Raw genomic sequence first — 144,179 nt, 5'->3', positions numbered from 1 at the left:
TAGAAGACTCCCTTTTGCATATTAGGTGATGACTGGAAGAGCTCTGGTCTAGGCTACAAGGTATAACATATACAGGGAAGGAGAAGTCATTTTGTTCCTCACCGCAGTGGCAAGAGTAAAAATATCAAGAAATTGACCCTGTTGTGTCACAAAGCTTCAGATGGTAGTTGTTGAGCAGCCTAATTATGATGCATTGTTTGCAGATTGTCAGTGTTTTTCAGGAAAGTAAAGAGAATGTCTTATTCTGTCAGATAGCCACCGTCAACCCCAAATCCCTGTTTTATCCCATATCACACTATTTCTTTCCAGAAAAAGGGGACAAGACAAGTTCCTTTCAGAGCCTCTCAACAAGTTTCCCCAGACCACCATAATGCATGCATTTGGTCTTTTGCTATTATACAGAACGGAGGATTGATACAGGATTGATAAATCTTGTTTTTCTGTATCAGGAGTACCTTCCGCCAGCCTCCTCCTAAGATGTCCTGCCAAGTATGGAATCCATCAGTTTGCAATGTTCTCCCTGTCTATAGCAGAGAGCTCCAAGTCTCACCGCATGCTAACTTCCCTGTCTTCTCCAGCGACACTGCCACACTGGTGTCTCTTCGTTCCTAGCTACATTTCCTGATGTTTCCTGATGCTCCCCTTCTTGTCCTCCCCACAGCAGAGATCATGAAATAGTATGAGGGACAAAAAAGCAGATCCTTGGGAATCCCAATCTATTCAGTCTTTAAGAGATTAAATTCACTCTCTTCTTCTAGACTATACGTTTAGATGAAACTGTTACACCCCCAAGTTGATAATAACCTTTAATTTAAAAATTAATCAAGCTGCATATTAATCCATGACCAAATCAGTGCTAGAGCCATTTGCTGGAAGGATAATAGATAATGTCTCAACAAAATACGATGTCAGCCCAAGGTCTGATATGTATACAGTACTAGCACAAAAATGGCTTTCCCAAAACAAAACAATTCACTATGAAAACTGGTATCTAAATTACAATTGCTTTTTGGTAATGGTGAGCAATTCCAGGAACACTTGTCCAGTTTAGGCCTTGTCAAAGCCTCCTACAGGAAAATATATTATTCCACTCTTTTTATAATATAAGCAGAAAATATCAACACCTTTAGGTGACGCTGTGCTTTGCTCGCAGGAACTCAGTGGGAGCTGGTGCCGCACGCAGAAGAACCTTCCCACTGAGCTCCTGCAGCCCAGTTCAGAAACCTGCAAAGGAAAGATACTCAGTGCGGGGCAGGAAGCCTGCAAGAGCTCGGAGACAGTCGCTCGCGGCCAGCTGCATCCCGATTCCCTCTTCTCACCGAGTTAAAAAGTGATTGGTCACATCCTGCTTCTGGGGAAGACAAAGGCATCTCAGCAGTTGGTACCTCTAACTCTGAACTGGAAGAAAACCAGCGTTCAGAAGTAAGAGTCCAGTTTGGTCTTGCAAGTGGAAATGTCTGTGGTATGTGCAGGAGCTCATCAGGGGTCATTGCGTCTCAAGGGAAGTGGCTTGTAGAGCTTTGTATTATTAAAATCTTTCCGTATCTTAACTAACAGATTAAACAATAAAACACTTAATTTTATTCTAGCAAGTTGTCTCAATCCAAAAAAAAAAAAAAAAAGTCTCACACTGTTTTAAATGGCTTGGAAATAAAAAACCCTGTAAAGTGCCTCTCCCAGTGTACACACTATTGTTAAGACAAGTTCCGGTTCATCTCTTTTTTTTTTTTTTTCCCAACTGTCCAAGAGCTCACTAAGTGTTGCTGATATTGAAAACACGGTCAAACGAGTGAAAAAATAAAATGGGAAGTTTAAAAAATTAGCAAAATTTTTAAAATCTCAAAACATAGACTGTTTGCTGCAAATACCTTCTGCCTTGCTTAAACATCAAATTATTTCTTTAAATACATGTTCAGAGAACACATATAACACAGTGAATAAGCCACGCATAGACCAGGTAAATGGCGTTTTAAAGGTCCACTATTTTAACAATTTCCTTAAACCCAACAGTACTTCAGCAAGGAAAGAACATAACAAAAGAAATAATCATTTTTATCTTCAAGTGTCATATAAACATATTTAGTGGAAGAACTCTATGTAAACAAAGTTTTCTAAGAGAAAACACTCTACTAGGCATTTGTGGTGTCATGAGCTGTTTCCAAGTAGTTCTAGGATGCATGAACCTAACAAAGATCCATATTCTAGCAGTTTTTATTTAAAAGCAACAGTAAATTAAATTTCTTTGTAAATTGAGTTTCTTTGGTCTTTAATTAATGTAATTATTTTTTAAATTATTGTTTTGAAGACATTTAATCTGCAAAGCAGTTATTTTGATTAGAGAAACCACTGTTCCTCATCCAATGTTCTCATCCGAAACAACTCATTTTTGTAGGGAGATACATCCAGGAAAAAAATATTCAGTGTTGACACAAAGATAAGACAGCAGTTAAGAACTCAGAATCATGGCTTGGAAGATCAGATCAAGCAGACATTTTCAATCCTTCTTGTGAGTTACAGTCCCAAGTTTTTGCATACAATCGAAACAGAACTAAAGTAAACTTTCCAATCTTTTAACTAATAGAAGATAGATGGGACCAACCTCCCACCACAGTAAGTGTATTAAACAAATGTCATGTGTACTAATTAAATTATGGAATTTAAATAAATAAATAAGTAAAGTCTATGTGCATATTCTTAATTTGTGTTTTCAGTGGCCCATGTCCTTCTTTGCACGCTAAGTGAGACACAGCTTCAAGAAGAATTGTAATCCCACTTTCAAAGGGGACAGCATACCAGGGCTGGATACCAGGTAACTCTGGTATAGACAGCAAAGCATCGCCCTACAATGAAAAAAGGTGTTTAAGTGTGAAAAAGTACTGTGGTGTTCTTCTCATGAAGTTGCTATTGCAAACAGAAGCTGCCATTAGGTAGAGATGAATTTCAACTTTGTCTTGAAGGCTCTCTTAACACAAAAACCGACATTAAATACTGCAAAGAAATTCCTCTCCCCATGAAGAGATCCTCTGAACAGATCACCACACATTTGGGATCTTTCTTAGTTAAGAATCCGATTGCAAACATGTTTAAGCTGAACTTTGAAGAAACTACTTTGAAATAAGAATACGCACACAGGAGTTGTATTTAAAAATGTTTCATAGTAAGTCAACTTAACCTTCTTGTACAGGCAAAGACTGAGTCTTTCACAGACGTGTTGGCAGATACCGCTGTACAGAGGTAAAACCACTTCTTACATTACTGTCCAGTCACAACAAAACTAATTTCAATGATTTGTAGTTATAAAAGCCACTGGAACATTAGAGGTATCATACAATCCTCACGTAATTACTCACCTAACCATTAAGAGGCAGGAAGCAACCATGCATGCACAGTAAAGAGGAAGACCTTTTACTAGGGACATGCAGTTACACTTTACCAGATTAAAATTCTGTGGTGTCTTCTATTATTATCCACAATTCAGAGATATTGTTCTACTTACGCTTTATTATGTTCTGTAAGAGGACAACACTTCATCTTCCACCCCGAACAGTTAAAAACCTTCCTGCAGGTCATTTCTGCACTTCTTGAGTATCCTTCTTCTCCTGCCATACTAATACCATTACTTCTATCACATATGATAGCTCTCCAGCTGTAGAGAACCAAAGCAAAGATCCTGGCATTAGACGAGTCTTTCCTATAATGTAAATCTGGTTCTGCCAAAGTCAGGACGATTTTTATAGTTGAATTCAGCCAGGGGACATCTTAGACTTAATAGCCCATTCCTGCTCATGGCACAAGTTAGGGAAGAGGAACTGTAATTTTGGGAGTGACTTGTTTAGCCTGATGGCCACATCCTCAGGGCTGAAGTTAATTCATTTTTTATTAAAAATTCCCATAAGTATGACTCCATAGAGGAAGCAATCCTTTCCAGCACAGACACCGTACAGGTGAAGGAATTATTTTTTTATTCTGAGATTTATTGGCTATCGCTCCTTAGTTCTACTCATAAAGTGTACTATTTCTGCACTGACTGATAGGTGTAGTTCTTGCTGACTGTTGTTCCCCATATTAAGCTTTAGTAGTTTATTAACAGTAAGAAGCAGAAAAGAAAGAACACCATTAGTTGAGAAAGTTAATTTTAAAAAGCTATGGGAAGTACCTCACCAAAAATGTGCATCTAAGCCATGAACTTTAACGAGGTAAGAAAGAAAACAAATGTGTGTGAACAGCTATTTTACATGAAATTGCATAAAGAAATAATCATACCAGACTACCATTGCAGCAGTATAAAATTTGTATATAGTAGGCTAACAGTTGAAATCCATATAAGATAATTACTTGTACGTACACCTGAATACATGTTTTACTATAACAGACAGTATTTAATAAATCTTCCCAAAATTCTTGCAGCTATAGACTTCTGCTTCATTTTGAATGGAAATATTTTTATATTATCAGGCAACATATTCAGGTTTTGATTCTTAGTACAGTACTGAGTCATTTAGTAATATCTCTGACTCTCAATAGCAGTATATAAATTTATACTAGCTGGTGATCCAGTCATGAGCTTCTAGACAAACACAATACCTTTAATTTATTATTCTTCTAAATATTATATCACACACATATATACACAAATTTCAAATTATTTTGCTGCAGGAGAGCAGCTCTTATCCATCATAATCAGAGAAGCTATAACATGAAGAATGACTACTTCACAGCACAGATATTATTTCTGCTTTCTAATACTCGTGTAGATTTCTAGTTTCATGATTTATTTGCACCGCAGTGAAGTATCTAACCTAGTTCAGCATTAATGATATGTAAAGTATTAACATTGACAGCTGAGTAAGATCTTTACATTCAAAAAAAGTGAGGAATGAGTAAAGGAAGAGAGGACAGAGGCACTGACAAGACACATTCATGATTCCTAGGAAAACACGCTTAAAAGAGGCACATCACAGCATTTCTATGCCACCAAGCTCTTACAGTCTAAGCTACAGCTACATTAGCTGGTCTACACTAATTTTCAACATGGGCACTCTTGTACTAGAAGAGGGGTGATTTTTACATCTTAAGCTTAACTCACTTTCAAAGAAGACTCAAAACAACTGTCTTGGTTCAAGATCAGATTTAAAGGTAATACCTTTTTCATATTATTTTCTTGCACCAGAAAACTCTTAGTTAGCCATCTCCATCCATTCCCAAAACACACTACTGGTGACGGTCTTCTCTGTCACTTGAAAGTGGTTCAGAAGCCTAACTCACAAGTACTAATGTAGCCATGTCATATGAATTGATATTTGACCAAGTCTTACGTTCATCTTAGTATTTTCTGAACAACTAGCAAACAAGGAAAACAAACAGGAAGATCCTGTTGGGAAACCCCTCACTTTGAAGGACTGACAAAAGCTCCCTCACTACAGCCATTGCAGCCAAATGACACTTTCTATGACTGGCAGAACAGAGCAGCACACAGTATTCATAGGGGATGCCTTTGATCCCAAGAGTATCATTTACCTGTGTTACGGGTCATTTAATTATTTGTCTTCTCAGTCAATATCCTTTGATGTAACAAATTCAGGATTCCAGTGCTCTGGTATATGGAGAAGTAATTAATTCCAGCAATAGCCTCTTTGCAAAGATGATGTTGCAAAACAACACAGAAGAAAAAGCCACAAAAAAACCAAAGAGGTTAGGCATAAATAGTATATCTCTCTAATTCAGCTAAGAACCAAACTGTATATGTTATTCTGAGTTATCTGGAGGAGTTAGCTACACAGTGTAGCCTTTTTCTTTGCTTTTTGTGATACATGTAAATAATTTATTTATTAAAACGTAATTGACAGATGTAAATTCATAGGACTGTGTTTACATATTCTAAAGAAAGGTCATATTAAAGTGCTAAAAATAACATTCACCTATTTTTTTAAATGAAAGAATTCAGGATGTATTCTCATTCCTTTCCTAATATCCCTCAAAGTACAGCGATATTGAACCCATGCAACACACGTATGTGCCATTATCTCTAACTTTACAAACCGTACAATTTTTTGAGGTTGATCAAGGCAGACCAATCACAAAATGAGTATTCTGTATAAATAATAAAAAAAAATCCACACTGGCTGGGCTTTTCTTATCCCTTTCTATAATGTACCTAAGCTCCTTGTTATTTTCTAAATTCCTCTGAGGCTCACTCTAGAGGTGCCTTGGACTATAAGGGAAAATGCCCACTTTTATCCTGAAATCCTGAGAACCAGAGTGACTGCAAAAAGACAAGTTCTAACCCAGAAGACTGAGGTTACACCCGCGTGAGTAGTGCTGCCCCACAGGAGAAGGCTTGTGGAGCAAAACAGTTGGTGCCAAGAACGCGACATCCACACTACATGCGTTTCAGCTGCATTTACGCAGACTAGTTGGTATCAGCTTCTGTAGACCAAATGCCTATTAACACTCGGGCTTCACCTGTTGTACTCATCTGCAATTCATAATTAGTTCAAAAAAATCCAGTTTGCAATTTCTGATGCTGCTTCATGACATGAAGTAAAGCACAGTAAATGGGAATGACTGGGATATTCACTTTAAAAGTGTGCTCCTAAGTTCAGCAAGCAGCTGGACAGTGTAAGATTTCATGAATGTATATAGTGTAGCTGCACAAAAACTTCAAGTTTAATATGCTTACCTGCTTTGTTAGAATTCAGGCAAAGTACTCAGCCCTAAAATTTGACATTTTGCTCTGTTTCGCATAATCTGACTCTAAAGAGTTGAATTAAAATTAGGCCTGGAAGCACTCAAGCTGAAAGATTAAAAGTCTGTTTGCATATTGCTTTTGGGCTACTACTGTGGATTTAGACTTTAAGATTACTCTTTGATGTATATTTTCTAATTTTTCTTTTAATCTATTATCTTCTTCATAAAAGTTCTCTACAAAGAAGTAATTTATCAGATTCAAAGCTATGATCTCTTCAAGTGGGTGAAACAGATGAACTTGAAAAGAAAATCATGTGAAACCTGACATTTTTTTCTGGGTGGCAGAGTTTGTTGGCAAGAAATTGTCTTAATTTCTACCCATATTTGCTCATTTCTATAGTGGGATGATGACTGTAGTAAAGGTCATACTGTTTTAATATAGCACACACAAAAAAAAAAAAAAGCATAGAAAGTTTTGAACAGTACATCAAAGAAATGTCCTTACCACTTTAATAATTTTATCTTTGTTTTATTAGGAGTACCATTTAACTATCCATTAATGTGGAAACTGCACAAAATGTTAGCAATTCACACTTGAATGCAAGCCCAAAGTAATAACTGAAATTATAATTCATGAAAACATTGCACTTTAACTGTTGGCTCTATGCCTCAGTGTATTTTTTCTCGAGCAAAAGATTATTTGGAGTGTAATATTATGGCTTGAGAACACTATAATGCTCCAGAAGAGCTGCACATCCATTAGTGAGAGGGAGTGAAGAACTGCTTATAGAGATGGAAGATTTTCATCTTTTCCACTTTCTTCAGATGTCCTGGGGAAGCAGGAAAATAATGGATGTGTAGCACACAGTTCCCAGGTGGCCTCTGCCAACCCTTCGTATCAGCACCTGTCAAAGCTCGATCTACAAGTTGATTTAACGTGTAGTCACTCAGAATGGTTGCTTTCATATGAAATCTCCTTATCTACCTGCTCTGGTCATGATAGATGGAGGAGGTCGCGGCCTTAGGAGGAGTTATTCGCAGATTTTCCCTCTCTCTTTTTCATGTAGTTTTTTTTATTTTAAAGGGAATCTGAGTGGTCTTATTTACAACCCTGTTAAGAAAGATTAGCAGACCTGAAGGACAATAATACAAGTATAAATTTTATGGTGTTATTCCTCCAGGCCAAAAAAGATGAAAGTACAGTGCTAATGACACAGTGGTTTGGGTCTGCTTTCAAGTTATGGCAAGGAACATGAAGGTAAGAAAAAGAGATTCACAAGGTATTAAATGGCTATGATGTGGATAGGTGTTCTGGGGTACCCAGTAATTTTTCTCCTCTTCCTTCTTCCTCCTCTTCCTCTTCCACCTCTTCTGCTTCTTAACACCCTATTAATCAACAAGAATGGAACTAAAAGTGCACATACAACATATAATAAGCACAATAGCAGAAAAAACAGAAAGCATTGTAAAGCTGAGATTGCAGCAGAACTGCATGCTTCATTTAGAAACACTACAGGTATATTCAGCATCAATGACAGATTAATTGAGCTTTTAGAAAGCAGCCTACAATATAGCACAAAAACATAGTTACACAGGGGACAGGATGGTGATTTTAGCTCTCCATTTGTTTTGCAGTAGCTGTAAAGAGAAGAAAAGAGGAGACCAGCTATTATGAAGCAGAGCAAACCAACCAATTTGCATATTTATACTTCTGACTTTGCGTAGTAAATTTGGTTTGCAGTTTCAGTAGATTTTTTTCTGTGTTGCTTGCAGTTTATCATTAGGAATATGGTGTCACATGAAGCAGCTCTGTAGGCAATTTTCAGATCAAACATTCCTTGGTTGATATTAAGACTATTAGTGAAGAAAGGTCTCAAATGAATGCACATTTTAATGTCAATAATTAACACAAAAATCTGCTGAAACACCTTCTCAAACAAGCTTGATTAGTGTTTGAAATCTGAGCTAATAAGTGTTCTGAACAGAACATGCATTTCATTCAATGTGCAATCACTGCCCCTTCCTGGGGAATGCCCCTACAAATTTATTGCCATTATAAGGCTTCAGCAAACATTTTGTATTATTAATCATTATTCGTAGTCATCAGTTTTACAACTGTATAAACCTAGATAGTAAAAATACTATTGTTTTGGAGGAAAAAAAATGTGACTTAGTTCTGCACAGAGGAAGCAATCAACAGGGATGCATTTTATTTAACATTTACTAACATTTTCACTATTTCCAGAGCTGATATGAAAGACTTCAGTGTTTTCTGCTGTTCTATATTTAATAAAAATATTTATTTTACTTTACCAAAACATTTATGAAATTTCACATAATTTTCTCATCCTTTAATTAGTACTCCATTCTTGCAAATGTATTTTTTTAGAACCCTTTAGTAAAAAGTATGGATTTTCTTGCCATTTTTTTAATTGCTGTACACAAGTTTTATCGTTTTGAGACTGTTAGGTTTTCTGCTTAAAATGGCATTTGAAACCAAGCTTTCTCTACAGCAAATACTGAAATGTTTTTTCCATGCTACATGTTTTTACCATGCTAGAACATCGAGCACCTTTTAAAATTACCTACTACCTCTTGTTTCAGAATACCACTATTAACATTGTAATGTGCTGAACCAATTATGCATGCATGTGCAGCAATTCCTTTTCAGACCTGAAGTCTTCAGTCAGATACCTTTGTAGCCATAGTTTTCGTAACTAACCATCTCAAAACCAGCCATAGCATCTATAAGCCTCTATGAATCACTAACTTTCTGCAGGAATGAATTTCATAGGATGCCTACACACTCAGGAAAATGTTTCCCTATTTTAACAGCATCTTCTTCTCTGTTTTCTACCCCTGCCTCAGAAAAGCATTCAGATCCTTTTGCATCCTTGAGTTTACATTAATTGTATAGTTTGAATGATAGTATAGGGTAACACTGTCACTCCCTTTTAAAATCCAAACTGATAGTGAAAGAGTGTAAATTAATGTATTTTTGTATAAGAAAAAAATAATGAATTGTAGCATTGTTATAACTACTGTCTTTATTAAGATGTTTCAAGTTGTTATATCTGTTTCATTTATGGTTTTGAAGAAAATTTATTGAAATTTAAGTAACTAGCTTTCAGCCAGTATTTATTTGATTTAAATTAATTTTTGCATTTGAACACTTTTTGGTTGTAGATTTAAAAGCAAAAAGTCAAGGACTGACTTAACTTCAAAACAAAAACTCCAAAAGTTGGCTCTTCCCGAACATCCTTTAAACTCCCCTCCTACCTGATAGTTACAACACTGCTCATCTTTGAATGATAACACATGAGCTTAAAGAATGAACACCAGATGAAGTACAAATATCTGCATAGCCACATGCCAAAATTGGCACAAACTTGGAGATTTGTTTTTAATTCTCCTTTCAAGACCCTGAAGCTGACTTAATGGAGATGGCATGAGCTTCTATCACTATAGTTGCTGTGGCCTCGGCACATTCAAACTGAGTTATGGAAAATGGTAAGAAAACAAGGGCATGACTAGAAGAACAGAGCCTGGAAGGAGGATGAGAGTTGGAGACACAAAATGAGGGAAAGAGAGGAAGGCTAAAACTAAAAGAGAAATATAGAAAGAATTATGGAGAGAGGAATTAGGGAAGGAAGAAAAAGCAGGATGAAGAGAAAGCAGGAAACCAAGCAAGAAAGAAATAGATTTTAGACACAGTGTCTTTTACTCAGCTGTCTATCCCTTTTATCAGTAGTTACTCATGATCTTGTACTAAAGAAAGAGCCATTATATAGGAGTTCTTTTAATTTAGTACAAGAACTACCTCTCTTCATTGCATGACTTAAATGATTCTTAGATGTTTCTAAGGCTTCTTTTTCTTTCCAACTTGGCTCTTAGTCTGTCTCTCTAGGTTCTTAGACATTTTTTTAAAGTCTTCAGTGAAAGCTTTTGTACTACCACCCTTGGCTAAACAGTTGCTCATAAACACATGCAACGGGAAAATGTTATGCTTCTTCGGTTTGCTTTTCATAAGTTTCAGCCAGGCATAACACTTCCTCGAGAGTGGTGCCACTATTATTGCCACCATCAGCACTGAAGAAACCACAGCTAGCAAGTAAAATAGCTTCCCTTTTTGTCATATGAACAAAACCAAGCTCAGCAAGTCCAAGAACACAAACTCAGCAACACTAAAAAAAACGTGGAAGAAGAAATTCTAGCAGAGGAAAAAAAAAAAAACCACTATTAAAAGAAAAAGAAACTGAGAAAGAAAAAGATATATGCCTCTTGATTAAAAAAGCAATTGATGTATACATTCTGCTTGCTCAGGAAAACCCAGACATCAGCATCCACTGCTGCTCATTAATAGCACAGGAAGTTCAGTGCTTGAAGAAAGTACAACATCCCCTCGTTCTTTAGTGGTCATCAAATTCTCCCTGGTTCTGGCAAAAACCTGTCTATGGGTGTTATCTCCTTTCATCAAAGTGTCAATTTCTTTATCTTTTGCATTCGTAACATCTCTTATTACACTTCTCTTCTTCCTCCCAAATATCTTTCACAGACCTTGTGAGTGGGAGAGGACATAAAAAGTGCAGTGGGAATACAAATGGCATTTCTCAACTAGTTTTCTTACATTATGTGTCTTTATCAATGTCCTGTTGTGGGGAAAGAAGTTGTCCATGCCTGCTGTTGTGAGCAATTCATATTCATGTGTTGTTTGCTTTTAAAGTATTTCTTTTGTTCGGGTGGATATCTGAAAAGCAGTATTATTTCAGGGAGGTGGCTTTCGGTGTCTTGGTGACAGGTGGCCCCGCTACCTAAAGTGTCGGTATGTATTTGCTTAGCTGAACTGGCTGCAGATAAGTTACACTGAATAGCCCCGTCTTTCCTCAGAAAGTGGTTAAGGCTCATGCAATCTGTGACACAACTTCTCCAATCTAGGCTCCTCTCTCACTGTTTCTCTTCACAGAACCCTATTCCCTTTCTTCATAGCATTACTAACTAGGAGGGTGACCACCAGAAAGGTGCACAGACTTTAACAGGTCTTCCCCAAGAGCCTGCGTCACACAGCTGTTGAGTTCATAAAACGCCTCCTTAATTTTGCCACTGAGGGGAATTAGGACTGGTCAAAATTTTGCCGATGAAACCAGATCAGTACTTGCAGACTCAGACTGAAAGCTCTCACAGAGCAAAGCTGTTAAGCAAGTGCTTTAATTGATCTCTCTTCAACAACCAGCCCTTGGATACATGCCTTAACAGCTTTATGGAGCAATGATGGCCCACTGAAATGAGGCCCGAGTGCAACCATAGCTCCACTCAAGCTGGACAGTTCCCTAGTGGCAATGACAGTACTGCACCCCTATAATTGAAATTGTAGTGATTTCCAGCAGTCTTAATTTTGAGTGGTTAACTTTTTTGGTTGAAACTGTTTTCCCACATTTAGACTCTTTTTGAAGTGTCCTTGTCTTTCATCTGCTACTGTCCTTTTGTCTGAGTTGGTTGCCTATGTTGAACACCCAAAACCAGACCCCCAATAAGTTCAGTGGGTTGCAAAACAGTGACAGAAAGAAGTTCAGTGTTTCAGTAATTTAACACTTGTTGAGATATCTTTGAAAAGGCATAAATTTCCTTTTAGCCAAGTTCTGACTTCCCTTTGCTAAGGACAGAAGGTTATTTTAAACTACCTCCAGTTCCAACCATTTAGTTCAAATAGGCGTTGATTTGTGAACCTAATGAGATTTTAAGGGTTGCTTTTAAGACATAAAACCAAATTTTTGAGTATGCTGAACTGCAAGTTCTAATTCTAGCAGATCAAGAATTTCAAGGTAAAGACATTGTCTTCATACATATTCACAAAGTACTAAATATATGCCTTGCTTATATAAATTATTAACAACATAATAAAGAGGAATCTAAGACAGAATCACAGTGCTCCATTAAAAAAAGAAAACAACAACAAAAAAATAGCATGCAATGTTTTGCCTCAAGTGTTTTCAGTGACCTCAGTGATGAGAATGTAATAACTTATGACCAAGCCATAGCAAAAAAATGGGACAAACTAGAATTCTGCCCTTGATTCTCTAGCTTATTCTGGTGTGCATAGCCTTGAAATTCTAGAGTTTCACATATTAAGGTGACTATATTTTCTCCTCCACAGCTGTCCTGGTTTCAGCTGGGATAGAGTTAACTGTCTTGCTAGTAGCTGGTACAGTGCTATGTTTTGAGTTCAGCATGCGAAGAATGTTGATAACACTGATGTTTTCAGTTGGTGCTCAGTAGTGTTTAGACTCTAGTCAAGGATTTTTCAGCTTCTCATGCCCAGCCAGGGCACAAGAAGTTGGCACAGGACACAGCCAGGGCACCTGACCCAAACTGGCCAACGGTGTATTCCATACCATGGGACGTCCCATCTAGTTTAGGAACTGGGAAGTGGGGGGGGGGGGGGGGCAGGGAATCGCTGCTCAGGGACTGGCGGGGTGTCGGTCGGCGGGTGGTGAGCTATTGCCCTGCGCATCATTTGTACATTCCAATCCTTTTATTACTACTGTTGTCATTTTATTAGTGTTATCATTACCATTATAGTTTCTTCTTTTCTGCTCTATTAAACCGTTCTTATCTCAACCCAGAAGTTTTACCTTTTTTTTCCCGATTTCCTCCCCCATCCCACTGGATGGGGGAAGTGAGTGAGCGGCTGCGTGGTGCTTAGTTGCTGGCTGGAGTTAAACCACGACAACAGCTCACATTTGTTTTTACATGTCTGGGGACCTCTAAGTGACTATCTGTGATAAGTCAGCCTTTACAACACCTTCTGTGGCCCACTGTGGTTCTGCTCACCTTGCCTCCACTGAGACGGTCAGTGATTATCAGTTGTCTCCAACCCGTAACTGGGTGCTATGACAAGATGGCCTTACAGCTAAGTCCTACAAAAGTCCTTCCTCATCCCAAAGGATCCTAATACAGTTCATCTACCTTTCCTGTCCTTTGTTTTTCAGCATTCCCAACATCTTTTCATTTGTTTGCATACGACAAGCTGAAGAAATGAGCTTTCTGTGTTACAGACCACCACTGCTGGACTGTAACTCTTTGTTATGTCCAGATATTCCTGAACACATGAGCACAGCTTATTCTGAAATGCCAGTTCTACTCCTGTTCTGCTCTTCAGGGAGGTTCCAAAGCCTAGGTTTAACCTAAGATGTTAAGAAGCCTCTGAGCCACTATTTCCAGACGCTAATACACTCAAGAAGACATTGTAGCATCATTCAACTTGCAGCACACTGAAGTTCTGAGGTGGCCTAAAGCTGTGTGTTTGAACATTTTTCATCTCCTTAAAGCATTCCAATCATTATGCTCATGTATAATGTATTTCAGACTGACATGAGAACTGCTTTTCTTTCATGGGTCACTGGTAAGTATTCTTCAACTCCTCCAGCATATATGGAAAAGTTCAAAACTACTTGTTTGAGAAATTCAGATTTTATATCCATTCCTACAATGGCAAGCTTCTACCCCACTTTTGTATTGACCAACAGACTCATAGGTCTCTATACTAATCTCTGTCCTCCTATATGTATCAGTTGTGCGGAGTACAAATAAAACCATCCGGAACATTTCAGGCACTCCTCCAGTGACATAAAATATAACAGAGACAGAATGCAGAATTACATGTATTCTAGTTTGGGTAACTTGAAGTCCAGACAACTGTAAAGACTGTTCATTCTCACAATTATTATTTTTTTCTTATCTGCCAGCCACCATCAAACAAGATGCTTAGACTGAAAAAGAAAATCTAAAACTTAAAATATCCAACCAATCACACATAGAACAGTTCATGACACAGCCACAAATTCCTACCCTACTCGAAAAATAGTTTTGGAGAAAGCATTTCACATATTGGCATGGACAATGATTACAGGGCTGCTTTACGTAGTAGTTTTTCCTGTTATTTTGAATATCTCAAGTACTTCAGAACCACCTTGCAAGAGCTGTTTAGAAAGCTGTTTGGCAGATACTGCTAAAATTTACCAAGGCCTGTATTTTATGGCTATATTTGATTTTGATTGACAATGTAACTTTTTATCAAAATAGCTCCACTACAAAATAAAGAAACAGCAATGTCAATAGAAAATACTTCTCTACTCATAAAACTACAGCCACATTAGAAGGCTAGCAATGCTCTTTAGTATGATGTTCTGGAGTAGACAGGTCTAAGTGACAGCAGCTGAGAAAAGGTTAAAGGACAGAATACGATCCCTCAGCTAAAAGCATGTTTGCTCTGCACTGTGGAGCACCATGCAGAAGCATCCAACCCAGGTCTGATCAAGCAAGCTCTTGAACTACAAGTAGCGAGGTCACATTAGCAACGGTTGAGCGGCAAGGTTCATTAGCTTGAAAGCAGAGCAGAGCCTCTATAACCCTAGCTATACTGCTTTCAGGGTACAAGCCACAGAGGGCTGCCCTATATTAAGCAGAGGAAAAAGCAGAGTTGTAGAGCACTAGTTGTAACAGTACTATTAGGGAGTTGTTTAGAAAAAGCAAGCAAAAAAGACAACTCCTGAGGAAAATGAAGGAGGCAGCAGAGAAAGCCTTGTGAAAAAACAGTAAAATGAGAGACATGAATTGGAGATAGTGAGGCCAGATTAGGATGAGACCTTACCTATTCGAGAAAGGATTCATTTGCTGTGGAAGCCAGGGAAGCTTGAACTCCCTTACCTCTTTTCCTGAGGGCACTTCCAGCCCAGTAGCTCCAGGCACAAGTAGCCCCTGATGACCTGCATAAAGGACCAACGCCGGCAGCCAGCGATGCATGCCTTGGCTGCATCCAGCCACACTAGTCCTTACAGCTGCCTCTGGGTAACCTCATTTACTTACAGATGAGCAGTGCATCTAGTAAGAAAAGTTAGAAGCCACATTTCAAGACATACTAATAAAATATTAAGCTGAAGAGGTACTAGGCTGCTAACATCAGGAATTTTGACCTTGCCATGAGTTTTTGTTCAGAACGAGGTTTTATCAACAGTATAAAAAAATCTCCTCACTTGTCTTTGCCAGGGCTTGCATTATTGCCACACCAGAGCAAATATGGCCCTGATGGTCATTGAATGTATTCAGGCACTGTATTTTTTAAATGTACACAAAACTAATGATAACCACTTTCCATCTTTTTGCTTCTGTTTGTTTTAGAAAATACTAAACAAACTGTTTAAGCTTTGGGAGTTATAAGTCATGCTGTTTAAAACAAACTGTCATTTGCAAAACACAGAAGTCTAGTTTTGCTGCATTTTTTCATTCAAAACTGATTGAGGTGGTAGAAAATCAACCAAATAAAAAGACTGCTGGTCACTGCCTTTTAAACTTACTGATATTATTTCATTGTCTGTCTCTTCCCTCTAATGTTTCTTACATTATAAAAAAGATCAGGATTTCAGAAAGGATAATACCTTTTATTAGGCTGATAGATCTAGGTGGGAGAAACACACAAGCTTTAGGACAGGCTTGAAACAGAAGCCACAGGTTGAGAACAATTTCCTTTAAGCTTATATTAATTATGTTAATAAATTAGATGATCCAAGGGAACAAAAATGTTGGAACAGGTATAACAAAAGGGGGTATTACTAAGTGGAGAGAGTTTAGGATCATTCCTGCGGGGCAGTGACTAAAATGCAAAACTGTTAGGTGATGGTAAAATATATAGGGAAACTACAATGTGCTATAAAAACAGTACCTCTACTGCATTCCTAATATACAGGATTTTGGTTTCTATCTCAGACCTGAAGTAGAGGTCCTGTGCCTGAAAAGTCACCAGTTTTTCTCAGAGAATGGGCAGATCTAATGAGAGATCCTTATCCCTATAAATCTTGCCTTACATCACCCACAGCCACAATAATGCTATGATTATAGGGTGGGGTTTTGGTGGGCTCCAGCTTTGTTTTTGTAGGGTGCCTACAGAGCAACAGGCAGTGTTCAGGCTGCCCAGGTGCTGTGGTGCCAACACAACTAATACTGATCGATCATTTCCCTCCTACTTCTTACCGGTTTTCCAGATGTAGGATAAACTTCTGATGAATGTGGGACTAGATGGACCAATGTTGTTAGGAGGTACGTTTGTCACAAAATTTGTTACATCTTCTAAAAAACAAAATTTCTGGGTTTGTATAGCCAAGGACCAGCAACTATGACAAAATCAAAGCCTAATCAAATGCAAAATACATGGAATTACATAAATTAGTAGCCAATTGACATTACGAGGTTATGAGAAAACATTCAATCATCCGTTATTGTTATAAAAAGGAGCAATGCCAATTTACAGCAGAATCTAAATAAAGTCAGTCAGCACAACTCCTGTGTATAAACAAGGATCACAGCAAATTAACACATTCTCCAGTTGTGTGTGAGCAATTAAAACAAACGAAGCAGTACTGTAGCAAACTTACTTTTAAAAAGTGATTAAGAAAAAGAAATCAAAAGTCTCTTTTTTTCAATAAATCTTAATGAAAATTAGAATTTAAGTACTTAATTAAGTTTGAGGGGTTTTTCCTTCATAAAAAACTTGCTGCTTTTACATGTTATTTTAGAAGATCTGGTTTAATGTTTTTATTTCTTCCTAACTTTCCATTTACACAGGAATATCAAATATTCACTTATGTTTACTTTTTGGGGGGTAGCTTACCTCTGGCAGTTTTCTGATGATTCAGTAAAGACTATTGGAAAGGTCTTTTACTATGTTTGTTAATGGGTAGATGTTCAAAGGGCAATTTAACATACTATTGTTAAATCTCTTTAACAAAAAACAAATGTACATGTTTTTGAATTGAAAATAGTTGTGTTTGATTAACTGGGGTACTCTCCTCAGTATGCAATGCTGGCATCCCCCACTTTTGTCAGTCAAAGATAATTCCTGACAAAGAAGTGACTGTGTAATGCTAAAACAAGTGGACAACCCAGTTCTTCTAAAAAGAGGAAAAAATGCATTGTTATTTGGATAGCCTCTGTCTCCATACAGGATGATTGTTAAAATGATCTAAGTAAAATAAAAATACAAAGACTACAGCCAGTTTTGGGAAGAATAGTTCCAAAGTATTAGGGATTGAAGTTACCCTTTAAACAAACATAAAAATATACAAAGAAATGGAAATGTTTCTAAAAAAAGGTCTTCATTTTTTTTTAGAAGGGATATAATTGTCTAATATCTATTATATCAAAAATCATCTATAACTATTATGACAGATATAAACACAGCCAAGGCCTTTCAAAGTTTAGTCCGTTAAACACAATAGGCTTTTCTTTATAAGGTACACTACCAAGCTTTTCCTCCCTATTTCTTTTCTCTGAAACACCATCTTATTTTTAATATGGGACAATACAGGTGTCAGCTTGCACTGACTTTGAAAATGAAGATGTTTGCTATACATGCAATTAATCCATCAACTCTAAACCATGCTATTTTACCAAAGGGTGGTCAAGAGGTTAGAGGGAGAGAGTATCACTCTCTCAGCATTAACAAACCCATTCCAAAAGGGACACTCTTCATCTCGTTTATAAGACACATAGTCCCATAAAGCCAAGATTTATAAGGCTGTATAAATTATGCATAGGTGTCAATGAGACAAAAGCAGTCTCTGTCACAATTGGGGTGTGCTTTCCACCGCTAAACAAAAAAGAAAGGAGCGTGCAATTTTCAGAAGGTCTCCTTTCATCTCCTGGAAACACCTACAGGATAAACTGAAAGCAGAAGCGAACTTATTACGCTATCTGAATATATCTGTTGGGCTTATGGTTAGACAAGGAGAACACTGGGGGGCGGGGGTGGGTCAAGAAAAGAGTTAGAGCTTTGCTGTGACAATTTGAAATCTCTAAGAAGCTGGATCTTAGATGCCAAGTTAATGGGTGAACAACTATGTCATCTTACAGAACTAAGATTATTTTTAATTTACAAGTGTAAAATAAAATATGCATTTATTGTTAAAAATCACAATTCTCCAAATGTTTCTACACATTCCTTCAAGTAAAGGGACAGTCTTATCGCAGTCAATGAGTATATGATCTATCTCACATTTGATTAATTTTCTGGTTCTGCTGGCCTTTCTATCTGAATGAGGGAACTACAAACAACTAAAAAATATGAAAAGTAACTATTAAAAACCCTGACTAAATTATTACGAGGATTTAGCTTCATTTCATCCTTGAAGTCTGCACTGCATCATGGTTCGTATTCAGTATAGGATTTTATCTACATCTTGAACCTAGGAGAAATTAGTTGTAAATAGAGGTCACTGGGATTTTTCTTTTAAATTATTTTGCTGGAAAAAAAGCACTTTGAAGTCAACAGAAATTTTCTTAAGTTCGCTTTAAAAAACAACAATAACAACAAAAACCCCAACCCCCAAAACATTCTGGATCTTCATCAAAAGATAAAATCTCAGTTTTAACAAAATCTATTTAAAAAGAACCCTACACAGAAGACAGTTATTATTTTCTTCACAAAAAAAAAAAAACGCCACAAAACCCCCAAACTTAAAACCCAACACAAAACCAAAAAACATTCCCAATATCACTCCAGTTCAAGATGTTTAACTTTAGGTAACTAGGTTTTGTATACCTAGTAATACCATTGGTGTATCATTACGATAAAGCTGATAGTATTGCTAAATGTCACTGACATCACTAAAAGGAAGGTCCCTCCCGAGCAGCAATTATATTTTCTGTAAAAGTGGAATCCCGAACAAACCAAAAACCAGGCCACTTTTCTTATCAGCCTCTGAGTCAAGATTAATCTTTTCTGTCTTCACACAAAATATCCAATGGTGCGTACAAGTGCTGAACGCAGGCTGGCTCCACCTGCTTCTTTCAGAGCTAATCACTCTGGGAGATACTAGAAGTGGAAGAAACTTTGGGGAGCCAAATGCGAAGAATGGTTGGTTGATAAGACTACCTTTCAGGGCCAGTAAAGCAAAGACAGGATTTCCTGCCTGATAACAGAAAAGATAATGAAACTCTGAATAAACTGATAGTATTTCAACAAAAAATTCAAGAAAATACTTTTCCTTCTCTGTGTTTGAAACTAGTATTTCTTAGTGGTCTCTACCACTCACTAGGAGAGGTACCTCATACAAATGTCCAAATAACTCGCTTTTTCATTTCTGTTAGGTTTGCTCAATATTAAGAATTGGACCTCTGTTTTCCAGTGCAAACCGCAAAGACTTTGAGATCTTCTTCCCTACTTACAATGAAATACTTCAGAAGATATTCTTCCTATAAATTACCTCATTAAAGAAGGTACTTGTCTTTTATGCATTTCTGCTTACCCTGCCATTCCAGTTAGTGGCCACTGCAATGCCATCAATCCATCAATCCAAATTATATCAAAACTCCGAGAGACAATGTGAGGGGAATAAAAACTATTCCCTCTGAAACACTGGGCTGAATAGCTGGCTTTCAACTAAGCCTGACATAAGAAACATGCCTATTAGCCTAAAATCACTACTTTCACAGTTCTGCATGCATCATGTCAGCTATAATGATAATTTCTAGGCAAGGATAAAACAAGACTACATTAAATGCATTTATGATTTCATGAGCTGCAGTCAGATAGAAAACAACACTTTTCATAGAGGAAATCAGTTGCTGCTCACATACATCAATGAACAGCAACGTAGCATGCTGGACAAAGATGTTTTTCAAATCTTTCACCTTGTTGTACTAAAACTTTCCCAACAAATACTTATTTATTCCATGACACCTTGGCCCAGCAAAGTATTCATTCCTGTACATAATTTTAAGCAGACGAGCAGCCTTAGTGAAGCTGACGGATCTACTTACTGGCTTAAATATACACATACACTCTAGCACACCGTTGGATCAGAGCCTACAAGCTGTGAAGGATGCTTAGCAGCTACAATATTCATTGAGACACACAGGAATTGTAAGTGCTCGGGACCTCTCTGTATGTTCTAACCTCATTTAGAGCTTCTGATCAGTCGCCAAACATTTACTTAGCTGTCAGCATACTGTTAGTTAATGTGTAACAACTGCAACAAACCCTGAAAATAATGTATTTCAACCAGCTAGCTATAACTGACTAAGTTCTATTTAAAATCTCTACAAAAATTCTATATAAAACATGTAGTCACAATTCTATAAATATGACACTATAAGTCATTTAAGCTTAATTTAGAGTGTAATAAACCTCAACCTTCTATTTGGGTTCTTCTCGGTCTTCTTGGACAAACCAAAGAGAAAAAAATATCTTTGCAGTATAAACATTACTTTAACAGTTCAACTATTACTGGTACGCACTGAGAAAATTACACAGTATTCTCTTTATCAATAAAACAGTAAGCCGAGTTTGTTGCTGTTGAGATTCAAATAAAAGGTCCTAGTAAATACACATTAATCCTTTGAAAAACAGGACAAGGAAGAGCAAGTTTGTTGGTGCCTTCCAAAGATGACTGCAGTCACTTTCTGTTTGAATTTGGAAACAGTTTTCATATGCCCAGTACCGTAAGTATTTAAAGCCATGAAACCCTGCTGTTGGCATAGAGAAACATATGAATTACCATACAAGAATAGATCGTGGTCTATTTATTCTGATACATGCCAGTGACAGACAGTAGATGAAAAGAATTCAAGCTGTTAATTGCTGACGTTCAAGTAGAATGTACTTTTATTAATACATTATTATAGATATCCCTCATATATTTATTTAGCTCTCTAAGTACACAGCATTCAATGTTGGTTAATCAGGTTGAAATGCGTACCAATTCAATGATGTTCTTAAATCAGCTAGCTCAGGAAGGCTGCCGCTGTCACCATGGCAGCATGGCCCTACGAACAGGTTGTAAACACATCAGAGGATGTGAACAAATACTCAGGAGCATGGCTATTTCACCATTACACCACTACGGTTACCTGAACTAGCACATCTAAACCTGGTATGGGTAAATCATTGCAGTGATAACACAGTCTTGTGACGAACACCTCTGAAGCTCATTCTATAAATTCATTATTCATTGGGATTTCCAGTTGAAATATCATCCACAAGTTGTCCAAGCTGCAGGACATTTTCTGTCTGCCAGAACAAGCTGTGGAGCTTGTAACCTGTTCTGAGTTGCTCCCAGTCTTCAGGCCACAGCACCCTTTCCACATCTTGTGAAAACTACACGACCACAATACAACAGATGGGAAACCAAAGGGCTTTTCAGGAAAGACAGCAGAAGCAAGACACTGCTGGCACAAAACCAATTCATCCAGCTGGTTTTCTCCATTCTGACCCTTCCCGAGAGTGAAGACACGTAGGAACAGGCTGCAAGAAATGCCTGGACAGTGGTGGCCCACATCTCTGGCCACCTTCTCTCCAAGCAGCCTAGAAGCCAAGAGGCACTTGCCGGTGTCATGGGGAGTGCAGCGCAGGCAGAGAAAGCCCAGTGCCTCCAAGACTCCATCCATCCGTGAAGACATGGACTGACAGATCTGAACGTCTGCTACCGCATGGGCCCAAACCCGCGATAGGAGTGCTGAGTCCTCCCCAGGCTTTCAATGTTGGATGTCACCAAAATCTACTGTAGATAAGGAATAAGTCTGTGAGTGCCATCTGTACCCAGAACATGAGATAGATGCGTAAACGCTTGGGGTTTCTTTCTTTCGTTGTAAAAGCTATAAAAGGGAAACAAAAACACTGCAAATAATTGCAGTCACATTGAAGCCAAGCTCAAAGTTCTTGAAAAGACGGCTTTGCAAAAATGATGTTGTGTGATTTCATGTTCAGTGGACCTTTGCTACGGTGCCCTTGTAGCACTGGGACAGCAGAGTTGGGGAAGGGGGAGAAGGAAAGGGTTGCTGAGCCCCTCTGAGATAGCTGGAGACTCACACATCGCAGAATTGTCAGAACTACTGATAGCTGCCTCTGCCACTTCACTGCCCGCTCAACCTCCTTGACAGAAACAAGCCTGGACTCCTGCATCCCATTAATCCCCTGTTGTCACGACAGCTCCCCAGAGGCTTTTAAAGACAGTTGAACCTAAAACTAACACAGGGGCTAAAGCAGCCCCAGGCAGCTCTGCAGCCAGGACACTGCACAGCTACCTCACACCTACGGCACTTGGAAGGGCTATGGACTGGCCAGAGGAAGTTTTCTGATTTCCGCATTTAATTTGCTCACTGTGGAAATAAAAATATCTGTGCTTTATTACCTATCAGCACCACAATATATACTTCAGCTGGGACATTCTTGCTGGGATTTTTCCATCCTGTATGTATCGTGCTGGAAAACCATTAAGCCAATTTATTCAACTACAAAGCTACAAAATCACACTGTCTTCAAGTATATCCTGTAAGCCCACTGCTAGCTACCCACTACTCACCTTAGCAGCTCATTAAAGAGAGAAGAAAAAGAAAAAAAAAAAAAGGCAAAAAGTAGCTTTAGTATGCATACATATGCACAATAGCATCCAAATGTGAAGGCCAGTTTTCAAAAGCACACCAAAAGTCAACCCTCAATGGGATGTACTTCTACAATTACTTTCCATTTCAACCTCTTTTCAACATAGAGCAATTCTTGAAAACATTTAAACAATACATAGCTGGTTTCATAAGCATTAGAAACAGCATTTCAATCAAGTTCATTTCTTGTGAGAAAACACTACAGGTATAACTACGGAAGACAAATGAGATGATTGTCTTACACAATCTATCACAACTGAGCAATACAACTTGAATTTAAGCCGTACAGCATCAGTCCACAAAGCTAATATAAACTAAAGATTCTTTAAACTTACATAGTTAAGAAATTCAAGGAAATAGTTAATTACTCCTTGACCCTGTACACATATTTGTATCAGCTTGAAGGACAAAAGCCTAAAGCGGTCAACTAACATCTTTTCTAGGATATATTCATCCCACTACATCTCATTACATCCAATCTGAAATCTAATGCAAGTGGTACTAGCTATACCATCACTCAAGTCCGGAGTATGCATATTAGCAACACTAGCCCAAAAATTGTGAGGACTCTCTTGTCTCCATTTTGAAAAGTTTTGTTCTTAACTTAATTTGATGTATGAAAGTTCACTAAGCGTGTAAATTTTTGCAAGATCGGGTTATAATTTCGGAACAAATTCTATTACCCTGTATTATTGCGAATGAGTAACCACACACCGATTTCTCACGTTAATAAAAAGCAAGTTGTTACTGAACAGAAAATAGGATTCCCCACCCTGTGGTATGCTTCTGTATAAAGAGATACGCCAGTCTATGACTGGGGGACACAACCACACACAAGCAATTATTACCTAAACTAAGAACTCTTCAGAAAGAATCAGATTTTGGAGTTCTGTTACATTAGCATCTTCACCTCCATACCAGTACCAACATTATCTTTGTGTTTTCAAAGGATTCAAACACTGCAATCAGGAATAAGTTGAAAGCAGCAAGGACTGCATCTCCTTTTGCAAAATAGGCTTTATAAAATAGCGCGCACCAAAAGGAAATTTCCTCAGGGACCCTGGTAACAGAGATTTTTATTACTATTTTGTAGAAATATGCAAGCCGAAAATATTTACTAGCCTCAAAAGCAAATAAAAAGACTGCCAAATTCAACTGAGAGTTTCTAAAGCTGTGATGCAACACACCTCATGAACTGCACTTCCTGACATTAGGTTATTATGCACGTAACCTAATGTGACCTCTCTTCCACGAAGCATGTATTTTGTCCGAGGGTTGGTGGTTTTGGCTGCTGTTTTGTTTCCTGGATTCGTCTATTTTCAAGTGAGTACAGTATCCATTATGAAACACTGATGAGCCTGGAGTCTCAAGATCTTTGAGGGCTTAATGCAAGGATCCTTGTGGTGAACACTGAGATTAATTCAATTTACTTTGAGCTTTGCTTTGTCCCTTTTTTTCATATTAAGACATGCTTATTATTTAATACATATATATATTGCAGAAGCAAAACCAGTGCAAATCATCGTCACCTTTCAAAACTAGCAAAATAAACCCCCAAAACATTGCTGAACTGCTGCACAGCTGCTTCAGCTTCTACAGGATATTCTTTCACTGCACCCTATACCTAATGTCAGGCATTGCAAAAATTTCCACTACACAATCCCTGCTAATTTAGACTGCGGTCTTTCCATTGATAGAGATAACCCTTTTGCATTAAAAAAAAAAAAAAAAAATTACTGGACCTTATTTGGTATAGTTATAGGTGTTGTACAGCCAGTAATCACCTTCTGGGATTAGAAGGGGGTGACAGCTTACAGTGCTCTGTCTTGTAGTAGGCTTTTTTCCTCAAACTTTCCCACCTTTCCTATCAATGCAGCTTCAACAGTGGGAGAAATAGTAAGATCATTACCATACAAGATCCGTGGCAAGCATTGAACGGAGCAGTCATCTAGCAAGTGCAGTAGTGAAAGCACTGACCGCTTCTTCAGAGCAATCTTTTCAATGGGGCAGACTTTGTTACCACTGCACGGTAACTGAATTATCCAGTGTATGTAATTAAAAAAAGATGCTGGCATAGGCAGGTCTCACAACTCGATGACGTAAATCTTGTCCCTTGGAAAATCTGTTATTAGTTAGAAGCGTACGATATCTAGAACAGCTAATAAAATACCAAAGGCTGCTGTTACCCTAACTAAGAGTAAGCCCTGCAAAATTTTCAATAAACAAAACTATATAATATGCAACCAGAAAACATTGGCATTCCCCACACAGCAGTCAAGGGACAAACAATGCAGGAATTCAGTGAGAAATTCACCATTTTCCTAAATAAAAGCTTGGCTTTCTTGCCTTCATTCTTTACCATGTGTCGATACCTTTTATTTGAATGCAAACTTGCAATTCCTGCTTTTCAGCTTGCCAGAAGTTTGGAAAAATGAAAAGATCATACATATCTTCTCTGCTTTGCACCTCTCGCCAGTCGTGTCGGCAACAGAAAGGCTGACCTTCCTGACCACAGCAGATAAAGAAATAATTCAGATAGGAAGCATACAAAAGGCAGTACCACAACCCAGCCACTGATGAAGAGCAAGGCAGAGCTGCAATCTTTTTCCCAGTAGGCAAAGTTCCAAGGACTGTACTAGAAAGGTCCAAACCCTTACAGGTAAACCCATACATAAAGTGCACATTCCACCTTGTTGCAAGTTGGTGACTGGGCCTGCAGAGGGTGGTGACATTAATGGTGACAACTATATGGAATATTAAAACATCACACTAGGACTCCTTATAGGAACTTGAGCTCACTCTTCCTACAGAGCTGCTTCATGTGACACCATATTCCTAATGATAAACTGCAAGCAACACAGAAAAAAATCTACTGAAACTGCAAACCAAATTTACTATGTAAAGTCAGAAGTATAAATATGCAAAGAGCTGGGAGGTCATTTGAAATTCTCTCTCAAGTAATCACTCATCCAATCTCTACAGAAATTCGCCAAGCACGTCCTAGCACTTCCTGCATTAAAATTTTGCTGTGGCTGGTGGCTGCCCAGATCCAAAACAGAAGATCAGTTATGTAGAAAATGATCTGCAGGAAATTAAATCTCTCTATCTGAAAAACTTACTGAAATTTGTACAACTAAATGGATAGATTTAGATAAAAACAATAATTTTCCAACCACGTGTGAAGCTCTAAAACTTAAGAGTTTAGAACAAAAATATATCTGTTTCTTTACTGAACTTTCCACAGCAAATACAAACAGTAACGTGCACGTTAAATACTGCAGTAAGCACCTCTCTTTCCTAAGTGTGTATGTTAGAAGCTGTAGCAGAAAGGTAACCCTGTTTGCCTTATTTACATAATCACTTATGAGAGTTTTCATTATAACATGAAAAACACACTTTTTAAAGACTTTCCCTGCTGAAACCTAGGGCACGAAGGGTCTAGATATGTAAGGCGGTTACATATTTGAAAGTTAACCGGCAAATAAAAATTAATTCTAAAACCTTGTGTTTTGCAAGCATCGTGCGTTTTTTCCTTGAACATCATTAATTCAAGAAAACATAAATGTCTCTTCAAATTAAAAAAGCTCTGAAATTACGACCGGTGCCAGAGAAGAATCTGACCCCAAATGGGCTGCCTGAAATGGAACATGTGGTCGCACTGGGGGCGGGGGGGATGACAGGCACTGCTGCTCCAGAGTTTGCCTCTTTGTTTTCCTATTTAAAAAAAATATTTATATATATTTCCTAGATGAATCTTAGAATCAAATTTACTTGTTAGGGATGGAAAGCAACTGAAAAATAAGTGCACCTTCAAGGCCATGTAAATGCTTTTTCCTTAGGTAAAAAGGAAAATCCATCAATACAATTCCATAGGTAACTGATGAAATCATCATTGCTCTAGGAGGGACTTTATGATTACTCAGGTGCGTGGCTGGTATTACTTTCATCGTATTAAACGAAATCAACCCTACAGATTGTAGGGTTACAGAAGTAAGACCGACTGAAGTCTACCATGGAATGCTTTTCCTTTTTATTATTAGAATCATAATTATAACTGTGACTTGTACTGCAGTAAGAGTACTTGTACTGGAGATGCTGTCATGGATGCAGCAAACTTTCTTCCCAGTTTAAAATTAAAGAAAATGTACTTTCTAGCTTGTGCATCTCTGCAACACACATGGAAAACCTCTCAAACAGAGAAAAAAAAAAAAAAAAAAAAAAAAGCCAAAATTATACAAGGTTTAGCCTAGCCTGAGCCGTCCCCCATTTCCTTCCCTCGAGCACATCTGTCTCCAGTGTCAGGTTACTGGTGTGCATTCCTCTGCCTGATGATCACCATCTTCTTCCGGAGCATTGTCACCCCCAAGGCAGGAAAGGCAGCTGAGCACAAACAGGCAGGGAAGCAGATTTTTTTTTTTTTTTTTTTTTTTTCAGAAAAAAGCATAAAATGCAAAAAAAGGAAGAATGGGTATTAGTTTCTGAGTAGGTTTTCATTTCCAAGCACAGATTAAAATAATGACAGAAAGTCCGTAATTTTCTCCTGAAATCATAATTTTCAAGCTAATGAGTTTTGTCTAGGAAAAGTAGTCTTCATGATTATGTACTCAATGAAGAAGGCAAACATTGTATTTGGCTTCTGATGCTGTACTCCAGGCTGAAGAAAAAACATCCTTTATATTTGTGGCTGGCGCATAGACCCAATAAAACCATGAGATAATAATCCCAGTGAAATTTGTGGTGAAAAAAAAAATGCATCACAGACGCCTAAACAACATTTCAGAATTTATCCTTTTGAGCATTTCTTTGCCAACTTTTTCCCCTCAAGCAGCAACTCACATAGTTTTTTTGCATTTTTTCTTTAATTTGTTGTACAGCTCATATACCGTCTTGCAATGTAATAGAAAGGAACTAGGAAAAGCCTAAAGCTTTTCCTGATGACATTTGCCATTGGACTTGATTATCTGCTTCACCAAATTTTTTTGAAGTAAACGTTTTTATCCCTGATCTTGTCTGGTTAGTGAAATAATTCCTCCAGATCAGCAGGATGGATGAATTTGGGGAACACAAAGTTAGAAAATCTCATTAGAAACTCTGACATTATATCTTATCTGACACTTCGAAGTCAAAATAAACAAGAATTTTCACTGTTACTATCGCTCTGCTGAGCACTGAGCGTGTCTGCTCATAGCACAGTAGAGATCCACAACGATCAATGTATTTTTATGGATCTCTAGGAGAGGAAGAGATATTATCCAAGGGGGTATCAGATACAGAGACTGAAACCAGCATTGCCATATATAACAATTAATTCCTGTACTCGAGAAGCTTCATTTAACATTTTATAGTGATAGCACTTGAAAGCTGTTCTCAAAGATTAATGATAAACACTAGATTTTATAGTTACGTCCTGGCCTTCAAAGGAAAGGTAGGATTCGATTTCTGACTAGCAGCTCCCTTAATTAATTAATTAGCAGCTAATGCTAATTAATCCCATACTCCTTACTAGGAAGTGCCCAATTATCTTTCTCTCCTGTTGTTATCATCCAGCTCTGCTTATTCTACTTCTTATTACTATGAATTTTACTGCTCCTACCCATTATTTTATCTTTTGTGCTTCCAAACACTTGCTCTCTCATTTAAATTATCAAAAGATTTTATATTGTTCTATATGTGACAAAATAATTTGATATTCCCTCAGTCACTTTTCCCTTATTTCTCCCAATGGCACAATGATGTCACATTATTTTTTTCCCAACAGTCACTCTGTACTGAAAACCGTCATGCAGAACAACTTATATCCAGTGAAGTGATACAGTACTGAATATGACTTACTGAAATGCGTCAAACAAAAGACAATGCCATGTGTGTTACTTGCAGTTAACGTTTGATATCCAGGAAAGGCAATCCTAAATTTTTCTTGTTGTTACTTTTGAGATTATTTCTGTGATGTGCTAATGATTTTTTTTTTTTTTTTTTTTTTTTTACTTTCTGGAAGTAAACTGATAATTTGACCATTTGATCCTATCAAGGGGGGGGGGGGTAGGGAACAGAGTGCCTACTGGAAAAATAGCAATGATATAGGTAATAAATGCTGAAATCATCATCCATCACTGTATCGTGTTCCTTTCAGATTATAAGAGAGAAGGGAAGCTTTTGATTCAAAGAACTAATTCTTCTAGCTCATAAAGCATTATCTACAGACCTCTAGCTTTCCTATGTACTTTCCATTCCCTTTCCTCTTAAGACAATTAAAAAAACCCCACAACACAAACCCCACCAGCAGACACTGTGAAAAAGGCAGAACTATTACATCACTACATTCTGCCCAGTTGTTCTTTGCCTAATTTCAAGTAGTGGTATGCCACATGAAAGTAAGTACCTGAAGGAAAGCTGCTCGCAAAAGAACTATAAATTCTAGAGTGGGATTGTAATACATTTTAGAAATTTCTTCAGTGGGAAGCATTGAATTACTACCGTAGCTTACATGAAAATTACAAGAAATCTGTGATGCTCATGTTACAGTCACTTGGACTTTATTAGTCAAATAAACCTTTGTAAATTTTCGCACAGAGTAACTGTGGAATGAACAGCTCATAGTAAACTAAGGTAAAAAAAAAAAAAAAAAAAAGATAAATATTGCACTTCAATATTGTATCTTACTCAGTTCCCTTGAAATTTAATGTCTCCTCAGAATGTCCGTAAACTTCACTACATACAGGCGCAGAAGAAGCCTAGACAGCCCGAGGGAGTGGCAATAAATAGTCTATGCATTCTTTCTGCCCTTCTAGCTATTTACAGAGTCCCTATCACTTTGAAGTCTGCAGTCCTTTTCACCTTAAGGTTATGAGTCTGAACCTTACATAGCTCACTGCTGAACGAAAGTCATCATCCTTTGCAGGGCTGTATGAAGGAGGTGGCCAGGGTGTTCTCATTCACGGTGAACAAGTGAACGCATTCCTAAAGGTGTCCCAGCGGAGACCAAGAGACAGAGTGAGATTTAGGATTTTGAGGACGTAACCTTGATTCCGTCACAAACTCGCTGTGTGGCCTGGCCACACCACTTCTCTCCTCCTCCATCACCTTTCTATTTGAAATTACACCCTCCTTAGGGCCATCCTGTCACTGGCACCATGGGACCCTGATTTCAGCTGAGCTAGTAGCACCAATATGAAACAGAAGTCTAGTTCAAAGGCCAGAGATCGTACAGAGAAAACGTGATGACCACCAACCTGTACAGATGAACACCGGGAAGCGTGTGCTGTTTCTGACAGACCAATGTGACCAACCAGCAGAGGATTTCCTTTGTGACTGTTTTGTCCGAGATACCTTCCTCAGCAGTCTCGACATCATTTTAAAATAACATTTAATAACTATTTCCACCATGTATTTAAGCTGCAAGTTGTCTTTTAATTCATACAGCCGTACTTTACCCAGACAAATCAAGTAACCCAGTAATGATGTATAACCTTATGAGGAAGGACTAGCATGCACTATCGAGTTAAACAGGCTTTTAAAGAAAATAGGAAAACCCACAGCGGGGGGGGGGGGGGGGGGGGGGGGGAATACAGGAGCAACTGAATTAAAAAAACCCAAACCCATATATCCCACTCTTTAGGGAATTAGGCAAAGAACAACTTTAGATAACTTGCGAGAATACTTATCTATTAATAATAGTAGTATTTAATCTATACAGAAATGAACTCTTTCTTGCATATTTCAGAACACAATTTTTTTCCAACAAGGGACAAATTTTCATTTTCCATCTCACTAGGTGCTATTCCATCCCAAGAAATCAGCAGGTTGAAAATAAGAAAAGGACCGGTCGAATTTTAACTGATGCCGGCAATTCACTGGATTTCAAAACCATCACTGCCGCTAACACATTTCGCAGGGTTTGTCCTTCTTCTCTTCAGGTTTGCGTATCTGCACTGTGAGCACACCAGCTATTTTCAGCCTGGCTTGTTTAAAGCGAGCTCTCACCATAATCTAGTACAAATATAATGCAATGGACAGGTGGGTTATGCAAACGTAACGTCCCATCCAAAACTGCTTTCCCCACACCGGCACTGTTGTAACAGATCCAGCGTGCGATACTTCTATTTTACACGACATGGTAAAAAAAAAAAAAAATAAAAATAAAATAAATAAATAAAATCTCGCAGATTAATTCCAGAATATTCTGATTCTTTAAAAATACTTGACGGTACAAAAGACAACCATTAGCCTTAACTGGTACCAGTTTCACTTTGAATAGCCACAGCTTCACAGCTAGTTTAAAGAGAGAAAGCAGCCGGGACGCTTGGAGCGCCGTGCTTGGGGACACGGACACACGGACACACACACACACACTTCCCAGCCCCCGCTTTTTAGAAGGGACAAAGGCGGGGAGGGGGGGACACACACAGACACCCCCCCACACACACACACACACACACTTCCTGCCACTGCCATTGCTTTCTGCATGTGGGACCAATATGGGCAATGCAAAGTTTAAACAGTTGCAAATGGGGGAGGGAACATCGGGGCTTGTTTTACATATTTTTTTTTCCTGCCTGGCTTGAATTTAAAGCGAAGTCGCTGCATTGTTCCAAGAGGCTCCTTGCCCCTAATGCATTGACAGAAGCTACTGTTTACACGGACTTTTCATGCCTGCATTGTTTGCTTATGGAAAATAAGGGGGAGTGACAAAAAAAAAAAAAAAAAAAAAAAAAAAAGGAGTGGGGAAAGGGAGAAGGGAAGAGAGAGGCACTGCCCGCAGTGCAGACCAGGACCCTTGCCCCTGCCTGATCATTAACCTTGCTGGAAAACGGCGCTGGCGGCTGCCCCCCCCCGCCCGCCCTCCCAGCCCCTCACCGGCATGTGAGCCGCGCTGCCGGCCTCTTACAGCCACGCGGGCGGCTACTCTATACCCTTTTTCGCCTATAGACATACCCTCCCCCCCCCTCCCACCAGAACGGGCATCTAGGCTGCCCGCAGACATGAGACTCCAGCTGCTCCTTTGCATCGTGGTTTTTGTCCTGGCGAGCCTCCTCCCTGCCGACGGACAGAGGCCAGGTAAGCGATGCCTCAGCGTGACCGCGTGTGCCCGGGGAGGGGGGTGGGGGGGGAGCCCCGGTGGCGGGTGGGGGTCGTGCCTTGCCGCGGGGACCCCCGGGGTGTTTCTCTAACCGCATCCAACACGCGGGTTTCTGCCCCCCGGGGCGAGTACCGCAGTCGCCTGGCTGCGGCGGCCACGCGTTTCGCGGGCCCGGTCTGCGCGCTGCCCCTCGGCTTACAGCGGCGGTGGGAGCCTCGGCGGCCTGGCAGCTTTGCCGGGGTGGCGGGGGGAGGACTAGAAATTGGGACGCAGGGGAGGCAGCTCTTGCAAACCTGCTGCCGGGGAGCACCGGCGGCCGTCCCGTCCCGTCCCGGGCAGGGCAGGGCAGGACCGCACCGCTCGCCCCCCCGCCCCGCGACCACCGGGGCACTTTGCCGGCGACCTCAGCAGCTCCCTCCTTCTCTCCGTAGCCAACCTGGCCCTGCGCAGGAAGCTCCACCGGCACGGCTGCTCCCACCGGCGCTGCATGCCGCTTCACTCCCGGGTGCCGTTCCCCTGAGCCCCCGGCCGAGGTAAGCAGCCCCGCGGCTCGCCCAACGACGCCGGGCGGGCGCAGCGGCCGCGCTCGCCGCGCTTTTCCCGCCTCACACCTGCTTTTCGGGACGGTTTCGACGAAGCAAACCAAACCACGGGTGGGATTTCGTCTCGTCTCCGTCGGTTTGCTTCGAAATACAGGGCCGCCGCTTTACCCCCCCCTCCCCCCGCAAACGCCTTCGCCGAGGCAGAGCGGGAGATAAGCGAGTCTGCTCGCTCGGGCGAACTACAGCCCCGCTGGCGAAGGTGCGGGGCGAGGGGTGCAAGGCGCGTAAGCGGCGCGCCAAGGGCTGGGGGGGGGGGGGGGGGACGACGGGGGACGGGGATGCTCCGGGACTTCCAGCACCGGCGCTTCTTTTCTTTCGTGGGAGATACAGGGCAAAGGCGCCTCACCCTGCCCGCCAGTAACGTGAAGGTAGCGGCATTTACCCACTTCAAAGGGGACTGGAATTCTTAATCATTGTCAGCGAAAGACTTTGAGCTCCTCGGATGAAAGGCTATACAAGTGCAAAGCGTTAATGCTTTATAGCTGATGAGGGCATATACATTCAAATACTAAGTGACTGCAGAAGCTCGCAGGTAGCATATGCAAACGGGGTAGGCATCAAACGGAAACCGAGGCGCTCTCGCAACTGAAGAATGAATAAAACATGCCGTCAGTAGCTTTGCATCTTCTGAACTCATTATATATTAAAATAACGTGGTAGCCCCAGCCGTGACGGCGTCATAACTAAACGATGGCAGAACCCGCACTCTGCGGACCCAAGGTGTTTCGATCTACTAAGCGGTTAACAGCGAAAAGGCGACCAAAGTCAAACTTTTTAACAACCCTATACCAAGAATCTTGTCGGTGCGCAAACTGCCTTGGTGAAAAGAGCCTACACCGCTCCCAAAACAGCCGTGGAAAAAGGTGCCGTTCCCCTCTACGGTGCTGGCCTATAAACACGTGGAATGTGCAATGTGGGATGGTAAACTGGCGAGTTTCTGAGGCTGAAAAAAGATTACCATATCTTAAGTTTAATCTCAGATGGGCTGCATACCGAGTGGCAGAATTGAGCTGCAAGTAGAAAGAGGGATGTGCCAGAAGGATGCTTTACTACTGAATGCCATGTCTCCTCACTGCCTTTCCTTTCAAGAAGGGACACATTAAAAACATCAACCTAAAAAGATAAGCAATCAGATCAATTCAGTTAGCATGCAGAGACTGAATGACAGGGACAGTGGAATTTAGGCCCAGAGACTGCTTGGATCGATTCCGAATGGCCTGCTTCAGTTCCTAAGAAAAGTAAATTTACCCACCCCACCCCACCCCCCTTCCAGTTCAGTATCCATACGCTGGAGACTGGCTGTGCAGAAAGCATCTACTTTTTCTCTGATGTGCTTCGAAACAGTATACAATGCGTTTTGCTTGAGACCGCAGTAGCTGCGCGATACACGGGCACTTAGACTGGAATTATTTTCCCTACAGAATATCAAGGTAAAAGGTATTTTCGGTGTCACCTCCTTTCTGTGGGGACCCGACGTCTTGTAACAAAAGTCAATGACAAAGCAAAACAATGTACTTATTAATTCGTAATACATTTTGTAGACATTTAGCTAAAGTTAATTCTGCTTTATGAAGCTGTTTAGAAAGCTGTGAAGCATGACTGGGGGGTAAGGGGTGACAGGCACCTGAACTAACTCTCTTGACTCCAGTCATCATTGTGGGTGCTCAGCTCCTTTATCTTAAGTAGGATTTACCATCTACATTTACATTCCCTTCCAGTTTTAGTCCTAATTCAGCAAATATTTACATGCCTGGGTAACTTGACTCACACGAGTAATCTTATTGATCTCAATGGAGTTGTACATATGGATAAGGCTATTTGCAGATGCAAACAGGATGAACACCTAAGCCTGCATTTCAACAGGTGATTGGAAACTGGGATGAGCACAGCAGCCTCTTCTTTTTTGCAACAACATCTGAAATGAGGAGAGGATTGAACCTGATTTTTCATCAGTTGTGTAGGCAAAACATGGGACAAAAAAAAAAAAAAGGGAAGAAAATCTTACATTAGAAGCCTTCTTGCTTTTGGCTTTCTGATTGTTTTTTTCTTAACCTTTTTTAGCTGAAATTTCCAAATTGAGAAACTTTACCCCAAATTTCAACCATGCATTTTGTAAATAATGTATTCTATTTTGTATGAGGAATTAAACAACTGAATCTCTCATTAATGGTTATTTCTCTCCTATTTTTTCCCCAGCAATTTCATAATGGGCTTTTCAGTGTTTTAAAGGAGCAACAATTAAACCAGCAGAGAAGTTAGTCAGAAGTCCAGATCGTCAACAGCTGTCCTGATAGAGCCACCGCACCGCAGTCCCGTCTTCAGCAGTCCCGTCTGTCACATTCGGCAAGACCTGGAACAACACCCTAGGAGACAGGGGCAAGAAACGGAGGGCAGTGATGGGAGAACGTACATGAAACTTACCTGGTTGAGACATTTCGTATAAATTCTTGGGCTCTCATAATGACTAGTGAAAGTTAAAGACCAAATCAAACATCAGGTACATGAGATGGATTTCCAGTGGCATTAAGAAGGACCTGTCCAAGGGGACTCTTCATGGTCTGTACTGTTCAGATTGAGAGAAACTGGATGTGCTGTTGACTGCTCAATTCAGGCTGCCTAGGGCAGTATTTAGGGTGAAATAATGTCAGACTCCAGAACAGAACTGTGAAAGTCCTTTTTCTGTTTATACTTTCGTATATTAATAATATATACATACATGTTGTAACACCTAACATTACATCTTTGTGGAATTACCTTAATAACAACAACAACATAGAATGTATTCCTGTAATAGTACCAAAGTCAGCACCACACTAGTGGTCCTACTGGCTTCATGTAGAGTAAGCCCAGCAAGAGTTTACAATATAAGAAGGCAAAGAGAGTATCATCCCTGGCTCTATAGATAGAGAATTGAAGCACACAGAGATAAGAGATTAGCTAAGGGTCATGCAAAACTGATAACTTGAATCGCTCAAGTCAGGCCTTAAGGTCAAGCCCATCCTCCTGTCTAATTAGCCGTTACTGCGAAGTCTATCATTTGTTTTCTTAAACTGGGCTGCCAAACCAGACAGCTAAAACGTACTTGGAAATTTGGTACTATAGAACTATTTGCTTAATAGTAGCTTTCCTAAAATACCCACTACAGTATTCTAAATGGAGCATAAAAATAGACCATTGAAAAGAAACCTTTGTTTTGTCAACCCCAGTGTTACGTAGGACTCTATTCCTGTAATTTAAGTGAATGGGATATTTGGAACACTGTACTACAATGAATGAGAACTTCAAACAGAAAACAGGCTGTTCTTTTCAGCACCGGAGGTCAAGAATACATTGAGCTTTTATCTTACGTTTTCTTTTTAAAAATACACATTTCACATCTCCTTTTTATATCAGCAGAAATTACAAACCTACATATAAAGGAAAACATGATAGCCCTTTCATTAGCAGACCCTTTCATTAGCAGAACTAAAACCAACCTGAAAATAAGTCATACCAGATTTTTAAGTCATTGCACTAGACTTGAAAAGTCAACATTTTTTTGTAAATTGTATAAAGATGAGTGAAGATCAGCAGTGTCATGGTTTAAATCCAGTGTTAGAATTTTGTCTTGCAACGCATACTTCTAGTAAGTATGTATCCATGGCTATCTCTGTTTAGAAGTACAGGTAAAGACTATGGGAAAGCAAGGAAGGTGAAGAGTAACTATCCAGCAATTAAGTCTTACAAATGAGTATATAGATTTAGTGTGGCACTGGATGTTTTATATAACCATAATTATTCAATTAGCTTTCACAAAATTGTAAGAAAAACATAATGTATCTATTAGAGAGCTATATATGCATGTTCTTTTACAGATGTAAGAATAAATAAAACAACAAGTACCAAAGTGTCCTAGGAAGCCTGTTGTCCGTCTACAAAATTATTGTGAATGTCTGTTCTTTTTAGACATGCTGATACCATAAAATCTTCCTTGAAAAGGGCATTATGATCTTTGATAGAAATGTTTATCAACTAGCTGGTTGATTGTATATTTTGTAAAAAGATAGTATGCACTTCAAATAGCTTCTCATTTTAAATAAACTTTGTATGCTTTTCAAAATTTATATTCTTCAGCTGTCAAAGGCAATGCATCTAATGAAAATAAAGAATTTGTCTAGTTTCCCTGTGGATTCATATGGAATCAGCATGTAAAAATTTTTCTTACTCAATTTCTGACACAAATAAATAGTAGTTATTCATGGAAACACTTTCCCGACATTTTCTAGCTTTCTAAAAATACAAAATTCTGACAAAAGCCATACTGAAATAACTTAGTTTAAAACTACTGGCTGGTGTAATCACAGAATCACAGGTATCATGACATCATGATACCACGCTAGAATTACAGCAGAACCCAGACTCCATGTTGTTTTCATGCCAAGAATAAGCAAGATTTTTAATTATCTCAGAGTGCTAAATCTTGAAACCTGAGTGTTCTCACAAATCAAGGAAAACAGCCTTATTTCAGGACAAAAAACAAGCTCAGAAGTGGTCTGAAGCATAGCAGATGCTAAAATGTGTGGTAACTTTTCCCGTTAAAGGTTGCATACTGTAAATAAATTTCCAAGAGCTACATAGAATCAAAGAACGGTTTGGGTTTGAAGGGACCTTAAAGATCATGTAGTTCCAACCCCCCTGCCCTGGGCAGGGACACCTTCCACTAGACCAGGTTGCTCAAAGCCCCGTCCAGCCTGGCCTTGAACGCTTCCAGGGATGGGGCATCTACAACTTCTCTGGGCAACCTGTTCTACTGCCTCACCACCCTCACAGTAAAAAATTTCTTCCTAACATCTAATCTAGATCTTCCCTCTTTCAGTTTAAAGCCCTTACCCCTTGTCTGGTCACTACATGCCCTGTTAAAAGGGTCCCTCTCCAGCTTTCCTGTAGGCCCCCTTTAGGTACTAGAAGGCTGCTGTAAGGTCTCCCCGGAGCCTCTTCTCCAGGCTAAATGTCTTGCACAGTAGAATTATCCAAGTGATGCTACTACAGCACAACACTACGTTGACATTTAACTTAATTGAGAGTAGGGCTTCAAAGGACCTTGTTTTCAGCTGAGCTGGACATGCCTTTGACTTTGTTGAAACTACCCATTTTCATCTGATTTGCACAACATAAGGTTCATCTGGTAAAAACAGTTTTGCATGATAACGGTGCAACGACATATATAAACATGAAGTATTTGGACACAGTGCTACAAGAGCTGAATTGACTGAACTCCCCAAGTGCATGCATGAGTGTAGGTTTAAAGGAAGTTTGTAGAAATACAAATTGCTGTGTACTGAAAATTGGAATTGATGTTTGCATGGAAGCAATGGAACGATCAAGACTTGATCCAAAGGTCGATTCAGACCTCAAACTCTGAGGCAAAATATGAGTTTCTGAAACTTCAGACTAACTCCTCGTCTTGTAGATAGTTGTTATGTGGGAAAAATTAAAATTTTATTTGAAAGTCAGTTTCATTAAATCTTTTAAATTGTACTGGCTATTTTAGAGTCAAATACAAAATTACGTATCAGCAGGTCAACAGGAAAGAGAGGTAAATGTAAGGCTGTGGTGAGAAACAGCAGATTAGTGTGTTCCCAAAGGATAATAAACAATTCACCTCTTCCCTTTCCAGTATGGAAAAAAGGAAATTATGGAAGAATAAAGACTGGAAATATTTCCCTTACGCCACATACGTGTGCTATAAATATCTCAGTGTCTGCACACGCAAAGCCAAATTTTGCTAAGAGTCACATAAGATCTCTATCAACATCAGTCAGGAGAAGCATTAGCATGGTAAATAAGTTTCAAATATTTGACTATCATCAGGCAAGTACAATTAGCTTACTGATCTCTCACAACCGTGATGGCCTTTATCTATCTTGCTAGCAATCAGCTGCAAAATATTTGTGCAAAGTGGGAAACACTCCAACAGCACCTGTGCCTTTAGTGGGCAATAATGCCTAAAAGCCTAATTAATTCCAACACTGAGGATGCTTTTTCAAGTCTCTCGAGTTATCTCAAGGTTAGATTGTTGTCTGCCCAAGTGCCTTTGGTCCTTGATACAACATTTTTATTTTTTTAATTTTTTTAGATTAAAAATGACCTTCAGTGGGGCAAGCCTGCTTAACTGCATATTTGTGTAGAACCTTAAAGCATGAAAATCCTGTTAAAATCTTTTACAATCAGTGATTTCCTTTGTGAGGTGAAATACTAAAGTGTTTATATAGAACTTCCACTATGAGCTATTCAGAAAGACAAAACAAATATCAACTGAGAGTTTTTCCCTCATATACGATGTGCGTTCACAAGAGATCACCACAATATCTTTTCTTTCATGCGCACAAAATATTTAGCACGTTTCAGCGTTTCATCTAGAAATCATTAAAAATCCCACAATGTGAACACTTTTTGGGCAACCCTGAATCTTCTGTTTCTTAGGTGTTCTGACATACTTGTTTTCCCAACCCTGAAAAACACACACAGACATTGTTTTTCTATAGAAACAGAAAGCTATTATTGGGGTACAAACTGAATAGTAATAAAACCCAACATAAACCAGCATGTGTTATTTTTACTTTTTTCTTTTTTTTTTTTAAAATGTACAGTTGCAACACGTGTAAGGAAACATTCCTTTTCCATTACCTTTTTGCTGTCCCGGTTGCAGCCCACTAGCCCTTACCACGTTAAGACCATGGACCTCCAAATATGGATGCATTTCAGCAGCTGTAATTACGTAACGAGCATCACTCGGTTCTGCAGCCATTCACCTCTCGGCAGGTTTGCCACCCCGTGCCCGACAAAGGCCGCGACACTTGCTGAGCCTTCTCTCGCCCGCACGCCAGCGGCCATTTGCCCCCTCTACGCCGCCCTTCGAGCACCGGCTGGCAGACTCAGCCCGCCGCTGCAGACCGACCAGCTCGGTCAGGGCAAGGGCCGCGGGGCGCCAGGCGCCGGCCGGGGGCAGGCAGGTGCCCACCGCCACCACCCGAGCGGGCCTACACCACCAGCTTCGCCATGACATCGCAACGAGGAAGTGGCGTCACAGCCGGGCGGGCGGGTCGGTAGCCGCGCTCCGGCGGCTCCTACTCGGCCGTTCTTTGTAGCCCGACCGCGGCCGGAGGTTAGAACGTGGTGAGGGCGAGTAGTCAAGACAGCTAGGTCCTAGGTGGAGCACGTACAAGTGTGAAGTGCCTCTCCCCCCAAAAAGCTTAAGATACTAAGAACACAAGATACAGAGAGAGTATGATAAAGACGCAAAAATGGGGGGGGGGGGGGGGGGTGTTGCAAGGTGTTAATCATTTGTGTACCTACAAAGAGCCATGAATTGCAAAGGGCAAGAGATGCGCATGCTCACATGCGCCAACCAACCCGCGCTTTGCTTTCTAGCTGCCGTGTTCCACAGAAAGGAAATACTGCTGGTTAAGCCAAGTTTTACCTTAAGCAGTCATGAAGGAGAAGAGGAAGGTATGAGCAATGCCCTCAAAAGACAGTAAAGTTGTTCTGCTACACTGTGCAGCCTATTCCTCCCCATGTTGGAGAGAAACAGCAGTAGCAGGGAAAGTCTGAAGTGCAATGGAAAAAAATTACCCAGGAAAGAGTAAAACTAAACTTAAAGCGCACAGCTATCCTTGTCGTAGCAGTTTTTGGCAAGTTTTAAGCACCAAAACTGTGCTGTGAGAACTTCAGCATAACAGAAAATCTGCACAGATTGCCTGTTGGAACAGTCTTCACCAGCTACACGCAAGCTTAGAAATGACAAAATTCACACTTCTCCTTAGTTGCATTTATTGTGCATGAACTTCACAGTCACATTTTACTGCTTTTCATAGAAATTATATAAATTGATATACCCAATCACATCAAAACCTGAGTTCTAAAAACAAAAACATTTTTATTCCTTACACGTATATTATAAAATCCTGGCTGTATTTTCAAGAAACAACACTTAAGGAGACAGTATAGTGTTGGATAGCAGCAAGACCTCCAATATTTATTGTTTTCTGTTAAATGAGACAATCCCCGTGTTTGTTGCACCCTAAACAGTTTAGTTATTTCTAAAGTTGTACCCTAGAACCAAAGTAGGATGGATTAATTTTCTTTTGTTTTTCTTATATTCAGCTACAAGACCACTCCTCATGAGAGCCTTCTTCCCAGTTTAGACTAGTGATTACCCTGTCCCCACAGAGGTATCGGCTTCTAAAATAATTCTTGGTCTACATTGGTAGACAAGATAGTACCCAGAACAGAATGGTTCTTTCACCAGCCTTCCCAATAAATCCATGAAATGGAACCAAAAATTCTTGTTTCTCCAACTTCTAGAAGTCCTTTCTGTCTTCTGCTGCTTTTTACCTCCCCACATATACCATTTTAGCTTTTGAATCAAGATGGTGACACTTTTTTGTAAGTAAAGAGCAAGGATGCATGTAACTGATGCATCTTTAACAGGATCTTTAAACCCATTCAACACAAGGTAGTTACTAGGTCAATGAAAAAACTTTTTGTATTAAGTTAGTTCAGTCAGCAGAGCAGGAATCTCGTTGATTATTAGCTGACAGGCTCCTAGTAATAGAAGAGTCATCAGCCCTTAAGATGCCACCTCTTACAGGTTTTAAAGCCGGAATTCTGAACAACTGCTCAAATGGCTTTTCATGACATGTTTTATACCACACACTTACATGTAAGGGTTGCATTTCTAGGGCACCCACTGCTTTTTTTTTTAATCCTAAATTGGATGCTGAATTTCCCCACTGGCACAGGCAACGGTTTCACTCCTTTTCTTGACAAAGGAGAAAAGGAGACTGATCTAGAAAGCAAGTATGTACTTTGTACAGGATTATTGAAGTACGCCACCTCTAACGCTGGAAGTAATGGGACTCAGTGACAGAACACATCTAGTCTCAGCTACAGCACCAGAAACTGAAGAGGCATCCTTTGCAAAGTCAGTTTTTTCTAGAACACAAATTTGTTTTCTAGAAATACAGAATACTTTAGTAGTTTGAAGCTCAAAGGTTACAGCAGTACAAAATAATAGCAACAACTGAATGAAGTCAAAACCATTACCTCAGGTCCTACTTTACCCTATTAGGAATTAAAAATCCTTGAAGGTCCAGAACTTTTTTCAGAACTGATGATTTGAAGAGAGCCAGTGTCCAGTTGTAACAGGTTTATAGTGCATGCAGAGCTCATCCTTCCAGCTTAATTTCTATTTCAAAATGTGAAAGATGATTGAAGAAGTCATCTGTACAGATCGGTCTGGATATTACATTACCTCATGTTCTCTCCAGAGCCCCAGCAGCAGTCTTCCAAATGCTGTTAAGTTTTGATTTGCTGAGATGTTAGTGCCAATAGTCTCTTGCTGAGCAGTGCATTGTGTCGCTGAAGATATTCTATTACATCTCCTTGCTTCTCAACTATCTCTTCTAAACTTGAAGTTTCCCTTGAAATAACAAAAGAGAGTATGGGTTTCAATAAGTGACAGCAGCTTTCTAACATATGAAATGTTTAAGTATTTGTTAATTAGCTCTGACAAGTTGCTTCCTTGAGTTTTACTTTTGTTGATCTCAACTAACTTTTGAAGGAGGAGGCAATCTACAACACCTTTATGTTTAACATTAATTTTACATGAGAAGGCAGGAAGAGAAAAAAGTTTGGCTAAACATCATGGCATGTATACATAATCAAGTAATGCATTTCCTGCTAGCCAGTTACAGGAAAGTTGTAGTAGTATGAGGGTTTTAACTATTTAACAAACTTAAAAGTTAGTGAGCCAGACAACATGCTAGAATTATGCTAAGAAATCCATGGCACCTTTTCCAAATACATTAGGAAGCTTGTTTTAAGCAGGCATAGTATTTTTATTCAGCTGTGGGGATAAGCTGTTTAAGACAAATTTCTTGATTAACCTGCCGTAGCATAGATGATATACTACTATATACAGTGATATTATCTGTCACAATACCGTAACAGGATCAGCACCAGTTGTGCTATTTCAGGTCTACAAACCCATGTACAACTAACCTCCCACTTAAAGTACCTCCAGCTTTCAGACATCCTTCATTTTAACTAGGATAGTAACACTGCAACATTAAGTAAAGCTGAGTTAATTAAGAAAAATCTGTAAGAAGTACAGAATTTCATCAAATCTATAATTAGGACTTTTAAGAATACAGCATAAACAGGTACTGATGCCTGAGCATATTCCAGTCTTCCCTTACACATTATTTTCTCCTAGCTGACTCGGGAATCTGCCCTCTTAGTACACGCATGAGCATCTTGGAGCTTAGAAAGTTGTTCCTCAGCCTTGCAGGATTTTATGGCGGAACATTGCCCTTTTCATAGTTCTTAGAAAGTGCTGAGGAAGTGGAAAAAAGCTTAAATCCAATTAAAAACCTACTGTAGTTAAACTGGAAAAGATAAAGAAAACGAGTTTTGTAGACAGAAAGTTTGCAACTGTAACGGGTAATCTGTACTACCAACTTAAAGCACCAGAAGAGGTCCTGATGAGTAGCTTAGGTTGTAGAGGTCATAATATTCAAAAAACATTCTTATCACCAGGGTCAACTGAAGGGCTGACAGGATTCACTTTTCAATAGACCTTAACTCTCAAGGGAAAGAGAGTCAAGAGTTGTATAGAGCTGAATTAAAATAACTGTTTTGCAATCAGTTCTCACAGGAAGTTCGCACTCTTTAATCAAAAATAATCAGAGTCTTTTCCTCAGCTGGTCATTGTTGCAGACTCATTCCCTGGGCACTTGAGAATTTCTCAGGGGAGAAGCTGAATGAGAAAGGAATGAGGTCCACCATGCATTCACCATGGTGTTCCTATCAAGATGGAAGTCAGACATTGTATCAAAAGTCAAGACAACTCTAAATCCTTCCTGTATCCTGGATATCTACTTCCAAGTTGCATAAAAGCATGTGCATGCTACATTTGTGACACTAGGGGAAGTGCCAAAGTATTAGTCATCTCCGCACTTCAACTTTTTACTAAGACACACATAAAGAAGCAAGTAATGCTGTATTAGAAAATTCCTAAATAAATTCTTATACGGAAATCCAAGTTAGTTTTGATGATTGGTTTTTGTTAAGTCATACCAGACTCATTTCAGCAACTTGAAGATGTTCAAGCAGTCAGAAGGTACACGAAGGGCAAACAAGCAGCGAGTCTCAGTGCTTGTGAGGTGATGGTTGGATAGCTTCTCTGTCTCACTGAGAACTTCCTTACCTCTTAAGTGCCCCACCCACCTTTAAATTCCTTCCCAAACTGGAAATATATTTCAAATCCCTTGCTGGAATCTCACATCCAACTGCTGGCACAGAACAAAGCTGCAAAGTTTTCTTCTTCATCTATGAACTGCCCACAACGTATTTCCTTCCCTGAAAGAACTGGTTGAAGCAGCTAGGCTTCCGTAGGCATACTTTAAGTAACAGTATAAGACACCAGTACCTTTCATCAAACTCCCATATAAAGTCAACTAAACCAGATTCAGCACAGTTATTTATAGCACATTAAAGATTCACGCAACCAGCCGTAAATGGTCAAATAACTTCTGTCCTCATGTTTGAGGATTTCTGTATCACAACAAATTGCCATTACTGAGTAGAAAGTACAAGACTGTGCTGCTTCTCATCTGTGCATGTAAAATGGCAGCCTTAAGCATATAGTTTTTCAGAACTATTATTCCCATCTCTGCTTTGGTTGACAGATTTAACATTATATGTAAGTCTACAGAAAGTTGTACAATTATATTAGTCAGTGTTACCTGTATAGCATGGCTGAACACATCACAAGTTTAATACAGAAAATCTTACCTGAATCCAATTTCTGAGGTAATGTGACTAGGGTAGGCATACATCTTTTCTTCTTCAATTATGTCAGGTCTTGGCTTTGCACGATTGAAGTTGCTTATTTTCACTGCAACAAAGTTTTATAAATTAGTTGGAAAGCAACCAAAAAAAGTTTATCACCAGGCTCCAAGTTAAAAAATATCTGTAACAAATGATTTAAGATTGCCTTAGGCTAGGAGATAGAAAGACAATAAGAGAACCTGGGGAGTGGGGAGGAAGGAAAGAAAAAGCAGAATTTATCTCTACTTATTTCTGGAATGGCTTTATTTACAAGTTAGTGGTGGTTTGGTGGGTTGGTTGGTTTGTTTCCTTGGCTCTGCTGCTTAAAAGACCACAGTGAAGTGTAGACCTGAATGGGTAAGCTTGAACACACTGCTTAACATCTGCAAAGTTTAATCTGTCACCTGAGAGGGTGAAACCTTAGTTGCCTTTGAGACGGTACTGAGATTCAGTCTCCAAATTCAGGCCATAAATTAAGCAACATGCCATAAAAAGAGTTCTAAAAAGTTTTCATACTAGTATCTAGGTCAGAACTTCTAACTTAAGCTCTTTGATAAATACTATTTATCAAAACTACTACCTGCAATAAAGCAGCAGCTTGTCGGTCTGCTCTAAAACTAGGGCAGACTTGCTACAGAAAGCCATTAATTATTCAATCCAGAGTGGCTCTGCAATCAGCTTCACATTGTGAACCTTGTCATTCCTGGGCATCTGTGAATACTGTTTAAGACTAAATTTAACAGATGTGGAATGGGGATGGGTGAGAGAAGCTGTAGGCACCCTTTGCATTATTTCTGGAAGGAAGCTGAAAATATTTGAAGCCATTCAATACCAGATCCTGATTCAGGTACCAAGAGATCCGGAGTATGCATTCAAGACTCTGCAGTTAGGGCTGCTTGTGAAGCAATACACCTAATGCCACTAAAAACATTACAGTCCGGCTCTGTGAGAAATCCACACCACAGCAGCAGACAAAGACTGTCCTTAGAAGTCAATAATATGATAGGGCTTATTACAGGCCACCCCGCTGAAACAATCCTAAGATCTTCCAGAGGTTAACTACATTTAGGCTCAAATGTCAGTTATTTCTATGGTGGTATTCCTCTACAAATAAAGCCATGAAGGAATGGATATGGAATTCCCAGCGTGCATTGGTTGTGGGAACATTAGTCTTGTATTCAAGTGATATTAGAAGTATGTAAGAAAGTCATTAAATACATATATTTTGTAAACCTTTTAAAGCTTGACTCCCTATCCTATCAGTAACAAACTTTTAATAGTAAGCTAACACTTAGAGCTGTCTGTATCATACTTCATTCCATTCAAGTTTATCTCACTTGAATGACATATATTTCAAGTCTGTTATAGGTCAGTCACAGCAATTCCTTGTAGATTTCTGAATCCAAGCATCTGCATCCTACAGCTATATACACATACACTGCTGAAGGGAGATAATTTTAAGAAAGGCAGTAGTACTTCACAGGACATTGGGCATCATAGAATGCATAAGATAACTCCAACAAGCAAGAAGAAATATTTAGAATTACAATCAGGTATTCCATGCCACCACTTTCGTTTGTGAGGCAGTAATATTTAAATGAAAGTGAGGTACATGAACCTTCTACAGATAAGCATTTATGCCTCATTCTAGTAAAGAAATAATTATTCCACCATGGAGAAACAATGTATATATCGGTGCTACCTTCCCTCCAAGAAAGGGGTTGATGATGAGTTGCTAGTGTAAAGCAACCTTCATCTCCCCGTTGTTGCTTACTACATTAGTTGATAGCAGATACCACTAGCTGTTAAGATAGTAAGTGCTTGCCTTGGAGAGGGGCACTCTAACCCTGAGCAGAGGACTGCCCTTAAAACTATCCTACTAAAGAAGCTTCATGCTTCCATCCAGTCACATACTATGCTGCCTTTGAGAGAAAAAAAGTTATCTGAGCATCACTGTTAATACAGATTCTTAGGCTATTTTAAAAACTGGCCAAATACATACATTTTGCTTCAGTAAAGCTTTAGTTGAATGCTTAAAATGTTAAAAAAACACCGTTATGCACATGAGAAAGCCACGCATGCAGTCTTGTAGCTTACCTCAACATGTATTGGGATAGAAAACAAGTTACATTACCCACTGGAAAAGGCAACCTAGAATGATTTGAGGTCTTCCTCATCTTGAGGCAAGTGTTAAGTTACATAAAAATTAATCCTAGTTTTGCACACCAACCTTCAGAGAATGAAGCTTACACTGTTGTTTGGGGCTGCTGAGGAAATAAAGTAGCTGTTGCCAAAAGGAACTGCCTTACTCCTTCCTAGCAGTGCAGCTCTGCCCTCCTTCACCTTGGTTCCAGGACCCACTGGACCCTTCTTCAAGCCTCCTCCAGCTGCAAAGCAAAACATTGCACCCTACAACTTCCTAGTTGGTTAATGGATTTCATGGGCACAGGAACTGGCACGGTACAAGCTAGGAAACAAGACCCTTTTGGTGACAAATAAGCAGAAAGATAGTTTGAGAGCTCTTAGGGAAGTCCAGGCTCAGACCTGACTACTATCAATGTCAACTTTCTTGCAGTTGCTTATCCTTTTCTGCCAGGGTAAGGGACACACAGTGTAGCTCTTTGGGCTCCAAGAGACCTCAGGGTAAAAAAATAGCACTTCACTGGAATTCCTGACATTCTATTAAAGTTTTGCAATTTATCTCTTATTTCCTGAGTTTCCCAGGAAAGTAAGTATGCGTATGCAAAGAAGGGATGATCTCCAGCATTCTTGGAATAGTTCTCTAGGACTGCCATGCCTGTGTTCCCTCAGTATTGCCTTTATTCCTCCAGATGACAGTTCGTCTACTTGAGCCATGCTGGTCCATTCACAGGAAAGCCTGACAAGCTACAGCATTCAGGCCTCCACACAGTTGTAAGAGAAGGACGTAGTTTAGAGCTGGGACCTTATTTCTTAATGCATTTTGATTTCAATGTTGTTGCAGGAGTCAAAAATAGATTTTATTTCCTAGATGACCCGAGCTACTTGGCAGTATTTTTGTGTCATTACATTACTAAGAACATACCAAAGTTTTCTTCCCTAAAAAAGACATCCTAAATTAATTACTAATTATGAAATCACAAAAGAAGTAGAAACGGCTTTTACTTTTAAGTTTTACACTTCGCGCATTCCTGAAGAAGGTATTCTCGCTCTCCTTCCTCCTGTTTGTTTAAAAGTCAGGAGCAAACTAAGTTTTGCCCATTGGTTTTGTTCCCCCTGCCCCATCTCCAGAGAAACCAGTGCTACTGAGGCTACTTAGCTAAGGTGTCATGTCCTTGTTGGTATCTGTAAATAATCAGAAAGCAGCATCTCAGAAGCAGGAGTATAAACTAACTCAAGAGCAGGAACTACATGTCATTTAAGCAGACATGGATTTCACAGTAAACACCTCTAGTTTTCCTCGGGCAACAAAAATAATTGCCTTTTTTAGTATCTTGTACCTTTTCAGTGTTGGCTGGTTTGGGTTTTTTTTTCAACCCAGTTATTTTCATTTGAGTTAATGCAAGTCGTAAACTCAAATAGTTTTTTTAAGATGAGATAAGAAAAAACTATTTTGTTCAAGCATTTATTAATCAACATTTTAGGTAGTTCCGCAATAATTTAATGGAAAAAGGTTTATCAAGTCTTGGTAAGTTACACCAAACTTAAAAGCAGATAAACTTACAAGCCAACAGTGACAGTACAAAGCAATGCCTCACAGTTTTATGAAGCATTATCTTATTTTAATATTAGCACAGATTCCAAAAGCCATGTTTTTTTGTTCCGTTCTGGGTGTTTTTTGTTTTGTTTGGGGATGGTTGGTTATTTGCTTGCTTTTGGTTTGTTTTTTTGGGTTTTTTTTTGTTTGTTTGTTTGTTGTTTTTTTTTTTTTTTTAAAACCCAAAACACCACATTCATTAGAGGGAATCTTCCATTTTAGTGCCAAAGATGAACTGAAGCTTTTGGAGGGGGAACAGGGAAAGAGGAAGTGTCTGGAGAATAAGGCACAATTATACTATCAACTATGCAAGTCCCACATGTAAATCCCAGAAACAGTTCTGATTAAGCCAACTAGCTCTTACGGCGTCACAGCTTGTGGTGTACACATTTGAGAACACACTGCTAAACGGACAAGCCTGTTCACAGGACACTTCTGCAACAATTATGCATTTATTGCCACTTCACTAGATCAACAGCTTTGAGGTAACACGGAGCTTTCATTTAGCAGCACTTGGAGACCAAATCAAGCCTGACAAAGTTCCCATTTGTTTTGTATTTGCCTTAGTTCTCCTTCTACAAGCACAGAATCATTCTGTATTTATAATTGCAGTTAAATGTCTTGGGGTACCCAAAGTGAGATACTGTGAGGGCAAACAAAACAGTTGAGTAGCAGCTATAATAAGTCTCACTCAAGAAGGCAAAAAATTGCCTCTCACCTGTGTAAATCACTAAGCATGTCAGGGAGCTAATCAGCTCCAGGCCCAGGACTCCCAGTATAAGATACAGGTACACTTTACTGCGATCAGGAAAGGAATGCTGCACTGACAGAATCAAAAGCAGGGCTGCATTACCTAGAAAACAAATGTTATATATTTTACAGGTGTAACAATTTCATTAGCTGTTGAAAATAACTTAGATCTCTCATATCCCCAGTGTCTGCATTAGGCTGCAACATTTCAGTAATGCTCTTCCATTTCATACCATACTTGCCTCTTCAACTAATTTCCTTAACACAAGTGATGCAAGCTTACAACTGCTGGCAGCAAAATGAGTTTTATTTCAGCATTTGACTATAATGGTAGAGAATTATGAGTTTTCTCATAGATTTTTCTGACTTAAACAAGGTTGGAAGAAATGCACTAGAAATACCTAATATACATGTGTGAGCTTAAACAGTTTCTAGTCTTGTTGCTGCCACCCATCCCCAAAACAGCTGGGAGACTATTAATTTCTTTCAATTCTTAAGAGGTCACATCAGTCAATTCAAAATGAGAGGGTGTTTTCCTTCAAGTGGTGGATTTGAGCGTATTTCAATGAGGCTAGCAGAGCAAAAAAGCCCAGATACCTTCTTCTCACGGGGAGATACTTGCATAGGCTTCCACTTGCCTAGCTATTATTTTCATACTTGCAAGTTACTGAAAATTTAACTGAAATGAGCACAATTAGTCAAGGCGAGCAAGTGTTGAGTTGCAGACCTAACAAACACTCTTAATTCTTTACACACCCTCTTCTCTGATACAGAGTGTGAAATGTTCTTTTCTTTCCTGTAGAAATGCTATAACCAGTGTCTGGATAAAGCACTAAGAGTATTAAGACCATTAATGTCGCTAGCAAACTGTACAGTACCCTTTCATACTGCATTAGGCAACTGAACGTCATGATGGAAGTGGTATCAGCAGCAATTAGCATGGCAGGGAGTTTGCAGTAACAGAGCTAACCACCTTCTGAACTACAGACAGCAAAAGTCTACAGCACACAACTGATTGCACCTGAACATTTACACATGCCCAGAGTTTGTCTGGTAGGGGAGAAGTGGGCTCCATCTAAGGCTGGAGACAGGGCCAAGTACTCTAGATTACATTGCAGTAGGCAGAAATAGTCCTTTTACTCTCTTTTGAAACATCCTTAAGCCTGCTGTAGCCCCATTTTGTCACTGCACTCCAAATACATATTTATCATCAGAGCTCTATCTAGTGGTCAGAGCCTGAAGTTTTGCACATTCAAACTGACTAGCTCTTTTAGCGACTGGGTGGAAAGAAAGCTAGGGTTTTACATAAAGCAGGATCATTTAACTTATCAATTCTGGTGAAAAAAAAATATTCTACTCCAGTTATTCAGATTTACAGAAGGGAGGTGGGATTATAAGAAGCAAGAATACTGTAAAAGCTAGCACTGTTGCCTTTTCCACTGCTATTTCTGTGTGAAAAATCCCCTAGATGGATTTTAGATTTGTTGAAGTAGTTTCTGTTAGAAAAGCTACATCAGCCAATTGTACCAATACTTCTCTCAGCTTTATAGGACAGTGATGTAACTTAGAATATAAAGAGTTAAACCACTCCCATACACCACCCTTTGTCCATAGAAAGCAGAAAAAGGCAGTTAGAAGTAGAGCTGAATGTTACACATAGCCCCACTGAAGATCAGAAAATTGCTTATTTTACTGATTTCAGGCAGCTGTTGAGCAACAGGCAATTCACCTGTTCCTACATGAATCGCTGAGTTTGAAACGAGTAGAGTAGCACACTTCCTGGAAGGACTAGCAGTCTTGCCACATACCTAACTAGACAAATGAATATGCAAACTGAGATCATTAGCAGTCAAACACAGACCTTGCTGGCTGAATGTTTTATGGCCGAAGACTAGATGCGAATGACTAGATGTTTTACTCAACCTCAGACTTGTGGGTATTTTTCCACTACAAACAGTTCTTTACAACATGCATCTGGCAGGCCAGAAAGGTCAGTCAGGAGGTCCATCTGACTAAAACAAGTATTATTTATAAATGCTCATAGGCAGGTTTTTAAAAGTTCATAATACATAATATACTTTCATAATAAAATGTTCAGTCTCTTATTGTGTCATAATTTAAAGCTTTAGAAGAAAAAAACCAGGAAAATTGGTTCACATCACCTGTGGAGTGAATCAGCAGTGGAAGCCTTTTTAGATGTCTTGTTGATCGGTATATTGAGAAGTAACCTCTGCTTCTGACTTTACTGTGGTGGTGCTGGATGTATCGTTCAAAAAAAACATGCAGAATCCACAGAATTACTTTTGCAATGACTATGACAGTCTGCACTTTAAGTGGGTGAGTATAGTTTCCAGGACACTTATCCTGATTTGGATTGGGATAAGAACAAAACATAGCTGCTAAAAATGCTAGAACAACAAAAACAACCTGGAAGAGAAAGGAAGAGAGAAAAACTCTTAAAGTCAACATCTAACTATGAACCCCACCCCCCAAACAGGCTTATGTAATTTATTCACTATGCATAATTTTCTGAATTGATTGTATTAGAGTTGAGATAATGTATAAAACATTAGACACTTACTACAACTACTACATGTCATTCTGGGAACATGCTGATGACCAAAATTGCCAAGTGGTAAGATTGTCTTCCAGTCTCCAGCAGAACAGAGCTGAGGATCACCACTCTTCCCAGAATTTCCTCTAAATCAGTTTCACTGTTCCCCAAGTCTCCCCTTCATTGTGAATTTATCCTATTTCCGGACCATCTTTACTATGTCTTTTTACTTTGAGGGGAACTTCATACTCCCTCAAGGCAAAAAAAAGGAATCTCATCTTTTTAGACTCATTCAATTACACTTGTTACTGCTCTGCAGGACAGCCTCATAGCTCATTGGTACAGTACATGTTTCTTTAAACTGACAATTTGTAAGTAAAAATCAACCCTTTACTATATCCATTGAAGATGATCTCCAGGTTGTAACATTAGAAAAAAGTGAAACATCATCATAGTAACTTAAGTGAATTATTAACACTGGGTAGGCATCTTTGACAGTTGGTAATCATTCTTTAGTACATTTACTATCAGATTTTTCCATTTTGCTCAGCACTTATGACAGAATGACCAAACTATAGTCAGATTCTATAAACACTTATCCTTTCAGACTAGTGCCATTATGCCATAACTTCTCCTGTCTTCTACACTTTTCTCCAAGTTTTCAGCATCAGCAGTGATCATCAGCAATCTTTTGGTCAACTAGAAGGTAGAGACTTGGGTGCACATTATCTGGAGTATATCTATATACACAGGGCTTTTTAAAAACTTTATAGAATGTTTCTGTCATAGAAAATACTCTCTCTACTGTTTTCATTCAGTGAACAAGAATATGATACTTTCTCATCCTGATTCATTCTACAGAACAGGAATATTTTAAAGCAGAACTGAAAACAAAAACAACTCTCGCCAATACAGAAGTAAATTGAGAGCTTCTATATACAACAACAACAAAAAAATCATTTGCCTGAAGTCTGCAAGAGTCTAATACCTCTCATACACTTAGGTTAAAAGGAGAGCCCAATGTTCTGCATCTCATAACTGACAGAAACAACATATCAGAACTGAAGATGGAGGAAAGCGTATGATTTCCATTTGCTACCTTTGTTTCCATACTTAATTCTATGCATATCTAAGAGCCTACCACCCCCTTTCCACTCCCTTGAACTTATTTTTCATATTTTTGTCATTTCTCAAGCAACTTTCTTCACAGAAATTAACCTTTCAGAACCACTTAATTACTCTTGATAGAAGCTGCCCTTCGCTTGCTGTGGTTGTGAATAGAGTTAGGTAATTGAGGAAGGAGGAAGACGGGGGAAGAATTTTCACACAATTATCAATACCTAAAAGAGATATTACAGAGGACAGACAGGGTAGAAAGCGGAAGGGGAAAAAAAAAAAAAGAAAAGTGTGTCCCCTATATTATCCATAAGACCATTACTTCAAACGCAAACTAAATTCAAAATTATCTTGAGATGGGTTACGTAGCTAGATTAAGTTAAATAAGAGGGAGGTTTATTAACAGAACATTCATTTAATGTATTATTTTTACCACCACCTTTTCTTAGAAAGCTAAGGATAACCCATATTTTATCCGGTCCATTTACTGTTTGGATTGCCATTTTAAAACAGTAACACATCTAGTTCTACTCCCTCCAGGTGTTAGGAATGTATTTCAGTACAGAAATGGCTGTATTAAACTGACACAAGCAGGAGTGACCTAGCACTGCAGCTCTACTAATCTACTACAGCAGCATATACAAGAAGAAACAGGTAGCTGGCATTAAGAGTGGCATTTATTGAAGATGTTTTGCCTATATTTCAGGGCAGTCCAACAACAGGTGCTTCACCCCAGCACAAGGGATTTTTATATGCAAAAAGTTATTCTTATGAAGAGTAGTATTTAAGTTCAGGTTTGTGTATGTGCATACACAGAGGGGATTAAGGAAAGACAGGGTTAATATAAAAGAATTATTTCTAGCCTGTACACTTTACATTGCTCTCCAGTCTCCTGATAGGAGCCAGAAGCCTGCAGAAAAGCAAGGCTTGGCAAAAGGAAAGCCAGTCAAAAACCCAGCCCCACCACATTAGCATATCCTACCCACACACTAGGCGGCTATTTGCTACCTAACGGCACTTTTTGGCACAGGTGGGTGGAGAATACTTCACATTACATACAAATTACTTTAGAGATGCATTACAACTCTACCCCTTAATACTGTGATGGCTTAACTTCTCCAGGATACTTGCCCCTTTGGCAGGCTGTGCATCAGAAGCTAACCTGGTGTCTCCACGTTCCACAAGGTTTGTGCACATTTGCAGAAGCAGAGGGGAAGGAAATCCATTAAGCTTGTTTTCCCCATCCATCTTTTCAGCGAAAGAGACAGGACCATTTCATGTAGCAATTTTAATGCTGTATTTCACCAACAGAAAAGGATACTTCTCCATTTTGCTCCAAGGACCAAGTGGCCACTGCAGCAGGTTCAGCAATAGCAGCAAGACTTTACCTGGAAAAGCGTGTGTTGATAGAGGCCTCAGCAGTTTTCTCTCTCTTCACCTCCCCACACTTCTCTCCGTTTGCAGGAGAGGGGAATTGGTGGGGACAGAAAAAGCAGTAGTTTCCTAGGATCTGGGTGACTGACATTTGGCTACATTGGTTATGGTAGTAGACAGTAAGGCCCCAAGGCTAGGCAGAAAAAACATTTACTGCTCTACTACCAATAGCAGTATCTACCTTCGTAACGCAGACTTCAAGTGCCATCCTAATGGGATGGCACCAGAGTTGTTCTAGTAGGGAAAGGGAATAAGGCTGGATATGCAGTTTCCATTGGGAATTTTGGTAGTTTGTTCAGCAGAAGTCTTTCTGTCAAGTAGACTCAGGACAGAGGGACATTTCTTGATACTACTAAGACCACAAAACAGTTACTTCTAAAATTAGAAGGCTAGGGCACATTGTTTGAACAGCTTTATGCAGCTGCTCAAAGAAAGACCTTAGAGGTTGGTATGTGCTTTTAAAATTCTGGAAGAGACTATGTTTTGCAGAGCATTGGGAGCAGCATTTTTTAACTTGAGATCAAATGAAGCTCTAAAATAGCTAGCAACACATACATACACGTCTTGAGCACTCTCTGGCTTTATACACATACTATCTTCAGGTCAAGATTAGTGGCATTATAGAATCATTTAGGTTGGAAAAGACCCTTAAGATCATCAAGTCAACAGTTCACCTAACACTACCAAGTCGTGGCAGGTACACCTGCCCCAATAAGGACTGAAACTTCTCAATTGCTGAATGGAAAGGGTTAAACTAGAAGCCACAGTTTGGGGTTCCAGCCAACAGCCTGCACATGTCGACTGGAGTCACTACACAGAGTGACACAAGTCACATACCCCAGCTAGCTGAGCCCACCAGGAGCACCTCATCCAACGAAACACCTCCGTCAAGACAAGTCTCTAGACCCCCGACTATATATGACCACAAGCCCCTATCCAACCTAGGGTATAAATGGAGCCCACCAGAAGACCCCTTGGAGGCAGCCTTCCTCAGAGCAGCAGGTCTGCAGTCGCAGACTCTCCCCTTAGATCAGGACACAGTCTAAGGAAACTTCCCGGGATTGACTGCCTCGCCTTATCAGTGAGCGATACGCGCATTTTGAGTCATCATTCTAAACTTTGGTTACAGTTTGTGTAGTGATAGTTCCCAACTGACATCCTGAACCTGTAAATAAGTTGTGTTTGTCACAGTGTTTACAACCTAATATTCCTGTTCAATCTGGCTGTTATATCTCAGTATCACATATTCAATTTGACCATTGCATTTTGATATCATTAAAGAAAATTTGACTTTCGAAACGTATCACTGTCAGCCTAGTGTTTCTGTGACACAAGCCCACCACTAAACCATGTCCCTAAGCACCATGCAAGTACCCTTTCAGTTAGATCTAAGGATCAGAGCTCTTCACCCCTTGTTTTTCATGTTAGGTTTCCACACGCTAACAAGCAACAATAAGCCTCTTCAGCTTATCAAGGATAAACTCACTAGTAGGCAGGGGTCTCTACTTCTGTCTACCAGTGTTCTGGGCTTGTGTGGTGGGGTTTTGGTAGCAGGGGAGGGACTGCAGGGTGGCTTCTGTGAGAAGCTGCCAGAAGCTTCCCTGGCTCCGAGTCAGACCTGCCTCTGGCCAGGCCGAGCCCATCAGTGACGGTGGTAGCGCCTCTGGGAGAACAGATTTAGGAAGGGGAACCTGCAGTGGGGAGTGGGATTGGAACGCGAGAGGAACCCCTCTGCAGACACCGAGGTCAGTGAGGAAGGAGGGGAGGAGGAGCGCCGGAGGAGGGGGTGCCCCTGCAGCCCTGGTGAGACAGCAGGCTGTGTCCCCCCTGCTGCCCACGGAGGGGAGCGGGGGAGCAGAGGCCCACCTGCAGCCCAGGATCACCCCAAAGATGGCCATGACTCCATGGGAAAGCCTGCGCTGGAGCAGTCTGTACCTGCAGCCCACAGAAAGGACCCACTTTGGAGCAGCTTGTGAAGGACTGTCTCCCATGGGAAGGACTGCATGGTGGAGCAGGGGAAGAGTGAGGAGTCCTCCCCCTGAGGAGGAAGAAGCAGCAGAGACAAGGTGTGATGAACTGACCCCAACCCCATTCCCTGTTCCCCTGCACCACTGGAGGGGAGGAGGTAGAGAGAAACGGGAGTGGGGTTGAGCCAGGGAGGAGGGAGGGGTAGGGGGAAGGTGTTTTAAGATTTAGTTTTACTTCTCATTATCCTTGCTTTGATTTGATTGGTAATAAATTAAATGGCTTTGTTGTGGTTTAAGCCCAGCTGGCAACAAAGCACCACAACCAGCCTCAAAAAGGCCTTCATACTGTTAGATATGAGATCTGCCCCTTTATCTGTACTTTTCACCCTTTGACCCCCAGAAGTCAGTCAAAGCACAAAGTAACATTTGGATTCCTTTATTTTTCCATCTACTACCATCTGCAACTCCTGAAGCAAGTCCAACTTTACTTGTTTAGTTACCATAAGAAATACCATAAGTCTTCCCTGTGAAATTAAGTCCAGCCTCCAGAAGGCATGGCATCAAAATTATCTTAGCCCTCTACAACTAGTATAAGCACTTCTACAGCAGTAATATTATTTTAAAAGTACATTTCCAACAGCATAGAAGAACTACTATTTCAAAGGCCTTTCTTCCTAACAAGATGTGTCATAGCATCTTAGTGTCAACAAACAATCAGAACAAGAACACAGCAAGTATCATGTAGCCTATCAAAATGCATAGGCAAATAGGACTTCACTGGTTTGGAAGAACAGTGTATGCAAGTCTCTGGAGCATTCTGTCCATGTGAACATTAAGAATTCAGAATAAAGACAGCAAATTTCTGTAAGGAAATCACGCTTCTTAAACTTACATGTATTAGCAACAGAAAATTGGCAAGGAGAACTGCTGGGATAGCATGAAATCTTGGCCTCAGCTGGGAATGCAACGTATGAGATGAAATAAGCGGTGCATCCAGTAGAGGATCATCTTCCAAACTCTGTGTTATTTCCAAGGAACCCTGGAACAGAAGGGGAGGGCAAAGAGTAGTAACAGGTAAGCTCTAAAAGTAAAGTACAAAGTTTTAGCAGTTTCCTGTTAGCAAATCAAGGTTTGGGGAAAAAAAAACCTAGGTTATCATCTTGAGACAAGCTCTTAAATTCTAGGTAAACTCTCATCACATCTTTATGAGATAACTCAGTCCCTGAAGAATCTACCTCCCAGCATCACACTGAGTCTTCAGGAACTTTAGTCTTTAAAAGGTATCACAAGTATTTGAGCATCACTCCTGAGAGAGGCCTGAAGTATTAGTACATTTATGTGAAAAGGTTGAAGTAGTAACAATTAAAGCATCTCTCACATACTTCATACGGGTACTGCAAAAATCATTGTTATTCTTACTTCTGTCCAACTACAGTTAGAGGCAATAACAAAGCTGCAGTGTACCAGTAACAGTTTCAAGTGATTCAGCCACTGACACTACTGACATCAAAACGCCTGCAGCAGTAGTTCAAACTGAACCCAGACAAGAAAGAAGCAGCAGTACAGAGGGAAGAAGACACTACCAAGTGCTGGACAAGACATTTTCTCCTTTCACTAGGGAGCATGGAACCCTTACTTCTCATGTTGGCACTAAGTATTGGGGCTTTGATTTCACATTCAGTTCAGATGTTTTGGCTATGTAAGTTTCCAGAGGTACTTTCCTCCCCCCCCCTCCCCGTCCCCCCAGTTAAAAGGTAAAACTAAGTATGGGTGGAGGGAAAAACCTTTCCCTGTGGGCAAGAAACTTGCCCCACTGCTGTGCATCTCTGCCTCTTCCAGGCCAGGACACAATCATTCAGTGCATCTTAAGCTGAACATACACAGCCCCCATGCTCAAACTGCTCAAGTTTCCCTCTTAGCATGCTATTATGTCCCATGCTATGACTTGCTTTCTTCAAGAGACAAAGAAACTCAAGATTCCCAAAGAAATTTTGACCGCTCTTCTCCCGAGTGATACCAACCACAGCCCAGAACGAGACAAGGGCAGACCCCATCCCACTCCAGACTTCTGACTATTCAGAGAGACATGCCAGGATTCACTGGGATATTTACTGTTTTTAAAACAAGGACTTCTCGCCATGGCAGAAAGCAGCATAAGCCTGAAGACAAATGAGGCTTGTCATTCTCCTAGACACTAGCATAAGAGAAAGAAGTTTTGAGATTAGACCTACGTTTATCCTTCATATTAACCGGGACAATGTAGATTGGCTCCCCTGTGTTACTTCACCTACCGACAGCTGCCTGCAGTGAAGGAACTAGTCATCAAGGGTTATTTCAGTCAGCAATCAGTTTTATTTTAGTACTGTGAATGCCACACTTGCCCAACCATAGAGCAGTGTGAACAGGCCTCCTGCACCTATTTGATACCTTTTAATTAGCCTAGCCTTTGACTGTAAACAACCCTTGCTGAAATACCTGCCTGGTAAGATGACCTTTTACTGCGGACCTAAAGGTTTACAAATGGCACTCCTCTTATGTCACTGACATAAAATCCAGAAGCAAGAGTACAAAGATGCCCTCTGTCCCTCATCCCCCATTTTCAGGGGCCAGGGATAATTTTAAGCTCCCAAAATAAGTGTTCAGGACCAGCGCTCCAGCAGCCAAGACACCTTGCCTCATTCTTCCCTATCACAAAATTAATAGGAGACTTAACAGCTCACACCTCCCAGAAAGACAGTGATCCTCCTTAGGACAATATCCTTTGTCTCACGAGAACAGGTGAACTCGCCACTTCTGCAATACCATGCCAGATCAGCACACTCCTTCATAGACAGAGCTTTATCAGAACACGTTTGACCACATTACTTACCGCAAGACCAGCTACCATCCATCTCTGCATCCTGAAGTACGGTACTGGATGACAACCTCCCTGAGTAGTTATTATTGCAGGCGACGTGGGGAGGAGGGGAATTAAAGCAAGAGAGATGACGATGCCATGCAGTCAATGTGGCATTAAGAAAATCTAGTAAGTGTCCTAATTAGATCATTTAATCAAGACAAACCAAAACCACAGCTGCCAAAAGCCAGAACGCCTTAAAAAAAAATAATATATATACGTGGGCCTTTTGTCAGGCACTGCCGTTACCACAAGCACAGGTTGAGGCTTCGGCCTCTTGGCTCCCTGACCCATTTCCAGCATGGGACCACCTCCGCAGCAGCCCAGCACCAGGAGGAGGAGGAAGAGGAGGAGGAGGGCGGGCAGGAACGGGCAGAGCCACAGCCGGCAGCAAGCCTTGCCCGCGCAGGCTTCCAGCTGGGCGGGAAACACCCAAATAAACAGAAAAAAAAAACCCCGCTGCGGCCACGCCAGCGCACAGCCTATAAACCAAAGACTGCACTTCACAGGATCCGTCGGGGGGGGGGAATAAGCCAGAAGAACTAAACGGGCTACGCGAGCAGCTTCGATTAAGTTAATCATCTCGATTAAAAGCGACCCCACACCCACGCTACGCGGGGGAGCTCCCCGCAGGGCAGCGCGGGGGGCGGCGGCCGGGCCGGGCCGGGGAGCGGCCTCCTCACTTCCGAAACGGCCATTTACAAACGCCCGGGCCGGCTGCTCCCCCCGGAAGAAGAAGAAGATAAAGCCTCCAGCGCGTCGTACAGACAAACAGCGGGGAGGAGGGGAAGGCAGAGACGAAGGGGAAAGCCAGGCGCTCCCCCCACCCCCCCGGGGGAACCGCCCGCCGCGCAGGCCCGCACTCACGTTGTCCAGGTCCTGCCGCCGCCGCCCCGCCGTCAGCGCCATCTCCGCTCCCGCCCCCCTCCTCTGCCGCCGCCACCGCCGTCGCCGCCCCGGCTTGTGTTTAACCGGCGCCCCGGCCGCCGGCTGGCCAGGCGCAGGCCCCGCCGCCCCGCCCCGCCATTACGGGCCCCGGCCGCTATTGGGCCCGAGCCGCGCCGCAGCGCCGGCCCCGGGGCGGGGCCGCAGCCGCCGAGGGGGCCGCAGCCGCGGGGGAACCCCAGGCCCGGGCCCCGGTCCCGGGCCGCTCTGCTTTGCTGTCCTCTGCCGTCCCCTCCCTTGGCGATGCTCGGTCGAGTTGAGTCGGCAGCCCGGGACTGAATTTAATGCAGGCCCAGGGCTGGCGTCCCTGCGGGGCGGGTGGCTCGGGTGGGATCGCAGGGAGGGGAAAGTAAAACAGCAGCAGGCGTCTCGCAGAAGCGTGGGGATGAAGGCAGCGTAGTGTCGCTCTCGGCTTGCTGTGCAGAATGTTTTCCGGTCCCAACGGCTTGCCTTGAAGGGCCTTCTTGAGGAAGAGAAAGCGTCCCTGCACTTAATTATTATTTCCAGTGGGTGTCTTTCCCATGAGCGTGCCTGGTTGCCTCTTCAGACCGCGGAAAGTTTTAGCGTGCACGAGGCGCTTAGTAAGTTGTCAAAGATACTTCTGGCCCAGTTGTGTATCCTGTGAAGAAACGAGTTTTCGTTAAAACCTGCCTAGTGCTGATTTCATTTTATAACCCTTTGCTCGCACGTTGAGAGAGACTGCGGCCAGTGGCGGTACCTACGCTACTCTATGGATCTCTGTCTAACTACTACCGGACACCCTTTTGTATGCTGAATACTCCTCAACCACTTAGTTGTTATTCTTTGGTGATCTTTGTTAGCTTCTCTGACCTTTTTCAGCTGTATCCTTTCTGATATGGGAAGGATTGGAATGACGGTGTTCAGGCATGTGCATAGTATGCGTTTACAAAGCAGCGTTATCTGTTACCGGCTGTGCGCTCTGTTCATCTGCTGAAGTTCCTTAACCTTCTGTTTGCTCTATATGACCACCCCTGAGCCTTGAGCTGACGTTAGTGAGGTCACTAGAGAGGATCAAAGCTGTAACAAGGGCTTGAAAGACGGCAAGATTCTATCATCTCCAGGTTGGAATTGTTCTTTGCCTACTATTCAAGAGAAGCCAGGACTGTCACCCTGAACAGCAGGCGTGGCTCTGCCTCTTTAAAGAGTGCAGACGTGCCAAGGGGTGAAAGCTGCTTTTGAGATATGGGCTTCTTCAGGCTGTCCCAAGTTTTTTATCTCTGTTTCTGTGACTTCTCTTGGGTATCTTTTTGTAGAAAGATACCTTCAGCGCTTGCATTCATTTGTTCTTCTTTTACATAGATACACATATTTAACGAACTAACTGGGCAACTAAAGTGAAAAACAAGCCTTAAACTTGCTGGTTTCAGTAAGATGAAGTCCAGCTCCTGTGATAAGAGCCTGCTCAGTTCCAGTTTCTCAGCCCAGATGTTCTTTTTTCCTCTTCCTTATTGTGCTTCCTCTTTTTTCCTTCATTGCAAGAACACAAATCCTACAAAGCAGCAGCCAGAGGACAAAAGTTTTCTGTGACAGTAAAGTGAGGCCACAACTCACTGGTTGCTGCTTAAGGAATCAGCGTTACTTTTGTAGGGTGTTCTACCTTGCCAAGTAGTTAGCTTGGCAGGTGTGGTCTACATCTACACAGATCTAATAACCATCAAAGATCAGGGGGGCTCAATCGATCGGTCTGGAACTTGATTGTGCAATTTTTACGAGGATGCTGTCTGACTGCCAGAACTTCCCATTTCTTTGTATAACTATGGGACTTACCTGCTCAGTGCCATTGTCTGAGCTTTTGCTCAGCTTGAAAAGCATGAACTCTTTACCGTTTGTTTGTTTTGCAAGGAGCAACAGTGTCTGTGTTCTGGTTAAAATCTCTGCTCTGGAATAACCAGAAATGCTAGTGTGCAGTGTGTTGTACCTAGTCCCGCAGCCAAGTGCCAGTTAATGACAATGGCTAGAATGTTTATTTTTTAAAACTGTAAATACATTTATATTGATTAGAAATACTTTATAGCAGTTGATTTTTTAGAAGAATTAAAATAGCATTAAACTTTTTGAAGAAACAAAAAAACCCTCCAAAAAAAGTCTCTTACAAAAAACAGTCACATATCATCTGGTGTTGCTTAGCTGCTATTGCTTTCATTTATGACCAAATAAAATGCTGAACTGCACATTTTTTTTTGTCTTATTTCCCCACATTTTGTTTGCTTGCTTACATGCATGCTTAGGAATGTACAGGTGTATTTGTTCTTTAATCTGGGGAGGCGGATTCTGAATTTGGCAGGGAAGGATGATATTTGAGGGGAAACAGTATGGGGGAAAGAGATGTAATTAAAAAAAATGAAGTGATTTAGAACAGTTGTTCAAAGAGTTAGGAACCAAGAAGCCTAAAATCAGGTATTTGATTCATCAGTTCGATACACAAGCTCAAGTTATTAGCATAATAATTTCAGTTGTGGAAGTCGTCTTCCTCCTGTTGCCAGTCCCTAAAATACTATAGGCTAGCTATAATCTTGGTTTTAGCCTGTTTCTTCAGATACCCAATACAGTCAGGTGAGAGACACATACTTCGTCTATATTATATCAGCAGCTTACTATTTAAAAAAGTGAACACAGTTGCTGCTAAGTTGTTGCCATTTTTCTGTGCTAGTTCAGATATAATTTTCTAATAATGTCTGCTCAGAGATTTGGAATTTTGGTTTAATGTATAATCCATTGCTGCGAACTGCTGTATACTTACAAAACACCTCTATTCAATGGCTTGCATGCATATATGCAGTGTGCATGACACATGCCATTAGACAAGTGTTTGAGATAAAATCAAATAAATAAATTCTTGTAAGTATAATTTTAGAATCCTAAAGTCCCAGGAAGTTTACATTTATTAGCACTTATTTGAATATGTATAATTTTATATATAAATGTAAGTATTGTTTCTACTGAATGGAAAATGAAGTGTTTTCAACAGGTTACTGAAGAGCACAGTTGGGGAAAAATTGCAAGTTTAAGTATTTGAAGTCCATAAATATTTACTGTACACAACACCAGTTAGCATTTTTAGAAATATGTGACTGCCAATTTCAACTGGTTTGCCTAAAATATGTATATAATCTTTATAGTAGTAGTCTACTCCTGTAGACCCAATCTGTGTTTTGGTTTTGGTACATTGTTTTAATGACTAGATTCACAGGTAATTTTTATAGCCAGAGGTTTTAATGATGTAAGTAAGGTTTTAATTAAGTAAGATTCTCTTCTGCTCAATTCCTGTTCCATCTTCTGGCAAATTTTGCAGATATTGTCATGTTAGTGGACATGACTTGAAAGTCTGCTTCTGAGGGCTGATCCAGTGCTCAGGAGTGTAAAACAGATTAAGGTATGGCCTGTTCCTAAAATACTTCCTCTGCAACTCCATCAGTCAGTAACAATGAAGGTATCCGATAAGGGTAAGGTAAAAAGTTGTGGTCTGGCCCAACAATGCTGTGCTATGATGTCCTTGTTTGCCAGCTGTCCTTAAGGAAAGTTAGCATAGACTAGATACCTAGGATTAAATCCTATACTTTGGCGTAACCTTTTCCACATCAGCAATAATTACAATATTTGGGGACTAACTTTCACAACTGTATCCTCACAAAGAGGCCTAATATCTACTTTTCTTCCTCTCAGTTTTATTTAAAATTTGGCATAAATGGAAACAGGATTGGGCTTACAATCTTTTTCACATTCAACTGTAAGGTGTAATTATTATTACTGTTTCTTATTCATATTGCAGGTACAATTAGTACTTAAACTGTATTCAGCTCTATGTAAAGAATACAGTCTCTGCTCTGAGAATATGGGGTTGTGACAGATCCCAGCATGGCTAAAAATACAAATGGGAAGTGAAAAGGTAAAAATAACAGTAAAGACAATTTTATTTGCATGAATTGGTTGTAATAGTCCTGACAGTCATACTGCAGTAAGCACTGTTTATATTCTAGCCTCAAATTACAGACACTTCACAGGTACTTGTTTTATTTCAAGCTTCTGTAAATTTTAAAAATCCTATGGAGATGAAGAAGCAGTTCACTGCTGAATACATTTAAAATAAAGGAAACTTTCTCTCCATGTATAGTTTCCGATTTTCACTTCATGCAAGCGTAAGCTTTTTGTGGTGAACAGCATGGGACTGTTTATACATGGTAATCATGTAATCAGAAACTGCCACTTGCTATGAAGCCTTGGCTTCATAAATAAAATGTCCATTAAAAATTCTGTGGCCTTTAAATGCAAGCTGTTGAAAAGAGAAGAGCATAACACTGTTATTAACAAAAACTCTTCCAGTCTTTCACCAGTTAATATACAAATTTGAATGCTGGAGGCTTAGTGTGGCCATTGGTTAATTCAGCTCATCTGTTAGTACAAATCATTTAGCAAAATGTCCTGTGTGTCCATAATGAAGTCCAGCGATAGGACTGATGAAAACAGATAGATAAAAGTTAATACAGCTGTTGAAAGAGAATTTGAACTGCTTAATGCAGAAGAGACAAAGGATGTAACGTAACAGCAAATGGAAGAATTATGAACAACATGATGGGCACTCTTGCTTACTTCTTTAATTATACTGAATTTCCAGCTATATTCAAGAGCAAATAAACTGAGGTTAAAGAAGGGATGCAATTCATCAATTTCATATTTATTTTTAGAAATATACCCTAAAAGTATAAATCAAACTTCAGAACTAAGTAACACGATATATCTTATTTACTTTGTTCTAAAGATGAGTTTTAGAGTTTTAAATGGTTTAAGGCTTAAGCAAACACCTAATTTACAGGGTGAAAAGTATTCCCTCTACAGAGTAATTTTTAACTATGGATTTTTTTCACTTTCTTCTGATTTTTCAAAATCATATTTTTGTTTATATTGTATTATAAAGCCATCACAACATGACAAGCATTTACTTGAACTATATAAAGGGAAATGCAGAGCTGTTTCTGAAAATATTTGTATTTAGATTATATACCATCTGGGGTGACTTTAATGGAAAAAAAGGAATGTTTGAGATTATTTTATCAGTAGTTTTCTTGAGGTAAATTAAGGCAGAGGATGAAATTTCAAGGAAAAATTAGGGGTTTTCTCCGCACAGCTCTTTTTCCATTTTCTCATTTTTTTCTCTGAAAATCATAAAATGAACTTGCCAAGAACTAGCTTGCATAAACTAACTTTTTAGCCTGTATGGTTAAATATTAGCACTCTGACAAGGTAGTCTTTTGAATATTTTAGATTCTGAGGACACCTATTTTTTTCCCCCCAGTATATTAGTGTGGATCACAATGTTCTTTTGTGTAGAAAAACTGCCAAGATACTTTCCCTGATAGCAGTGAAAATTGTAGTCCAGGAACACTATAATAAACTATTCATTTTGTATGCATCTGCTTGTACCGAATTATTGGACTAAACCTTTTCATACTTTTATCTTTGACTTAATTTCCCCTTCATTTTTTTAATTTAATATCATAGGAGTCCAATTTTACTAGACATTCTGCATAGTTAAGTGTACTGATCCTGAGCTCTTTTCTTATTCTTTACAATGAGTTTGCAATACCTTCTGGTCTTTCTTACACAAAAAAAAGAGGATTATTTCAAATGAGGATTTACTCAGTTCCTTGAACAGCAGCATGATATGCTTTTCACTTTCTATGAACAACCTGTCTGTGCAAAATTAAATGCGGTAACTACACCTGTGTGATTGTTATTGTTATGACTCCCTGAATATAATCTTTTAATATTTTAATGTCTTTGATTTCATTGCCTCTTTGTACAACAAAATAATTTTTACAATGTGTGAACTATACCCTGCTTGCTCTTTCCCAGTCTACAGCATTTTTCATTTTTGCTGAATGCCCCCTCAAGTGCTGTAGACTCTGCAAATACTGTTGCTCCAGTCTTATTTATATCCACATGAAACAATACATATTCAGCTTGATTCTTTCAGCATACTGTGTCACTCTTCGCCGTGTAAATTGCTCCCGATTACTGTTCTTAGGTAAGCTCACTATATGCATGCAAATTGGTGAGTTTTACTTTGTTTTGCTGTAGGCCAATCACAGATACCAAGAACTATTGAACCGAGTAGAATTTGTATGGTTGTGCATTCAGTAAGCACTAGATGGCAGTATATCAGTTGTTTAAATGTAATTTTAATTAACGAGTTGTACCTGTTTTCTTCTCAAAAAGCTGTGTATTAGTTGACTGACTTGGTTAGGACTATCTTACAACATTGCTGTTAGAGTGGAGAATATGATGGGGGAGAAGTACACGGACTTTGATGGACTTGCATCTAATAGTACTATACCTTACAGTTATTATCTATGGAGAAAACGACTTTTGCTTAATTTTTCAAGAAAATAATGTTTTGACATGTTAAACAAGTATGACTGAACATAATAATAAAATAATAATCTACACTCTTTCAAACTAAAATGATCAGGAAAAAACCACAATGATGGAGATGACTTCTGTGAACAAGGAGGCTACCCTAATGGTCCTGCTTATCCACATGATAGATTGTTTGCTAAAGACTAAATGTTGTAAATCCTTTTTTTTTTTTTTTTTTTTTTTTTTTCCTTTTGGTGTAGGCTGTACACAAGAACTGTGCATAACTTATTTCAGTAAGGTATCACTCTGTGTTGAAGGGTGGAGCTCCATCATCAGCTTTGCCTGCTGCTGGTGGGGATGGTCCAGCTTTCCCCAAAGAAATCCCTGCTGCAGATTTCTGCTGCTACCTTTGCATCATGTCTCAGTGGCTACAAGGTGAAATCTAATAATTGTTGATGGGCTTTCTGCTAGTTCAGTGAATGAACCCATTCACTATAGAGACCTGATTGCCTTATCCAGTGCACAGGAAGCCACACAAGTCTACAGGTATGAGAGTAGGAATTGGTCCATCTCTTTCACAGTCATCTTGGGGATACACCGTATGTGAAATCCAAACCTTTGCCGCACTGTGCCTTGGATCTCCTCCTCAAGATCTCTACTTTGCATCTTAGTAGTCTGCAGTACTAATTTGAATCAAAGCCATGCCCCACACTTGCTTCCATTCATAATGCTTACTTGAGCTAGGACTCCCTTTTTCCGTGGAGCTAAAATGAACTTGTAATTTACCAGGAACACTGCACTGTTCAGCACTGACCACAAGAACCTGACTTCTCCATTGAGTAGAACTCAGAAGTGTCATACCATTTGCTTTTTAATTGGCCCTTCTTTTCCAAAACTGGGATTGGAGTATTTAAAGCCTGTTTACTAGACTGTGTGCCATATCAAGTCTTTTTGGAAATTACATCATGTGTGGTTTTGAACACTGAAAAACCAGTTCTTAGTTACTATTTTCATCATCATCATTACAAGGTCCATGAACTTTACAGAATAAATCCTACCCTTCATCTATTTTCATTAAATATGTATCGTTCTCAGTGCTCCAGCAATTGCTTACACAGAAGAATAATGCTAGAAAAGACTAAATATTTTTATCCATGCTTAATTGTATTTAACTGATTTTGGTCACAGTATGATTTATTTTTGATAGCAGCTGCTTTGCTAGTCCTTATTTCACATTCCCAATTTACACATCTTATTTTTTCTCTCTCTCTGCCTACTCTCCAGTACATATTTCTCTGCAATCTGGTCCCTGTCTCAGTCTGCTGCATGCACTTTCTTGCTTTTCCTTTTCACATTACTTTTCAGTGTAATTCTTCTCAACTGCTTTCATGTCCTTAGCTCAATGGTTCTCTGAAACTTTAAATATTCCATTCTTCTGGGGAAAAAACCCCAAAACTGTCTTCCACCAGAGTGAGGCCTTTGAAGATTAGTTAATGCTGGATTAATGCTGATACTAGTGCTAGCGTCTTAGACAAAAGAATGCAGTAATAGCTAATGTCTGTGTTGACCTCCAAGTCCTATGATGAATTCCACATAGGTCCTTGTGGATCTATTTAGATGCAGGGGCCTTGGTTGTATAAAAGTCTGTTGTTGGATGGTAATGTTACTGGGGGTGAAATGCGTGGGAAAAAAATCAATGTGTGCCCTGAAAGATTTTGAATAAATACATACCTATTTTTACATAAATGTTATACATGAATTACCCACAACCAAATTCAGTAAGATACAAAGATAATGGATGACCTAATAGCTAACAAAGTAAGGAAGGACCTTGTTTTCTAGCCCCTTCCTTTCTTCTTCCTTTCCCATGAAAAGAATCCCAGCTTTAGCAGCATCTTCTCATAAGCATTCTGCCCAAATCATTAAGAAGCTGTGACTTATAAAATCTTAAACAAGAGCCAATGTTCTTACAAACATATTTTTTTGCCTTTTTAGAGAGGTCTTCCTAACCTGCATTTGTCAATTAAAAATCCTAGTAAGAACTTCAGTGTTCTCTGTGGCTAAACCTAATAGTGATTTCTTCTAATATGACCACGTCAGCGTGGTGCGTGATCCCTTAAAGATGCTTATAAAACAGCGTGTATGCATGCAGTTCCATTGACTTTTACCAGGATTGTTTATTCCATTTGTAGGACTGTGTAACTTGTGGAACTGTCTTGCTAAAAAGCAGAGTTTTGCTGGCATAGCTTCATTTTCAGTGGATGTACTACACTGATGTATAGTGTCAGGATTTCTATATCAGTAAAGTACTTCTAGTGTCAGTATGTCCGAAGAGCTGTGCAATCATAAGTAAGTGTTGGCAGCATTCCTTTGGAACTCTCTAAAACAAGTGGGGGAAAGGACCAAGAGTTGTTACAGGGGCAGTCCTAAACATACAGGGAATTTCCTCAGTAAATGCAGTGATTTCAATGCTGCAGCATGAATAAAAGTGGCAGCTGTTTCATCATAGTTAAGAAACGTAGCCTATTTCCTTTCAAAACTACATATATACACCCACACGCATATATAAATAATTTTTTTCTCTAAAAGTTATTTTCTAAGAAGAGGTATTGGATCATGCAGAATCCCATAAAAATCCAAACATTGTATTTAAAGGATGTATTTTCTCACGGTTAGATATATAAGTTGTTTGGCTATAACCACATAATGTAGTTTGGATGCGGTCATTTCTGTTTCAGCTGTTTGATTCCTTTCAGGACTACTGAAGTACAAAGACATAATTTTAGGAAAAAAAAAAAAAAATAGAACCCTGCCCTATTTCTGTTTCTTTTTGATGCTCTGCATCACAGAATTCACTTCAACTAACGTTAAGCATTTGGCTGAAAAGCCAAAACAACACTGCAAGAAAACGAGAGAAGGCACAGGCTGGAAAAACTTAATGTTCATTTAAGAATGAACACGATTAATCAGTTCTGCCATGTTAACAAGAGGCAGAATCTGCAGCTGCCTACACGCTTGCAGGATCTATATGCGAATACTGTACAAAAACCCCCATCAGCTTCTGGACAAGTTTACAATGACTTCATAGTCTAATGTGGAGCCTTAAACACAGTGCAGCCTATTACTAGTAGGATTCGCTTAGGTCTTATGGATCAGTAAAAGCTAGGATCCTTGTCTTACAAAGTAACACGTACAGGAGTTTACACTAGGGTACAGAAACCTGAAAGTGTGATGTGACAGCCATCAGCAACTCTCTGATCTACCCAGGCCCGACCTGCTTAGGAACTCAGAACTCCCTGGCACTATGCCACACGGAACCAGCTGAATTTTAAACCTCCATTTCAGAGCGCATTATTGCTAGCTGGCCCCTTTGGAGCAGACCGCCCTGCAAGCACGTTTTGTTGCATCTTTCAAATCCTTAACAAGTACCTTGTCTTCTCCTGTGCAACCCAGAGGCAAATCTAGCTGTCTCTTGAGAAGAGGCAAATTCAGCTGTCACAAAGCACAGACTGTAAAAACAGGCACTGACAATTGCGACTAAATATTTAATTTAGAAAAAACCTCCAGTGGAAACCCATTGAAAAAATTGTTAAGTGTTCCCAGATCAAACATCACAGTGTAGTAGAAGAGGATTGGTAAACTGAGAAAACTGAAACGGCATTTTCCAAGTAAGGAATATTACTAGAGATTAGCAAACACGAAAATAACAAATTAAAATACATTTAGATTTAATAACCTGTCGTTTTATTAGAAACATTGGTGAAGGATTTTTGTATCCATCTGTAATACTCTCCACCCAAAATGCACCTGCCATTTTCTGGTTTGCCTTTTACTTAAAATGTGCGGTCCTCAAACTCCTCCTACTCTTAGAAAAACAGCGTCGGTCAGTTAGTGACAGATTTACTAGTTTTAGAGTTACTTTGTCAATATGAAATCCTCTTACTCCAATGAAGAAGCATTTTATTTTTACAGACGCTTACCAGACTTAAATACCTGAATTGTGTTCAGCTTACTAAACACATCTTCCACTACACAGTCTTCTAAGATCTAGAAGCAACTTAGAGAGGTTTAAGTACGGTAAATTCTTCTCGAATGCCCCCACTCAGAAGTTGCTAAACGTACTATGCTTCATTACTGCTGGAATTAGCGTCGCTTACAAAGACACGCCTTTGAAACAGATCCCTGTCCAAGTCTGTGCTTCTTTTTGCCGTTCTGCACCACGGAGGCTACTTAAGCAAACAGTAAACCGCAACTCAAGCACTTAACGCTCAACCTCAGCGACGTCTGCGACTGTATGACTAAAGCCGGCAGGGCAGCTGCTGTGAGCGGCACAGTCGCGGTTCCGCTGGCCTGGATCCAATAAAAGCGGGCGAGATCGAGCAGGTCACAGCGCACTAGCACACAGCTGCAGCACCCCTCTTCTCCGTCCCGACGCGCTTTTGGGCTTCGCTTCGGCCCCGCGCTCGAGGCGCGGCCGCCCGCCCGCCCGAGCTGGTGCCAGGCCAGCTCCTCGGCCGGCCTGGGACGGAGCCGGGGACGCCCCTCCACGCCCGCCCGCGCCTGGGGTGGGCCTTCTCACAGAGGAGACACCCGTGACCGCTTTCTTTTCTTCTAAAAGAAAAAAAAGAGAGCCCCGGCTCCAGGGCCTAGAGCACCGCTGCGTCGCCAGACGAGTGCCCCAAGCCGCCCTCCCGGCCCCGGACAGCCGGGGGGTGTCGCTCTCCGGCCCGGCCCTGAGCCGCCGCTCTCCCGGGCGGTGGGAGACGGGCGCCCGGGCCTCCTCGGGCCGAGGAGGGCACTGGACCCAGCCCGGCCCCCTCCAAGGCCACGCTCCTTCCAGCAAAGGGCAGCGGCGCCTCCGACTCCTCATCTTCCTCTTCCTAAAGCCCCTGGGAGAGGGCTGTCCCACCGACAGGCAGCAACCGCCCCGGAGGCTCCGCCGTGGGGCAGGCTGCCCGCCTCGGCGGGGGGGGAGGGGGAGGGGGGGGGCTGGGGCCGCCGGCACCGCCTGAGGGGTGACCGCCCGCCCTCCGCGCCTCCTCACAGCGGCCGCGCCGGGCCGGGCGCCCTCCGCGCCTGCGCGCAACGGCCCGCCCCCACCGCCGCCGCCGCCGCCCTCCCGCGGGCGGGAACCCGGAAGTGGGCAGCGCCGGCGTCTCCCGGCGGGTAGCGGGGGCTCCGCCGGGCGCGCGCAGCCGGCACCCCGCGGCGGGGGCAGCGGCGGCTGGCATGGTGCTGGCGGCAGCGCGCCGCGCCCGCGTTGCACGGAGGAAGCCCGAGCGGAACCGCGATGGGATGCTGCTGCCGCCCGTGTGAGTGCGGCGGCGGCGGCGGCGGCGGCGGGGCGGGCGGGGAGGCTGCCGGGCTCACGGAGCCCGCCGGGACAGCGGTGCCGTGGGTTAGGGGCGCGGGGCCGGGCTCAGCCGCGTAGCGGCCAGCTGAGCGGCCGCGGCGCTCCGCGGCCCGCCCCGGGCCCCTCGGCACCGGGAGGGAGCGGTGTCCGCGGGCTCGGGGCGGGGGGCGCGGACCCAGACCCGGCGGCGGCGGCGGCGGCGGCGCGGGGCAGCGCTGGCGGGGAGGGTCGCGTCGGCGAGCCGGTGCCTGGTGCCCGGCGGGCCGGGGCTCCCCGGGGCCAGCTCGGCCGCCCGGCGGCTTGAGCTGCCCCGCCGTGCCGCCGCCGGCCGCTGCGGTGCCCGCGTCGGCGGGGCGCTGGGTGCCGGGGCGGGCGGGTAGGCTGGGCCGTGGGGGGAGCGGGCGCCGGGCTCCCCGCGGGCGGGCAGGGCTGCCGGCACCCCCGCCCCGCCGCCTTGCAGGGTGCGGGGACAGGCGCTTTTTTTTTTTTTTTTTTTGGGTGTCTTTTTCCCTCCTCCCCCTCGCTCCTTCTGCTTCCTCCATATGTGGTCCCAAATTACTCCTTGTTTGACTCAGCAGTCACGCTCATCGCGCTCTCGGTTTTCTGGTTATTTAGTTAAGCGTCTTTTCCAGTAGCAGTGCGCTAGGCAAGCCACGTATTTCCAGCTGCACCTGGGTTGGGTTCGTCCAGCTTTCCGGCTGCGCTTCGGTTGGGTTCGTCCAGCTTTTTACATGCTCCAGTTCAGCGTAGCCTCATCCTGCGCCTTCGGGAGGTAGTTGTCGGGTACGCTGTGGGGGAGGCTCTTGAGAACGAACCAAAGGAACCAGTTGCGGACAGCTTTGAGTGAAATGGTAAGAGAGAGACTCCAGTAACTTCAGGCAGACTAGCGGTTCTCAAACCAGAAGGCGTATGACGGACCGTTTTGTAGGCTTCATTACCTTAAAACAAAGTCATCCTTTGTGACAAAGTATTGAAACTTCAGCAAATGAGTTTACGCTTCGTAGGAACTCCTCCATCTATCCAGGTTGCTCGGCAGCTCTTTACAGGCAACTCCCACCACTATTTTTCTTGCGTATCTGTATGCGATACGTGTATATAGCCTGTATATGTATGCAGATGTGTATACATCAGTATTTGATGCGTTGCTTTGGGATGTAAAAAGGTGCCATAGAAGAAGTGTTCTTATCTTGGCCTTGATGAGTCAGTGGCGTAATTAAAAGCTGGGTCTCTTCCTCGCAGTTAGTCTTTGGTGTTTTGAATGTTTCCTGAAGTCACTGATTTCTGTGTATAATTTTTTTTCGAATGCTGATCACTATGTATGTCACATAATTTAGAAGAGTGATATTCAGTCTAAAGGGGTTTGCTAGATAGGATGTCTTTTTTTTTTTTAACCTCCATACAGCAGCATGTGTCTGTGCTCTATAATATGTAACTTTGTAACTTGCTTTTTTTTTTTTTCTGATTGATACAAAATTGCTGTTACTTGGCCCCTTTCAGTAATGAGTTGTATCATTTTCAAAATTGAGCACGAAATTTTAATTCATAGCAGTTTCATGGTACAGTGTAGTAAGTTGGTAGTAGTTTGAATTCTGCAGGTGGACCTTACTTTGTTAGCCAGTGTTCTACAGAGACTTTTTCTATTCCTTTGTTGGTTGATGCAGTTTCATGCTGTTTTGCTCAAAAAATTTTGTCGCTAGTTTTGTAATCATGAAAAGTAGAGCCAACTACTTTGCCTGTTGTTGTAGTGCACAGAATATAGAGTTCTAGGGTAAAATCTTAAATTATCACTGCATTTTTCTTTTAAGCTTCTTTAGACATGCCCAAGTAAAAAGTTTTTTAGGTATGGTGGAAGAGAGGCTGGAATTACAGGAATCAGTGCATATGTTCAATTTGACTATTCTTACCTAAAGCAAGTAAGATTGATTTTTTCATTTGAAATCAGATCTCTGACATACCAGGGTCAGTTGCCCCACCAAGTGACTTCAGTGACTTTACTTCTTTCCAGCTCAGAGGTTCAGGAATACGGTTACAATCCTGTAGGTGAAAACACTGCTGATGCTAAGCGTTTTCTCTAAGTACTACAACAATGCAATTTGCCTTGTAAGAATAAAATTGTGATTGTAAACACAAAACTCATTGGCTTGGCATGAAAGGCCCGCTTGCTGTTTGGACAGCCGTAGTGACGTAGGGGTGTACCTAATCATTTTTCTACAGAAGTTAGTGTCTGTAGAACTTGGGTATTTCTTATAGAAAGAGATAATTGTAGATAGAGCTAATGATTTTTCACACTGTTTAGTTTTTCTCTTGGTATTTTGGGTGGGTTTTTGAGAGTAAGAAAAATGAAGAGGTTGGTCACTTGCTTTTCAAAACACTGAGTGGATCTGCAAAACTACCGAGTTTTTCTCATACTCAGCTATGTCTCATGCTGCTGCTAGGGAAAGCCTGGACACTTACAGTAGCCGTCATGTGGTCTTTCTATCAGAGGTGAACTGGGAGCTGCATGAACCAGTAAGGGAGGCCCTGGTGGAAGGGCAGAGAGTGGCTCTTGTCTCGCAGGTGGTGAAGGCATTGAGAGACCCGGGTGATGGATGCTGCATTCTGCCATCGATCTGTATGGGCACCAGGCTAAAAGTTCCTGAACCTCTGCTTCTCCCCTAACTTCAGGGCTTATTGGAAATATTCTAGGGCATCATCTTCATGGTTTCCTTAGTGGAGATTATTGTTAGCCCTGAGTGCCTCTGTCAGCTTCACTAGTGTTGGTCACCAATTTATTGCTTCCTCGGGAATTGTATCTACTGTTCCACACTGTTGATAATGGGGAAACCAAAACTGCTTGGAGTAAAGAATAAGTTGAAGTATAAATCTTCTCTTCCCCAAGATGAAGTTGGAGAAAATAAGAGTGACAGAACTGGAAATTAAACAGAAGTATTAACTCTCTTTTTTTTTTTTCTTCTTCTTCTTTTTTTCCAGATGTACCAAACTTTGCCATCAGAAGCCCTTGGATCTGAAAGATGATAACACTGAAATTCACTGTCCTGTTACAGTAAATCCATGGCACATGAAGAAAGCTTTTAAAGTTATGAATGAATTAAGAAGGTATTGCTTCACTGTATACATCTGCCTGGAGTCCATTACTTTCACTGGCATTTATTAAGTTAATAATAATAATAGTTTATTTATTAAGAACATGCAATTCCAGAAGTGTAGCTGATAAGAAGGTTTAAAGGTACAATGAAGTGATAGCTGAATGATAGTCATGTGATGATAGCTGTAATGTATGCAGTATGTTTTTGCCCCTCATAAGTTAATCAAAACTAGGTTTATGAGACTTGAAAGATACTTAGGGGTTGTATTTAAGGGATTGCAGCTACTGATCCTGTTTTGTATGTAGTTGACCCTGGATAGGTGAAAAGTGACTCTAGTTGAGCCTAAGGCTCTTCGTATGCCTGTTGTTGATTTTTGTGGTAGGCTGTGAACTGGAAAAATGTCAAAATTTTCTGGTCTGGAGACATAGGTCACAGACTAACAAGTGTAAACTTGTTAGAAAGCAACTGACAGTATGCTTTCTTTTCTTAGTTATCTTTTGCTTGCCCCCGGGAGAAATTGATGAACTCTCAAATCAAATGTTGAAAGTAACTTTACTCAAAAAGTTCTGTAAGACCTTGAGTGATACTACCGTCAGTTTCAGCAAAACTGGGAGACTGGTGCTGATGCTGTTCTTAGCACCCATATTGATTTATTTTCTACATATGAGTAGGTGAGATGGTGTTGAAAACTGTGACAGCTGGTAATTAGAGCTCGCAACTGAGCTCTGGTAATTAGGACTCACAACTATCACTGACAGTAATTCAGCTTTATAGTTAACAGCAACAATGGAGAAATTAAATAAATAAAACACTTCTCTAATGTAGACAATACCAGAGGGTGTGAAAATCCTGTAGTCTTTTGTTATTTCCCATATAAGATTAAAAACTGGAGAGGCTTCACTTCAAAAAGACAGCAACTGATACCCTATTAAAGTATGCCTCTGCCTTTGGTCTTTGCTGTTCCATATGGGTAAATCTTTAATACTATGGTAGATACTGTGATCAAGTGAATGTATTTATCTGGCTGTGACAGTTTGTACTGTACTGGAAGGTTGGAGAAAATCATATGCTGACTAGAAATGACTTAAATCCAGCTCAAAGACTCCCATAGTTTGAGGATAATGGGATTTTTCTAGTCTATTAACAGCCTAGTTTCCTTATATTGGAAGTACTGGCACTTGTTGCTTCACCTTACTTATGCCCTTGGCTTTTTCAAGGATCCCATTAACCAGATTCGGTGTCTCAAGGAGTGTAATAAGAGTCTGGTTAGAGCCAGTAGCCGTGGCTTCCTAAGGATAAGCAAGAGTTTAGATGACGAAACAGTTTCCCAGAATGAATCTTACAACAGTTTCAGAAGTCGGAAACTTTACCTGCATTTTGTTACGTCGCAAGTAAAAGATATGCGGTCTTCCAGTAGAGTGCATTGTTGAAGGCCATGGATTATTTTCAGAATACACTTTAGTTTCTATGGTTACTTAAATTCAGATTGTTGTAGATGCAATTTGAGCAATTTTGTCATACATGTATAATAGTTAAAGCTGGAACAGGAGCAGTGCCGTGCAAACCTTAACTGTAGTTCTTATTTCTTAAAGTAGTTGATGCAGCAATATTTACTGTTTAAGCTGAGTAAAGCTTTTAAAATGGTAAGTGCTAATGAGATAAGATTATAAACTTTAATATTTGCATTTATTTGTTTGAAATAATAAACTGAAATATTTTAGAAATGTTTCAGACTTCATTACTCTAAATGAAGACCTAATATTAATCAAGTAAATGATATTTTTGATTTTATCGATTACATTTTTAAAGTGTTTTCTATCTCAGTTCTTTTAGTGTAGCACAAGCAGGTATTTGCCAGAGGTATACTCTTCAGAAAGTGGATAACTAGTGAAGAAATCATCTGCTTAATCATCCAAAATATACTGGTTTTGGAATGCTTAAGTCTGTGAGTTTATATTACATTTTTGGCTGCTGTCAAGTTGCCTGGTTCTATTAGCTCATATGGGTTTTTTTCTGGGCCTTCAAATTTTGACAAATGTGAGTAATTTTGTCCTTGGTAGTTTTTGTCATTTCATTACTCACTATCACCTCAACACTGAGTCAGAGAGATCATTAGGATAGCTAATTAGTTCTTGTCATATGAAAAAATTACCCTCTGATGCCTATCTTTCCTCTTCATTATAATTTGCTTTTTTCACAATAGAATTTGACCATACCTATATTTGTTAAAATACTCATTCTTACAAACAAGACTACCAAAATCTTTGGAAGATGGGGGCAATGACCTTTCTCCATATAAACCAATGAAGAATAACCTGCAAGCTGGTAAACAGTTAATTGTTCTTTAAACCTATACTTTTTTGCTCCCCCATTTCTCATTTTCTCACTTCCTTTACCAAGACGTTGTGCCCCCCCCCCCAGCTCTGTTCATTCAGTCACTCTATACAAGCAAGCATCACTTCAGAACGCAAGCTTTTGTAAAAAAAATCGGTGTGCCCTCATGCAATGAAGGTGCTGAGTTGCTGTGGAAGCCACAAGATGCTTGCAGCAGAGTACATGATTAAGTTTATAAGCTTGTTTCTTTATTTAGTAGTTTATTTAGCTTGTCAGCTTTGTAGTAATGCAGAGCATTTTCATTCACCTAATGCAGTTCCAGACTAGGGATGCATCCGGACTACCTCGAAGTTACTATGTCTATATACGTGCAATGTAATTAGGTGGAGTTTTGCATTGATGTAGTTCTGTTGCTTCTGGCTTCATTGTTATCTTTGGTATTTCTGTGCAGCTAAGTATAAAACCTTTTGTTCCTGTTGTCGGGATAAGTGCAAGTGTCTGAAAAAGCTGGGTATCTCATGACCTCTTATGTGCAGCTTTCTGTTTCAGTTTTTGTATAATAAATGTAATGGTTGTTTTCAAGCTCCTCTGAATTGTGTGCTTCGTCTGGGTACGGTCATTACCTTTATACACCTTTTTTTGATGATAACCATATTGCAGGCTAAACCTGTGAGATTTAGGTAGTTGCTGTAGGTATTAAGGACTGAAAGGGGGAAAATAGAAATTCTAATGACAGGATTGCAATATGGCTCGAAAGGTTAGTTGTGACCACCAAAGTTTTTGGTGTGTGACCTCCACAAGGCCACCTTACTTGAGGCTGCACTCAAAGAAATTGGATGATTGAAGTGGCTGAGAAAACAGTTTTCTTTGGACTGAGGTGAATATCTGAGCAGTTTGGCTGAGACCTCTAGCTCTGTCAGAGCAAAATGCAACTGCTCACCCCAGTCTCTGCTACAACTCTGTGTGGTAATTGCAAACTATCAGAAAGTATACACTCTGATGGCAATATATATTCAGGCAGGAAAGGTAAAAACGTGTCTTTTCAAAAGTACTGAGAATAGACATCACTGGATTGATGTACAGCTCTAGCTCTGTCCCTAAGGTATATGTTCTCTTAAATAGTACTTTCCTCTCTTCCTTTTGTTGCCCTGGCTCTGAGTTTTGTGGATTGTATGCTACTTTTACAGGGAGAATGCTAGCATGAGAAGGAAATAAAAGGCAACAGTGACTATTTAGATGCTGGGGAATTGCAGCCTTTTGGTGTTATGGTGGTGGGTTTTTTTTTTGTTTTTTTTGTTTTTTCTCCCCCTCCTCTTTCCATCCAGAAAATTGGATTATAAAGAGTACATGGTGTGGTGGGTTTAACTGGAAGAGGTATATCCAATAGCTGTAAACTGCAGTGGAAACATGTGTGTTAGGAATGATTATAAATGAGATGTGCCTTCATGGCAACAGAAGAGGGAGGAAATATGTATTACATTCGCAAAGGACAAGAATGCAAATGGATGTAATGCACATAAAAAGTCAGGCAAGATATAGAACTTAACCATGACAAATTCTAAACTGGTAGAGTGGAAAAAATAATTGCTATTGTGTGCATGGGCTGTGTATGAAAAATGCGTGGATCACAGTAAATACAGAGATGATCGAGTAGTGATTTTGAACAATTAAGTAGGCATAAGCTCCCAGTGTGATGTCACACAGGCATCACAATTGAAGTCTGGATTCTTTGTTATCTGTAAAGTCTTATTTCTTGCCTCAGTTTTTTTAGTGTTTGTGTATATCAAATTCTTTTTTCTATCATAGTTATTCAAAGAGGCCCAGACTTCCAGTGAGAAGGTTTATAAATTGGGCTGATACAAATTTTGGTTATTCAATGTAGAAAACTTCTGTGCAAGAAATCACAATTCAGTAGTTTGATTTTTAGAAAGTTCTGTGTACCCAAATACCATCTGTAATCCCACTGAGTAATAGCCACGTGGTTGTGTAATGCATTTAAAAACGATGCTTCATCAACATTGTCTGCCTGGCTTTTTTGAGACCATGGGAAAAGGAATTGTGTGATATTATATGCTCTTCTGTTGTAGTTCATTTATGTGAAATTGCCTTCTCTGATATTTCTAAATAGTCAAAACTTGCTGTGTGATGTGACGATAGTAGCTGAAGACATGGAAATTGCAGCGCATAGAGTTGTGCTAGCCGCCTGCAGCCCCTACTTCCATGCCATGTTTACAGGTACCAAATGTTTCAATACTTACTATGTTCTAATCCAGTCCAACTGTATAAAGCACAAAATTAAATGACTTTTGCTTTTTAGGATCTCATTTAATTTTTAGATCAGCCAATAGGAACATCTGAGTTTCTTAATGAACTTTTTTTTGCAGTCTAAGGACATACTGGCAACTTATTCTTTGTTAGCATGATGAATGCTTTAAAAAGTCTCCTTCATTTAAACAAATTTATATGTTAAGCCAGCCAGGAATAGTAGAGTTGTTATACCATTTAAGGCTCTAGTAATCTCGCTTATCCAAAAGAAGGTTAAAATAACTCTGATGTGAATTTTGGAGTAAATTATGTCCTTTAACAACTGCTGCTGCTACGTTCTTCAGATCCTGAGTACTCTAGGCTGTTAGTAGATATGAAAGCTTTCTGTGGCTTTGGCAGCCTATAGCTGGAGTGCATGTTTTCATATTTTTAGGGTAATTCTCCATGACAGGTGTACTCTGCATCATTGCCACAACTTTTCTGTGCAGGCTTGATTCTGCCTCTGTTTGCTCCATGCAGGCCAAGTTACTGCTTTGCTGCTACAACAGGAATGCTGAGGGCTTGCAAGGCTAAGGGTTTATAGGAGCCTCCAGCTGAATTCCTGTGCTGTGGGTTTAATTCCATAATGGTTATAAATCTTAGTGAAATCCTGGGGAATTTGGTGTCAAATTGAGAATGCTACTAAATGCATGTTAAAATTAACTTCTGAAGTTTTGTCTGTTCCTTGTCAAATCTCGTGCCAGTTTGGTAGTTAATGTTGACTGTCTGAAATTAAAAGAATTCTCTGCAACGTATCGCTTCTGACCACCAGCTCAGGTGGAGGCAGAAATGTGACTTTTGGCCTGCCAGTATACAAGCAAATTGGAGTTTTAATAACTTTAATTGTATGCAACTGGAAGACTGATGAAATTTGAAATACTGTCGTGCCCTGGGGAAGCAGCTGATTATTCTTGATTTTATATGCAAATATTTTGGCATGACCAAAACTAGAAGTGGAGTCACTACTAGCAGCATCAATGCTTTAAAGTTGTGTGTAAAATTAAATATCTATTCCTCTAGTAGTTATTCAAGTTTGCATTTGTGGTTGAGACAAACATTCCAGGTGACTGATACATTCTTTCTTAATTTTTACTGCTGTCCTTAAAGTTAGAATGAAAACAGCTGCTTTGATGGTTCCTTTTCATCACCTTAGTAACAGAGAAACACAAGTCTCCTGCATTAGTTCTGTATTAAAGACTAACTGTTGTTGACTGTGACATTGAAAATACTCTTTACTCAGACTATGGCTTTATATTATGCTTTCTGTGGTTAAGACATTTCTGCTTGCCCCGACTGCCCTTTCTGTGGAGAGGTTTATTACCCGTTAGGAATGCCAGTGCAGCGGTGTCTGTGGCCACTCTCCAGATGCAGTCACAGAAATCTTGGTTCTTCCCTTGCTTCAGTCCTTTTGAATTTTTTGTTTTGCTTGTTTTATGTCTTTAAATGTAGGTTGTCTTTTACTCCCAGTGGTGCAGGAGGTCAGAATGCTCACCTGAGTAATGGGGAAGTGTTTAACCCATACATCTGTGGCAATGTTTGTGTAGTTGGTGAACCAAATTGGTGGATTTAAATAAATTCAGCTGTGGCTTCAAGATTTATCAACAGATTTTATACTAGTCTCATAGGTTGCTTTCAGCAAGGCCCAGCTGTGGTGTTGGTGCATTTCAGCCATTTCCCACAGAAAAAAAAAAATCCTGAAGTTCATCATAATTGTTATCTCCATGATCCCTGCAATTCACACTTCTTGGGTGGATTTGCATTCTCATCCAGTCATCTGCCAGTTCAAATAAGCAAGTTTGATCCCTTCACCAGCTACAGGTAAATGGAAAAGTATCTTCCTCCATCCAGAATAAAACAGTGACTGAAAAGACAATAAAAAAAAATTACACTTTTATGCTTCATGGTTACTTCTTGACTAGAAATTAGAAGCTTATATTTAGACACATGTTTACAGGTTACTTCTATCTTTCTCGGAGTCATTAGGTACTGACTGCTATGAAGGCCGGGAGATGGCATTAACTGAGATCAAACCCTCTACCTGTTTTTGTTGTTTTTTTTCCTGTTTGCACTTGTAATGGTAGAAGTAGCTCTATTAAATACCCAGAAAGAAAAAGTTACTGCCTTTTAAAGTTACGAAATTTCGTAAGTTAGTAACAATTATCCTATAAGGGGTCAGGGTGGGGGGAAGGTTAAACATCTGGGACTATGTCACTAGGAATAATTCTTCCTTCTGTAAACAGTGGAATTCTTTAGAACTATGTATTGTGATCTGAATTAAATACACTTAAATGTTTAGAGGAAGGGTTTATAAAACATCAGTGAAGGGACACTTCAGTGGCCATAGGGCCTGGCTTGGGACAAGGGTAACCTAAGTTAAATTTTGTCTTCTGTGAGGGCAGTTATCTGTAGGCAATTACCTGCTCTTTGCTTCCATTCTCCATTTGTGAAATTCTGTTTGAAAAAAAAAAAAAAGCCTTCCTTACATTACGTTGTAAGGAACCATATATACATTTTAGATAGACGCTGTAAGGAACCATATATACCTTTTAGATAGCCTTTTAGTAACTTCAACTCAACTAGTGCTCTGTTGCTCCTGCTTGGGAGGTTGGATCAGCTCAGTGCTTTCCTTTCTGTTCACAATATGCTTTTCTGTCGCTAACGACTCCATGGAGATACGGCGGTGCAACTTCTCAGTCATGAACAGAGTTCTTCCGAATTCTAGACTGAGACTGCCTAGCAAGTGAATCTATGGTTTCCTGCATATGATCTGTCAAACAAGTCTGGATCACAAGAGGACTGTTCTAGAATCATAGGAAGACTGCCTGTCTGTTTAGCATGAAAGGTAGAAGCAAGTCTTTAGTTTCTGTTGGGGTTTTTGGTTTGGGTTTTTTGGGTATGTTCTGGGCTCTGTTGTTAAACAGAGAAGGTACCTAACCATGGCTCTAGAAGCCTTGACACAAAATCTGAAAACAAACCTAATGTGCTTGCAGAATATCAAACTCTGCTCTCCCACACACACAATTTTCCCAAAGGACCACCTCCACAGCAGCTTGCATAATAAATAACTTGCAGCATACATGCTCTGAAGATCAATAGGTTTAATCTGTGTCAAACTAGAAGTAAGAACTTGCAATACAGGGCCCTGCAGAGAACACGCTGCAGTCATCCTTCAAAGGTGTAGGGAAATGTTTCAGAAGAGCCGATGAAAAGAGAAAGTTTGGCAGCGGCTGGATTTTGCTGGTTTTGATGTGGTTCTTCATCAGTGTTTTCTGGAATGCTAGCAACCTGTGCTGCCATGTAGTAGTATGTTGCTGTAGATGGTTTTCTGCACTTCCTACCACTTAAAGGGTTGACTTAAAATGCCATTCCTTACCCTTCAGCTTAAAAAAAAGGCATAAATAATGGTAACAAATTTCTCAGTGGTGATCCCTTTGCCAAAAGCACTGGGTAAAATGCATTGTTTGGCACCAACCCTAGAGACCACAGGGTAAAAAACAGTGAAAATGTGTATGTAATTCATAAGGAAATATCAGTGATGATCAGCATCTTCTTGTTCACTTCCCCATCCTGTCTGCTTCTGTTGTTGTATACATATAAATTTGTTACCTCATCAATACCCTTATCTCTACATGCCGAGGGGAAAGAAATAAGAGTACAGCCAATATAGAAAAATAAGAAATTGATGTATCCAGAGCCTGGGATATACTCTTCCAAGGTCCAAGTTTATGTATCTACCAACATAAATGGTGTAGTTCATGTTTTGCTTCCCAGTGCAAGTCAATGCAAAAAGGGTTAAAGGTCTGAGATGACCAAACGTGTGGTTGGTAGCCCTGAAGAAGGTTATAATCATTACTTCAAAATGTATCTTTGGGCAATTATTTCAGATATAAACAATATGTTGCATTCTGAGAAACATGATATTTTGGAAGGCGGAAGCTATTTTGCAGGCCTTTCTATGAAGATCAGTTGTGGCATATGGCCAATATGTCAGCCTCCACAAAATGAGATCCAACAAGTTTTCCCTTGCTTACCGTTTTATCTTAGTTTGAGTTTTAACTCTTACATCAGATCTGTAACAGAGGTGAAATTGCTAAGGGAATAATAAGTAGGCAAGCAAAGGAATATGTATGTTAATTCTTCTGTGGGGATATAATTTTTCTTATTTAAATAAAATGACTCCAGACTGCATTTGTTAAGATCCTTCAATTAAGAAGTTAATAAAGCTAGAGTATTTTAATAGCTTGCTTTGCCAGCAAAATGTTTTTGTATGCATTCGAAGAGTCTTATTTAGGTCTGATAACACTATTTTTTTGATATTGTACACTGGAGAAAATAGGTCATCTGCAGTGAAAGTGTTAACCCAGGTAGCATTCTCACGATGGTAACAACAAGGTCTTCCTTTCTCATTGGAGGGAGGAAGGAAGGAAATAAATTGAATTATTATTATTAAAGTTGTTTTACTGTCACAACTGATCATACACAAGAAGTTCTTCTGCTATTAAACTTCTACATTTGTGCTTTATTTATATGTAACTTACTTGACTAATAAACTGTATTTGTAGGTGAGATGAGTGAAAGCCGAGCAAAGAGAGTTCGAATCAAGGAAGTCGACGGCTGGACTCTAAGGATACTTATTGATTATATTTACACTGCTGAAATTCAAGTTACAGAAGAAAATGTGCAGGTAAGAGTGAGAATGTTTTCTGGAACAAAAGAAATGTACTATGCAGAGTCATTGATTTTGTCAGTGTGGTTCAACTCTGACATGGGAAATCTCATCTGCAAACCAGAATTTTTTCAGGCCTTGTGCTTACAAAGCAAGTAGTCGTGCTGTTTCAATTCTGGGTCAAATTCAAATTCAAAGTAAATGAAGAGTCAGATGACTTTAATGGGCTTTGCAGCCAAACCTTATGTAATACAGTAAAATAGATGGTCTACTCTGCCTAAAATTAATGCTGTGAACCACCTCTGTACCACCCCCTCTCTGATACTTAAGTGCAAGGTATATAAACAAAGTAGATTTGCTCCTAAATGTGAAACCATATTCTCCAACTAAGCTATTATATTTGTTTTAATATTATTTTTTTTTCTGCTAGCATGGAGAATAAAGTACTTTCTCCTGCTCAGTCTCTGTACCTTGCCAGTGGCCAGTTGTGCAGAAATTTTTATCTTCTGCTGGGTTTTTTGTTGGTTTTTTTGTGTTTTGTTTTTTTTTTTTAAATCAACCAATATCTAGCATGAAGGTTTTGCCCATCCCACACAGAGCTAATAAGTTTTCCTGATTGGCTGTACCTTAAGCTGAAACTTCAATTAGAGTAAAATAAACACAGGCTTAGAAAACATAGCTTCCTGTCTTTAATGTTTTCTAACCACAAATCCTGAAGATGGCCAGAGTAGATTTTCCTTCCACTATCTTTTGAGATTTAGCATAGATGTTTGGCAAGTTTAAAACTAGTTGCGTATCAGGTGGTATATTTAATTCTCATGTTTTTTCTTATTGCTGCTATGCCTTTGTTTCTGCTCTTGCCCAATGCCAGATTACTAGCAGTTATTTTGCTGTGTTTGCAGGGGACAAAACCATGGTGCTTTATTTGGCATTGAAAATTTCTGTTGCAATTGTGTATTCTGAAATTAATTGCTTTTATTGGGCATTAGGCTGAAGTTAATAGCTTTTTATTGGCTTCTGAATCCAATGGGGTCACTGCTAGTTTTAGCCATGCTTGATCGAAGGCCTAGAAATGAGAAATATTACCAACTTAAAACAATATATCCTACTAATAAACCTTCCAGATCTTAGGTTATACCATAAATCTTTTAATTCTGCAAGATAAATTTCTTGTCACCTACTTCTTAAGGAATGGTTTACTTCTGCTCTAAGGATGGGTGTAGGTAGCGAAACAACTGTCTGAAATTGTGTTATATCTTGCCAATCTGGTGGTTGCATAAATCTCTGTATCACTGTGCAAGACTTTGGGCAACATCCAGAGGTGTCAGAGATTCCCTAATAGACTTCTTACTTGATCCTGCTGCCTTTTCATCTTTAAAGCAGGGGTGTCTTGCTGACACACCTTAATGACCTTAATCTTGTATTTTTAATCCATAATATCAGACTGGACTTAACAGGCAGCCAACTGTGTTTTGGCTGTAGGTGCTGCCTAGGAAGATGCATTTTAGCCCATCGTTGGCAATGCTGACTCGTCTGTGTTTATGGGGAGGAAAAGTCAGTGTTACATTTATTCCTCATACTCATTAAAGGCCACAATTCTCCAGGTTTAAAGCTCCTGAGTCTGATAGGGCTTTCATTTTCACAGCTCCAGATTACCTATCTGAAGATATATCTGATGATGTTGGGGATGGAAATATAAATAATGTGGCGTGGTGGGTGATATTACAGGTTTGTGGTTACTTGACTACTGAGAAGACAGTTGAGCTTTTAAGTGGAGTTCAATTTATTGCAATATAGTTGCACTTTAATGTTGATACTGAAAATACTTATAATATGACTGGTAATGAATGTAAAGCTATTCTTACTTTATCACTTTCATCCTTTTTGCATTATTACTACTAGATATATAGTGTTTATTTGCATTATGGCAGAACCAAATGATATGGATAAAAATGAATACACTGATGGAAGTCCTTTTCCTTAAATCTGAAAGCCAGGGAGGGAAAATTGTTACTGTGAATTTCTGGAAACTTAGAAATGCAGCGCAGACTGTTAGGCCTTGGTTAAAACTTTATTCTCTCAATAAACGTGTTGCATGGTCTTGAGATTAATTCTAGCTCTCAATACCTTGTCTATATGACAGGAATAAGTATTGCTAGAAGGTATTGTGAAAATTCAGTACTGGTTAAGAATTTATCTTGTAGGAGTACAGAACCATGAAAACCTAAGATGCCGTGTAATATTGTCTCAACTTTTTTTATATTTGGACTAATGTGTTAAACTGGAGCTTCAGCTTCCAGGTAGCCCGTTACGATTCTTATTCTGATACCCTTGGTGGGACTTCAAGTGCATTATTCTGTCTCTTCAGGTTATACATAGTAAGAATAGGTATTGAATTAATTTCTAATATGTGATACAATGTTTGAAAAGGGTGTGAGCGCTTCATGCTTAAGTAATGTAGAATTGCCAAGTACTCTTTGGTATTAAAATAGCTAGGTTGTATATTTATGAAAACTAATTATAAACAAATACTTAATAGTATAGCCAAGCTTACTGGTCTTTCTCGGGAGGTAGCTTTACTATGAGCTTCTTTCATTAGTATCTTGCTTGATCTAGATGCAGACAGGAGATTGCATCCTCGCTGTGCCTTTGCAACTTTTGAGTAAGAGCTGTTCCTTTCTGCTCCCCACTGTCGTGTTGTCTCTTGTATGTTTTGAGGTGTGTGTGTGGGGGGGTGTGTGTAGAAAAGTCAGGTGTGTTTCTCCTCAATCATTGATTACACATTCATTTAGTGCATAAACTATCAACACGGGAGGCCCTCAGCACTGGTTGTTATCACTACGTTAGTTAAATACAGAAGGACATTTGTTCTTTTCTTCAGTTCTTGGTTCAGTATGTTCCCCGCAGCCTCCAACAGTAAGATAGCTGGTATATGAATGTGTACATTCTTAGTTTTCTTCCAGTATTTGTCCTTCATTTAGAATGAGTTATTTTATCATTCATGTCTAATGGCATTCACTTCGCATAATGCTATACCAGTGTTTGTCATATTTACATATTATGTCACGTTTTCCTGCATTCTCAAGTCTCTGCTCTTATTTTTTCTTTTTTTTTTTTTTTTTCCCAAAATTAAATTAAATGTCAGACTTAATGCAATATCACATTTTTCATGTTTTAAGAAGGGAACATTAAAGTTAATGTTTTCAGAAGGCAAATCAACTTTCTTGCACATCAGATTTTTTCAGTTTCCATACAGGTATTAACTACACAGTGCACAATGTGGGAGAGCTAGTTACTATAAGAAGCTCATGCATGAGTAACTCTCCCACACTCTGCGTATGCATTTCAGTACGTATTTAGTCAGCCATACACCTAGGGCCTCTGCTGAGCACAAATATATTGGAGAAGAAATTCCTGCAGTTGTTTGCTGACTGTGGATTTGTTACGGGCTTTAGAGGTCAGCCTGATACAGGGTGAGTGGGATGTGATTAGGGTAAACATGGGATAATGTTGGTTGTGTTCCTTTCCAATTCCCTGCTACAGTAGTCTGTGCCTGTAGCTGTGCTGATACAGCTGTTTACTGGACTGCTTTATAAACTGAATCACTGAACTTGCATAAAAAACCCCAACAACACAACACTTCTTTCTGCCCCGCACCCCCTGGCATTTATTTATTATTTTTTTTTAATTATTCTTAACTTGGATCACTTTGAGGATCTGGTTTATAACATGGGCCCGCTGGTTGTTGTGTTCACACAATACTTTGGGTTAGTGTATTGAAGTGTGGGAACATACACTTGTGTTGGGAGTGGACATTTCCCTGCTGCCAGGGGAAAACATTGCATGTAGCTTCACTTTGGACATGAGAACTTGCAAGTGATCATCATGCAATGGGATAAGGAACTTGTGGTGCCTCTTATAATGCCAGTTTGAGTGGTTTGTTGTTGTAAATATTTATGCTTTTTAGCATCATACTTCTAATAAACCAGAACCAGCAGAAGTCATTATCTCGTTTATAGGAGTCAATAAGTTTAGTAGGCAAGACTTAAGTTTCACACTGGAAACTATCTGTTATGAAGAGGTGCCAATTTGTGAGTCTGTTTTCAGAGTAGAGCCACGTGTTAAAACTGGTTTCAATAAAAAATTAAAGAAATTGATTATTTTCCTTTTGGAGAAATGTTCAATTATCTTTTAAAACTCAGCAATAACAGAAAAGAATGGCCTACTGCAAATCTTGTAAACTTGCATCTGATTTGGGGATGGGAGGGCAGGGGAGGAGAAGAATGATGCATACAAGTAATTTTAAAAATGTTTGAAAGAAAAATGTAGAATATCTTTTGAAGAGACCATTACACAGAATAGAATGCAGAAGAATGAATAATCCAGACTTGTTTCTGTTGAGGAGGACAAAAAACCCCAACAAACCACCAAGGAGTAGATATTAGTTGTAATAAAATATAGTAAAAATATGTGCCATCAGTAATATGAAGTCCTCTTAAACATAAGGTCTACATTTACCATGCCTAATCTTTACTGGATACTAATTTAAAGCAAAAATAAAATTCTGCACAGCATGTAACGTTCCTTATTTGTTGTTCTGCTGAGCACTAGGATAAACTCAGATCAAAATATTCGGAGTAAATTGTATTATATTTAGAAGTGGTCTGCTTACAATTCACCACGTGCAGTTTTATGTGGGTGGGACTTGTGATCTCTGTTTAGGGGCTACTAGTTTCTTCTGAAACTTGTATTACCAGAGTACCAGATTTGGTAACAAAGGGGGTTTTTCATTGTTTTGTTTTTCCCTTGTGCCTGGTCTCATGATGGTTTCGGATACCCTCCTTCAGTACCCTTTCCACTAAGGGACAGGTACATCAGTTTACAGGAGATTAAGGGTGTTCAGGATCACGACAGTTCCACGATTACCTGTTTGACAACTTACTACTGCACATCAGCTGAACAACAGCAGCTGCTTGTGTGTGCTTTTAGCCTGAAGAAAATGTAAAATCACTAAGTATAGGCCAGTTTGTAAGACTCATCGCTTAACATTTGCCACAGTCTTTGAGCATTTATGTGATCAAATTACTATAGCTTAAATTCCAGTAATCTTCAGAGCCATACTGTCTTTGTATCTGAGCTGAAAGTCCAAATACTCCTAGGAATATTTTGATGCTTGTCAAGCTTTATCCTCAAGAGATGTATTTTGTGTATACGAACTGATGACTAAACTAACAGTCTTTGTACGAGTTAGCAGCACTGTGATGTGTAAAGAACATAAAGCATGTTTTTTTGAAACTAGTTTCATTTTAGATACCTAACTTGGAATGTTTTTCAAGTTTCTAAAGCCTACCAATAAATTATACCTTTGAACACTAAAGAGCATCTCCTTTCCTTTATTGGATCAAAAGATGTACCTTACCTTTCAAAGGGGTATATTCAGTTTTCTTTATGAACGTAGGAAATTTTCTGGTTTAAATGGGGTAGACTTTTCCTTTTTAGAACTAAAGGCTGACTGTCCTTTACAAATGTGTGATTGGGCATGGTAAGAGGAGAGAGTTCATTTCAGTACTTGAACAGACGTGCATTCTGTGTCCTGGAAGTATGCCTGCTGCTGTGTAAGTGGGTGGGAGAGATAAAAGAAATATTTATTCAACTGAACTGAATGCTGTGAAGCTTTCACTGGATCTTATCATACAGTAGGTCCTGTTTTAAATATAACATTATATATATACTTTATATATATATATAAAAATGCTTTGAGATAAATTAATGCTGAAATTGCTTCCACTGGAACTTGGCTGTTCTCCTTCACAGAGCCTATGAAGTAGATGCCTGGAAAAAAATGCTACACTTGATTTAGGAACCTAAAAGGGCAGGAAGGGAATAAGTTTGATCTTGATGAAATTGCAGATGTGCCTCCGTAGCCACCTCTTCTTTGAGGACTTTTTGATAATCGGGGAAAGTGAATCAGCTTAAGTGAAAGTATATCTTGAAAAGAGGGAGTGCTGGGTAGGCTGGATCTGGGCAATTACAGCCCTATTGGTCATGATTAACACCTTGCATGACACCAAGAGACCAACAGATAGTTAATATAGGTCCAGTACCTCCCTAGTTGTGCACTCTACTGAAATGCAGGGCTCATAAGAAGAGTTTATCCTGAATTAACAGCAATCACTGAATGGTTTTCAAATAGACTATTGTGCTAGACAGTGCAGTTTGGTGATGACGGTGTGGGTAGTGATAGCAATTTTTCTGGCTGGAAGCAGTCACAATCTTCTAGCAGATGCAGGTAACTTAATAAAACTATTACTGCTGTACCACAGGTTAAGTTCGGCATCCCTTAAGTTTGCAGGCTGGTTGTTGATAAAGGCCTTTTGCTTACTTTTATTTGTCTCTACTGACCACAATTGCCTGGTTATTAATTGAATACAGTTTTGAGTTCCTAGATGTATGTTTTAAGCCAGTGAGTTTTTTCCCCACCCACAGTTCTTTGTACACTATCCTCTTGCATCTCCACAGTAACTGGACAGCTACTTCTTACAACTTTTTCATCTTGGTTTAGCTTCCAAAGTCTTTCCTGCGATACATCGCCAGTTGCATGTTTGGTGCTGGAGACAGAATACTGGGCCATGTGAATATCCTTCTGAGCCGGTTCCTTGCTTAACTCTGCATGCTCCTAAAGAAGAATCAAGTTAGGTCAGACAATACCAATACTATTGAAGATAAGTGATACTTCCCCCCCCCGATCTCTTTTTCTGAGTGAATGAGTTTAAGTTGTTCTCTTACTGTCCTTAAAAAAGTGGAGCAATATTGCACTGATTTCTCTGTCAATAGCTGCAGTAGATTTTTTTTAATGAAAATAATTCTGACTTTACATTAAAGTTTATAAATGTCGTTAACAGCATCTTTAGAGCTGAAATCTGTGAATCTGTATTTCCTGTGACTTAAATATAACTTGCCAGAAACTCTCAGCAAAGTATCCTGATGCAGCATATAGTTTTTTAGACAGACTGTTAGGCCAAGTCTTCATTAAAACTGTACAGCTATCTTTCAAGCTGTTCATATAGCTTTATTTTTCTGAGCTGATATTGAATTCTGATACCCAAATAATCTCTATAAGTTTAACTTTTTGGACAGATTTGGCTGATGACAATTGATGCAGTTGCTCAAAAATGGATTTTTCTCTCCATATAATGTTAAATAACATGAAATGTTAAATTGTCAAACTGCATAATTTTTCAGCACCATTCAAATGAAAATAGTCTTTGCACTGTGCTCTGATGCTTCAAATGGGCACAAATGAAATCTCGTTTAGATGTTTTGGCCTGTTAGGACTTGATAATCATCTTCCATGCCACAACAACTTGTCGCACCTGCCTCTGCAGCAAGTACATGTCTCAAAATTTTTTTAGCTGAAGGGTCAAGTGTTAAACCATATACCTTAGCTCTTTTATTACTTCTGTGAGTTTCTGTAGGTAGGGGAAGATTTGTCAAGATATGACTTTTACAAATGAGGTACAGGTACATAATTTCTCATCAGGTAAAAGCAGGTTATGCAGTTACAGCCAAAATTGTCAGCTGTATTAATTTTTAGATGAAATACAGTTGTCAAAAAGGAGTAATTAACACTTGTCTGTAACTGCTGCTTTAAGTATTGGACTTGGCACTTGGAATCAGGGGTAAAATTCAGGAATGCTAATACAAAATGCTGCTTCTCTGTCTTAAGAGCGCCAAGGCGTTTGAAGACTATGTGGTGCATCCCAGCTTGCAGAGCCACGCAGTTTCACTGATGATTTTCTCCACTGGTTTGTGGGTTATGCCCTTGTGAGAACATTTTGGGAAGGGAGGAAGGAGAAAGGTTGAAAGACAGCACTATATGTAGAGATCTTAAGGACAGGGTATCTCAACTGATGCTTTCGACTTTTTAATTGATGTGACAGTTTTAGTGTTCCTTTAACGATCTTTTATGTGAGAATTCTTGTAAAATATTTCCAGACAGCCCCTCCATGCCTTCAATATATGACGAGTAAGGTGCTAGTTATTGAACCCTGAGGTGACAGGTTACAGTCCTGCTTGTTTCTGAGGGAATTAAAATATTTATCATGATCTTCGGCTCCCTCATCTTCCATATCCTCCACCAATGGGTGTTTGCCGGACTCAGCTTCATTTTGAAACCATCATATTTCCACCATCATATTTCAGCTTACCATCACTTTTTATGTGGCCTTCTGTCTATAAACTCACTTTTTTCTTCGCTAATAGGTTTCAGGCAACTGCACTAATTCTTGAAAGCATGTTTCTTTACAGAAAGTGTTTTGTGTAATAGAGCTATTGAGTGTCAAAAGCTATTGGCAGTTGGTGATCTTATTTCCCTGACACAGATATTATGAAAGCTTTAGGAGGAGATGGAGTTCTTTATTGGATCATCGTATAGAGCTTTAAAAATAAACAAGCCTTTTGTCTTTCTGCTCATCTCCATCATGGCTGCAGTGGCATACCTACTAAATTCTGGAAGTTCTTGCAAATTCTGAAGTTGTATTCCGAGTCATTTAAGTTAAAATGTTTTATAAAACTGGCTCATCCTAATGACTTCATGATTAAAACTGAATTAAGAAGAATCAGTTAATCCTGACGTGTGTTGAAACCACTCTTTATATGGTAATCCAAACTTTCACTTTTATTCTTTTATGCCAGCACAGTTCTAATAATATCAGGGGCTTGCTGACACTGCAAAGAGGTACTTAAATCCAAGCTGACATGAGTTTCATTACTAACCCTATTCATAGAAACATGTTTAAGTCTTACTGGGCAAGAATTTAATGTTGGACTAAACAGTCTTATAGTATACTGTTTAATTGTGTGATGGAAGTGTACCAGTGGAGTACCACTGTGTTTTGCTATTGTATGTGTTTCACACATTAGGCCTTAAGCAACCATCTGGTTACCTCTTTTGACCCTTTTTTTTTTTTTTTTTTTTTTTATTTTAATAATGCGAGGGCACAACTAATATGTGGCTTAGCTGGAGGACAGACAGTGGCACACTTCTTGAATTTATATGCATTGTAAGACATGTCAGGTAACAGTAAATGATCTAATTTTTCCAGTGAAATAATCCTACTATGCATTCTTCATTTGCTTATACATGCCTGCCTGTCAGGAGAGTGAGTGTAGGAGGGAAGGGAAAAGAGGAGTATGATCTTTCTACAGTCATATTTTATTGTGAATACAAGCTTCATTAATTTGCGCTTTAAATGAGTAAGCTTCGCATAAAAGAGCTGCTGAACAAAATCCTAAGCAAGCAACTTTGTGGGGAAACTTAATATTTTGCTCTCTGTCAGTTTTTAAATGCGTACTGAATAGTATGTATTTTTCTCTAGTTTTTTTTCTGTAGCATAACTTTTGTGACTTTAGCTATTATGTTTATGCAAAGCAGAAACTGCCTGGTTTTGGGGGCACAATATTATGTGCATTGCAGAACAGATACGGCTACTACATTGTCACTCCCTTTTCTATGTTTATTTTTAAGACTGAGAAACTGCGGGTTTTGCTTTGGTTGAAGCTGTGTTCCAAAGCCTCACACCTGGCTGATGGACATTTGATGCCCTGCTTAAGGATTTCCTTTTCTGATTTAGCTTACTTGGACATGTGCCAGAAGGAAATCACACCATGTGCTTAACATGAGCAAAGTGTTAAGGGTTGCTGAATCTGGTAGCCTGTTAACAGCAAGGTGGTTGCAGCTCCATGTACCCAAGCTTCAGCTGGTAGTGAGGCTGAGCATGTATTTCCAGTAGGTACGTACACAATCACATGTATATAGCACATGTACACGCAGCCAGCCACACAGATCAATGCAGACAGAAACGCTCAGCTGTTGACTCGATTCTGTCTTGAGCTGGGCTGTCTTCCTAAAAAGTCTCTTGGACGTGTCTGTTCAACACCATCTTTTGCATTGTGGTGCTAGACCTAGAACAGACCTTCCCAAATAATGTTTTAAGGCAAGCTGAATAAATACAATTCATACTTCTTGGTTTAGGGATAAAATTCTTTACTATTCTCTCCCCTTGGTTATAAATGGTATGGTGAATTTCCAGGAGGTAGGTAGCAAAAGGAGTTTGCGGAGAAGGTAACTGCTGTTTCTGTACACCTGTAGCTTTGGTTAAGGCAGAGAGAAATATGGTGGGAGGACCATCAGAACCGGGAGAAGCAGATGTTGCACAGATATGGCAACTACTCTTTTTCCCTCTGTCCTCCAAGTGATGCTTTATTCACATTTTGCTAGCATTTTCCAAACTATGAATCTTTCTATAACATCTGGTTTTTTGCTATGGTTTTGCTGAATGGGAGATCCCAGAACTTTATTCATAAAGAAAATTGGGTAGGCAGAAGGGTATGAGCCTTGTTAGAATGAAAAGATACCTGAATAGAAATTTTAGCTGTTGTACACCAGCTTGTAGTTGCTAAAGAGAAATACATAAGGGAGAAACAGAACCAAGAATGAGCACAAGAGATAAAGATGAATCTAGAATGTGGATCAAAAGGTATGAGGAGTGAATTAAAATTGCCCCGAGGCTGCAAAAGACTGTCTTGGGCTATCAAATGCCAGTGTGTGTGGGAGGCAGAAAGTCTTGAACTTCTTCCAGAGAGAGACTGAGGTCTTATGGACTGAATCACAGATTTTCCCTGTCTTGGAATCTTTGTTCCTTCAGAAGGTGTTGGGGGGGGTGGGGGGTGGGGGTGGTAAAAACCACTTGTTTCTGCTTATTTGGAAGAGAGACTTCTGGGCAAAGGCAGTGAAGAGGTTTGTAGCTTGGCTGTGTCAGCATGGTCTAAGTAAGAGCCAAGGAATGAATCAGAAACTCATGGAGGAGGTGATGGGGTGAGACAGAAGTGGGGTTGAGGCAGGAGTACATTATAGAAGAGATACTGATCTGTAATCCTGCACTTCAGAAGCATGTGATTCTGATTACTGTGGGAGGTGAATGGGAAGTCACTGAGGGATTTAAACAGGCATGTTTAATTTAAATGATAAAAAGAATAAAGCACTTTTACTCAGCACTGCAGCTCTAAATATAACAGCTGTTCGTTTCCTGCATATTGTTTCTTTAATGACTGATTTAGAAGAGTGTGTAGGCTGCCAGAGCCACGCATGAGCAAGGTGCCAAAAACTAATTAAGGTTGAAAGTCACAGTTATGCCAATGGTCTGTGCAAGGTGCACCCTCTTACAGACAAGTGTAGGATTAGAGAAAGGGTCAAAAGATGAGGTGCCAAAGCAAATGAATAAGAATATCAGATCACTAGGGCAAATAGGATTTTATAGACATATATGTAAAAATAATTCTTGCATACCACCGGAGAAGAAACTTTGAAAGTGAGGTGGCTGAGACTGTATAAAAATGTTATATTCTCTAGCTGGCTATTCCTTGCAGTTTCAGCTCACGTTTTAGTAAATGAGTACAATGGCACTAGTGATCCTGAGCACTGGAGAGACTATCAAGGAATTTTTTTGTTAGTGTCAGGTACCATAAGGGAAGTTCAAACTTTCCATATGTTTTAGAATTCTATTTGAGTTGTGCATAGCTCCTAAAAACCTCCTGTAATTCTTTGAGTGGTCCAGAAATAACCATATCAAAGGCTTTTGAAAGTCAAGTTAGTTATAGTCCCTCCTAAATTGTCACATGATGAGCAATAAATAGAGCAAAAATCCCTAGGGAGCTCAGGAACAAGTAGGAATAAATAGTTGGTTTTCACTGTATCAAAATGGTTGTAATGTGTCACAAGCTTCCAAAGAAGGACAGATTTTCTTTAGTTTTGGAAAGTAGGTAGCAAAAGATGTAAGTGATAAACTGGTTTAAGGATTTATTTTTTTTCCTAAGACCAGACAAAAATAGAAAATTCTACTGCTTTCTAGCTAAGCTAGATGTTGGGCTAGCATGATTGCAGACCAAATTTAATGTTGGAAAGTGTAAAGTAATGCATGGAAAGAAAAATTTGAATTACTCCTACGTATTGCTATGTTTTACATTAACAGCTTTTCCTAGAATAGAATAACATACTGTAGTCACCTTAGAAAAACTTCTATTCATTGTGAAATAGTGGCTTTAAAAAGGAGTGTAAAAAAATGGCACAGCAGCATCTGTATGTCCTTGTATAAATCTGTATTCTCACCTGTAACACTCTGCTGGATGGTCTAAAATATGACAGGAATAGCATGCTTTGGGGCAAGGCTTAAAGCTGTTAGAGGCGTGGAAAAGCTATCATTTAAGAGAGGGCGAGAATTCAGGCCTTTTTTAGGTTGACTGTGAGATGACTAAACAAGGACTCTATTTTTGTTCCAATATCTATTTGTTTCAAAGGCTCCACATACCCTTTTTAAGGGTCAAAGAGCAATTTATTTACTTATGCTGAAAGAAAAATAAGCTTTTCTTTAGGATACCTAGAGAGAGGAGTACACAAAAACATCCATATGTGTACATACTAATGTTGTTATTACACTTAAACAGTGGGTGCCTAATGAATAGAGCCTGTTGCTGCAAAACGCGTGAGAGGAGCTGCCTAGGATGCAGAAGGTGAGCAGTGTGCTTTTTTCACTGCGCTGGTTGGTTTGGAAATGATTACCTGTGAATCTTGGGTTACCATTAGATAGGCTGTGTTTCAAAGCAGGTATTTTCACCCTGTAAGGTTTACCTCCCTAATTAGGTGAGAGCATATGAGGTCCAGGTCTGGGTTGGGTTCACCTGTTCCATTTTCCTTGATCCTAGGTTTCCTCTTCCCCTTTTCCTTGGAAGGGGGGAAGACAGAGGAAGGGATGGTGCTGATGGAAGCAGAGCAGTGCCGTGAAGCTTAATTTTGGTAAATACTGGGTTTAAGCACATATTGGAGAAGGGAGGAGGACATAATAGATTCTGTCTCAAGCCAGCTGCCAAACTTGCTTCCAGTGTGGCTGAGAGTGTGGAGGAGATCCCGGGCTGGTTGCAGCAGAGCTAGACAAAAACAGTTCTAAGAGCAAAATTTTTGCCATTTTTTCCTCTTTATCTTCTACCCCTCTCCTACTCTTAAAAGAAGCCTGCAACCCTGACCCACCAACCAGAACCATAGCCACCACCACAATCTCTTACTGTCCCCTTTCAAACCTGGAAGACCAGGCTTTTGTCCTGTTGCAGGCTTACATTTATTTACCTGCGAAGCACTGGACGCTGCCACTTTCTCTCAAGTGAAGTTTGGTTTTAACTAAAAATGCTGTTCTAAAAGGTAAGATGTATCCTTGTGCTTCAAGAGAAAGCTATCCCTTATGTTTCGAGGAAACATTCTCTGTTGTGACTGATTTACTCCAGACTGTGGGGTTTCATGCACTCTGATAGCAGATGAAGGTGGATGTTCCTGGACTACCTGGGGTGAATATACTATTGGTTTGGTCTAATCTGTAGTTATCCCTGTATTTTCATTATTAGCATGACTTAAGGTTGGTCTTGGAACTGTTTGGAAGTGCTCAGCTACTGTTTGGAAGTGCTCAGCTTCTACACCAGAAGGGTGTTTGCCTTCTAATAATAGGGTGGGAAGAACATGCAAATGGAAGAGCATGCAGAAGGAAACTCAGAGATTTTTTTTTTATTTTTTTTTCATGCAGTTGACTAGGGAAGCATGCATTGCTTTTTCTTGGAAGAAAGGGATTTTACCCATTATTTGAACAGACTTTTGAAAAACTTTTTGTTTTTGAAAAACTGTAAAGTTCTAGGCTAGCCTGGAAATTATTTTTAACTCTGTTTTATGGGCTAGCTTGGATTGGGATTCCATTATGAGAGGTATTACAGCAACAAGCTCTAAGTATGGTGTGGCCCAAAAGAATTTACAGACTTGAATAGACTATTTTAAAAAAATAAAAATAAAAAGGGGAAACAGAGATATGATGGCCAATGGGTAGGTCAGCTGTAATCAGGACTGAGATCACAACTTTTCTGATTTTAAAACCTGGTGCCTTCATCCTGCCTCACCAGGATGTGGTTGCCCTTTAACTAGACATTAAATGAATAAGAACTTTTGTATGTAAACTGCCTTCTCAGACTGAACAGCTTGTGCAACTTTTCTGAGTCTGTGATCTTTAAAATCATCATGCTGCCAGGCTGTGTTAGAGACTCTTCTCTGTCAAGTCAGATGAAAGCAGCTACTTTCGTCTCAGCTATGACCTTTACTGTAGGCATCCATGTATCTATTTCTGTGTATGACCATAAAGCTACCTGTGGCAAAACCTGAAAGACAGCCCTTGCCAACTTTAAGCGCAGAGGTCATTTGCTCATTTTAAGTGTTCTATGCAAATGAAAGTATGTGTGCCTGTCCACCTCCCTGTAAAATTCAAGGTGCTTATTATGAGTAAATTAAGCCACTTAAAGAAGAGACTCCATGTTTGACCTCTCTTACTGACACGTAGGTTCAGCAGTATGTTGCTACACATAAGATGAAATTTCTGGAAGCTGAATAAAGGCTATTTTGAAAATGTTTCTGTTTTCTGGTTATTGGTCATGCTTTAAATCATGAAACATATGTATTAAACCTTCACCTGAAAAAAAATTCAGATGGGAGGTTAGAGATGCCATTTGCTTTGGGGATTCTGTCCCTACATAGTTGAATTTTATAAGCACAACATCTAAATTAAAGTGATTATGAAATTTGTCACTAAGCCTAATGCCTTTTTTTAGGAGGTATTTCCCCTGTGACACCTCTAGAAGAATAGAAGTATGGTCTGCTGTAGGAAACTGAATGATAAGTAAAAGATTGTCTCAATAAAATATAAAAACATAACTGTAATGCTAAAACCTTGGAGTAATCAAATGTCTGAGTCCACTGAAGGGCCATTTGTTGCACATTAGAAGTTAATCTTGACACAGTTTTTTGTGTTGAAGATAAGCACCACGCACACAAAGCATTTCTATTTCATGCCATTTCTGTTGTCCTTAGTTCTTGGGTTTGTATTACTATAAAACTCAGCAGTATGGATGCATCTTCTGTACTAGAGAATGGGATAATAGAGAAATAAGAGGTTCACAATCTACTACCCCAGTTATGCTGCGATTTGTTTCGAGCACAGGCTTTAGGATTTTACAAATAGTGTTTCAATCCCTTTCTTTAAGATTGCCAGAAAATATGCAGTTATACCAGGAGAACACGCCTTGTTTGTTACAAGTCAGTCAGTCTGTAATGTAGAAAAAAAACCCCAACGAGCCAACAAGCAATTCCTTCCTCAATGCCCTCCCTCTCAGTTCCCCGCAAGTTGTCTTTTATACTCTAGGAAACATAGCATGTGAACATTTTGATTCTTTTGTCAGCCTTTTATGTCTTTAGTTTTAAGGAATATTTAAAAAATGTTTCTATCACAGTAATCTTGGGCATAACCAAACTCAGTGTATCTGTCAGTGGGGTCTGGTACTGAAGGTGTCAGATGTTTCGGGTAAATCCTATAGCTGAAGTACACTAGCTAAAAGCATTAGCTGATACAGCAGTTCTTTACATGGGTCAGCCTTTACAGAAAGATCGAAGACCACGTAGTGTGAGTTATGTTATCCTGCCTACTTAATGTTTTCAGCTTCTTTTAATCCTTCTGCAGGGGAGCTTTGTATAGTATTTGACTGGCTGGCACTTCAGCTCCCATAGTTAAAAGAATAAATTGTCCAGTTTCTGAATGACACAGTATCAGCAAGTGGCTTTGTTCAGACTCTAGTTAGTCTTGTCTAAATTATCCTGCCCCTAAGAAAATATGAAGGTATTTTTATGCAGCTGTATAATCTTTTAAGCACTGAATTACAGTATGATGAAGGATTCTGAGCTTTCACTTTAGATGACTTACTGTACATATACTTAAATTCAGTGACCAAACTTCAAATCGAAACCTCTGTTTCTATCAAATCAAGATGTCTATGATTTTTTTTCACTCAAAGAAAAATCTAAAATTCTAACTAAAATTATTTTAGGTTCAAGAATGTTTCACTCCAAGTGAGACAATGTTTCCTTTCTATTTCCAGTATCTTTTAACAGAAGAAGAGGATATGAAAGGCTAAGCTCATGACTGTTAACAAAAATAATCATCAGAATAGAAAATCAATCTGTCTCACTTGTGTGGAGGCTTAAGCCAAAATGTGCTGATACATGGTGGTTAGGGCACTGTTCTGGTAGAGAAGATATAGGAGAACCCTCAAGCTAAACGACTGCATGGTTCTCCTTTGTAGACCAGATGGACACCATTAATTATAATGTATTACTTGATTAAAGTGACCCTTCTGTTACTTTGCTTCATGAATCTTGTTTCTGCACTTCAGCAACCCCTAATTGCATCCCAAATCCCTCCTAAAACTTCCACACCTACCTCTTTCAAAGAACCCCAAGAAAACTACAAAAAACCCTACCTCCACCCCAAATGTTGTAATTAGTAGTTCATTCAGAGTAATCTTCTAAGGTGGTATCTCTTCTAAAGCCAATTTTTGAGCAAATCAGTTACTTACTATAAATTGCGTGTCACTAACTGAAGTGGACTCTTAAGTACAGATTATGATGCTGGTTAAAAAGCAAGTATGTAAACCAGTTACTTTTCCTTACATTCCATTTTAATCTGTCACACTGCTTTCCAAGTTGGGAGCTGCTTAGTATGTTGTCGATCATGTCAGTCATTCAAAATATTACATTATCATGATTATTTGCTGCTTTTCAGCTGAAACGGTGCTCTACAAATTTGTGTGTAGTACTAAGGGAATGTGAAGGAATAGGACTGTATCTTGATGAGCAGTCTGATTCCTTCCTCTGATACTATAAAACTGCCACCTGCATCCGACTTTTGATTGGTTGGGACTCATTAAGCTAAAGGATAAATTTATACATCCAAGTCTTTACTGTGCAATAGCCTATAAAGTCAAGGATGTTAAGATACTCAGAAGGTGTGTTTTATAAGATACATTGTACCATGTTCGAAACTTGCAGCTCATGCACATCATTAAACCCAGTGCAGCATCTTGTTTGTGTATTTTAACACGGGAACAGTGCACTTAACTTGCACATGTTGTTCATATAGAAATGCTAGCAGGGTTGAATTTTCCAAAACTGGAACTTCTACACTTTATTCCATAGATGCAAGTGTTAAAATATTTGTATCTACTTTAGTGTGTTTGTATGCATACTCCCAAATAGCATAATTTCAATGCAGTGCTGAATGATTTCACTAGAACTTAGATTACAGTTCGGTTACAAACCACAGTTTTGATTACAGCACAGATGCATGTAGATGAGAATAAAAAAATAAGATAATTTGGATGATCTTTGACCATTATTTTCATCTTCCTTATGCCGTGATAGTATAAACAGCAAGTGAAGGAGTTTAGTTTGCTGAAATGATTATTTAAACCTTACAAATAAGAGGTTAAATTTTACTGTATTTCCTCAAGATTTGATTTATGACAGGCATTAACATAACTGCTGCTCTCTGAAATTTATTTCATTTTAATGTCTTAACTGAAAATATGGAATATCTGCAATTAGCAAGGATGTAACTTGCTCTCCTGTGTGCTTCTGCTTTATATTGTACTGTGTTTGGATTCTCACACATCTGCTTTCCTAGGTTAGTCTCTTTCCTAATGTTACAGATTTTTTTCTTTTCTCTCCATGTGATAAAGAATGAAGTTTTTCTATTTGAGACAGCATATTATTCAGTTCTCTTGGCATACACTGCTTTGATTATTATTGGCTTATTTGCTTGCAAAATACTTTAAGGTTCTGAGAAAGTTTGGTTTTGTTTTATGCTGTGGGTTCTTGTTCCCAAAACCTGCAATAGGTTCTTTCATTATTTTCTTATTGGGATTATACTGATCTTAATGTGTTGTTGTTGGGTACCAATTTGAATTTGGGCAAGAATTCATGACAGAAATCTTAAGGAAATTCCAGGAAATTTAAAAATAGTGGAAATAAAAATATTGCCTTAAGCATCTTCATGCTGCAGGTAGCACAATGTGTTCTGGCTTGGAGAATCTGTCAGTACAAAGAGGAGAGCAAAGATGATAGCATGGATTGATATAAAATTACTGAATCAAATTGATTTAAATCAGCAGGCAGAAAGCTTTAATCAATTTAAATTTTACTTTGCATTGAGCTTTTTAAAAGAAGGTCCAGTTAAAGCAGGTTGAGGGGCCTATCCCCTCAATTTTTAGTATCTCCAAGCACGAAGATTCTTGCAACTTCTTGAGGCAACCTGTTCCAGGTCTTAACCACCCTCATGGTTTAAAAAAAACAACAAAACCCACAACTTAACATAAAATAACAAAACCCAACCTAACTCCTTTTTTCCAATCAGATTTTCCTGTGTTCCTACTTGCCTCTTGTCCCACTGCTGTGCATCTTGAAGAACAGTCTGGCTCAGTCTTCTCTACCCTCCCACTAGATAGTTGAGGACAGTAATAAGGTATCTCCTTTGTCTTCTCTTTTATGGCTGAACAAATTCAGTTTTCTTAGCTTCTCCTTGTAATATCACATGCTCCAGCCCTCTGATTTTCTTGGTGGCCCCTTCCACTGGACTTGTTCCTCCGTTTTCAACTAGCAGGACAGTTACTAAAAGCTTATGTGTTGCATAAAGTGGTACTGACTTGTGGGAGCAAGGGCCTGTGTGAAGGGGAGTGTAGCACTGAACTTCGTGAAGCAAATATGCTGTGAAGGGATGCCTGTTAGGTCATCTAGCAACCTTTGGGTAGGATGAACTCCCTTGTCTGGTGTAGAGGCACTCCAGGGCAGGTTCCCTGACTAGCTGCTTCTAGATAGTCCACGAGGAGGGTTTAATGGTTGATATAAAATTTACTGATTTGAGGACACTTGGTGCGACATAGTCCTGTGTTTTGATTTAGCAGAGAGATACAGCAATATCCTGAAATGACAATGCAAGCATGGTACAGCAACTGCAATATACATTTGGACCACCATGCAAAAGTGATTCCCATTACTGGTGTCTGTATGCCCACTATCAGAATGTTGGGCATCCCCAGTTCACCAGGAAGGAATATGTGGGCTAAAGCCATCTCGAGCCTATTTCTCTATTCAGAGCTCCTTCTGTTGGTTGTTCAGTTTTTATATTTTATGTTGGGCTAAGCCGTGTATATAGCACACACACACACCCCCCAGGTCTTGCTAGCTGAGGAAGACATTACAGTCTACTAATTATCTTGGAGAAGGCTGTTTATAGAACCTGTTGACTCACTGGTACAGCCATATATCTAAAACAAAGGTTACCCTCTAGTCCCTCTTGTGTTGAGATAAGTTCAGAGTGCTTTACGCCACTTGGTGGTCATTCCTTACACCTATTCCCTGAGTTCATCACCCTTGCCTATGTCCTCTGAGCCTTCTTCCACTGGAGGGGTTTGCTGGTCGGTAACGCAGGCTGTAGCTCCGAGACTGGTGTAAACATGTTCCTTGTGAACTGATGGGTCACGTGTAACTGGAGAGGTGCTTGCCTGTACTGGCTGCTCCTCGCCTCAGAGTTCAATACCATGTACGTTTTGGTCACATGAGGTAATATGTCCAGCTGCACAAGGGTGAGTGGAGTCACGATGCTGTCTGGAAAAAAAGAGGGCGAAAAGCTGTAGGGCCACAAGAGACGGCAGCAGCCTCAGATATGGGTTGATGATGTAGCTGGGTTATTTTGAAGGGCTTGAATCTACTCTGGTGAAAACAGGGACCCGAGTTTAGGGCCTTAAGTGGATCCTTCCTTACGATGTAGGTGACCCTGCAGGTGGATTTTGGAACAAATGCTTGTACCTGGTCACAGTGCTTTTTGTCTCAGTGTGGTCGGAAAGGTGTATTTGGCATGGCAGGTGCACGCAGCTTTGGGAATAGGAGTGTCACTGCAGGAAGGAGAACCAGGAGGAGATAACCAGGGAGTAGTCTTCAAAGACTTCAAAGGGTTAAATGATCTGCTCTAGGAAATACAGCAGTCATTCCAAGATTCATCACCATGACTTTGACACAAAAAAGAGAATACGTAATTTCTTACTTGCCATCTGTAATAATAATCTGTTCAGTTTCTTTGATTATAAAAACAACAACCACTGTGATGAGGATATGTTTTCACAGAATAAGCAATTGGAGATGATTCCCCCCCCCCTGCCCCCCCCGCATTTCTTGCAGTACCAAGTGGTATGCATATTAAAGTATTTTTGATCTTTAAAGGAAAGTTAGGACACCCTCTACTGGCTAGTTTTGGAAATAAATCTGAGCTACAGCCCACCAGTTTGGAGTCAGCAGTAGTTAAACTTAATCTGTACACCAATTTTAATGTAGTATTTTTTATTTTTTTTTATGGGTTTGAGAGGAGTTTAGGGTTTTTCCCCCCTGCTATGTCGTTCTGTCCCTGGCTTCAGCAGAGTGAATCTGCCTGTGATGAAACTGTATTTTTAAATACAGTTTGTTACAGCTTTTAGGCTAACAGTTCTATAGGTACAAATGGAAATAGCTAGATGTTATCACAGCTTTTGTTGCCTAGTAACCAAAGCCCAATGTATAATTTCAATGGGATAAATCTGATGCGCTTGCCTGTTTTCATCTTTAGTAGCTGAATACATGTAAATATATTAATATTTAAATGTCTTATGGTGTGATAATTAAAATGTATTGAAATCTGTACCTTTACGAATTCAATTACAATGATTTGACTGATGTAAATTTCCCAAAATGAAGAGTGATCCTGTAGTTCTTGTAACATTGCTTTACTGTTCATGTAAGCAAGCGTCTCAGTGTGCCTGTGCAAACAAATCTTAAATTCTTTTTTGCATACTGTTCTCAAATTTCACCTTTCCATTTTGTTCACTGATTTGATGATTTACATATTTTTCTACTGAATCCATTTAAGCAGTCAAGGATTGTTCTCAGAGTTATTTGCTCAACTATACTGATAACATAGCTAAAATTATCTAGGACTCTGAATTATTTACTGAATTTTTAAGCAGGTGTGAAACGTTTGCTTCATTAGGACAAGTTGTGTAAATAGATACTTGTACTGGATTTCTAGCCTTGATTTTTGGTATGTAATTTCATGATCATATCTTATCCTAGAATTCACTATCAAATGAGTTATCTACTCGCTGTTATAACTAATCGTACTGTAGTTCTAGTAATGGAAATTGTATTACTAATATTATCTTCACATTTTCATAAATGTATGCTAAAATAAATTGAGTCACTGTACTGTTTTAACCTTGTCATTAGTAACCTTTAAGCTCACTAAATTTGTTTTGAATTATGTGAGTTTGTGACACTTGTGCCTATTACATACAGATCTTATCCACTGATTTTGTTAAACTTATTTGATATTTTCAAGGATTATCTAAGATTTAAACTAGTTTTTAGTTATTTTGCTTAGCAGCAATCTGTGTATCTCGGTGCAAATGCACTGTGGTTTTCCTTCATTTCTCTTTCATTAGCAGCTGATATTCAGAGCAAACTCTTGTTAAATGTATGATCTTTCCTTCTTACTGTCTAGATTGATAGCCAAATATGTAAAACAGATGCTATAGTGGATTATTGCCTCAAATTAGAGATTAATACCATGAGGAACAGAGAGACGGCTTTCAAGCAGGCTTCCATATATGGCAAGCTCAAGGGAGAGGAACAGCTGTAAATAGCAGAAGTGGGACCCAAAAATGAAATTTAAAGCAGACATTAGCTTTACAAGGTTGTATCACCTGAAGTCCTTTTTGGTTTAGTTTGGGTTGTAATTGTTAGTTTTATTTCAAGAAAAAAGTCTAAAGAGTAAACAATAACAGTAGCTCTTTAGAAGCCAATTAGGTAGATGCTTACAGACATGATGGTAAATATTTGATTCTACAGGCAGTTACTAAGACTAAAACTTCTTCCAAAGAGCAACAAAGTAGAAGTATGTTCTGCAGCTTTCATGTAGTAAGTGTATGTTACACACATGTGTAAGGTTTCTAAATTGTTTTATTCTGCTGTTCCAGCTCTCTTTTTATTCTTCCAGTTTTCTTCCTGTTTGACTCTCTTTAATTCTACCCAAGTAATTGTTTAAATTAAAAGCAAACATTAACAGGAGTAGTGCAGCCATTGCCTTTGGTGTGTTTTTTGCTTGCTTATTATTGATGCAGCCCTGTAGTATATGTTTATATGGAAGTGAACAGTTTCAAGATTTACAGGCTAAAATCTTGCCTGTTGTCATCCACTGAAGATGTAAGCTAACGTTAATTTCAGACTTGAATGTTCTAAAATAGAAGACTCATTAAAGTTACTGTTAAAGGCACAGAAAATGAAAATATTGTGAAGAAGAAATTGTAGATAGCAGTATGGAATTTTTCTCAAAGGCACAGTTATAGTTCACCTAAATCTCATGTTTAAGTTTCAGTGGGCAAATAAAGTGTATGTTATATAGTTTTTAAAATTCTTCTTTACTTTTTGCTTGCTTTGTGGAAGTTGAAGGACAAATATGTCATTTACACTATTTCCTTACTGATACGGATTTTTAAAGAGTTACAGAATATTTTATGTTCTCAGGCTTTTAAATGCCTTAATTGTTGTTCTTCCAAGAAGGTCACAGACTTTGGAAGCTGGAGTCCTTACTAGTATCAGTGGCATAAAGATGCTTATTATTGATGCTAAAAAGTGGTACAATGTCCAGTGCTTGCATGCAAACAAGATTTACGTATTCTATCATGGTCTAGAAAACTTTGATTTAAAGAAATATCTAATGCCAAAGGTTTGGAAATGAGATGTAATTATGGAGTGTTGGGAACAGTAAGAACGGAACTTGTGAATGACTATTGGGAAGAGTTTACATGAAGTGTGAGAATTATAATTTATGGAATGATTTGCCAGTGAACACGGTGGTAGAGATGTTGCTTGTTGTTTTAAATCTTAAATGGTATTTGCAGGGAGGTAAAGTCATGTTAATGTTGGGTTTTAAGTTCTTCAGTCACATAATGCTGAAACTTTCCTCTCTGTTTTAGTCTTAATTTTTTAATGGATTATTTTGTTTTGTTTGTTAATATTGAGAATAGTCTTGTATAAGATCAGAAGTGAATTGGGATATTGATCACGTGTTGCTTCTTACAGGTACTGCTCCCAGCAGCTGGTCTCTTGCAACTGCAGGATGTGAAAAGGACTTGCTGTGAATTTTTGGAATCCCAGCTTCATCCTATCAACTGCTTGGGGATTCGTGCTTTTGCTGACATGCATGCATGCACAGATCTCTTGAACAAGGCCAACACATATGCAGGCAAGTTACCATTAGTGTAGCATATAGCTTGATATCTGTGCATGCAGGTACACACAGATGGGTTCCATGCCCACCCAACCCCACCCAGAGGAAACCAAATTTGATCCAGGATATTGCAGACATGTATCTTCTGACAAAGAAGTGCACCTGATATGAATGTCTATGAGAAATGAAGTCTCCTGGCTGGAACATAGTTATAAGCACAAAGGGGCAGCATCTTCACATCCTGTCAGGGCCATACAGGGTCCAAACAATTTGTAATCCAGAAAGAAGTTAGCTTGGTGTTTAAAATTTTGCACCATCACTTAGGGGAGGAAATCAGGAAAGAAGAATTAAAGTTCTGGCAACTGCCACAAGCCAAAGTCTGTAGGAAGTACATGGGGGAAGAAGGAAGACGAGGGCATGCAAGGGGGGCTATCTGTAGCCCCTGTACTGCACTGGCTAAGAAGCAACAAGCATACCATGAGTATTGTGTTATCAACTTGTCTTCTGAAAACGCTACTCATCTAGCCCAAGACTTGAAATTTCCTACTATATAGGGTACGTGTAGTCTCATTCTTCTACCTTGACACCAAGGAGATAGGGGTGCATCTTCTAACTAACGGTATAGCTCAACCAACAAAATTCTACTTTCCTTGTAAAGAGCACTTGCCATTGGATTGTTTCACATTTTTTTCTGGAAAAAACATTCATGCAATTCTTAATTTTATTACTAAAAGTACATTGTCATGGTCATCTTAAAGACTGTGTTATTCATATCTGTAAGAGGACTGGATCATGTCAAATCTTGACATTTTTGAAAATTAGGTTCTTGTTTTGATTGCTGTTGTGAATGAAAAAGCAATTCTGATTCTGTGATGAAGTAACAGTAGTGTTGTATGGGGGGACAAGGGAGAACAATTATTTCTTTTTTCTTGATGCTGGTGAGGCCTCAGATAGAAGAATGCTGAATCGATAGATGCCAACAGGCTGAAGTGAATCCAAGGAAGTCTAACATGAACATATTAAGAAAACAGACTGACCTATGACAAAGACTGAGAGAAGAGAGTCCTTTCAGTCAAGAAACTAAAAGACTAGGAGGATGAGAAGGAATGCAAATCTTCCTGTGCGTAAAAATGACTGAGAATGAGTAAGCTTAACTTGTGAGGTATTTTTAAAGTCTTTCCAGATATTAAGGAAAAATCCAACTAACACAGGTCAGGCAAGCTGTCTGTGGAAGTTACGGACTTTCCACTGTTAGGCAGCTGTAAAAAACCTGGGAAGACTAACTTCTGATTTAGGTTGATCTAAATCACGTCTGTGTGCAAAACCAGATGATTTGAAGTTCTTTCTAGCTTACATTTCTACTATTCTGTGAAGGCTAAAATCCTTTTTTTTTTTTTTTTTTTCCCTCTTTATATTCCAAAAACATTTTCTGCTGTTGGAAACTGATACACATGTAGTTTTAGAGAGTGTATTACTAAATGGGTAATTTTTAACATAATGGATTAAAACCTTGTTTGACTGCTCTTGATGCCAAAAAAGGTTGTGAAATGTAGATGACTAAAAAGTAAGCAAAACATTGTGTAAGCTTGTAAGTTTGTGGCGTAACACTATGACCAAAACTAAGGCTTTTAATTTGTTCAGATAGCAAAGATGTTACTGTTCTTTTGTGTGTAGAGTGCCTTGAGGTCTTGATGTTTGAGTCAAGACTGAAGATGTTACACTGAGGAATTAACTTTTTAATGGAAGCTTTTTGTAGTGAATAAAAACCCCCTCTTTTACAGGGTTTAACTTACTAGCCAGTGAAGTAGTATAGTTTGATTAGAGCTTTGGCACTGAATATTCAGAGAGTAGGACAAATTTGTTTGGAAATTCAGAAGTCACGGGTTGTCAGAGGTTGAGTGACTCTTAGGCATGCCTCCTTACATGCAGCTTGCACTATCTGCCCAGTCACAGATCTTTTCCTGTCTTGTCAGTCTCCCTTGGATGTTTCATTTCTACTTCAGGTTCGGCAAAACCAAACTGCTTTCCATCTAAACACCTTTCCCTTCTCCCTGTCTTCCTCTGTCACTGTTGACTTCAGTGTTCTCCCAGTCATTCAGGTTTGTAAACTTGACAACTTTAACTCTCCTCTGCCATTTTCTCTCAGCTACTGAGCTGTGCGTTTCTCTAATTTTTTTCTTCCCTCCCTCCCAGATCTGCTCTACATCATGTTTCCCTTTTGGTGCAATGTAAATCCATCTCTGCCATAACTTCCTCTCTGTTTTCTAAGGTCATTTTACTACTTTTGCAATATTTCTTTTTCCCCTGGATCAAATTCCAACTTCTCATCCTTGGCTTTTCCAGTTCAGCAGAATTACTCTCACTTGAGTCTTTTATTTCATATCTCTCTTTACTACTTTTGTGCTTGGAACTAACCTCCTTTTTCCTCTGTAATCAAACAATCTTCCATTTCTGTCAAATTCCTCCAGAAAGCACTTTTGTCATCTATGCTTCCCTTTTTGTCATCATATTCTTGGAGTCCTGCTGGCCCATACCATGAGCTGCCAGCTCAACTCCTACTGTGTTTTTGCTGTATCTCTGTGGTGAATTTTAAAGCAGTGCACAGTCTGTTCTTACTCTTGAGATAAATATGCTGTGCATAGTCAGGGTGTGAGCTACTTCATTGCATTGCACTCTCCGCGCTGCCCTCCTTAAATCCCTAGCACTCTGGCAGGCTTAGTATGAGAGCAATACAGAGAAGAGAATTAAAAATGAAATATCCTGATAAGGTTGCAGAAAAAATTCATATGATTGTATTGCTTTTCATAACTTTTCTAAAATGTACAGTGACCGATTAGCATCGTTAACAGTTAGTACAGACTTAAAACTGAAGATTTTCCTGAAATAGAGCATTAAGTGCTTCATTTCATATGTCTAGGTCCAAATAATAGTTTTTTTATTGCCTTGAGTAATTTTAGACCTCATAAAAAGAAGGATTTTGATGAATGCTTTCAGTTGCCTTAATTCCTAGAAAATCTGTTTTCTGGTCTAGGTGTTGTCTGCCCCCCCCCCCCCCTTCCAGGCAATTATAGGATTTCTATCACGAATGGACGTTTCAGGAAAAAACAGAAATGCAGCAAACTCATACGATTAGGTGTCTGTCAACAGAATCCTTGGTTGCTGTCTTAAACTGAGGTATACAAATCAACCATACTCAGAAGTTTTTAGTGTAGTGAAATTGTATTCAAATTATTTATGTATCATTTTAAAAAAAAATTCAAAAGCTATTCAGGTTGTTTTTGAAAGTACTAGCTTTTGTAATACTTATCTTACTCAGAGTTGTAATGTGTATGTGACTGAATGACTTTGTGATAATTGTATTTAAACTATTATGCAAAAAAGTTCTAATTAAATCTTTTTGCCTTTTAGTAATATAATGCCAAATCCAAAAAGCCATTATATTTTTGACCTTTTATGCAATAGGAAGCAAGGTGTACCCTTATTAACTAGAGTTACTGTTCAGATATTTAGTGTTTTAGGGAACACATTTTGATATAGCTGTTGCTTAATTTTGAATATTTTTTTTCTAACTTACGTTCTGACTATGCCTTAGTAACTTCTAAACTACTTCAGTTACTTCTAAACAATCTTTGTTCAATTTAGCAGTTGAAGCTAATATTTATGTAGATTACTTTCCAGCAATATAAAATCTAAGACCCTGGCAACACCTTGAGTGCAATATTGCTTAAATGTGTTTGAGAGCACAGGAGCTGGGTCTAACTTGTAACCTCCCCTCTCTGGGTCAGTTGGTTCTGGCATTCTTTGCTGTGCTCGGAGAGACTCTGCAAGCAGGACACAGGCAAGTGAAAAGGAGAAGGAAGCTATTTGGTGGTCCTCCTGGGACTTGCAAGCTACTAGGCTGAGCACCGGCATGCTCAGTACTCCTGGGCTGATCATTAGTCTTGCTGGATTTCTGTCTGCTGACTCCCTATTTTTTTTCTGTACAGTTTTATACCTTTTCAGGTCAATGTTTCTCCTCTTGAATTTTCAAGCTTCTTACTGCCTGTATCTTGGCCATCATAGCTTCTTTTTGCCCCTGTTCTTATCTCAAATGGCTCTTCGTACTTTGTCAAGGCTTTTTCTTACAACTGACAATTTTTTCTCAAAAGTCTGAGCCAAAGAGATGTGGCTGTGCCATTTCAGAATTAGGCCTTGTATCACAGAGAGCTGAACTCCCAGGAGCAGATATTTTGGGATTAAGGCTCCAGAAACTAGAATGAGTACAGAAGAGGATTATTAGATTGAAAAAGCAGTGAAAATATTTCCCTGCTAGAGAAAATGAAAACCATTTGGATGTTTAACTTCTCCCAGTCTTTGTTATACTTGCTATTTTATATTTAGGAAAGAGAGGCAGGGAGATATTTCTGCTAATAGACAATGATAGCATAAAACCAAACAGATGCCGATGTAGATCAGAAGTTACTAGAGAAGTGAAACTCAGGAACTTCCTTCCAGCGGGAGTAAAAACCCAACTTTCATTAAAATTGGAGCTTCATAATCCTATGGTGGAGTTGGCTCTCCTGTAGCAGAGTGTGAGTTTTTAATAATTTAAGAGAGTCATTCATAGGCATCTACGATGCCTATCGAGAGATCTGAAAATAGTGCACAATTGATACAGATTACTTGGAATGAGCTTCTGTTGTACTTAAACTTTCTGAGATGCTACCTGTTCTTGTGATGTTCCAGAAAGCAGCTCTGCTCTGGGTCTCATCGCACTTGCAGTCAGGGACTAAGTACAGCTGAGGCCTCTCGTCCTTTTTCTGTGATGATTCCTACAAAGAGTATGCGGCATGAGCGCTGCTAGTACATCCTCAGTTTTAGTCTGGGATACGTCTTACATAGTCTTAGAGGATGTTCGCAAAATAATTTTTCCTGAGAATGTGGTGCATTTTCTAGTTGTCAGAATGTTAATGTACAACCCGAAGATAGCTTGGTAAAGCCTTTTAATGAGGAGGGGTATGCCATCTTGGATTAGAGAGGCACTTGCTCAGTGCTTAGGCCTTGACATATTTCTTAGTTATAACCAAAGAATAATAATGTACTTCCACTCACCGCATAGGCTGGTACGGGGTTTGGAAACATTGGATTGCTTGTGGAAGAAGTGTCTTTTGAGCACCAGCTTTACACAGCAAACTTTCTTGGCTTTTAGCATTGTGCTGAGGAGATGTTGAAGAAAACTTTTGTTGGGGAATCTTAGCATGTGTTGCAAAGTAAGAATTGCTGTGTTGTACTTAACTGTGGGATACAGCATTCTTGATTCTGGTGCTCTGAGTCTAAAACTTTGAGCCCTGACTAGACTTGGAAGCATGCCTGTCTTCTGTAGACTATTCTTGTGTACATTTGTATGCATGAGATTGAAAGGGCGTAGTTAGCAGAATCGTTCTTATGATTCTATTCTGAGTAGCAATGTCTGTTGCTACGCTTCTGTTACCTTGGCTGCTGTGAATTTCATGGTGTTCTCAAAAGCAGTTATTTAAGCATAAATTGACAAGTAAATCAGACTTTTAAAAAAATATAATTCTGCAGTGATTAGCTTCTGCTGGTTCTCCAACTGGCAGAGCTTGTATCTATCCTTCTGTAATAAGACTGGGGTTCCTGCTTGACCAGTGCCTTGTGTTAGGCCACTAGCAAAGACTTTTTGTCCCAAGTCAAAAAAATCACAATGTGACATTGTGAATTGAAGAAATAATTTAAAAAACTAGTTCTTGCTAAACATTTTTGTTTCATCTGCTTGAGAAATTCTTTGTTCTTTTAAGTGAATGTAAGTCTTAGATCTTTCCAAGCTCCCGTGCTCTGCATTGCTTTAAAACAAAAGGTTATCAGTTCAGAAAGAAGCTATGTTTCTGCAAAGTTCCAGCTGGTTTTATAGCATTATCACATCAGAAAGATGCAGGTACTTTATTTAGTTTATAAAAAATATCATCTGTGTTGTCGAATGGAAATAGTTGGCCTAAACTAGACGAAAGACACTTACAAGACTCAATATATTTGATTGTGATATTTTGTTTCACACACTAATATACACTGGATTACTGTCATGCAAAGATCTAGGCAATATGAGGGGTTTTTCCTTTTCTTCCAGCTGCAGCCTCTGGCACTGATAAGCTCTGGCCTTGTTTTTCATATATGTTAATGTGGCTTTGGAAGATCTTTGGGAGAAGATTTCTGAAAGTGTACAAAATGTTAAAAAGATTTCTGGAAATGGATATTAAGAGTTATCAGCTGCTGGAACACCTCAGAAAAATGTTAGAAAATGACAGAAGCCTGTTAATGATGGAACAGAAATTTAGGCAGTCTTCAACAATGTCACACACGCAGACAAGCACTGACAACAGCCACTGTCATAAAACAGAAAGGAGAAGATGGCTTACAGGCTTTTATTTTTGGCCACCATGATTGTCTGAAAGGTTTTTAATCTGAGGGAACTTCAGCAGACCTTTACTTCTGTATTTGTTTATTCCATTTAGAAAAGGCAATTAAGCCAGAGAAGGTCTGACTGTAGGTATATAAATGAGTGAAATAGTGTTTGTGAATTAATCCAGAAATGTTTATAGCATAAAATGTCCTGTGCAGATTTCAGATGTAGCTTTCCTTCCTATGTAATTGAAAAATATAAAGTTAGTGTCAATATCTTTATGGCCAGCAAGACTATGTGCCTTTTGGATAGAAGAGGTAGGTCAAGTGCTTACTGTTTCTGTGTGCGTGCATAATACACATCTCTAGACTCATAATGAAAAATAATCAAAAAGTGGGTAAAAAAAAGCATTTACAGCTCCTATTATTTCCTGTGCTCTCCACACTGGCATCGTTTATTGTAGTTCCAAAGATTTTTTACTAGCCCCTTTCATGTTGTTAAGAACTTCCTTTTTGTCCTTTTAGTTTGTCCCTGAAGCTGAAGTCCCATCCTACTGGTACAGGGCAGACAAGGACAGATCTTCAGCTATTCGGATAGAAACTGTCTCTATTGGTTGCGAAAATGTGAAAATCTGTTTTTCATATGCAATTGGAACAGATATTTTAGAACTGTCCTAAAATGGAAGGGATTTTTTTTTAAAGGCAGATTTTAGTTTTGATAATAAAGAAGTAGGATTCTACTTGCTTAGGAAGTGGGAATTTGGGAGCCAAGCCTCGGCAGCTCCTAAGCCAGCTTGTTTCCAGGCTGCCTGACTCCGGAGCCAGCTGGCTTCAGTGTCTGGTTAAAGTGTCAAGAAGTGGGGCAGGATTCCAATACGAATTTGTCAAAGTTGCACACTGTGTGGAAAATTCTGATTTGGAAAAAAGTAAGTATTTTATTCTCTCATGAAAACTTCCAGCCAGATAGTTCTATCTGTTTGCTTATCTAGGAGATGTTCATGGAGAAATAAGTATGTTACCTAATGCAACAAATAAAAACCAAGCTAATTTGAGATTTTGCAGGGGACAGATGCATGAAATATTTAATTGTCATCATAAGTTTCATGATGCTTGATGTTAATATGTCTAAATTATTGAAGCTTTCAGGATGTGAGCAATAATATGGGATAATACAAATCCTAACCCAGAAGGCAAAAAAAATACACCACCACCCCCCTCCCCCCAATATTATTTTTCGTTCATCATTACTAGAAAAAAAGGATCTAAGCGGGATTTTTGGAACTCTTGATACTGAATCATATTAATTCAAAGATGCTGATATCCTCCTTGTTAAAAGGAAGCAAAAAGTTTGAATTTTATAAGCATTATTTTTATATATAATAAAATAATGCCTTCTGTCTTCAACACTTGAACAGCTTTAGATAAATTGCTGTTGGCACATTTTATTGGGTTTTTTTTGCATTTCCTTGTTCTTTTTCAGTTACTAATTATTTTGAGTAATCCATTTAGCTGTAATTTCAGTTGGCTTCTGCCAAAAGGTTATCTATCAATCAGTTAAAATGGTCTCCTTGACAACAAGAGATCTGGTTCTTAAGAGACAAGTGATTTCACCTTACCTCTTTTTTTGATGACTAAAACTTATACAGCAATCTACTCCTGTATTTCTCTTTTTTTTTTTTTTCTGTAATTCCTTCAGCTGAGGATTTGTTTCCAGGTGTTGCTTGAGAACCTGAGTCTGTAGCTATTGACGAAGTAGTTTCTTTTAATTTCTCATTTTTTTCATTCTTATGTCTTCTCTTGGCCACGTGCCTTTTTTTATACTTTAAGCACAGAGGCTGACATCCAGTAAAATAGTCTTAATTTTTGTTCAAGTATTGTCTATTTTTTTCAGATTTTATTCTACAGTTCTCTTTCTAGCATGAAAACAGGAAACAGCCTCACATTCATTGTATTACTTTGAAAATTCTCAACTTCTGCTCTTCTGGTTTAGAGGCTGGATCTCTTCCTTTTTAAAAGTTGATTTAGATTTATGACATGCTCTAAAAAGCAAGGCTTTTATATATGAGTCTAAAATCAACTAGGTATTTCCAGTTTATGAAGAGCATCCTGTTGGATGTGATCCACTGTTGGATTGGCTTTCTCAAGGGAAGATGAACAAGGCTTCTGAACCTCAGATTTGTTTGAGATTTGGATGAGCGTTGCTTCCTCTTTCTGCTTGCTTCCTAACTCAGCTTCTGAGTAGCCAGGCATGCTGTTTTGTAGTACTGTCACTTGAAATTTGGAGTTTATCATAAAACTAATGTATTAGTTATATTATAAATATATTTAGAAATATATTATAAATACTTAATAAGCGTACCTCTGAAAATGCTACTTCAGCTTACGAAACTGCATATTTGTAGTGTGAAAAGTAAACAGACATGAAGATTTGTACGGAGTGGAAAAGTAATGGTGGTGTTATAAAAATGGATACTATTTCTACTTATCCTTTCTCTCCCATTGCCTGAAATACTGCAGAAAATACTACCTGTCCATCATAAAAAAATGCTGCAGATTTAGAGGGACTTGTAGTGATAATGATTGCATGAATGAAAAGGCTGGTAGAATGAGGGACTGAAAAGGCAAGGATTGTATAATGAATGATGTTGAGTGACAGGGTGCAGCTTTCCCTGTCATCATATTCACCATTAGAACATGGGGATATTAATTGAAAACTGATTAATGGTAAACTGGGTGTTACATTTAGATGTTGGGCTTTTTGTTCAATGAGACTGTAGGATTATTACTATAAGAAAGTATTAAAGTAAAGAATTTAACGGGACTTAAGGGGACTGGACTGCATCTTACTAAACTCATTGTTTAGTAAAATGTGGTTAAGGTAAAATATCCTTCTGGCTACCATTCCCTAATATTTCATGGTTATAGTGAGACTTTTATGAGAGGAGGTTTTATTGTCATACTTTTAATATATATTCTTGGACTTTTGTCTGAAACAATTTGTACTGCCTGTTCCAAGGAATAGGATGCTAAACTAGATAAAGAACAAGAACTATACTGTGTTAGATTTGTCTTTTTATGCTCTCTAGTCTTTAGTACAGTGCAAAAAAGCTGTTGTACCCTGCAAAGTTGACCTGAAAAATTTAGACTTCTTGATCTGGAAGAATTCAGCATTTAACTTTTTTTTTAACAGCTTAAGACAGTTTGTCAAGCATGTAAGCATGGAGTCTTAAGTATAGTAGCACTAGTGGAGTGTTAGAAAAGGCTTTAAAAAGTTCTTTAGTTTGAATATGTTTGATGACCTTTTTTTACTTATTCTGAGTGAATTCTTAAATTCCTGGTAATAGCTGTCCCTTCTAATTTCTGTTAAGAATAGCTGAAGAGGGGGAAAAATAACAGTTAACTGGATGGAGCTACTTTTAAAGCAGCTGAATGGCTTATAAAGCAATTTTAAGGAAGGAAAAGGACAACTGAATAACTGAACAACAACTTGATAAAGATACATGCTCTATATTAAAAGAAAATGTCTGGTTCTACAACTAAAATATTGAATTTTGCCAGTTTTATTTTCTTTAAGTTGAGGCATTAAAAAAAAAAAAAAAAAGAGGAAAAACTACACAGTGTAGAGATTGTGGTATGTAATATTTTTATGATGTTGGAGAAGCTCTGAGAGATGCAACAGGATCCAGACCTGTTGTTTGATTTGATCTACATTAGACTGCAAAACTGCTGGTTAGTTCTAATGAATCAGCCATTGTTTGTGTTGAACTGCAGGTTCAAAACATGTTTGTCAACAGCATAAAGAGCATATTCTTTTTCTGGATTTTTTTTGCTGTATTTGTGTGTACGAATTTAGCAAAATGGGATTTAAGTAATTGTCAAGGACAAGTACTCAGATAAAGGAATGCTGAAAATGTTAAATTGCTATGATTGCTACTTTTAGTATAAAGTGTTTTAATATTTCAATTATTTTTTATAAAAGCTGTTTGTGAGACCAAGCTTTAACCTATATAAAATGTTTTAAGTTAAGGTATTGCTTCTCGATATGACAAATTAGCATGCATTTTTACTTGTTTTCCTTTATTTTTTCTCTGCTGCTTTAATGCTTGTTGTGGGATGCACTTAGCACTGTATGTTAGAGTACTACTTTTCCTCCAAACAGAACAGCACTTTTCTGATGTCGTACTTAGTGAAGAATACCTCAACCTTGGTGTAGAGCAGGTGTGCAGTCTTATATCCAGTGACAAGCTCACAATTGCCTCAGAAGAGAAGGTAAGACCATCTGTATCCCAGTATTCTTTTTATCCTTTTGGGTGAGGGTGTGAGCTTGCTCTTACTGCTCTTGCGCACTTGTTTGGATGTGTTCTTTCTTTCCTCAGTGAAATTAGGCATGTATTGTGCTGATGTTTAAAGGATTTTTCCCCAAAGTGTTAAGGATTTTTCCCAAAAGTGATGTTGAAAATTAACCTCAAGTCTTAAAAATCCTAAAACTGTATTAAATCACACAACCCTTTTTTTCTTTAGAAAAAAATTGAAACTAAATTAAGTGGAAATTCCTTCTCATCTTCAGGCAGAACAAACAGAACACATGCTGTGAATCACATATACAGGAGTTTGGTTTACCAAGGTGTAACTAACTCAAAAATAGTAGTTTGAAGAGCAAGCATACGCCATCTATTAACTTTAACATCAGCAGGCCCACATAGGTATTAAAACTCTGTATGTATATGTATGTGGACTGTTTAGCCCAACCAAACAAATGTGAGTTGCAAAGGAGATGGCTAGGTAGCTTGGTATAACCAAACTTGAGTTTAAGTATGTGTTGGCTCACCTTTAGCTAGATCTCATTCTTTTAAAGCAATTTTTGAAACTGTGATCTTCAGTGAACCCCGTGCATCTCTTTGAACCTCTAATGGTTTTCAGGTTGTAGAAGTATTCATTTTTTGAATCCAGTTGTGATCAATGTAAAATATATTGGTTTTCTTTTTTCCAAAGAGCATATAGTTGTACTAACACCTCTGTTCAAATGAGGCTAAATGGTATTCAAAAGCATGTTTGAATACTGATTTGTATGGCTAGGTAGTTTTTTGTGTTAAAACCTTTTTTGAAACTTTGAATCTCAGAACTATTTGCTTAAACTGCAACTAGCAAGGTTATGTTCCTGTTCTCATAATACCCTGAAGGTCCAGCTTTATCACTTTGATTTTGATATACGTGATGCTGCTTCTGTGGAGCATAATTAAGGTTTTAATGCTGTAGTGTATGATGAGCTGCTGTGCAATACAGGAGAAACTAGGCCTGGGATCACTTCTTCTAGTAAGACTCAGTGATGATAAGTCATTTGAGTGATGATGTGGCAGGTCGGTTTTCCAAGAAAGGAAGTCTTAGGATTGTAATATCACTGCTGCTGTGTCGTTTGTTTACTTAGTTTTATTGGATTTTCAGTACCAGTGAAATTATTGTGTGCATTTTGTCAATGTAGTGCAGCTATCCTTGAAACACCAGTAGAGAAATGACAGAAAAAGAGACTGGCTACTACATCTTCAGAATTTTGTAGTGGGTAACTTATGGAAATAATGGGAGCTGTAACTGCTCTTGTCTTTTCTCATGTTAGGAATTTTAGTATAAGCAAAAACTGTTTTTGGAGGCACACTGATATTTTCATGCTACTGAATTTGTAAGTCAAGGGACTTGCATTTGTTTGTTTCCTGGAAGGTATTTGAAGCAGTGATAGCGTGGGTAAACCATGACAAAGATGTAAGGCAGGAGCTAATGGCACGCCTGATGGAGCATGTTCGGCTGCCTTTGCTTTCCCGCGAATATTTAGTTCAGGTAAGCAAAAAAGGAATACTAATTCTTCTGCATGTGAACGTTTCAGTTTACTTTTTTAATGCCAGATGGATAATTTTAAATTTAAACAACAGAGTAAGGTAGTGTGTTACTGATAGTAAAAATAGACAGCCACCATTACATATGCACATGCACACACACACACAGTCAAATGAGGGATTGCCACGTAGAGGATATCATATATAAGTAATTTATCTGTTTGGCTGACTACTTGTCATTCTACAGTAGTAATCTGAATGATTTAATTAGCTGAGATCAGGTTAGCTTTCATTTTTAATATGATATTTGATATAACACCTCTTCTCATAAATGAATTTTAAATTTCAAAATTGAATCTATTATTTAAATTGGTTAGGACTTGCTGATAAAGGAAACATTTCTTTACCTGCTTCAGATATAATACATTTTTTCAAATTTTATAAGATCATTTTGAATATTTAGGTGTCAGGTCAAATACTTAAGGTTGAAAATACCAGTTCACTATTAGCATTGGTTAGTAGGTGTAGTAGCAGGTTGGTAGGTGTTTATTTTAGAAATTCTGATTTTGTGATATAAATTTCCTCTACTTTTTGTGGTTTGTTGTGGGTTTTTTGTTTGTTTTGCTTTTGTGGGTTTTTATGTTTCATTTTGCTGTTGTGGTTTCTTATTGTTGTGGGGTGGTTTACTAGTTTGTTAAATTCTTCTCCCCCACATCCCCCTTGAAGTGTTCTGTATTCTCTGTATTTGAAAAGTTAAGAAATGTGCTTGTGAGGAAGTGACTTACCTTGCCTAACACTGTTTCTTCTACTTAACTAGTAAGAGAATCAACTTTTTTTTTTCCCGTGACTGCATATTGCCATCACATAAATTCATGTCTAACTGTGGTTAAACTACAATCTAAAAAATCAGAATAATCTGCATTTGTGTGATATAATGCAGGCTTTATTACATTTCAGATTATTTGTGTTTTACTTCCTTATTGTGCTCAGACCTTGTTAAACTTCTATTAATAAACAGAGAGTTGAAGAAGAAATATTGGTTAAGAACAGCAGTGCTTGTAAAGATTACCTCATTGAAGCTATGAAGTATCATTTGCTACCAACAGAGCAACGAGCATTGATGAAAAGCACTCGAACGAAATTGAGAACACCTGCTAGCCTTCCAAAAGTAAGACCCTTATTTTTGCAGTGTACTTATTTCTTCAAACTCCATTTTAACAGATTTCATGAGAACATGACCATCACTTGAGGTATTCCAATAAAAATTTTCATACCAGAACTATTTATCACAAAACTATAACAAGTGATTAGCTTTGTACTCCATACTATTTGTGATATAGATATTTTAGTCTCCCACGTAACCCCTACATTCACAATCCACCAGCTTGCCCCCCCCCCCCCCCCCCCCCCAAAAAAAAAAAGTAAGTTCTTCAGCATTTGAAAAATATACAGTTATAGGCCTGGTGTTAGAGAAATGAGCCTGCTTCTTTAAAAAAACAAAACGAAAAACCCAAACCAAACAACAAAAAAACCCAACCCTAACAGAGACTGATGCTTCTGAGTTGGGGCATTTATTCCATTTTTAACTAAATACGGGCTTTTCATTTTAGAAGAAGAAAACAGAACAAACATCAGATATTATCTTCTTTCCAATGAAGTAAGGATGTTTTCTCATGGTACTGTTGTGGCAAGTGCAATAATGGAATAGGAGATTCCATTCAGCAGATTTAGCACATTTCTCTCAAAGGAACCAGAGAAGGCTGTTCTGTGATGGATGGTCACAGTTCTGTTGAACATCATAGATGCTGAATTCTCATACCTGAAATCAGAGTAGGATGTGAAGATACAGCAGGATCTGTCCTGTTTCTGGAAGCTCTACCTAGACTCTAGTTGCTTCCTGCTTTTCTATCTCAGATGTTTCCTCTGGACACAATGATTACAAATTGCATGTGTTTTTTAAAAAATGAATTTTGCCTAGTTTGCGAGACTTGTATTTCTTATTTAGGAGAATCGTCCTTTAATTATTGCTTGTACAGAAGCTTGTTTTATTTTTTTAACACTTTTTTGATCTTTCAGGTGCTCTCATATATGCAAATAATTAATAAATACTATTATCTCCCTTTTAGTTGATGATGGTAGTTGGAGGACAGGCACCAAAGGCAATTCGCAGTGTTGAATGCTATGATTTTAAAGAAGAACGCTGGCATCAGGTGGCTGAATTGCCTTCCAGAAGATGTAGAGCGGGTAAATGATGTCTAATTTTTTATTGCGGTTGGTAATGCTTCAGAATTAAGGGATCTGTATAAAGCACTGTATGTTCTTTGGAACGGTATTTATATTTGTCTGACAAGGGCTAAGCCTTGACTTCAGTGATCATCCTTAAAATTTGAATTACCTCCTAATCTGGAACAATACAAATCTGATAACTTGATCTTAATTTGTGCTTCAGTTTGTAATCTCTAGAGTAAACTGCTTTATTTACCTCCCATAGATATGGAAGATAAATAAATTTAAATATTACTGCATTATAATAATGACTTATTTTACTATTAAGATACCTAATTTTTATTAAATGAGATGAAGAATGTGAAGAAGTGACCAACTGATACTAAAGATATGAAAATATGACCTTAAAGCAGCTGAGATATCTAAGAAAGAAGAAATTCAGCAGGCATGATATTCAGAACTGTGAGCTATTAGTAACAAAAAGTGTCAGAACTTCTAGTATTTAATCTGAATGAAGTGTAGCTCTAAGACACTGTCAAAAGCCTGATAAGTGTAGCGAGTACTGTAAATTGTATCAAGTATCTGCATACCTAGGACACTACAGAATACCATTAATTGACTACAAGACTAAAGCACTGACCTTTCCTCCCCGTTTCCCTGCTCTAGGAATGGTGTACATGGGAGGCATGGTTTATGCTGTTGGTGGTTTCAATGGTTCTTTGAGAGTTCGCACAGTAGATTCCTATGATCCTGTGAAGGACCAGTGGACAAGCGTTGCCAATATGCAAGACAGGAGAAGCACACTCGGAGCAGCTGTATTAAATGGTCTTCTTTATGCTGTGGGAGGATTTGATGGGAGTACAGGTATTTTTGCCTTTATACTCTGCTGATTAGCTTTGACTACTCTTGACATAATTGTATCAAATTTGAATGTCTCTTTCCTGGAAGCTGTGATGAAACCAAGCATGAGGATGCCCTGGCATCTTGTGGTGTGTAATGTGCTTTAGTGGTCACATCCTTCTACCTGGACAATGGACTGTTTGCTCCATCTAAGAGTTTAGTCTTAATGACTAGTGAATATAAGTTCCCTTTCAGTATTCCTTTGATAGACAGAGTCCTTAGCTCATGGAAGATCTGAGCAGAAAAATTACCTGGTACCTTTTTTCCTGTTTGCATATGAAATATACCTGTGCATTTTCATGTACCGTAAATAGGATTACAGACGGCTTTCTCTGACCTGTGAGAAGGCTTTGGACATACACTGTTCATTCTCTTCACAGATGCATTAGACAATTTGTGCACAGATGATTCTTTTCCTTAATAACTATTACTGAAGTGTATGTAGGAGACAGCATTGTGACTTAATTAAAAAGAAAGAAAAAAAAAAAAAAATCAAGGGAAGAATTTTTCAGAGTTCCACAAAAGCTTTTATTAATTTCCCCATTTTCAGACACTAAGAATGGGTTGACTGTAATCGGCTATCTAAAGGACATCAGCTGTGCCTTTTGCACAGTAATTAACAGTCCTTAAAATGATGTAATTTGAATTTTCAGACAGCTACGTTTCAGAAGGTAGACAGTACGTTGCACCTAGATTTAGAGAGAGAATAATGCTATATTGTCTTCATAGGTTTATCATCAGTTGAAGTTTACAACTTAAAGACTAATGAGTGGTTTCACGTAGCTCCAATGAACACAAGAAGAAGTAGTGTTGGTGTAGGTGTTGTTGGAGGTAAGTTGACAAATGATACTAAAAAGAAGAGGGGGGGAAATGCAATCATTTACGCTACTACCTTTTCTCACTTTTGAAAATATACTTCAGATTTATGTTTTTGCTCAACCTTGTAATTCAAATGGTATGAACAATACATAATCGTTCTACTTGGTTTTGACCAGCTTTTAGCATGGTTGTTTTAAAATTTTTTTCAGAGCTTCAACTGTGTCTGAGGCCAACTGAGGAAAAGTTTGCTAAGCATGCATGCTCTAGGTTACACATGTCAGCAAAGCTGGAGAGCCCAGTTACTGAAGTGATGATCTTATATATTGGTCTTTAGTGATGTAGCACTGCAGTATTGTCAACTGTTATCTGTGGCTGACTGCTGGTTGTATGCTGGGGATGATCTCAAGGACAGTGCCAGGAAAACTGAAGACTTTCAAGTCAGCTTTGTGGTGAATAGCCTGGATGTCGATTGCACAATGCAGACCTGGGCTGGCTCTTGGATCGTAAAAGTTTTGGGCATGTGTTTTAACTGCATAGGAACCACTGCTGTTTCTGATCAGAAAATGCATACTGTACAAGTAATTTTCATCTGAATTTTAGATATTTTTGACACCTAGAAAGGAAGCCTATTTGCGAGCTTCCAATGTTGGGCATACTTGAATTAGCTTGCTTTTGAACAATTCTTAACTAAAACCACAGTAAAGTACCTTTGTATTTCAGAGAGACAATTCAAAACCTTCTGACTGACATTGTTCTTGTTAGATACTGGCTGCCTTTTACATCCTAAAAATGACAAGAACTATAGTGTACTATATTAAACTATTTACAAAATAGAAACTCAATAACTGATTGACGACGGGTACTGATGACTATAGCTAATTGAGAGAACGATGACTTCTCCTCAGCCCGTGTAGCAGTATAGTCTGTGTGCATTAGAAATATGTAGGTTTCTGTTGGTTACTCTTCTAGGTAAACTGTATGCTGTTGGTGGCTACGATGGGGCGTCACGTCAGTGCCTTAGTTCAGTAGAATGCTATGATGCTAATACAAATGAGTGGACCTATGTTGCAGAAATGAGCACTAGACGGAGTGGAGCAGGTGAGTGGACAAGAATCAGCTATCCTTGTAAAACTGAAACAAATTTGTGGGTTTAAAATGTATCTAAAAATATAAAAGGTAAGCTAAAGTCTGAGTCCTATGAAATGTGTTAGTCTTAATGCCTGATATATTGCGGGTTATAAATACAGAACTGTCCTACAGAGTAAGATTCAGTCTGTTAATAGTAAATATCTTTCCTTGCTTTTTCACACTTTTCATATTCCTCTTCTTTCCATAACTTCTGATGTTTTTAACACCCAGATTAATATGCATGGATTGTGACAATCAATGTAACATCACCTAAATACTGAAGTATCAAAGTCTACATGGCCAGGATGAAAAAATGTCATTTCTTCAAAGATGTCTCTTTGCCAGTGTAGGGATTTTTCTAATAGCATTTTCAGGTTGACGTTACATGTGAACTGTGACTAGATTTCCACCTCTTTGGAGGATGTGTTCTGCATTCTGATTCACTGCAGGAAATTTTGTCCTTGTTCATTCTTAAGTTTATATTACTGGTTTCATCCTATTACTTCCACTTACGTACCCTTTGTTTCATCTTCAGTAATTCTTCTCATCACCTGGTGTTTACATCCTTTGGATATGTATAGGCTACTACATGTTATCCTTCCTTATCATTTAGCCAAGGTACATCCATTTATTTCTTTATAATCTTAAAAATCCCTTCTTTATTTTTTTGTGGATTTTTTTTTTCCTCCTTGTGATTCTGAGTATGTATATTTCTCTTTAAAGACATCAAAAGTGCCTGTGGTATTCTGCTTTTGTTTAATGAAATGATGCTTCCACAGCTCCAAATTGTCTTTAGCATTTTCATTATCTATTTGTATTATGGACTCAAATCTCATTTACTGTTCACTGTCCTCTATTTGTCTTTTGGTATTTCAGGTTTTTTCAACTCGCAGAAGTTGTTTTATTTCTCTAGATGCGTTCCCATGGACTTTTTCAAGTCAAATTGCATGATATTATTTTTCTATGTTTATTTTTTTAGTTGCTTAAGTCACTTTTCTGCCAAGTACTCAATGGTGCTTTTTAGCAACACCCCTCAAATATCTACTGGTGATTGCATTAATGTGCTTCATAATTGGAAGAGATGTTGCTACAAATAAAACTGGATGGACTTCTAGTATGCTCAGTAGATGATTAATAGTTATCCCAACTTTTCATCTTGCCTTCCATTCTTGTTTATTAACTCTGAACAGTCTTTAATCTGTATTATGGTGTTTAAATTAAGTCCAAATTATTTCGAAAGAACATACAGAAGTATTAAAATCATTACTAAAATGAAGATACTTAGTTTGTGATACTTCCATTATGCCCTCTGAAAAACAGCAAGTTGATATGTCTCTTATTGCTAAAAGTAATGTTTTGATTGTGTTTCTAAACTAAAACTATGATGTTAATGAAGGAAACATGATACACTATCTCAAGCAAACATAGTTGTCTTGTGAAACTTCCAGTTACTCAGTCTGTGCACCCTGGAAGTAAATTCTGGATTAAAAACTGTCCAGAGTTGCAGTAAAGGTACCATTAAATACTCCTGTCTAATATTGGCAAGTTTTGAGGAAAATATTTACATAAAATGGGCAAATTACAAGTATCATTATAAAGACAAATAGTGTTGGTGGGTTGTGACAAAGCTTCATTTTGCAATCTGCCTGCACACCCATTTTATCTCAGCAGGTTTTTTTAAACGCTGTTTTTGCAAACTATCGTTGTGCTTATAGCCTATTTATACACTAGATATTTTCAGATCTTTTTTTAAAAATGTTGAAGTACTTCCATAAGTCTAAAATTTAGTGCCTTAGACACATTAACTACTGGGATCTTTCTGCCCCTCTCCTCCCTCGCCTTGTCCCAGAGTTCAGGACTGTGTTTTACTCAACTCTCTGCTGCCTTTACCTTGTCCTCTGATTAAAAAAAACCAAACCAAAACAAAAACATGGAGAGGAAAAGTAAATGTAGTCAGTTATTTCAGATTCATAAAACTGAGTAAAATAATAAACATTCTTCTGTGCCATTCTGTTAAATACATGGAAAATTATATTTGTGCATGGGGGAGGAGTGGGTGGTAATGTGAAAATCATGACTATTGATTGAGCTTGGCTGGTAGCGGCCAAATATCCAAAACCATCAGAACTGTTTCAACTGATGAACAGTCCTGGTGGTGGTATGGGTGCTAACTAAAGAGAATTTTGTTCCTGTATTAAACCTTTGGATCTCTGGTCATCTCAAGGAACTTAAGCCTGTCTCTTCTGTTCCTACTGCTTCAGCTTCATTCAAAAGCAACTTCAGAGGTTAACCCTCAGTTACTCTTCTTTAGTACCAACTGCTTCTCAGTTGATCAATACGGGGACAGATCTGTTTCCAGCAACATATTGGGATGAGGAACTTCAGATCCAGATATAGGCCATTTGGGAGGGATGAGAGATATAAGACAGGGTCCTGAAAAATGGGCAGGAAAGAAAAATAACAAAGAAAGGAGAAGTCAGAAGACGGCAACAAGAGGATACAGACGGAAGGAGCAAGAAATAAGGTAGGACTTGGAAACTGGGTGTGGGATTAAGGGAAAATGAAGCACCAAAGAGAGGAACGGAGGACATTATTAAAAATAAGGAGCTATCAAAGAAAAAAAAATCACAATGTGGCAGAGGGAAAACTTTACACACTGAATAGGAAGGTCGGTAACTATACAGAAAGCCTGGGTGGAGGGATTTATATCGCATCACATATTTAAACTAAAAATCTTAGCCCTCCTTCTAGCTCTGTAATGTTTAATCCTACAAAAGATGAATGTTGTATTATCCTATCTAATAAAGTGTGATCAGAGTGGGAGAAAGAAAAGCTGTCACACTATACTGTGACATGATAGCTAGAAATAATAGCAATAAAAGAGGAGTTAAATTAACTGGGAAGGATATGGGGAAATGTTAGTAGTGAATATCACTGATAAAGCATTAGATAGCATGATTTATAAACCAGTGTCCTATTTTGCAGATTTGCAGCACCAATTAACTCTTCCATGTTTCCTTCCTGTCTTCCTTTAATTATTAAAATCTGTCTTTTAAAGAAAATTTAGTTATTTCAGCAGGAGTCATTTCTCTCCTGGTATAGGAATGGCTCTTACATACAATATTAGTGATATGTTTTCAAAGATATTTCAGCTGGCTATTAATGTCTCCGGGTTCTCTTTTTTTTTTTTCTTTTTCAAACCCAGTATTTTTTTTTTTTTTTTTTCCTGAAGGACTTAACTGATCTTTTGCATTCATGCTTGCTGTTTCCCTTTTAATAAAGATTTTAAGCTGTGCCCTTTTCATGGAACCCTTTAAGAACTATATTTGCAAATCTGTATCTCAGCTTTGAGTTTCATAATCTTAAATGTGACATGTACTAGATTTCCCAATGTACTTTCACAGCAGTGTTTTTTCAGTTGTCTTCATGGTCCATCACTCACAAGTTTTAATAATACCCCCCCCCCCCCTACATTTCTGAAATCTATTATGTTTGGGTTCTAATAGTGCATTATAAAGTGAGCAATAAATAAACAGGCCTTCCTTTCTGCTTCCCCTATTACCATCTTTTCAATGTGTGCAGCCCAACTACCAAGTAGGTATAGACTAGCTTTATTTATTCCTTCATCCCAAGCTTACAGATTGATAAACTTTTGTTGTAAAGTAAAGGACACCCTAGGAGTAAAGAAGACCCTTTAATATCTTTTTGGATATTTTGATAACTGAAGCTTGGTTCAAGGAAGCTCGGTGGTGTTCTCCAAATCCTGGAGGAGGAAGGTGCTCAATAGAACTGTTTACTTTTGTTTCTTATGTATGTTTACAAGGTATTTCAACACTTCAGTGGAAGCATCCCTATTATATAATGTCTATCCATTCAGCTTTTATCCTCTGTACTGCAGTTTTTACTTTCTAAAAATTCACTTACGCTTTATCATCTTGTCAGATTTCTGTTATGCTGGCTGAGCACACTGTCTCATTTACTGTCACTTCTAATTAGTCCTAAATTTCAACAATCCTCATTTTCCCACACATCGTTTTTTTTGTCCAAAATTTTCTAAATCTTCTGTTGCAGAACAGCTCTGGTCTTTGTATGCTGCAATATGGTAGATGGGCACGCAAGACATTTTATCAGTGTCCTGCTGTAGTTACTGTCTTTTTGCTTTAATGCATTCTGAAATAGTTCATAACATTGACTGGATGAAGGATTTATGTTAGTGTACATAATATTTGTTGTTTTTCCTTTGTGTCAGTCAAACCATTCTCCGGTTAATTTTGAGTATTTTCATATGTTCACAGGTGTTGGTGTGTTAAACAATTTATTGTATGCGGTAGGTGGTCATGATGGTCCTTTGGTAAGAAAAAGTGTTGAAGTGTTTGATCCCGTCGCCAGTACGTGGAAGCAGGTTGCAGACATGAACATGTGCAGAAGGAATGCAGGTATATGCAACAATTACTTTAAAATAGTGGTAACATCGTTTGGTGTAAATGGCATATTCCGGGATTTCCGCTGCTTTCATGATGTCGCAAAATAGAAACCATGCTTTTATGGGGTGAACAAGCCACTTGCTAATTTTCATAATGGTTTCCTGTCTTTTTTTAGGTGTTTGTGCTGTAAATGGTCTCTTGTATGTAGTTGGAGGAGATGATGGTTCCTGTAATTTATCAACAGTGGAATATTATAATCCAACAACTGATAAATGGACAGTTGTGTCATCTTGTATGAGTACAGGAAGGAGCTATGCAGGTAATGTGTATATTTTTTTTTTTTTTTTTTAAACAGACTTTTTACAGTATAACAGCTAGGATAAGAAATTTGACAAAGCATCCAAACAAAGTCCTGTCTAAGGTAAAACCTAAGATACTAGAATGGGTATGTAGAATCTGATGGTACATTTTGAATGATGACTTCAAGTATTCACTACAAGGAAAAGAATGGTATTAAACTGTACTCAGGAGGGATTTAACATGTAAGTGGTGAGTCAGAAAGATGATTCTGATATGACCAGTCCTTTTTTTAACGAGAGATTTGCATCTCAATCTACGGGGGTCCAATTCAGAAGTTCTTTGGGATTTGATATTTAGAAAACAAGAGCTGTTTCAGGAATCTTTTCCTTCAATAATTGTAGTTTCTCAGATGAGTTATGTAAGTGAATGTTAAGGATATATTTCACTGATAACAAAATTAAAGCAAGTTTGAGTAATGGCAAGTTTTTTCAAGTCACAGAAACTTTCAGAACTTTGCACTGATTCAGACTACTTTGTCAGAGAGAAATTAGGGAAAATACGAACACTGATGCTGGTGCACAGTTTTATGATGTTATGCTAGTTACAAGGTATTATATTAAAACTTTATTTTCATATTCTTGAATTTTTTAAAATACTATCTAAAGATTTATGCCTTTTTTTCTTCACTCTAGGTGTTACAGTTATTGACAAACCATTATGATCAGTAAAAGGATTTTCAACTTGATTATGCACTAGAAGCAGTCTTCAACAAGTGTATTTGAAGTGACTGAGTATCTAAGCACTTCTCTACTTGTAGCTGCACCTTGAGTCACAGTGGAAGATGTGACTGTCTACAATTACAGATGACGGATGATGAAGATTACTCTAGGTAGAAGCAATGCGTAGGATTATTCTGCAGTTGAGCAGAAGCTGATTGAACTTCTGAAGTCTAGTGGACCATTTTTTTTATTGCAAGGTCTTAAAAAAAAAAAAAAAGCCACTTTCATAAGGACTGACTTACGTCAGTCATGACTGAGAAAGAGATTGTCAGTGAAGAATGGTGTGTATTCTGGTGAAAGTAAATTTTTGTCTTATTTTTTCCAGAGACTAATAAATATATTTAAAGAAATGAACCGTCAGTCTTCATAGTAGGTATTGAAACCCACCTCAGTAATTCAAGCTGGCATGGGGTAAATTTCTTTCCTTTTATAAAACTTTTGTTACGTAACTATCTTATGTGCATATGTTTGTGTGAGCATAAGTTGCTTTCTATTGAAATTCCTCAAAACCTGATTTTACTATTTATAATTTGGCACAGTACTTTGAATATGTCAGTACTATGTTGTAAAACAGAGTTGTATTTTTTGATATGTAACAATGCTTAACACTACTAATTCCCACTGAAGGAGACCAGAGATAGTATAACACTTCTTGAGCAGGCGTAATTTCAAGATCTTTTTAATAAAAATGTTGTCCGTACTTATAATTTTTTTTTTTCTGTTCAATTTTGGTCACATTTAGGTGTTACTTCTTTCTTAGCTTTTTATCCAAAAGGTGATTTGGCATGAAAATAACTGAAAATTTATAATGAATGTATGAAATTGCATTGAACTTGCATGGTACTAAGGCCTATTTATGCGTGTAACCTTAGGTTCTATTAGCTAATATCTGAATATACTGTATGTGGCCATGCTTATAAAGCAGCTCATTTTTGTTTGTCCTTGGATGGCCTCCTTTTAACATGACCAAAGTTATTGTCATATTTGAGACATTTTCTTCAAATAATAAAAGTTTGTATATTGTTTCCTAATGCCAACAAGTTGCTTAAAACTGTTCCTCAATTACAAGTCTCAAACCAAATAATCTTGACATCAGTGAAGGGGGGGGTGGGGGGGGAAGCTGGTGTTCTTAAGAGCTGAATGCAAGCAAACTGAAAAGGATTGTTAAGGTTTAGGGGAACTGGTCATGTAAATATCACTGGTTTGCTGCAGGGCCTGTTTCTGAAAGCTTTGGTTTTCAATTAGTTAAGGTAGTGGCCGCCTCTAAGTTCCAGTGAAACCGTTTGAGCTGTGAGGCGAGTGTAGCAGCTGAGCGCGAACACAAACGGATGACTGCGTTTTACTGTTGGTGTTGCGCGACGCCCTGTGGGTTCAGGTAGCGGGTTTCGCTAGAAACCTTTTATTTGAATTGTAGAATTTTACCTGGGTGATGGAGGGAACGGGCTTGGGGGGGCTCCCTCGGCAACGATCGTTCCCCCTCGTACCGGCCGCCGCCGCCGCCGCCCGGGGGCCGCGCTCCGGCTCCCCTCCGCCTCTCGGCAGCTTCTGTGGCCGGTCGCGCCCGGGTCGGCCGTGCGGAGACGGGCGGCGAGGGCCGGGCGGGCATCGCCGGGGCGGCGGCAACCGCGCAAGGGCCTCGGGGCAAGGGAAGGGCGGCGCCCCCACCGCCCCGCCCGCCTCTGCCCACCTGAGGTGCCGCTCTCCGCCTCATCACGTCTATTGACGTCACCCGGCCTCCCTCCCGCCTCATTGGCCGCGCGCCGAGGTCTCACTATCCTCACTCCACCCCTTCAGCCAATCGGCGCGCGGGACCCGCAGCTCCGTCCCGGCCCTCCTCACGCCTGACTCTCCGCCGCTGCCGCCCGCCAGCCAATGGGGGCCGCGCCGGCCGTTGCCGCGCCGCCAATGGGAGGGCGCACTTGAAGAGCCGGCGGCGCCGGCGGTTGTTACTCCTGCGAGGGGCGCGGGCGCTGCCGTTTCCGCCGCGGCGCGAGGGGCCGCCGCCGTCACCCAGGTGAGGGGGCGCGCGGGCGCCGCCGCCGCCGCCGGGGGAGGCCGAGCGCGGGGGAAGGCGGGCGGGTGCGGCCTAACCCGGGGCTGCCCGTGGCGTTGCTCCATACCGGGCCGGGCTGTTCCCCTCGTCGTCGTCGCCGCCGCCGCCGCTGTCGTCGTCGTCCCCGCGCGTGGGCGGCGTGTGGCAGGGTCTGTCCGCTTCCTCGCAGGGTCCTCGGACGGTCCGGACGAGCCTGATCGAGGCGCAGCCTGGCCTCTGGTCCCTCGGCTAGCCGGCTGCTTCTTCGGGAGGGTAAGCGGCCTTGCGTGCCCATCGGTTCAGGAGCTCGGGCTGTAAGCTTCCTTGGCGCCTGCTGTGATGTAGTTGCCGTTAATACAACGGCATCCGCTATGATGCGTTTGCCATTAATGCTGTTGTAAGAAAGGAAAAACGATAACTAACGTTGTTGGATAGCGAGCTGGGCGCGTTGTCGAAGTTGGACCTAGTCTGAGTGTATCAGCTTGGGACCAACCGGTGTCCTCGGGCCTGCGAATTGCGTGTGTGTTTTAGAGTGGAAGATGGACCTGTTAGAGGATGTCCAGAGCAGGGCCGTGAAGATGATCAGAGGACGCATCACCTATGGAGAGAGGCTGAGAGAGTTGGAGTTGTTCAGCCTGGAGAAGAGAAGCCCCCAGGGACACTTTCAATATATAAAGGGGGCTTATAAGAAAGATGGAGAAAGACTTTTTGCCAAGGCCTGTAGCGAGAAGACAAGGGGCAGTGGTTTTAAACTAGAAAAGGGTAGGTTTAGATTGGACATAAGGATGACATTTTATTACAGTGAGAGTGGTGAGACACTGGAACAGGCTGCCCAGAGAAGCTGTGGATGCCCCATCCCTGGAAGTGTTCAAGGCCAGGCTGGATGGGGCTTCGAGCAATCTGATCTAGCGAAAAATGTCCCTGCCCATCCCAAGGGGCTGGACTAGATGACCTTTAAAGGTATCTTCCATCTCACACTAACAAGCAGCCTACTCTGTGGAAATGGCAGAAGTTTGGGGCACCTGTGGGAACGCTGCCTCTATGCTTTTGGGAGTTGTGATGAAAACTCCATTACTTACGGAAAGGTGGATTGCCTCAAGCCAGCTGCAGTCTAAAGGCAGTCTGCTGTGTTGATGTAGTTTGCATGGGTCCTGGCTCACTGCTATGAGAAGAATGAGGCTGGATAATCAAGAGATCATGGTTAATTTAATTTCTGGTTTGCACCTTTCCATGCTCTTTTGGTATAGAATACAATTACCCTGCAAAAAACTGGAAATAAAATTGGGTGATAGTTAATATTTCTTTGTCCTTTTGCTCCTTTAACCTAATCTCAAAACTTGAGAGCTGTTTGCCTCTCAAACCAATCTTAAGCTTTGTTCTTTTACACTATTCCGTAGAAAGAGAATCTGTCTTTCCCTTCCTTTCCCTGTTTGTACTTTAAAACTAGGTAACAACTAACATGGGTAATGGGTTTTTTTTCTTGAGATTAATGTCTGTTTATTCAATTTTTCTCAAAATTTGCAGGTTACTGAGCGACAACTGTAGAAGAACTGTAATTGTGATGTTTTATGTTTGAACGATGGCAATGAATGACAGTGTTAATATCTTGAACTCTGCTTATCTGGCGGTGGAATATATAGACTCTTTCTTGCCTGACAATCCCCTGCAGCAACCATTTAAAAATGCCTGGAATTACATGCTGGATAACTACACAAAGTTCCAGATTGCAACTTGGGGATCACTTATAGTTCATGAAGTTTCGTATTTCTTGCTCTGTGTACCTGGATTTGTTTTTCAGTTTATACCGTACATGCAAAAGTATAAAATTCAGCAGGTAAGACAAAGTTGTGAACTACACACTTTGTGATTTGTCTTTGAACACGTGAAGTAGAACATATAACTGCAGTATCCTACTTTCCAATTTATATGACCCCATTTCCTCTATCACTTGGACATCCTGGAAGTGACAGAGCAAAATTACAGTGTGAGGAGAGAAAGAGAAGGGGATTTGGGGGAAGGAAAGGAATTTTTTCTGACGGAGGGTATCGTTTCCACCATAGTGGTATAAGGAAAAAAGGGTATGTCACTCTTCATGTTAGCAAAGTTATATTTATAGTTTATATATCAGCAGAGAAAGGTGTAATAGAATTATAGCATCTGGTAGTAGAGGTGTGTCTTAGTATTATAAAAGAATTACATGGTATGCTTCTTTAATAGCAAGTGTCTCTTTCAAAGTACCTGTGTGCACACCCTCTTGAAAGGATTTTGAACTGTTTTAACAGTGGAGAAAGCACGCTCCTAATTGATAGCAGGGGCATCTCCAGTATCTGAACATGATTGTTTTCCCCCAGTTCATTGTAATATGAGTTGGAAATTAATAATACCAGCTTCTGAAATTGCTACAGTAATTGGTAAAATGTCTCCCTGCAAAAGCTAGATGTTTTCAAGACAACTTATCTCTTCACAAGCATATTTCTTCAGTTTCTCTTTGTATTATTTTAGCTGTGGAAATACATTCTGTGGTATGAAGAAGAAAAGCAAGCTTAGATTTGTATTAAACTGTTGAATATAAAGTGTTCCTGCTAATCATAAACATAAGAAGAATAGTTTGGGGCAACTGGCAAAGATGACTTCTGTTAAGAGAGGCTTGCTTTAAATTTTATAGAAAGCTACCTTAGAAAATCAAGAGGTTTTGATGAAACTGAATCCAATCCCATGTAATTTGTATTGCCTGAGTTAATTTGTATTATTGGAGGACATGCTATCTGTCTAACAAGGTGAAACAAAACTGCCTCCAAAGTAATTTTTGCAGCGCTTCTGTTATGTGCAATAGAAATATGTAACACAACTGGCTCTTTTTGCTTCTTCTCAGGATAAACCAGAAACATGGGAAAAACAGTGGAAGTGTTTCAAAACACTCCTCTTCAATCACTTTTTCATTCAGCTTCCTATGATTTGTGGCACCTATTACTTCACCGAGTATTTTAACATCCCATACGAGTGGGAAGAGATGCCTAGATGGTAGGTAGATTTTTCTCATTATGTGGATGCTGAGTTACATACAGTTGGAGGCAGAATATTTAACAAATAGTGTCGTCAACTCTAATAAGCAATAATTTTTTTGGCGATGTAAACTGTGTTTGTTTATCTTGCTTCTGTTGATACTTAACTGCTATAAGAGCTAATTAGCGCTTTCTAGTTTTTTTTTTTTTAATGGCCCCAAATTGTTCTGATAGCCAGAAGAAGGGGGATTAGAGGGAAGTTTATGGAAGTGAAGCAAGATTCATGTTAGCATGGGTTAAATATTGGACTTCCTAGGGGTTTTGTCATCCAAAATTTTTTGATTCCTCCTGAGTGTTTATTCTATCCACCTTGTTTTATATCATAGCAGCAGTGTGTTCCTAAAGGGAGAGAATGTACCACCTGCTTCCCATTCTCCTTTTTTTGCACTAAACTGATACACTTTTAAACAAAGCTGAATTAGTTACAAATGCTGCCTTCTCCAGAACGCCCATGCCTATAGCAGTTCTTTACAACAGAAGGTCATCTTTCCTGGAAAGCTATTTTCTATCTGGTTTAGGTAGCTGATGTAGCTCTATGTTTTTATATCTAGGTGTTACACAGTCTATGGGTGTCCTCTATAGACTGTGTAACACTGAAATGACAGCTTGTTGTACTGCATGCTAACTCACTTCAGCATATCAACAGATGAGCTGGCAAGCACAATAGCCCTTCTACCTGGTAATGAATACTTATAGTATGTTAAAAAGATATTGTCTGTTACTCAGTAGTAGGCATAAACATTTCCCACCCTTATTAGCATATAAACTATTTCCTCTTTCAAGACTGTGTACCTGCTACTATATTCTATAAGTAATAGTTCTTCTGCTTTTTAAAGGTATGTTCTGGTTGCCCAGTGTTTTGGATGTGCAGTGATTGAGGATGCCTGGCACTATTTCCTGCATAGATTGCTTCATCACAAGAGAATATACAAGTATATCCATAAGGTTCACCATGAGTTTGTTGTATGTATTACTTGATTTTTTTAAATAGTTTTTAGTATATGTGGTTTCATACAACTTACTTACATGTCTTATTTGAAAGACTGAAGAATTTTGTATCCCTCTGACAGTGGGATAGATGTCTTTTCTTGAGCTCATTGTCAGGAACAGTCATCCATTTTGTTTCTGAAAACACCTTCTGTAATTCTATTTCATTTAATGGGAATGAAAGATCGGACTCTTGCTAAAGTTTGATCATATAAGTTGAGCTAGGTGAAGTAGACTTTTAAAAGTGTATTTATAGGTCTCATTGTTAGGGGAAGGGAAACTGTTGGTTTCAGGTTTTGATTGTTTGTCAGTTCTGCAGCTATGTAGGTTGTTACCCAGAGCATACTAATCCCCAGAACAAGATCCAGACAGGCAGCTCCTGCACGGCTTTTGTCTTTGAATGATATGTGAAGCATACTTGATTCAGAGAAGGACTATAGCTGTCTTTGAATGATATGTGAAGCATACTTGATTCAGAGAAGGACTACAGCTGTGTTTATATGCCTCTGGAAGCAGTATAACCAGCTGGTGATATTTTGGGTGGTTCCGCATTTAGTGGTGTTGGAGCTGACAATGAGCACAAGGTAATGAGCCAAGCTTGACTGGAGGTGGCACTGTTCTGAGCCAGGTAGGGTTCAGCAGTGCTTACACCTTATAATTAGCATAGCTGTGTTTAGATAGCACTGTCTCTGGATCACAGAAGTCAGTGCTACTGTGTTTGTGTACTGCTGTGTTTCAGTGTATAACCTATACTGTGCCTAAGGTAAACTGCAAGCCTCTTGGTCGGGGGTGGTTTATACAGGCTGCTAATAGTAGAGAAGCTTGATATTGATTGATGCATGCATATGTATGTACATCTGCAGCAGCAGCAGCTGCTGTTTTCCTCTTGCTCTTGGCAGCCCCTCAGGTCTCTAGCAGGAGCAGCTTCTGGCCATTATTCTTGAGAGTGGTTAGCAGTTCACACAGAAGTGATCTGTAGACTGATGGCTGTTTCACTAAAAAACTTTCCCTGGTAGAAAAAGGTGATGATTTTAAAATTACCCTTAAGCCAAAGTGGACATTATTTTTTTCTGACAATAAAACTTAAAACTTTCAGCATTAGGTGAAAATTTTTTAAACTGTTATCTTTGTATGGTGTTCTACTTTTGAAAACTCTATGGAATGTCTTTTCTGGTAAACCAAATGTAGGAATGACTGGGGGGTGTGTGTATATATAAAGGAGAGAAAATGTTTTATTTCAATTTCAAAATAACACTTGAATGGTATGAATTTATTTAAAAAAATCTTCAAAGATGAGGGTTTTTTATTTTTAAAATAAATTTCTAAGTGAATCCTGATTCTGAGAATATTTTGGCTTCCTTTTTTCTTCTGCTTCCAAGACTGGATGTATAGCAAAGGTGATAGGAGCTTGCCAAACACTTTAATATTCCTGAAATAACGCTTTGGCCTGGGGTAATGGTAAGCCTAAATAAAAGTTTTCAACTTTTCAGCTAGTAGTGAAGTGTTTGGAATCACTAATGGAATGATAATCCTTATGACCTTGGAATATAGTTTTCTGTTTTCCCAACGAGGAGCTGAACACCTATGTTAAGGCCCTTGCTCAATCACACTGTTTTCTTTACCCACAACATCATTCCATTTGTCCTGTTGTAGTCTTTGGGGTAGTGGGAAGGGGAGAGTACCAGAAAATGATGATTCTGATTTGGGGGTATGTAAAATTGAAAATGATGACTGTTTTCCTGTCTGTTATCTCTTTCTAGTCTCCATTTGGAATGCAAGCAGAATATGCGCATCCTCTGGAAACACTTATCCTTGGAACTGGCTTTTTTATTGGAATTGTTGTTTTCTGTAACCATGTGATTCTTCTGTGGGCATGGGTGATATGTCGCTTGATGGAAACCATTGACGTACACAGGTGAAATCCTTATTGCTTTTTAATAATTGCTTTTTCTCTTCTCCCGAAGTCTGTCTCAAACTTACCTGTCTCTTTCCCTGAGATTTACTGTTTATTTTTCACTGAAATACTTCTATGTGTCTTACAAAGGATGACACAACCTGAACAGTTCTCATTGTGTCGTGGTTTAACCCCAGTCAGCAACTAAGCACCACGCAGCCGCTCACTCACTCCCCCCCCCATCCAGTGGGATGGGGGAGAAAATCAGGAAAAAAAAGTAAAACTCCTGGATTGAGATAAGAACGGTTTAATAGAACAGAAAAGAAGAAACTAATAATGATAATGATAACACTAATAAAATGACAACAGTAGTAATAAAAGGATTGGAATGTACAAATGATGCGCAGGGCAATAGCTCACCACCTGCCGACCGACACCCAGTTAGTCCCCAAGCGGTGATTCTCCGCCCCCACCTCCCAGTTCCTATACTAGATGGGACGTCCCATGGTATGGAATACACCGTTGGTCAGTTTGGGTCAGGTGCCCTGGCTGTGTCCTGTGCCAACTTCTTGTGCCCTGGCTGAGCATGAGAAGCTGAAAAATCCTTGACTATAGTCTAAACACTACTGAGCAACAACTGAAAACATCAGTGATATCAACATTCTTCCCATACTGAACTCAAAACATAGCACTGTACCAGCTACTAGGAAGACAGTTAACTCTATCCCAGCTGAAACCAGGACACATTGTTTTCTGTTTTGAGGTACTCTTAATAGCAAATCTTGCTGATTAAGAGTGTAGACTATCAGCTAGAGCATCTCAAGGAGGATTTCAGCAGCTAGGTGCCTCATTAGGATGTCTGGCTCTTGGTATTTGGTGTACAAATGAGCTTACGCATATTAGAACACCAAAAAGCAATATGCCAGCCAAGAGGTCTTTCCATTTAATAGTTTGTCAGACAGTTTTCCTGGACAAGAGAAACTTTAGGCTATACAGCCACTGCCTGCCTTTAAAATAAACACATAAATAGCTTTTGTTTGTTTGTTTATTGTAGATACAAAGGACAAGACTTCTGGTCTCTGTAGTAAAACTGACTTCTTTCAAATTCAGCTCCAAAATACCAGTGCAAATTCCAGTAGTCTTAGATGGGTTCATGTGCAAATGAATGAGTTTTTCTTTCCTGTGTTCAAGAGGAAGGGGACAGTAGGAGTTCATTTTTTAAATGCTAGTATTACAATTGACCTTGTATCTGTAAATATATTATGAAGCATACAGTGTATTATTGTAAGCTGAGTGTCAAGTGCTTTAGTGGAACATGAGCTACTAATGAACACATCATACAAGTCATTGCTGGTTTAATTATATATTGCTGTAGACTGAGAAGTATGTGTTGTGACATATAAAGTAATTGATGCAAAGTATGACTCTCCTTTAATAATTATCATTTTAGTTTGTTGTCCACATGAGGCATTCATAACAAATTACCTTCTGCTCTCCCCACTAGGTGGTGGTAAGATGCTTTCCAGTACCACTAATCAAAAGATTTGAAAACCCTCTAAAGCAAACTCTTCTGGTTTTAATATTACTTTAATCGTGTATTTTGAATTTTAAATATTTGAAGAACTTGCAGTAAGCTGAAAATAAGAGTAGAAATACTACAGCTGTAGCTGATTTGAGATGCCGTTTGATGAGCAGCTGAGCTGATGTTCATAGCTTGTCACTAAAACATAGTGTTATTTCTTATTCCTCCTTCCTAACATCACTCTGAAGTCAGTTAAAGGTGCTAAGCCAGCAGGAAGTCAGCCACTGTGATTTTTTTAGGTGACTTGCTTAAATTCTTTTGTATTGCCTAGTAAACTGAGCTGAAAAGGTCAGCGAGTGCCAAAGCCATTGAGGGATTGTTTACAGAAGCATTTGGCTAGGAGAGGAGGGATCTTGTTTTCCTATTAAGCCAGCATTACAGTGATTACCTCAGGGCCTTATAATACCAAAAAAGTCATTTCTACAAAATAAAAAGAAAGTTAGTGTCCATATTTTGTGGTTTATGTGGTTTATGTCTGAGAAAAATCCTTATTATAGTTGTTTGGGGTTTTTTTTTCTCTCTCTCCCCTGTAGTGGCTATGATGTTCCGCTGAACCCTCTTCATTTGGTGCCTTTCTATGCTGGGGCCCGTTTTCATGATTTCCATCACATGAACTTTATTGGCAATTACGCTTCAACCTTCACATGGTGGGACAGAATCTTTGGTACAGACTCTCAATTCATTGCCTATAAAGAAAAAGAGAAGAAGCAGCAACTCATAATGAAGAAGAAGGCTAACTAAATTCCCAGTGTAAAAATTCTGATGCTAATACTGGTAGTCAACTTTTGCTTTTCTAAAAAGCAAAATAGTGATTGGGTGTTAAGCATAAATCTTGTTCCTTGGCTACTAAGTGGTAGGGAAAAATGGCTAATTACACTGCAGTATCTTCCTAATGGGAATGCTTTCTATTTTATACGTAAGTACTGCATATATTTTAACTACAGATTTAAAGATGATGCAAAAAAATGGAAATGACTTGTCTCCTTTTTTTTTTTTTTTTTTTTTGTGGAAAAAAGATAAAATTCAGTTTTATCCTTAATCTTGCCCACTTTGGATCCAGGTAGAATTGTATATGTACACTGAAACTGGACTTAGTTTTTTTAAAATATATATTCATAAGTTTGTAATATCAAATAGCAGAACATATTAAGTAGTATTGGCACTGTATTATTTAAATATTGGGTAAAAGTTGCTTAAAACCAAAACATCTGTTAATAGAAAGCTTGGAGAGGCCTTTTGCACATTGGATAATGCGAACTGTTAATAACAGAATACCCAGCTAAACATGAGTTAGCAGAGACATTCCTGATCTAGATTTATTATGTTATTTTAGATTACAGGTAAAAAGAATGGAAGTTTTTATTTGAAGAAACTGGGTTTTGCTGCTCTTTTGAAGTTGGTCTGTCAGTGTACTTAGCATTTACATTACATTCCTCTCTGTGTTGTAATTTGCTGAACTGACTTGTTGCTATATTTGCACTTGTGACTGATGAAATAAATGTGGCTTGGTTTGATGCATGTATTATACCTTTCATATGATTTTTAATACAAACCTGTGATAAAAAACATGTAGGATATAGCATCTTACTCTGTTCATCTCTCTAATGAAGAAGCATTATTTCTGTTAGTATCGTCTACAACAGCTCCATCTATTAAACTACTTACAGAGGCAGCAGTAAGAAATGGAAACGGAGAACATCTTGTAAATTCTGCTGGTTTGTGTTTTGAAGGACTTGGATACGTAGCTACTCAGTGCAGCGAAAACTTTTGGGCCGAGTGCATTCTCAAGTTAAGCTACAGCTTTCACAAAGTAGAATCTCAAAATCTACTACTTGAGTTGCAGAAAAAGCAGTAGTCTAATATTGTTGAATCTACTCTAAATATTTGTCTGTCGCACAGGAAATAACAGTGGAAGTATTTAAGAGGGGCTTAAACTCTTAGAAAGATCTTGCACTTTGTATTTTAATGTCAGCTGCTCTTCAGACTTCATATACCACTTCATCTACCCTGTAAGTCCTTTAGAGATGCCTGCAGTGTTTTGCTTACTTGAGACCACCTGAATTTTCATGCTTCTTCACATGCAGTCTAGTGTAATACTCAAAACAGGCACTCCTGTGAAAGTACAGATGAGATCAGGCTTCTAACAAAAAACCAAGGCGTTAATGACATTCAGAGTGATTCAAATATTACTTGAGATGTGGGAGTGGTTCAGATTCCTCCTCTGCATGTGTTTTGTAGAAGTTTTTACTTCTCTATCTGTATCCCTGTTGAAATTTGATGTTCTTCCCCTTCCCTCTAAAAGGAAGTAAAATACTTGACAGTAGCAGGTAAATGGAAACTGAAATCCCTGTATTGTTCAGTTTTTAGCAGGGACTTGTACTTAAGACTTCCTGAATCCATATGCACTGCCAGCCTGAACTCTCCATGGTGGAAGTGACCTCTTTAATCAGATTTCAAAGATGGCCGTTATCCTCTTTGCTTTGTCAACTCCCACTCTCATCCTGCAGCTGCAGTTATACTTAGCTTCATTTTACTGAACCCCCAGCCTAAAAATACAAGGAGCTTTCAGTGCTTCAGATTTTCCCTGTGTACATGATTCTAGTCACTGGTTCTCAGACTGCTGGCTTGTGCCTATACACACACTGTTGCAAAATTGTGTACAACTGTGAGCCAATTTCTTAAATACTTCAGTAAAGTATCTGTAAAAGCTTGGCACCTCCTCAGCTATTGGAGAGCTCAGTCGGACCACTACAAGCTTGATAGGATGACTTTCAAAGTTACAATGTATGTTCCATTCTTCAAGAGGTTTTGAAAATTAGGAATGTAATTTTAACACATTACTTATGCCATCTTTTTAGGTAGTGTGCATGGGGGTTTTTTTGTTCTTTGCTCATTACTTGAATCCATATTTTTCTGACAGCTGTTGCTGTTTCAGGTTTTTGGGGCTATTTTATGTACATCTTTAGGGTACAATGTGATCACATTATTGCTTTTGATTCTCTTTCTTTAACAAATCCCTAGAGAATTACGCAAGCTGTGCTTTATAAATTTTTTTTTTTTTCCTGAAAAAATGTGCCCACTGCACCTCTCAGCACAGGAACTTGCATTTGAAAATGACAGGCTTGTTTTGCTGCAGGACTCAGACCTGCATTCTGCCATGGCCCCACCATGTTTTCAAAAGCAGAACCTTGTATTTATTACTGAACACCATGCTCCCTGGTAAATGACCTACCTTGTTACTATGTATCGTTTATGCATATCGAAAACTGTGAGGCAATTACATTTTTGAAGTTTTAGACCTTTATTAAATAAGACTTCACTGGGGGGGGTTCCCCATGTTTAGTGAGAGAGGCTATGAGTATGTGGAGCTCTGAAAACTAAGAGACTTTTGTGCAATAGAAAAAAAAAAAAAAAAGAGAGCAATACGGGTAATGGTTTTTGGCTCTTCACAAGGCACAACACAACCTTACACAATCTGTTGTCCTTTATCCTCTTTAGCAAGGAGACAGATTTAACTCTTAAAAGTGGTAGGGTAGAGGGGAATAAGTGGGGGAGCAACATTTTCCACAACTTAATCTTTCCCTGAAAGTCCAATTTAGTTTAAGTAAGGCTCATCTGTGAGAAACAGCAGCTTGCACTGTCCCTTAGGATATGACAAGAATTAAGTTCCATGAAAGCCATGAATTAATTTCTTGGGGTTTGTGTCAAAAACCCATGAAAACTCAAAAAGTATAATAAATTGTTAAGATTAAGATTGTAAAATAATCAACTGCTTTTGGTTGCTGATGTGGAATACTAAATAAGGAGGTTTATATTACACTACAGCACAGTTTGCCAGAAAATGTTAATAGTGATTGATACTATGATTATATTTGTAGATTATATGACTTCATTTATTTTCCTCACTGAGTTTATAATAAATGACTGCTGAGTGTTTTAAGATACTTTTAAAGAAAAGTGTGCTGTGTTTCTAGATTTTTAACATTCATTTTTATTGAAAAATGGTATTGTTGAAACTACAGATAGTTACTGCTGGCAACAGTGTCTGGTTCATTGCCTCCAAATCTCCATCCCGTTACTGCTCCCTCTCTCTCTCTGTCAGCTGCAGCCTTCTGGTAAATCTCAGCCATTGAAACCTGTAACTGGCAGGTCCAGGGAGAAGGCAACTTTTTGCCCTTGGTTCTGGCTATAACTTTCTATCTGTGAAGGTAATAAACACAGTGGTCAAATCGCTTCTGATGTCTTGTTTCAGCTGTAGATACCAGAATTGCATGTCCAGATCATTGTGTCTCATACCACCTTGGTGGTATAATCACATCCATCCTCTTAATCATTGTCCTTCTGTCTAAACATTCAAAGATAAAATTAGCTGTTCTGCAGCATTACACTGGAAAATATGGCCAAGTTACCCATCTATTGTGATCTC

The 144,179-nt window shown here is 39.3% G+C and overlaps 4 protein-coding genes and 1 long non-coding RNA gene across 12 annotated transcripts in view; 4 read left to right on the top strand and 1 right to left on the bottom strand.

The window, feature by feature from the left end:
- Positions 1-2,788, top strand: part of LOC126052873 (uncharacterized) — a 3,658-nt gene extending 870 nt beyond the window's left edge. Inside the window, exons 1-3 of the long non-coding RNA XR_007510172.1 lie at positions 1-1,422; positions 2,393-2,610; positions 2,712-2,788. The exon at positions 1-1,422 is cut by the window's left edge and continues 870 nt beyond it. This is a non-coding gene — a long non-coding RNA (uncharacterized LOC126052873). The remainder of the gene's footprint in view (positions 1,423-2,392; positions 2,611-2,711) is intronic.
- A 29,082-nt stretch (positions 2,789-31,870) lies between these two features.
- Positions 31,871-32,716, top strand: APELA (apelin receptor early endogenous ligand). The gene is made up of 2 exons (XM_049834101.1): positions 31,871-32,169; positions 32,623-32,716. Exons 1-2 carry the CDS (start codon positions 32,094-32,096, stop codon positions 32,709-32,711), a joined length of 165 nt encoding a protein of 54 aa, XP_049690058.1. The 5' UTR covers positions 31,871-32,093; the 3' UTR covers positions 32,712-32,716.
- Positions 32,717-40,591: 7,875 nt separating this feature from the next.
- On the bottom strand, positions 40,592-60,075 carry TMEM192 (transmembrane protein 192). Of its 2 annotated transcripts, XM_049834031.1 has the most exons (6): positions 59,985-60,075; positions 57,114-57,260; positions 51,313-51,577; positions 49,119-49,253; positions 44,629-44,731; positions 40,592-42,253 (listed from the first exon to the last, which is right to left on the bottom strand). In XM_049834031.1, the coding sequence occupies exons 1-6, from the start codon at positions 60,024-60,026 to the stop codon at positions 42,130-42,132; spliced, it is 816 nt and encodes a 271-aa protein (XP_049689988.1). In that variant the 5' UTR covers positions 60,027-60,075; the 3' UTR covers positions 40,592-42,129. The 2 variants fall into 2 exon arrangements, with proteins under 2 accessions (XP_049689988.1, XP_049689994.1); XM_049834037.1 differs by lacking the exon at positions 49,119-49,253.
- An 11,509-nt stretch (positions 60,076-71,584) lies between these two features.
- Positions 71,585-131,207, top strand: KLHL2 (kelch like family member 2). 6 transcript variants are annotated; one of them, XM_049833715.1, is made up of 15 exons: positions 71,585-71,749; positions 74,761-74,886; positions 79,339-79,445; positions 84,077-84,198; positions 107,255-107,417; positions 117,955-118,064; positions 119,508-119,624; positions 120,639-120,788; positions 121,747-121,864; positions 122,513-122,710; positions 123,476-123,577; positions 124,535-124,663; positions 128,989-129,129; positions 129,293-129,436; positions 130,110-131,207. In XM_049833715.1, exons 1-15 carry the CDS (start codon positions 71,667-71,669, stop codon positions 130,136-130,138), a joined length of 1,839 nt encoding a protein of 612 aa, XP_049689672.1. In that variant the 5' UTR covers positions 71,585-71,666; the 3' UTR covers positions 130,139-131,207. The 6 variants fall into 6 exon arrangements, 5 of the variants coding, with proteins under 5 accessions (XP_049689672.1, XP_049689696.1, XP_049689705.1 ...); XR_007510125.1 differs by lacking the exons at positions 129,293-129,436; positions 130,110-131,207 and adding an exon at positions 125,570-127,217 and having other exon boundaries at positions 128,989-129,095; XM_049833739.1 differs by lacking the exon at positions 119,508-119,624.
- An 896-nt stretch (positions 131,208-132,103) lies between these two features.
- MSMO1 (methylsterol monooxygenase 1) lies at positions 132,104-141,267 on the top strand. 2 transcript variants are annotated; one of them, XM_049834016.1, is made up of 7 exons: positions 132,123-132,210; positions 132,419-132,501; positions 133,753-134,062; positions 135,101-135,249; positions 136,127-136,253; positions 138,038-138,192; positions 140,287-141,267. In XM_049834016.1, exons 3-7 carry the CDS (start codon positions 133,808-133,810, stop codon positions 140,492-140,494), a joined length of 894 nt encoding a protein of 297 aa, XP_049689973.1. In that variant the 5' UTR covers positions 132,123-132,210; positions 132,419-132,501; positions 133,753-133,807; the 3' UTR covers positions 140,495-141,267. The 2 variants fall into 2 exon arrangements, with proteins under 2 accessions (XP_049689964.1, XP_049689973.1); XM_049834007.1 differs by lacking the exon at positions 132,419-132,501 and having other exon boundaries at positions 132,104-132,210.
- The last annotated feature ends 2,912 nt before the right edge of the window (positions 141,268-144,179 follow it).

The sequence above is a fragment of the Accipiter gentilis genome, chromosome 3 (assembly GCF_929443795.1).
Source record: "Accipiter gentilis chromosome 3, bAccGen1.1, whole genome shotgun sequence".
NCBI lineage: Eukaryota > Metazoa > Chordata > Aves > Accipitriformes > Accipitridae > Astur > Astur gentilis.
This window is presented reverse-complemented; position numbering and strand designations above follow the sequence as displayed.

Coding starts and splice junctions, on each gene's coding strand:
- KLHL2 (XM_049833715.1), top strand. CDS start 71,667: ATGGTGCTGGCGGCAGCGCGCCGCGCCCGCGTTGCACGGAGGAAGCCC. Junction 122,711..123,475: donor AGGATTTGATGGGAGTACAG/GTATTTTTGCCT, acceptor TTGTCTTCATAG/GTTTATCATCAGTTGAAGTT. Junction 124,664..128,988: donor CACTAGACGGAGTGGAGCAG/GTGAGTGGACAA, acceptor ATATGTTCACAG/GTGTTGGTGTGTTAAACAAT.
- MSMO1 (XM_049834007.1), top strand. CDS start 133,808: ATGGCAATGAATGACAGTGTTAATATCTTGAACTCTGCTTATCTGGCG. Junction 135,250..136,126: donor TGGGAAGAGATGCCTAGATG/GTAGGTAGATTT, acceptor TGCTTTTTAAAG/GTATGTTCTGGTTGCCCAGT. Junction 136,254..138,037: donor AGGTTCACCATGAGTTTGTT/GTATGTATTACT, acceptor ATCTCTTTCTAG/TCTCCATTTGGAATGCAAGC.
- APELA (XM_049834101.1), top strand. CDS start 32,094: ATGAGACTCCAGCTGCTCCTTTGCATCGTGGTTTTTGTCCTGGCGAGC. Junction 32,170..32,622: donor TGCCGACGGACAGAGGCCAG/GTAAGCGATGCC, acceptor TTCTCTCCGTAG/CCAACCTGGCCCTGCGCAGG.
- TMEM192 (XM_049834031.1), bottom strand. CDS start 60,026: ATGGCGCTGACGGCGGGGCGGCGGCGGCAGGACCTGGACAAC. Junction 49,254..51,312: donor ACTGCTGATTCACTCCACAG/GTGATGTGAACC, acceptor TTTGTTTTCTAG/GTAATGCAGCCCTGCTTTTG. Junction 42,254..44,628: donor ACCTCAGAAATTGGATTCAG/GTAAGATTTTCT, acceptor TGTTATTTCAAG/GGAAACTTCAAGTTTAGAAG.